The sequence below is a fragment of the Vicia villosa genome, linkage group LG5 (assembly GCF_029867415.1).
Source record: "Vicia villosa cultivar HV-30 ecotype Madison, WI linkage group LG5, Vvil1.0, whole genome shotgun sequence".
Classification (NCBI taxonomy): domain Eukaryota; kingdom Viridiplantae; phylum Streptophyta; class Magnoliopsida; order Fabales; family Fabaceae; genus Vicia; species Vicia villosa.
This window is the reverse complement of record NC_081184.1, coordinates 62,589,062-62,733,240: the sequence shown is the minus strand read 5'-3', so window position 1 is coordinate 62,733,240 and position 144,179 is coordinate 62,589,062. Positions and strand designations below refer to the sequence as shown.

Sequence of the window (144,179 nt, the reverse complement as noted above, 5' to 3'; positions counted from 1 at the left end):
GCTACGTGAAACACTTATTGGAAAGATGGCTTCTGGACCTAAAGGGGCTCATAATAGAGCTCCAGTTTTCAACGGCGAAAACTACGGCTATTGGAAGGATTGTATGTGTGTCCATATCAATGCAATTGATAGGAACATCTGGACAGCTATTGTCAATGGTCCTTTCCAGATCACCATGACAAATGCAGCTGGTGCAGTTGTTCCAAAACCAGAAGATACTTGGAATGCTGAAGATGAAAAGAAATATGCATACGATTGGAAAGCGAGAAACATTCTAATCTCAGCTCTAGGAGTTGATGAATACTATCGCGTTTCCCATTGTAGATCAGCTAAAGCTATGTGGGACACATTGCAAGTTGCCCACGAGGGAACGGATGATGTCAAACTAGCTAGGATCAATACGCTAACTCAAGAGTTCGAACTTTTTCACATGGAAGATGGTGAAACCATCGAAAGTATGCAGAAAAGATTCGTTCACCTGAAAAATCGATTAAATTCTCTTGATAGACCTGTTTCCAATGCAGTTGCTACTAACAAAATCTTAAGGTGTTTGAACAGGGAATGGCAACCCAAAGTTACAGCAATTAAGGAAGCAAATGATCTCAACACTTTAGACATTACCACTCTTTTTGGTAAACTAGAGGAACATGACCAGCATCTTAAATGCCTTGACATGCATGAGAAGAGGACAAAGAAAGAAAAGAACATGGAGAAAGAGGTAGAGAAGAAGTCAATAGCTCTAAAAGCTTCGAGCTCCAAGACCTCAAAACGAGAGCCAAAGGATAGTGACACAAGTGATGACGAAGACTCCGATGATGAGGAAATGGGACTGTTTGTGCGAAGATACAACAAATATCTAAAGAAAAATGGAGCAAAACATTCCGACAAAGGCTTGATCAACTATAGAAAGCAATCAAACATGTTCAAACAAGATGACGACAACAAAGGAAAGATCAAAGGTCTTTGCTTCAATTGTGGGAAAGCCGGTCACTACAAACCGGATTGTCCATACCTTAAGAAAGAAAAGGAGAAGAACCAAAGCAAAGGTCATAACAAATCTAAAAGAGCTTACATAGCATGGGAAAGTGATTCATCTAGTGAAAGCTCATCAAGCGATGAAGAAGAATCAGCAAACCTATGTTTCATGGCTCATCAAAACAAGAAAAAGAAAGCTGTAAGTCATCTTAAACCTGAACTCGTAGATAAGGTATCTCATTCTCAACTAAAACTTGCTTTTGAAGAATTACATAGAGATGCAATTAAAGCTTTCAAACTTTTGGCCTCAAATAAGAAAATATTTTCATATCTTGAATCAAAAATTGAGAAAACCGAAAAGGATATGGAAGCTTTAAAACAATCTATGCTAGACATTCAAAAGGATAAAGTTGAAATAGATCCCACATCATGGTTTGGTTGTGAGACATGTCACATTTGGCAAAAAGAAGTGAGAGATCTAAAAGCCAAGTTAGACAAGGCTCTACAACCAAAAGTGACTTTTGCGGTTGATCCAAACAAGTTCAAAAGATCGTATACTCCTTTATATAGTAAATACACTTTTGTACCAAAAGTATCAACTAGCAAAACTCCATATTCTCATCATATTACCTGTCATTATTGTTGCAAAAAGGGACATACCATTGAAAAATGCAAATTTAGGAGAATTTTAGTTCCTAAAGGAGTATTTCAATGGTTGCCTAAGTGCAACAAATTGTGTACTCACTACCAAGGACCCAATGAAAATTGGGGACCTCCCTCCTTAAATTAATCCTGCAGGAAAAGTGTCTTGACATTGCCGAAAGGTTGTGGTTCCTTGATAGTGGATGTTCAAGACACATGACTGGAGACCTATCTCTTTTTGTTGAGTTTCAAGCAAAGAAAAAGGGGTATGTCACCTATGGAGATAACAATCGGGGAGCCATACTTGGTAAAGGAAGTGTAGGTAACCCTTCTACCACTACTATAACTGATGTGCTGCTAGTAGAAGGTCTTAAACATAATCTTTTAAGTATAAGTCAATTGTGCGACAAAGATTTCAAAGTAATGTTTACAAATTCTGGATGCACAATAGAACATACTAAGAAAAGAGACATTATGTTTAAGGGCTTAAGAGTAAACAACATCTACATGTTAAACTTGGATGAAGTATCTAAGTCTAGTACCAAGTGTCTAGTTGCTCTAGGCGATGACTCATGGCTTTGGCATAGACGTCTCGCCCACATAAATTTTGACTTACTTAATAAAGTTGTCTCAAAAGATTTAGTAATCGGCTTACCTAAGATGAAGTTTTCAAAAGATCATCTATGTGATGCGTGTCAAAAGGGAAAGCAAACAAAAATCTCTTTTAAATCAAAGAATGTGGTCTCAACATCACGCCCTCTTGAACTACTACACATGGATCTCTTTGGCCCTTCAAGGACTAAAAGCATAGGTGGAAACACCTATGGTTTTGTCATTGTCGATGATTACTCGAGATTTTGTTGGACAATCTTTCTACCTAGTAAGGATCAAACTTTTCCAGCTTTCACACAATTTGCAAGATTATGTCAAAACAAAATGAACAACAAAATAGTTGCAATTCGAAGTGATCACGGTGGAGAGTTTGAAAACACTCTTTTTGAAAAATACTGTGATAAACATGGAATTGAGCATAACTTTTCAGCTCCTAGAACACCTCAACAAAATGGAGTAGTTGAACGTAAAAATCGGGTTCTAGAGGAGCTGGCAAGAACAATGCTGAATGAGGGTAATCTACCAAAGTATTTCTGGGCTGACGCGATTAGTACAGCATGTTATGTTTTGAATAGGATAACAATACGCCCTATACTGAACAAAACTCCCTATGAATTACTAAAGGGTAGAAAACCAAATGTATCTCATCTCCATGTATTCGGTTGCAAGTGTTTTGTTTTGAACAATGGTAAGGATAATCTTGGCAAATTCGATGCTAAAGCTGATGAGGGCATATTCCTTGGTTACTCACAATCTAGCAAAGCATATCGAATATATAATAAGAGATTACTTATAGTAGAAGAGTCAGTACACGTTTCTTTTGATGAATCTTATGCAAAATATGTCGAGAAAGGTCTTTCATTTAATGATGCAGGTCCATCCACTGAAGACATTGTCAAGGATAAGGAAGATGAGGATGAAAGTATTGTAAAGAAAGATGCTGAGAGAGAGAAAGATGAGTCTCACAATGAAAATGAAAAAGAAAGCATCTCAAACAATGAAGAACTTCCCAAAGTCTGGACAAACGTGAAAGACCATCCAATTGACAATATAATAGGAGACATCTCAAGGGGCGTTACAACACGCTCAAAGATAAGTAACTTCTGTCATCATTTTGCTTTTGTTTCACAAGTTGAGCCGAAAAACGCTAAGGATGCATTACTTGATGAGCATTGGCTAATGGCCATGCAAGAAGAATTAAACCAATTTAAACGGAATGATGTTTGGGACTTAGTCCCTCATCCGGGAGATCATCAAGTAATAGGCACTAGATGGGTTTTTCGTAACAAACTTGATGAAAACGGTGTTATTACTAGAAACAAAGCTAGATTAGTTGCCCAAGGTTATAATCAAGAGGAAGGTATTGATTATGAAGAGACATACGCTCCTGTAGCACGTCTCGAAGCTATTCGCCTCTTACTTGCTTATGCTTGTTCTAAAGACTTCAAACTATTCCAAATGGATGTTAAGAGTGCCTTTCTAAATGGCTATATAAATGAAGAAGTCTATGTTGCTCAGCCACCCGGCTTTGAGAATTACATGTATCCAACTCATGTTTATAAGCTGAAACGTGCTCTGTACGGCCTTAAACAAGCCCCTCGGGCTTGGTACGAACGTTTGAGCAAATTTCTCCTTAGTCAAGGGTACTCTAGAGGTAAAGTTGATACTACTCTCTTTATTAAAAGAAAAGATAAGGATATTCTCTTAGTCCAAATTTATGTAGATGATATTATATTTGGGTCCACTAATGCAAAACTTGTCAAAGACTTTTCCAAGCTTATGCAGAGTGAATTTGAGATGAGTCTCATGGGTGAGCTAAATTTCTTCCTTGGCCTACAAATCAAGCAACTCAGTCATGGAACGTTTGTGAATCAAACTAAATATTGTACGGAGCTGCTCAAAAGATTTGGAATGAGTGAAGCAAAGGAAATTGACACACCTATGGCAACAAATACAAATCTAGACAAAGATGAGAAAGGTAAAGAGGTTGACGTGAAATTATACCGAGGTATGATAGGTTCACTATTGTATCTTACTGCCTCAAGACCAGACATTATGTTTAGTGTGTGTACGTGTGCAAGATATCAATCTTGTCCAAAAGAATCTCACTTGAAAGCTGTCAAAAGAATTCTGCGATACTTACGTGGAACTACTACATATGGTCTATGGTATCCAAAAGGAAATGAGTGTCATTTGGTAGGATTCTCCGATTCAGATTTTGCTAGCTGCAAATCCGATAGAAAAAGCACTAGTGGAACGTGTCATCTATTCTCAAACTCATTAATAAGTTGGCATAGTAAGAAACAAGTATCGGTTGCATTATCCACTGCTGAGGCAGAATATGTAGCTGCTGGAAGCTGCTGTGCACAAATATTATGGCTCAAGCAACAACTTCTTGACTTTGGTATTAAGCTTGATCACATACCGATCATGTGCGACAACACAAGCGCCATAAACTTGAGTAAAAATCCTGTCTTACACTCACGTACCAAACATATTGAAATAAGGCATCACTTTCTACGAGATCATGTAGAGAAAGGAGACGTTACTTTTGAACATGTAGAAAGCAAGAAGCAATTGGCTGACATCTTCACCAAACCGCTAGCAACGGAGCAATATTTCAACATTCGTAGGGAATTAGGGATACTCGATATCTCTAATTTGGGCTAATTACGTTTGTTTTCTCTTAATATTATTTCTTTACTTTATGTATATATCTATCTGTCTTGCTAACAATTTTTAGCATAAAGGTAGCTCATCATCAAGCCAGGCGTCATATTGAAAAAGCGGTAACGTAATTGGTGTTCACTTCCAAAAATATTATTGATACTATAATATGCTATCAATTAACATGCTTATAGTGACCTCATGCATAAAAACTGCTCCTGCTCACATATGTGTCTCATTCTACCATTAACTACCTTTCACCTACTATACTATACATGCTAGCATTATTATCTATGGTTCTCTTGTTACTCTTCTATTCTCCTGTTTTCTCTTTTTGATGTTGACAAAGGGGGAGATAGATGCTGAGTGTACGGGGGAGCTTTGTGAAGAGATTGCCCTGTTGAGAGATAGATGCTGGATGTACGGGGGAGCCTTGTTGAGTCTGTGTCACTTACTACCAAAGCTTTTGACTATTGGTTTGCCATCATCAAAAAGGGGGAGTATGTGAATACAAGATTACACTCAAAGATGTTTTTGATTTATGGCAAACTCAAATGAGCATTCAAACAACAAGGAGGAATCAGAAAAGCAAAGCATTTGATCACTCATGAAAGCACAAGGTGATCCACTATGCATATAAGTCGACTCAACACAAGCTGGACATGAAAAATGCAGAAAATCAGCAGTTAGGTCGACCTACTGTCAACCTAGGTCGACCTAAAATGAAGGAAAATCCATATACCTCTGCTAGGTCGACTCACAGACCATTTAGGTCGACTCAAAATGAAGAAATCTTCATATCAGTCTGCTAGGTCGACCTACATGGCAACTAGGTCGACCTAATCTGTGAAAATGTCCCCAGAATGCATCAGAAGAGGATTCTGGTCGACCTACTCCTTCAACAGGTCGACCTAACTGGGAGCAAAATTCTGCAAGCTCTGTTAGGTCGACCTAAGCACTACAAGTGGTCGACCTAACTGATCAAGAAAGTTCAAAAATCAGTTTTTCTTGGTTCTAACTGTTATGCAATCATATATATTGTGCAAGGGTAATTATTCAAGCAACACCAACGACTGAAAGATACACAAACGCTTCTCATCTTCGTTCTTCATCATCTCCAACACAATTACACATAATCATTCTTGCGTTGCGGGTTAGTGATGAGTTCGATAACGTCCATGGAACGGAATTGAAGATTCCTAGTGGGTGAAGGTTTGTGGGGTTTGTTGGTGAATAAAATCTGCGGGTTTTGTCCTCCACGACGGGTGGTTCTTGGGGGTTTTTATCAAGAGGCGTTCATTGAGGATTCGGCTGAGTGTAACGATTGAGGAACGGGGAGTTCAAGGAATCAAGACACTGCAGAAGGGAATCGAAGTGAAGCTCTTGGATAACCTTGATCTTGCTCAAGATTAAGGGGGAAGAAGATTCAAAGGATCGACATAATTGGTTTATCGTTTATCGCTTTGTTATCTTCTTTGTATATACTACTTTCAACATTAATGAAAGATTACCCAATTTCAATTTGGAATTGGGGGCAGACGTAGTCGTAGCGAGGACGATCGACGAACTGCCTAAACAAATATCGTGTTCTTGTCGCTTTTACTTTCTCTTTTACTTTCTGTTCATAATTGGTTATAAGTGCAAAATTGATCAACGATTCAAGTGTTAAAATTGTGAATTAAGGTACTGCACAAACATCACAATTCACCACAACTTGAATCACTATCAATTTGAATGTATCACCAAGTGTTTATGTTTTTGCTTAATCCAATCTTACTGCATTGCAAATCAAAGTTGTCAATCTAGAAGTTAATAGGATTTCAGTGGTTAAACGTATTGGTTAAGCTATTGTAATACGGTGAACTGACTTTTCATCGATCGAAATGTCGCGGTAAGCAAGAGTCGCCACCGACTTTTATTTTATCCAAACAAATTCGGAAAGGAAAAAAGAAACAGAAAAAAACCTTTTTAAAGAAATCTAAGTTTGGGGGGTAATTTATGCAAAGGGAAGGTGTAAGGCACCCTTTGCATCCATGGTTTTCCATGGGCTCTTAATTGCTTTGCTTGCTCGTTTGTTTTTTAGAAAAAGGTAGATGAAAGAAAAAGTGGACTTTAGCTCGTAAATGAGCGTAGCCAGTTTTCGAAGAATTGTGAGAAAGAATATGAAAATTGAGCATTGCAAGGCAATTAGGGGCAATTACCTTAAACTCAGATGATAGGTCTCTTTTTAGCCTTTCAGAATGAAAGGGTCTATCCTTGCCATAAGAGGGCAGGAAGCCTTTCGTTTGGAGGTTGAAGGGTCGTCGAAGCATCCTTTGCCATGAGACTGTCCCATGCCATAGAAGGGCAGGTAGTCTAAGGCAAGAATCAGAATAAGCCATTTTTCGTTAGGCAACCAGAAGATACCTCAGCCTTTTCCGTAGGCAACTTCCGAGGGTCGAGGTCATTTGTGTATCGAAGGCAGCATCATTAGGGTCGTGACCTTTTTATCGAGGCAACATGGCTGAGGTATCCTCGAGTCCGAGGGACGTGGCTTATTCTGCAAAAACACAAAGGCAACAGGCAACAAGGCAACAGGCAACAGACAACAGGCAACAGAGAGGGTTACCCAAAAAGCGTGCGTGTGTGCATCAATCAGTGATTCAATTCGGATATTTATCTTTTGATTAATTATTCTAGTCAGTTTAAGGTTGCCACTCCCTATTTTACTAACCACGCAGTATATAAAGCAATAAAGGGAAGGGGGAAAATGAAACCAGCGGAGGAGAGGGGAATTGTAACCAGCGGATCCCTTAATAGGGTTTGGCATAAGTAATAATAAAATAAAAAAGAAGAAAAGATTTAGGGTTACCAATGACGTAGCTTTGGCATTTGACAAACCCTGAAAGAAAGAAAAAATGGCAAACAAAAGAGGGTGAGTGCATTATCGGTTCGGGGACAATTAGGGTTAACTTTAATAAAATAAAAGATAAATAAATTAATAATGAATAATAAGTAATACTTAGCTTTGATTTGGATTTGATCTGATATGGTTAATAGGGCGCCTTTAAGGTTAACCCTGAAAAGAGACAAGGCAGAAGAAGATGAAGGCGAAACAAACCCTTATATAAAATAAACCAAATAGAAAGTTAAATTAAATTAAGTAAAATACTTAACTTTGGGTTTTTGAATCAGGCGCGTAGTCGGGAGATACTTGAAAAGACAATCCTGAAAAGGCACAGAAGAAGAAGATTTTCAGTGTATGGCATGATCTTTGTAAACACTAATTAGGGTACGAATAAAATAAAATAAAAAAACGAATGATTTAATTAATTATTGGTCTCGCGACCTAATTAATTAAATCGGGACAAAATAATTTAATCGGGAACAAAATATATTTTTTTTGGAAATTTTCAGAATTTTAATGAATTAAATATGAATTTTAGTATAAATATAAGTATTTTAATATGCTTAAATAATAATATAAATATTAATAATAAAAAATAAAAAATAAATATAAAAAGTATTTTTTATAAAATCTTTTATAGTTTTTATACAAGTTTAAAAGAAAGAAAAAGAAGAGAAAAAAACAAAATATATATATCAAAATAAACAAAATAAAAGGCTGTATAATTAAAATTAAAAAAAATTCAAAAATTCTTAGCTTTTGATCGTGTGTGGCGCACGCGTGAGGACTATGGTACGTCTGCAGGACTTGACGCGTTGGATTGAGTATGATGATGAATGGATGGCCAGGATTAGAGAGGAGCACCATGCACGCGTAAGCCACGAAGCAGCGGATCGTCCCGTTTGAAAAAACAAAAACGCGCGCAGCTACGCCAATGGGAACGCGCCACGTTATCATCTTCTTCATGGAATTTCTGGAATGCCTCTTTTACAGCGCAGATTACCAGAGCACTGTAAAAAGCTCGAACCTTTTACACCTGCGAAAAACATGGAAACCACAACACGATGCAAAAATATTTCGCGACCCTATGATTGCGATCGTCCAGACATGGCGAATTCGTTAGTGCTAGTATTGAGCCCTAATTTTTCCTTGAATAAAAAGCCCTAATTTGAAAGCTTAAACCCTGACATGGCTGTTCTTGGCGTGTTTACGTAAACGGCAAATTAATGAACCAGAAATCAAGTATACATCACAAGGATCAATAATATGCGAGCAAAAAATCGTTTATGTATCATGAATCAAGCTAATCGAAGAGAAATTAAGAGATGCAAACCGTGAGCTCTTGGGGACAATTCTGGACGTGCTTCTCGCGTGTGAGGATCGGAATTGCTTCAGGATTGTCCAAGGAACGTTTTGCAATCAATAAGAACCTTTGAATTGGTTTGTAGTGCAGAATTGTGGTTTGAGATTTCCTTGAATTCTTGAATTCGGGTAGCACTCTCCTTGGCTGCAAAAACGTGAAACTTTGTATCTGCATTTGTTCTTCTACTTATAGAGAAGGATTAGGGTTGATAAATTTGCATGAAAATCCAAGTGAATCTTTGATTGAAAATTTTAGGACATATGATTGAAATATGTTTCCAAATTTGACCGAAATTCCATATTTTCCAATCAATTTGCTCTTGCACGAATTTTGTGTCAATTAATGGCTATTTGGATGATTAATGGTGATTGAAATTTGAGAAAAAATCAAATCTTCCATTATTTTTATATTTTATGATTAAATCATGATTTAAATGAATAAAAAATCATAAATAATTAATAAAAATTATAAAAATAAAAACTCTTTGTCTTTATCTCGTGGATGGGCTTATGATGAAGATTGGGTGAAGAAATCATAGGCCCATTTGGAGATTTTTGGATTTTGAACCTTTTCTTTTCATATCTTTTCTCAAAAATAGTCCAATCTTTGACAAGGTGTACCTCCCCCAATTCTCGAGGTATGGAAGTGTTCTTGGATTTTTTGGAAACCTTAGAGAGTCCTCTAACCAATGTCTTTGGTCTCACATCAAAATCTTTTTCCATTCTTATTTTACGTCCTTTTGAAAAAAGTATTTTTTGTTGACTTTTGAAAAGGACCTATAATGTATGAAGTCATATCTCTCAAACCATTGACCTATGAGCTCTGATTCTTGGACCATTGGATGGAGGAGTGAATTCCCTTTAAAATGAGCTTTGGTGGGAATTTTTCTGATGAAGTATGAATATTTGGTGAATTTTCAAAGTTTGGTTGACTTTTTCAATTCATGCCCAAAATAGTAACTTTTGATTTTTGACTTTTCTGATCTTTCCTTGCATCATCATGATCAACCCTTGATCAAATGATGATTTTAGGGTTATGAGGATGTTGTTGACCAAATACCTTGAACTTTGACTGTATATTGACTTGAAATGACTATTTTGCCCTTGAGAGTCGACTGTTGACCTAATCAGGATTTGAGGGACTCAATTTGCTCTGTTTGACTTGAAACTTTATATGGAGATACTTTGGGATGTTAATGACCCTATGGAACCACCTTGAGCCATTGATTCAATGATTTTCCATCGAATTAATCAAACCCTAGTTCAGAGCTTTGTATAGGAGAGTGTGTTTTGGAGCTTTGTCTTTTGTTCTATTTTTATGTGTGAAAAAATAACATGGGCAAATTTTGGGGTATGACAGCTATCATATTACTTCACCATCAATTCCACTCACTCTTTGGTTTTTGAAACACATACGACCTTTGCAATAGCGGTCCAGAATAGACGCAAGTCGATTCAGAACCGCTTTCGCTCGAGTCTGTAGAAAAATCTGTAAAAACTTAGAGAGATCTATTCACCCCCCCTCTAGATCTATAGGCCAGCGTCTAACATAGCTTTTCCTCAATCCTCAAGCATTCCACATCAGCAACTCTCCTCTTAAAATTCCACATCAACATCCTCAAAATTAACTTCTTCTTCCACTATAATTCAGCAGTTACATCCTTCTGTTCTTCAATTTTCACTATCCTCATAACTGCCCTTAAACCCATCTTCTTCCAAATTTCAAAACCATTCCAAAAAAATGTTAGTGCAGCCCCATTCTTCTTCTTTTTTCACGATCCATTTTCCCCAAATTCCTTTTCATTTTGCCTCATAATTATGTTGCCCCATTCAAGGTAAAGCGCGACAACAACGATTTATTTCTCTCAACTCTCAACTCTCACCGTACAACACCCTCTCTTCTCTGTCGATTGGTTCTCTCAATCTAACACTCAAACCATCACTTTCAACATCATGGTACTCATTAGTGAAGACTGATCGATTGTAATGTTGACGTGTGTTTTTTGGTTTCTTAATTTGCAGAGAAATTGTTGAAAGAGCAAGCATCGGTGAAGACTCATCTTGATATTGCGATATGAATATGATATGATTCTAATTTGTGATTGGGCGTGTGTTTTAAGATGTTGAATACGTGAATGGTGAAATGTATGATGCTTAGGGTTTCGTTTGGCTGTTATATTGAACGATAATTACTTTTTTTTCTTCTGTTTATGTGAAGAATACTAGGCTAAAGAAATCTCTGGAGAATATCCATGCATGAGAAGAAAACTTGCAGAATGCATTCAACGAGAACACGCTCCTTTGGCTGAGCCTTTTAAATCCAAAGTACTAAAAGTCGTTTCTATTCTGATTAGTATTGGTGCAATTGCTGGAATCACATAAGCATATAAGAATAGTTTGAATTTAAGTATATTTCATCTGGTGTTTTTGTTAAAATTTCATATGCAAGTTTCTTATTTTTCTGCTATGGACTAAAGGTACAGTTACCCAAGTCTTTTGATTATTTTTCCCTCACTTGCAAAGGTTTGTTAAGTTTTGTTTTGTTCATTTTGTTACAATAACGAATTCATGGTTGGTTTACAGAATCATGGTTTTTAATTTTATGGTTTACTTTATGCCTTTTGATGTTTAGGGTTCAGATTATTCTTTTTAATTCTATAGGTTCGGATGAAGAATAGTTGAATGTGTTAACTTTCCATAGGAATGGGTGTGCGTATCAGCCGATGGTTTGGTGATATTTACTGGTAAGAGCATTTTATGGAATTTTGAATGGTCTATCTATTGGTTGAAACTGATAGTGATAATGTTGTCAGCTTTGTTTGTGTGATTCACTATTAAGGAAAAGGTTGTGATTATTCCAATCCAATTGTTCTAGGCATGATTGTTCTCATTATTTTACTTTGTATGTTACTGTATTATAGTGTTCATAAAAAAATAGATCATGTTGGGCTCAAACCTCCAGTCGTAGTGGATTGGATGACAAAATGTACGTTTTGATGTCAAGAGAACTACAGTAGCACCATCGAAGGATAAGTGACCCTTACTGTTCTATTATATCGACTATTGTAGTAGCGGTGTTCAAACTCCTGCATTTTAGTATTACCTGATACAAATTATTTTGGTTATTGTTTTGTTAAGCCTACAACAGCAAACCATGAACAGAATATTCAAGAAAAGGGAATTTCTTCTCTAAAATGGCCATAATGTATTTCCTACAGCAGGAAAGTGGTCTTCAGACAGGGGGCTCTGTAACAAGGTTAATGATTTACTATTGAGATATTGATTGCAAATATTTAGTATTATCAAAACTAACACCGTTGTCGGCATTATATTAGCGGTATCGCATATGGTGGTGGAGTGCTGCTTCTAATATGTAATTTCCGCGTGCGACATGCTTGGAGTATATTTTGCCTTTCTATTATATATTTAAGGAGCATCATGGAGTAATATATATATATATATATATATATATATATATATATATACTAGGCAAGCTTTGTTACATATTATTTTGCCCAACGTTTCAACATGGTTTGTTTTGTAAAATAGCTAAAAAAAATTAACTAACATTATTGGTCCTTTCTTCATTGTGATATGATAACCAAAGCTTCAGACCTGATCATTTCTCAAGGGGGAGCAAAAATAATCTCGAGCATCATACGGAGGAGCATCAAGTTTTAAATAGAACAACGCTTGGTGGATCGATAAATCCATGGTGTTCAAACTTTAGACTCGCAGGAGTCTTGGGAATAAATATTTACGCCATAGATTCTCTGACTTTGAAAAACCTACCTGTTAGAATAATGCTTTGGTTATTCTCTAACTCGCGGTGTTGTTCTATATCTTATATAGTGTTCATGCTAGCTTTGATGCAAAAGGGGATGGCTCTCTTGATCAAAAGAGTGGTGAAATCTATGAAGCATTGGACAAGTATGGTAGCGACCTGACTGAACTTGCTAGGCACGGAAAGCTTGATCCTGTCATAGGTCGAGATGATGAACAGACGTTGATCATCGGTGTGAGTGGACATCTTCCTTACATACATCACCAAATGTGCTTGAGGACAGGAATTTCCCTTATACTTCTCGAATTCAGGCAACTTAAACTTAGCATGTACTTTCACATTGGGAACAAGGCAGAGATCATGCACATTCTTTCCAAACAGTTCTTTCCCACGCAAGGCTTTCATCTCTTTTTGCAGTTCTTCAAACTGATCTTGGAAACCATCCATTCTTTCGTGGATACCCAAACCTTCACTTGGAGCAGCATCATAAATGGGCTCTGGGACAAAAGGACCAGTATGAACAATAGGAGACGTGTTGACATAACGGGAGTCAAAGGACGAGTCATCTCAAGAACAGATAGATAACCTTCAGGCATACCCCAGGGATATCCATTGGGCATATGTTGCTGAGTAGCACCAACAGGAACAGCAGGAATTATTGTAGCAGCAATTTTAGAAATCACAGTAGCCTGACCCTGAGCTTGGGTATTAGGAGGAGGAACCTGATTCTGATTCTGATTCTGAGCAGCCATCAATGTCTCAATTAGAGCAGTGAGACGTTCCACACCAGATCTCAAAGTAACAACCTCTTCGCGTAGCTCACGATTCTCTTGTTCAAGACCTTCCATCTTCTTCTTGCAGTTAGCTCGAGTGTTATACCGGTGAGACAGCTTGATTCTGTATGAAGATCATTGAATAAGACCTCGGGAATACTCTCGAAAGCAAGACCAAAATGCGGAATGATGCATGAAATGCAATGCAAATGATTTTTATTAGTTTTCGAGGAACTTTAAGACATTAATTGTAAACATTAGCAAAAACAACATAAAACATAGCAACATTCTTTCATTAGTAATGGAAAAGCTTACAAAAGGATTCAAAGATCCAAAATTACAAAACAACGGAAAAACTAAAAACTAAAAGGGAACACTTCTGATGAAGATCCGAATAGCATTAACATCGACAAAGTTGTCAATGTTGGGAAAGAGTATCAAACCATAGATGAGCAAGGCCAAACATGTCTCAAAAGCAATCATACTTCCTTTACTAGCCAACATAGAAGCCTTTCCGATTAAGAACTTAGAAGTCAACCCCCAAATTCCTCCCTTTTTTGGTCATGTTTGCTTTCACATCTGATATCTTCAATTGAAGAAGCTCTGTTATCTCATCAACCTTAGGCTCTTTCTCTAGACCACTAAACGGTATATCATTCGTAACTGGCAAACCAATCCAATAAGAATACTCTTCCAAAGTGGGCATAAGCTGATAATCCGGAAAGGTGAAACAATGATAAACCGGATCATAAAACTGCATAAGAGTCTCAAGAATCCCCTTCTCCACTTTGGTCTTCAAGATAGAGATTAATTTCCCATAACGATTTTTGAAGTTGTCAAGATTAGGAACCAAAGTTGCTAGCTCTTTCAACTCTTTTGCACTTGAATTCCTGAAAGTATACTTCTTGATGCTTCTCTTTTGATCCATGGTACCTGTGATGTTTACAAAAAAAGTCTCTAAGTTCCTTGAAAACCATTTGTGAAAGACATTTTTTTTATGGATGCATGGTTTATGCATCAATCACAATCAAGAGCACACAAGATCACATCAAATCACACAAAATCACACAATCCAGGTTCAAAGGTTCGACATCACGAGCATGGAGCCATGGGTCTACCCATCCCACAAGGTGTGTTCTAGGGAATTTTGTACCTGCCAATCGGGTTCTACAAAGGTTCCCAGAGTTTTCAATCTTCTATTGGATATTACTGGCACGCACAATTGCTCATGGGCGCCAATAACATGCCTAAAAGGACCTCGTCTGAGTGTAGTATCGCATGACAACAAGCTCAAATTGGTACTTGATCTTGTTTCTGCACTACATCCTAAAAAAGGCTTAGATGGGTTTAAAGGGTTCTAGGTCATTCAGCTTCTACGGACACTCACTATTGAAAGTAATAGCGTTCTTACGATGGTTCGTAACAACATCTACCACCTTCCATGAGGCCTCCACTGATTGGGGTTCCACCATATGACGCTCATGGTAAGGATTGCTCCTGACATGCGACTATTAGTCTTACCACCTCCTATCTCAAGTTACTCACCAAAGTTCGGGTTAGAACTTTATCTCATCATAGAGGAACCATCGAGCACCAAAAAGAAAAAAAGATAAACAAACAAAGCACACAACAATATATACAGATAAAAACACACAGATAAACAAAAATAGGCTTAACACACTTAAAACTGGCTCCCCAGTGAAGTCGCCATTTTTCTGAAGCGGGGAAAATCTGAGATCGAAGCCATGGAATTAACTCGACTCAATATTTCGTTTGAAATCGCCACCGCGCTTTATTGTTTCCAAAAGAAAAGGGAAAAGAACGTAAAACCCAAAGTTTGTTTTTAAAACAAAAAGAGAACTCAGGTTCGGGTGTTGATTATATAAGGGGAAGGTTTTAAGCACCCATCATATATGTGGTACTCCACAGGAACCTTTTTGAAAATCTATGTCGTGTGTGCTAAAAAACGGTTTGTTTTATTTTTAAAATAAGCTCGGCAAAGCATTAAGCTTTGTGCCTACATACCTCCTCGGTGCAATGGATAAGTCAGAGCTAATGTAGTTCCGCTTGAAAGGGAAAACATTTTTAAAAAAAACGAATAAACACTTTATTGTCGTCGGAGAGAAATACTCAGCCATTGATCTTGAGCATGAGAACAAACGAGTTCTTTGCATCGCAAATGAAAGAAGGGCTCCAACTCGGATAAAATGACGAGTATGCCACTAGCTCTCTCGCGCGGAAAAGATCTCATTATATCAATCAATTTCAAAATCGTGGGGTATAACCACTCGTTTCAACAATTAATCGTGTCTAAACTTTTTGGAAAAAAAGGGCCACAAAGGGCAAAAGATATTTTAAAGAAAGGTTTTAAAAGAGATTTTACAAACATAAGAAGGTTTTTGAAATAGGGAGAAGATTTTGAAAATCTAAGAAGTGGGAGGAGATGAAGAGGCTAACCTAGTGCATAAAATAAAAGCTAGGGAAAAGAACGGTCTAACCGAAATAAGAAGCCAACACTTGAAATTAAGAGTCAAGGTAGATTTCCCATCCTTTGGAATATCGAACACTAAACCAACACATTACTTGGGGATCCATATGAACTTATTATCTTAGCACCACTTTGCATTAAGCACATTAAAATTCTGACGAAAATCGGGCAGAGTAACGACTGTTTTCGGGTAAAATCCTTATCTCAATGCCTTGGAATTAACCATCAAGGACTTTCAAGGAAATACCTGCATACACAAACAGACAACAATCCAATGCCATACAGACAGAATAACAGCAGAGTAATAACAGAATAAGGGTCCAGAGGCACTAAGTCCACAAGTCCGAATCTCCAAAATGCTCGGGATAGTAACCAATAGTCCGAAAGAGAGCCTTAAGCGTTTTTTATATTTTTTGTTGTTTATTAGTGTTTTAGCATAAAAGTAAAGTATGGTCCAAGTGGACAAAAAGAAAATAGCGGAAACATAAACAATACGTCCAAATGGACAAAGAGAAAATAGCGGGATGTAAATATGATGAAATGATAAAGCATAAAGCAAAATATAAAGAGCAATATAATAAATTGCGGAAATTAAAGTCAATTGTTAGATGTTAAAGATAACCATCTTGAAACTTATCAAGTATGTTATCAAAGTTAGTGATCGGTAATTTAGCAAGTGTACTAATCTGCCAACATAGTAATAATGGGAAATCCCAAAGTATCGATCTCAAGGACTGCACGTTAATATCTAGTTTCAATAGTGGTTCAATTAAACAAAAACTATATTTGGATTTTTGATTTGCAATTATAAATTAACAATAAATAAAAATGACAGAGAATTGACTAAGTGGTTTTAACAAATATGAGAGCATGTTAGGGTAAAGTGTATGATTTGCCCTGTAGTAACCTTGAATTTTGATTTCTTCAACAAGTTCATAACCTTTAATTACCGCCCTTTAGAATATTTTCCCCTAAGTCCTTAGTGGGAAAACCTTTGAACATTCATCCTAAATCCCAAGTCCTTAGAGAATTATGATGAAATCAAGCCTTTATGTTATCAAGAGTTAACCGGTAACTATAGGGTATCCCTAGTCCTAGGTGATATCTACTATAGTCTAATCGTACAAAAACCTTAACAACCGCTTTCCAGTTGGTTGTTAACCGTAAATCAATCTTGTTGGTCCGACAAAGAAAGCATAAAAACCTAGTACAATTAAATTAAATAAGAAAACAAATCTATTGATGAACTCAGGAATTCAAAATCATTACAGAATCAAATCAGGGACACCCCCTAGCATTAGGGTTTAGTTACTCATATTGTTCAAAGAAAACAAAATATAAAATAGAGACATTACAAGAATTGAGATGAAAGTTGATCTTCAATCGCTTTCGTTCATGAAAACCTTCTTCTCTCCCAAACCCTTGTTTTCTCCAATCTTCAATCGTGTCTTCTCCTTGCCAAAAAGTCCCTTTTTCCTTACATAAACTTCGTTTAAGTAGCTTCAGTATCAGTCTCAGTGTCAGCAAAAAGTCCAAAGTACCCTTAATACAAGACAGAGTAAAATAGATCAAACAGTGAAGTTTCTGTCCGCACCTAAAAGCACGGGCCGTGTTTTTTCACATGGGTGCCCGTGTTTATTTTCTTATTCACGTGGTTTGGAATTTTGCATCAGGCCCAAAAGCACGGGCAGTGTTTTTTCACACGGGTGCCCGTGCTTTTCCACTGTCTTGATGTCTTTTTATGCTTTCCCTTGGCTTTTCCACACGGGCAGTGTTTTTTCACACGGGTGCCCGTGTTTTTCTTCCTGATTCCTCATAAACTTCCATCTCTCCGCCTTCCAAAGTCCCCTAATTGCGTCCATTGTTTCCTCTGATCAAACACATCAACCTGAAACACTAACACTACCAAACAAAGGCATAAAGATGTTCTTTTGACATAAACTTTAAACAAAATGCTATGCAATACTATAAATTAATAAACATGATAAACTTAACATAAGAGCAATAAAACAACCGAATGTGTTACCGAAATGATGAATTTTTGCCGGATAAACGACGGAAACTTATAGAAATGGTGACCGATCACAACCCCAAACTTATCTCATTGCTTGTCCTCAAGTGATGTATTGAGACCAAACAGAGGTCACTCACGAATTTCTCTTTTCCACAATACAGCCTGTGTCTTTTGCAATTCGCTTCCTTCCTTCCCGATCAAGCGTCTAGCTTCCCAAATCGAACTATCTACCACACTTTCACATCAGAGTACTTCTTTACCTGCAAACTTTTTCACACTCTCACCAGATCTCTCGGGGTTAAAGTGTTTGCACTCACAGTACCAAAGTATGCAATATCAATTCTTAATTTTGAATGTATTCTATCTTCACTACACACACAGATTCCACACACTTTATGAGGTCTTTTGGGTTGTAACGAGGCTTAGGTACGGTAGGATAGACAAATAAATGGATAACAAAGGGGTTTGGATTCGGCATTCATGATGTTTTTCTCACTTTTGTGCCTAACTAATAGCTCGGGGTTTTATTCAACTTTGACTTTTCTTCACTCAATTTTTCAATGAGCATGTTGGGGTCTTTAGTCACGACAAGTGCTTTTCTCTTTTCTTTTTATTTATTTTTTGTTTTTTTAAGCACTTACCCTTTCTCTACGTGTTACCACCCCAAACTTATCTTTTCGCACACTTTATAATTCACAACAATCATGCCGAATAGGGTAGGAAGTGTATAGTTACGGATGAACAGTAGTTTAATTCAAACAAAAAGGCTAAGGCTCAACAGGGTTCACAAAGGATAAACATAAAGTAAAGGATGGATAGAAAGGCTAAGGGTTAACCAAATAACATGCCTCAGTGTGTGTCCTCATGTTGTGTTGTGTCAAAAGAAAATACGCAAAATCAAAGTGATAAGGTCATACCTGACTGAAATCTCATGATGATATTTTAGTGTTTGGCCTTTGTACTCTCACCATGTTGGTTATGCTTACAAGCTCTGAAGCCTCCTCGTGTCATGTGGTTTCTTTTCCGACTCAGGTATACCATACAACCATTTCGGTCCCGTGTTACCAAATCGCGTCCAACCTTTAATTTTATCATTTCATGGCTGCATCAACTTCCGGGGTGCCTCGGGAGATCAAGTATGGGGAGTATCTTTCATCCACTAGCTATCAATCTCGATTTCATCCAACAACTATTTGTCACTCTGTAACACAATGGTACACCGGAAAACGAATAGTAATGCTAAAAACAAAATAAAAACAGAAACAAGAGCAATGCAATAAACCCCCCCCCCCCCCCCCCCACACCTGAACTAAACATTGACCTCAATGTTTTAGCCCAAATGCGGAAAGGACTCACATAGGGTACATCAACTCCGGCTGTCGTTTTAAAGCTTTCACCAGAGAAATCCCCTTTTTATTACCTGAAATAAAACAAAACTCAAGGAGAAATACGTTTATTAAAAGCGCGGGTTGCCTCCCACGAAGCGCTTCGTTTATCGTCGCATGGCTCGACGGTCCATTCCCCTTGTTAGGGTGGCATATATGACACAAAGAACATATCATCTTTTTTCTTTCTTTTGTTTGGTAGCAATCCCATGAACTTAAAGTACCAATGATGTTGCTGCCAAATCCTTTTCAGCTTGATTTTATTGAACAAGGCATAAATGTCTTCCAATACTTTGTCAATTTCTTGTCTTTCATCTGCCTTGTTGTAAAAATAGTTTTTGGGGATACTCTCTTGTTGAAGATTTTCTTGTTGGGTGACCACATCTTCACAAATTGTTAAATTTGTGGTTTTATCCAAAACTCGATCATCTTCAAGTTTCCTTATTTCTTCTTCCCCATATTTCTTTTTTACCTCAAATTCTTCTATTCTTACTGCATCCTCTTCATCTGATATTATGCATTTTTCTTCTGGTTCCACATATTCTTCTTCCAACTCTAACTTTCTCCAAATAAACCTATCTGGATAAAAGTTAGCTTCCTTACATTCATTCATAAGGATTCTTACCTCTCTCTTGTATGCTTTAAAAAATTTAGTCGCCTCTTCCAAGGTGACTCCTGAATCAGGCGACCAACATGCAGGAGATACAGGTGGCAATGTATCAAAACAATACATAGCTACAAAACTCAGACAATTTGTTAGTAGCAAAGTATAGAAGAATTCATGAAGCAAAAATAATCTTACTTTTTTTTTCTCTTTTTTTTTTTTATAATAAAATCAAATTCAAATAAACAAAAACTGAAAACAAAATTTTAGTTGACAAGCAACAAAATTTCAATTGAACAAAAATTAAAACTCTATATTTTGGCAGTCCCCGGCAACGGCGCCAAAAACTTGATCGGTAAATTAGCAAGTGTACTAATCTGCCAACATAGTAATAATGGGAAATCCCAAAGTATCGATCTCAAGGACTGCACGTTAATATCGAGTTTCAATAGTGGTTCAATTAAACAAAAACTATATTTGGATTTTTGATTTGCAATTATAAATTAACAATAAATAAAAATGACAGAAAATTGACTAAGTGGTTTTAACAAATATGAGAGCATGCTAGGGTAAAGTGTATGATTTGCCCTGTAATAACCTTGAATTTTGATTTCTTCAACAAGTTCATAATCTTTAATTACCGCCCTTTAGAGTATTTTCCCCTAAGTCCTTAGTGGGAAAACCTTTGAACATTCATCCTAAATCCTAAGTCCTTAGAGAATTATGATGAAATCAAGCCTTTATGTTATCAAGAGTTAACCGGTAACTATAAGGTATCCCTAGTCCTAGGTGATATCTACTATAGTCTAATCGTACAAAAAACTTACCAACCGCTGTCAAGCTGGTTGTTAACCGTAAATCAATCTTGTTGGTCCGACAAAGAAAGCATAAAAACCTTGTACAATTAAATTAAATAAGAAAACAAATCTATTGATGAACTCAGGAATTCAAAATCGTTACAGAATCAAATCAGGGACACCCCCTAGCATTAGGGTTTAGTTACTCATATTGTTCAAAGAAAACAAAATATAAAATAGAGACATTACAAGAATTGAGATGAAAGTTGATCTTCAATCGCTTCCGTTCATGAAAACCTTCTTCTCTCCCAAACCCTTGTTTTCTCCAATCTTCAATCGTGTCTTCTCCTCGCCAAAAAGTCCCTTTTTCCTTACATAAACTTCGTTTAAGTAGCTTCAGTATCAGTCTCAGTGTCAGCAAAAAGTCCAAAGTACCCTTAATACAAGACAAAGTAAAATAGATCAAACAGTGAAGTTTCTGTCCGCACCCAAAAGCACGGGCCGTGTTTTTTCACACGGGTGCCCGTGTTTATTTTCTTATTCACGTGGTTTGGAATTTTGCATCAGGCCCAAAAGCACAGGCAGTATTTTTTCTCACGGGTGCCCGTGCTTTTCCACTGTCTTGATGTCTTTTTGTGCTTTCCCTTGGCTTTTCCACACGGGCAGTGTTTTTTCACACGGGTGCCCGTGTTTTTCTTCCTGATTCCTCATAAACTTCCATCTCTCCGCCTTCCAAAGTCCCCTAATTGCGTCCATTGTTTCCTCTGATCAAACACCTCAACCTGAAACACTAACACTACCAAACAAAGGCATAAAGATGTTCTTTTGACATAAACTTTAAACAAAATGCTATGCAATACTATAAATTAATAAACATGATAAACTTAACATAAGAGCAATAAAACAACCGAATGTGTTACCGAAATGATGAATTTTTGCCGGATAAACGACGGAAACTTAATAGAAATGGTGACCGATCAGTTAGTAATAAAGATCGATGGTGAGTGAAGGATGTTCTCGGATTTAAATTCAATGGAACTTTATCAGAAGCTTGACAAAATCATAGCGACTACACGATAAATTTCCATAAGTCTTAAATCAACCGCATACAATTCTCTTCCATATTTGATCTTTTTTATTCGGGACACGAAATATTGTGCTATGTTAAATAGATCGCCAAGTGATTTATATAGAAATCACCCTACAACGAGGCCGGTCAAAACTTTATGTGCTAATGCATGCGAGAGAAATGATATGTAGATCATTCTCCGAAAGCAATACCGCACGAAAAGAAAATAAGGAGTGATCTAGTCTTTACCAAGAATCCATAAGAATTCTCAAGGTATCAAAGACTTTCATCGATCAAAAGAAAAAGAAGTAAAAGATGGAACCACATTCAAAAGCTCCTTTCATCCATAATTTCAATCACTTAATTTTGCGGATTTGGATTCTCATCCTATCGACACCCTAAGTCCATTGAAATTAGAGAGAAATTAGGCCTCTAACTTGTGATTCAAAGAAAATATCAAAAGAATGGAGTAGAAGATGAGTTAGAACCAAAAACAAGTTAAAAAAAGGCAAAAAACACATTCTGCTCAGATGTAAATCGATTTGCACAGAGTGTAAATCGATTTGCATAACTCTGTTTTCAAATCTGCGCAGTTTTCTAGTTATGTAAATCGATTTGCACCAGATGTAAATCGATTTGCACAACACAGTTTTCAAAAAAAAAAAAGCAAATAAAGAGAAGAAAACTTGTTTAAACATAAAACCAAACACCTTGTGATCTTGGATCAATTTGTGCACGAAAATGTATCAAGTAAGCAAGCAAAACTCAGCAATGTAGCACCAAAGGTGCATCAAACATAAACAACAATGGATCACATCTTGGATTATGGAAAGGATCTAGAATTTTACCAAATCTTTCACAAACTTTGAATCTTCTTCAAGAAGACACAACCATAAGCCTTGATCTCCCACAATTGATGAAGAAAGTAGTGTTTAGGTTGAGGTTTAGCTCTAAATTAGTGAGGTTCAAGATGTGACTCACTAATTTTTGTGGAAGAAACAAGAGCTTTGAGTGAGGGGTTTGGAAGAGATGAGGAGAGAAAGAGAAAGAGTTTTCTTGGCTATCAAAGCTTGAAAAATGAAGAGGGGAATGGCTCAATTTATAGGAGCTAGGCTTGGGAATTTTTGTGGTTTGGAGTTAGGATTGAAAAATAGAATTAGGCTTGGGAGATGGATTTGGAGCCAAAAAAGAGATCCAATGGTCTTGATGCAATCACATGAGGGTTTATGATCAAATGATGTAGGCAATCAAATACAAGAGCTAAGTCATGCTTCCCATGCTTGCAAATGATGTCAACACTTCCAAAAGCTGAAATTTGCCTTCATTTTTCAAAATTCGCACTGGTGCAATCGATTTACACTTTATGCAAATCTATTTACATTGCTGAAAAAGGCAAAAATCTGGGGCAAAAACAGTTATGTAAATCGATTTGCACTAATGGCAGAAGCAAAATCAGGGTAAAATCAGTTGTGTAAATCGATTTACACCTTATGCAAATCGATTTGCACAGTGAAATTGTTGAAAAATGCCCTTTTTGAAGGATACTTTGACTTGGTACCTACAAAACACAAACATACAAAAGCACAAGGCAATATTTTTGGTATTTTGGTTAGTAAAACAACATATACAAGAAAAACATTGGTGCTTGATGATTCCTTTGCAGATGAATTGTACACAACATCACAAGTAGAGTTCTAAGTTGAAAACTTCTTGATTGATGATTGATATGCAAATGATGTATGATCTTAGGGTCAAAAATTGGGGTATGACAGATGCCCCTATTTAAGTTTCTTCGATCCGGAGATACGACAATTGCAAATCTTTGTTTTGACGAGATTGAAGAGACTTAAATATATAAAACACACAATTTTTGAACCTAAGATGCAATGCAATGTTTAATGAATGCGTATGATGACGATGAAACAAGACACCACTGGGGAGGAAAAGGAACTCCACTGGGGAAAACAAATGCCTTGCAGGAAGAACTCCGCTGGGGAAGACAAGACTTTGTTGGAGAGACGAGATTCTGCTGGGAAACAAAACTTCACCGGGGAAAACATTTCGTTCCAGAGAGGTTAAAGCATCACCTTTCACTGGGGATGAGAAAATATGTATCCTCTTTCACTGGGGAATCAGAATACCAATCTTTCCTTAACAGAAAACACACCATCGTTCCACTGATGATATGAATAAAAATGCATCGACGTACCATTGATGATGAGAATATAACAATATACACCAACGTTCCACTGAAGGTGAGCTACCAACGTTCCACTGGAGGTAGAAAAGAGATGTACCGTCGTGCCATTGACGATAAAATATACCATCGTTCCACTGAAGGTATTAAAGAGATATACATCGACGTACCACTGACGATGAAGATACAAAAATACACCAACGTTCCACTGAAGGTATTAAAGAGATATACATCGACGTACCACTGACGATGAAGATACAAAAATACACCAACGTTCCACTAAAGGTGAGCTACCAACATTCCACTGGAGGTAGAAAAGAGATGTACCGCCGTACCATTGACGATAACCTATACCAACGTTCCACTGAAGGTATTAAAGAGAAATACATCGACGTACCACTGACGATGAAGATACAAAAATACACCAACGTTCCGCTAAAGGTGAGCTACCGACGTTCCACTGGAGGTAGAAAAGAGATATACATCGACGTACCACTGACGATGAAGATATAACAAGATACACCAACGTTCCACTGAAGGTGAGCTACCAACGTTCCACTGGAGGTAGAAAAGAGATATACATCGACGTACCACTGACGATGAAGATATAACAAGATACACCAACGTTCCACTGAAGGTGTTAAAGAGATGCACCGACGTACCACTGACGGTGGAGATCAATCAATAATACTTTGCTTTTCTTATCAAAGGTTAAGGGTGCACAATCTCAACATTCATCATCCAGCAACCACATTTCAATCCATGGCCAAATGGAAAGAAACTGCCAAACAAGACCAGATCAAGTGAGGGAATAACTCACTAGATTTCTGTTCGTAATCATTCTGAACAGAGTCACTGAAACATACTCTCCACATAGAAACAAATTAAGTGGTGATTTCAAGGAAATTGAGTATTTTCTGCCTAAAGACACTCTAAATGAAAGAGCAATCTAATTTGACAGTAAACTTCATGATAGCAAATGTGAATGCATGACTGTTTTTGATGCATGTTAATGATGCATATGCTGCCAAAACTTAGCGCAAAGATTAACTCAAGAGATAGAGTACAAAAATAAGCATGTCTCGAGCTGAGTAACTCGAGGTATCATCCACAAACAGGATCGAAAATTGCTACAACATACTCTTGATGGCTTCAGAATAAATGCTACCCAATACTGAGGAAACATTGGAGCTGAGAGAACAAAATTGCTGAGTTCTACATCATATTTGAACCAGGCCAAAGGTACACCAACTAGAATACATTCTTACTCTTTTGTACCTGAATACCTCAACATATCCATTCCTTGTAATGCACTCATGAATCAAAACAAAACTTATTTTATATTTTTCAAAAAAAAAGATTTTGTTGAAATCAATTTTCTCTTTGTTTTAAAAAGTACTATCAACAATAAATGACATTTTGAGAGATATGAAAGAAATAAGATTGCCAATAAAGGGTAAAGGCTCAAACTTTATTAATGGAATGGTAGCCTGCAAAAGGCAAGACCCCATAGATGATTACAAAGTTTAAAAAGTGGTAATTTTGTGGAAAAGGTACATTGAAATGTAATGACCCCATCCTCTCTCTCAACTTGGAATTCCTGATCAAAGGCTTCCGTTGAAATGTGTTGAACTTCTCATGATAAACAGATGACTGCTGATGATCAAGTCTTGTCTGATGTAGTTACTTGCCATGAATCCCTAACTTTTGCCTGGACCGCCCTTTCGGGTTTTCAACCCACCAGGTTTTTATTCTGTTTATGTCTCTAATTTTTGCCTGGACCTCCCTTTCGGGTTTTCAATCCACCGAGACGCTCTTTTTTGCCTAAGCCGCCCTTTCGGGTTTTCAACTTAGCGAGCTGTTCTTTTATTTAATTTTAGGCGAAGTATTTCTTGACTACATCAGCATTCACGGGACGTGGGAGCTCTTCTCCATCCATAGTTGCAAGAATTAATGCACCGCCAGAGAAGGCTTTCTTAACAACATATGGTCCTTCAAAATTAGGAGTCCACTTGCCTCTTGAATCGGAGGTGAAAGACAAGATCCTTTTGAGCACGAGGTCGTCTTCTCTGAATACACGAGGTCGAACCTTCTTATCAAAAGCTTTCTTCATTCTTTTCTGGTATAGCTGACCATGGCATAAAGCCGTCATTCTCTTTTCTTCTATCAAATTCAATTGATCAAACCTGCTCTGACACCATTCAGCCTCAGATAACTTGGTTTCCATTAAAACTCTCAATGATGGAATCTCAACCTCGACGGGGAGCACTGCTTCCATACCATAAACCAAAGAAAAGGGGTTTGCCCCGGTTGAAGTACGAACAGAGGTACGGTACCCATGCAAAGCAAATGGGAGCATCTCATGCCAGTCCTTGTACGTAACAACCATCTTTTGCACAATCTTCTTAATATTCTTATTTGCTGCTTCAACAGCTCCATTCATCTTGGGCCTATAAGGCGAAGAGTTGTGATGTTCAATTTTGAAACTTTCACACAGTTCTCTCATCATACTGTTATTCAGATTTGAGCCGTTATCAGTAATGATCTTGTTTGGTACACCATATCGGCAGATGATATTATTCTTGATAAATCTGACCACAACTTGTCTTGTTACATTAGCATATGAAGCAACTTCCACCCATTTGGTAAAGTAATCAATTGCTACCAGGATGAATCGATGTCCGTTCGAAGCCTTGGGTTTAATCATGCCAATCATTTCAATACCCCACATAGAGAAAGGCCATGGAGAGGAGATCACATTGAGAAGTGTCGGAGGCACATGAATTTTATCAGCATACACTTGAAACTTGTGACACTTCTTTACAAACTTGTAGCAATCAGATTCCATTGTCAGCCAATAGTAACCTGCTTTAAGCATCTTTTTAGCCATCGAATGTCCATTGGCATGAGTACCGAAAGAACCTTCATGAATTTCATGCATCAACATGTCTGCTTCGTGTCTATCCACGCATTTGAGCAAGACCATGTCATAATTTCTTTTATACAAAACATTCGCATTAATGAAGAAACTGCCAGCCAATCTCCTCAAAGTTTTCTTATCCTTATTTGATGCCCCAACTGAGTACTCTTGGGTGTGAAGAAAATGCTTAATATTGAAATACCAAGGCTTCTCATTTGCTGATTCCTCAACTGTGAATACATGAGCAGGTCTATTAAGACTTCTGATTGTAATCCGAGGTTCCTCATTATGGAAATTCACTTTGTACATGGAGGACAACGTGGCTAAAGCATCAGCCATCTGGTTCTCATCTCGAGGGATGTGGTGGAATTCAACTTTGTTAAAGAATGTCAACAACCTTCTGGCGTAATCTTTGTAAGGGATTAAGCCAGGATGACGTGTTTCCCATTCTCCTTTAATCTGATTAATCACAAGCGCAAAATCTCCATAGACATCGAGAATCTTAATTCTCAGATTAATGGCTTCTTCAAGTCCCATGATGCAAGCTTCATATTCAGCAATGTTATTCGTACAATCAAAACATATCCTTGCAGTGAAAGGAACATGTGAACCTTGCGGAGTGATAATAACGGCACTCATACCATGGCCATGAACATTAGAAGCTCCATCAAAAATTAAACCCCATTTGGATCCAGGATCTGGTCCTTCCTCTGGCAACGACTCATCCCAATCTTGAGCTCTCAAATACATTATATCTTCATCCGGGAAGTCCATTCTGATAGATTGACGGTCATCAATTGGTTGGTGAGCGAGATACTCTGCCAACACACTTCCTTTCACAGCTTTTTGAGCTCGGTATTTAATATCATATTCAGATAGCAGCATTTGCCAGCGAGCAATCCTTTCGGTCAATGCAGGTTTTTCAAATATGTACTTAATTGGATCCATTTTGGAAATCAATAGGGTGGTGTGGTTCAACATATACTGTCTCAGTCGGCGAGCAGCCCACACTAAAGCACAACAAGTTTTCTCAAGCAACGAGTATCTTGTTTCGCACTCGGTAAACTTTTTGCTAAGGTAGTATATTGCATACCCTTTTCGACCAGACTCGTCATGCTGACCCAACACACATCCCATTGAATTCTCAAGTACTGTGAGGTACATAATCAGAGGTCTTCCCTCAGCTGGAGGGAGCAAAATGGGGGATTCAAGCAGATATTCTTTGATGTTGTCAAAAGCTTTCTGACAATCTTCATTCCACACACATCCCTGATTTTTCTTTAACAGCTTGAAGATTGGCTCACAAGTAGCAGTCATATTGGAAATGAAGCTGGAGATATAATTCAAACATCCGAGGAAACCTCTCACTTGTTTCTCAGTCTTTGGTACTGGCATTTCCTGAATTGCTTTGACTTTATCAGGATCCACTTCAATTCCCATCTGACTGACAACGAAATCCAATAATTTTCCGGAACGGACACCAAAAGTGCATTTGTTTGGATTTAAGCGGAGACGATACTTTCTCAAACGCTGAAACAACTTTAAAAGATCTTCCATGTGCCCCTCTTCTGACTGAGACTTGGCAATCATGTCATCCACATAAACCTCAATTTCTTTGTGCATCATATCATGGAAAAGAGTGGTCATGGCCCTCTGATACGTCGCGCCAGCATTCTTCAACCCAAAAGGCATTACTTTGTAACAGAATGTTCCCCATGGCGTAATAAAGGTTGTCTTTTCCATGTCTTCAGGTGCCATCTTAATCTGGTTGTATCCTGAAAAACCATCCATGAAGGAGAAAACCTCGAACTTTGCCGTACTATCTACAAACATGTCAATGCGAGGTAGAGGAAAATCATCTTTCGGACTGGCTTTATTCAAATCTCTATAATCAACACACATGCGAACTTTTCTGTCTTTCTTCGGAACAGGAACATTATTGGCAATCCATTGAGGATATACAGAAGTGACAAGGAAACCTGCGTCTATCTGCTTCAAGACCTCATTCTTAATCTTCTCCGCCATATCGGGATGACTTCTTCTTAGCTTTTGCTTGACAGGAGGACATTCTGGTTTCAACGGCAAACGATGCTCCACAATATCTGTGTCCAACCCAGGCATGTCTTGGTAGGACCATGCAAAAATGTCAACATACTCTTTAAGAAGCTCTATAATCCTCTTCTTAACATCTTGGCCAAGCAGTGCCCCAATCTTGACTTCCTTTTTATCCTCTTCAGAACCCAAGTTGATGACTTCTAATGGCTCTTTATACGGCTGAATGGTGTTTTCCTCGTGCTCAAGCAGTCTGGAAATCTCATCAGGAATACATTCATCACTCTCTTCTTCCGCCTCATACACAGGACACTCGAAGTTGGGAGAGGGTGCAGGGTCATTACTTTCAACGGTTTTATTGGTTAATTTGCACAAGTGACTATTATTTCAGGAGAAGGAAAGATATATGCAATCATGTAATTGTGCAGATTATGGCAAATGAAAACATATTTTTAAAGGTTCTTTGTGTTACCACTTTCTAGAAAAAGCAAAAAGGTAAAAAGCATATATATGCAGAAACAAAATGACTTTTATTGATGATTTTAATGTTTAAAACAAACAGAAAAAAGCCCCAACAACTTCACTTTCATCTTGGGCAGAATGAAAGGATTTTGAAAAACATAAAAGCAAATTACTTTGAAGCATGAGTACAATCAGGAACATCAATGGTGATCCAGTTCTTGATCATCTTTCCATGGGTCACATAGTTTGGCACTTCTGGCTCTGGTTCATCTTCAATGATAGCGTCCACCTCTGGAGGAGTCGGATGTAGGAACCCAGCACTATGAAATATCTCCTGATAAGGACGAAAAGCAGATTCGGGCTTCATCACAGACTCGTCTGAGACAGAAAATCCCAGACCAGCTCTATTCTTGTTCTTTTTGCAGACTCACCACTTGTCCCCATACTCCTGAGTGTCCATTCTGAACCACCACTTGAGCATCTTTGAAGGAGGCAATGGAAGCTTCATCTTTTTTGAACTCATCATTAACAGACAGGGCTTGGAACGCCGTTCCAATGACCACTTCACCAACTTCTATAGCACAGAATGAAGAGAGATGACTAATCAGCAAAGCTTGTTCTCCATTCACGACAACCATCTTTCCATCTTTCACAAATTTCAACTTCTGGTAAAAAGTCGAAGTAACTGCCCCAGCTTCATGGATCCATGGGCGTCCCAATAAGCAACTGTATGCAGGAAAGATGTTCATCACTTGAAAAGTAATCTTGAAGACAAACGGTCCAATACAAATGGGCAAATCAACCTCTCCGACCACTAATTTCTTTGATCCATCAAAAGCCTTCACAATAACATTGCTAAATCTCATTAGTGTGCCACCATAAGACAACTTAGCAAGAGTGGATTTTGGCATGACGTTCAGCAATGAGCCAGTATCGATGAACACATTAGACATTGAGTCCTCCTTGCAACTGACAGAGATGTGCAAAGCCAAATTATGATTTCTTCCTTCCTCAGGCAAATCTTCATCACTGAAGCTCAAATTGTTACATGCAGTGATATTACTCACAACCCCATTAAACTGATCCAACGTCACATCATGAAACACAAAGGCTTGATCAAGTATCTTCATCAAAGAATCCCTATGAGCAGGAGAACTCGTCAGCAGTTCCATTATAGAGATCTTATACGGAGTGCGATGCAACTGATCCACGGTCTTATAATCACTCATCTTGATAAGCTTCAAAATCTCATCCATTTCCTTTCCTGAAGACGACCCTTCATTAACTTTTGTCGCATCATTCACAGGCACTCGAGTAGGATTCCTCTAGACATCCACAACTGCTTGAGGCTGAGTAAAAACTCGTCCACTTCTAGTTACTCTACTGACATCCGCTATATTCTCAACATAAGACATAGGCTTAATCTCGACTTATTTTCCAGCTTCCAGCATGGTGGCATTGTATTTGTAGGGTACAGCTTTATCAGAGCTATAAGGTACAGATCCAGGCAAACATATCACAAGAGGTTCTACAGCAGCTTTTCCATAATAACCAATCTCTACACATTCCGGAATTTCAAAGCACGGCTCAATCACATTGACATCATCTTCATCTCTATCCCTCAGAATCTCAATGAGCCCTTGATCTATCATCTCTTGTAAATCTCTTCTCACAATATAACACCCTCGAGGATTGACTGAACAAATCCTACAAGCAGCATGATTATGCTCATAATGACTATATTCACACAGAGTGGCATGCATCTCCACCAATGATCCTCTGATGTGTTACACACGATAAATCTTATACTTTCCAGGGCATCCATGCACCATGTTCACAGCAAATGCTTCATGATTTGGCAATGGATTGTTCTGCACATTGGGACCAATATCACGGAAAGAAAGCATTCCAGAATGAAACAATCTCTGAACTTCGTTCTTTAGAGGCCAGCAATTCTCTAAGTCTCTCCCCGGAGCATTCTGATGAAAAGCACAAGTGGCATCAGCTTTATACCACCAAGGAAGTTTCTCTAGAACAGGAGGTGGTGACCTTGGTTGAACCAACTTCTAATGAATTAGAGCAGGATACAGTTCAGTGTACGTCATGGGGATTTGATCAAAATTAATTCGAGGATACGGATTCCGCCTCGCTGGTTGTTGGTTAACAGGAGCTACAGGCACTGAATTCACAACAGGAGTCACTGATGCCACTTGTTGAGGTTGATTTCTGGATCGACTATTCCTTCCATGAGAAACAACATTAGCATCTGATTCCTTCTTCTTATGGAAAGAAGAACCATACTTCTTCGCACCACCAGACGGATTGTCATTCTGAACTAGACGACCTTCTCGCACAGCTTCTTCCAGTCTAACACCCATACCCACCATTTCAGTGAAGTCTACAGGAGCACTCGCGATCATCTTATCATAATAAAATGGGCCGAGAGTCTTCAGGAAAATTTTAGTCATCTCTTTTTTTTTCCATCAGAGGAATCACTTGGGCGGCAACCTCACGCCATCTCTGAGGATATTCCTTGAAGGATTCCTTTTCTTTCTGCATCATAGCTCGTAGTTGATCTCGATCAGGAGCCATGTCCATATTATACTTGTATTGCTTAACAAACGCTTCAGCTAGGTCATTAAAAGTGCGAATATGGATGCTATCAAGGCCCATATACCACTTAGAAGCAGCTCCAGTCAAACTGTCTTGGAAATAATGGATCAACAGACGTTGATCATCGGTGTGAGTGGACATCTTCCTTACATACATCACCAAATGTGCTTGAGGACAGGAATTTCCCTTATACTTCTCGAATTCAGGCAACTTGAACTTAGCATGTACTTTCACATTGGGAACAAGGCAGAGATCATGCACATTCTTTCCAAACAGTTCTTTCCCACGCAAGGCTTTCATCTCTTTCTGCAGTTCTTCAAACTGATCTTGGAAACCATCCATTCTGTCGTGGATACCCAAACCTTCACTTGGCGCAGCATCATAAATGGGCTCTGGGACAAAAGGACCAGTATGAACAATAGGAGACGTGTTGACCATAACGGGAGTCAAAGGACGAGTCATCTCAGGAACAGATAGATAACCTTCAGGATACCCCAGGGATATCCATTAGGCATACGTTGCTGAGTAGCACCAACAGGAATAGCATGAATTGTTGTAGCAGCAATTTCAAAAATCACAGTAGCCTGACCCTGAGCTTGGGTATTAGGAGGAGGAACCTGATTCTGATTCTGATTTTGAGCAGCCATCAATGTCTCAACTAGAGCAGTGAGACGTTCCACACCAGATCTCAAAGTAACAACCTCATCGCGTAGCTCACGATTCTCTTGTTCAAGACCTTCCATCTTCTTCTTGCAGTTAGCTCGAGTGTTATACCGGTTGTAACTCGGTTTTTTGAGGCGAACTAACTCCTTGCTCTCTTTTTTTTTTGATTTTTTATTTTTGCAAGAGTCGCCACCGACTTTTATTTTGTCCAATATTTAGGAAAGACATAAAAGAACAGAAAAAAGACCTTTTGACAGATTTTGGGTTCGGGGGGTTGGTTATACAAAGGGAAGGTTTTAAGCACCCTTTGTATCCATGGTTATCCATGGGCTCTTAATTGCTTAGCTCACTTTTGATTTAAAAATAGAAGAAGTGAAGATGACGGAAACATAAACAATGCGTCCAAATGGACAAAGAAAAAATAGCGGAAGCATAAATAATATGTCCAAATGGACAAAGAGAAAATAGCGGAAACATAAATAATATGTCCAAATGGACAAAGAAAAATAGCGGAAACATAAATAATATGTCCAAGTGGACAAAGAAAAATAGCGGAAACATAAATAATATGTCCAAATGGACAAAGAAAAATAGCGGAAACATAAATAATATGTCCAAATGGACAAAGAAAAAATAGCAGAAATATAAATAATATGTCCAAATGGACAAAGAAAAAATAGCAGAAATATAAATAATATGTCCAAATGGACAAAGAAAAAATAGCAGAAATATAAATAATATGTCCAAATGGACAAAGAAAAAATGACAGAAACATAAATAATATGTCCAAATGGACAAAGAAAAAATGACAGAAACATAAATAATATGTCCAAATGGACAAAGAAAAAATAACAGAAATATAAATAATATGTCCAAGTGGACAAAGAAAAAAATAACAGAAATATAAATAATATGTCCAAATGGACAAAGAAAAAATAACAGAAACATAAATAATATGTCCCAATGGACAAAGAAAAAATAACAGAAATATAAATAATATGTCCAAGTGGACAAAGAAAAAATAACAGAAACATAAATAATATGTCCAAATGGACAAAGAAAAAATAACAGAAATATAAATAATATGTCCAAATGGACAAAGAAAAAATAACAGAAACATAAATAATAAATAATAAAATAAAGCATAAAGCAAGAAATATAAAGAACAATATAATAAAATGCGGAAATTAAAGTCAATTGTTAGTATGTTAGCACGTGAATCATCTTGAAGCTAGTCAAGTATATTCACGATGTTAGTGAGGATCGATGGTGAGTGAATGATGATCTCGGATTTAAAGTTAATGAAAATTTATCAGAAGCTTGATAGAATCATAGCGACTACACGATAAATTTCCAAAAAAAGTCTTAAATCAACTGCATACAATCTCTGCCATATTTGATCTTTTATTCTGATTCGGGACAAAGGAAAAAGATAAGAAATAATATTAAATAATATACAAAAATAAATATAAAACAAATTAAACTTAATTAATTCTTTTTGTGATTTTTTTTGGAATTGATTTTAAGTTAATTAACAAGCAAATTAAACAAATAATTAAACTTAACAAGAAAAATATTATTTTATATGTCAAAAATTAGATTATAAAAAATATAAACCTAAGTCTAAAAGGAAAATATTTTTGGAGTTTTTTTGATTGGTTGAAAATAATTAAAAAAAAAAGCAATATTTACATAATTACTAATTAATTAAACAAAATAAATTAATTATGAAAAGAAATAAAATATTTTTATGTTAAAAATTAAGTAAACATTTTATCAACTTAAAACTAAAATTAAAACATTTTTTTTGAGAAATTGAAAATATGCATAAATATGGAGTTTTTAATTCATGAACTCTTAACACTACTACATATTAAAAATTACATTGTACTTACTCTATGATGTCCCAAGAGTGGAATAGAGTGATTGAAATTGATTGAAAGTGGCTATTTGAATGAGCCTTGATTTTTACAAGTTTATTGAAACTTTTGGAAAATATAAAACTTATGCTATGGCTTTGGTGTTTGTTGTTGTGCTCTCCTCTTGTTCCTCCCTTTTTTTCCTCCTAATGAATGAAGAAATGAAGCTCTATTTATAGGCAAATGATTTGATCTTGAACCCTTGCAAGTTGGAATTTTCATGATTGATTTTGTGGAAAAAATATGATAATGGAATATTTTCAATGAGTGCATTTGTTAACCATGGTTAAAACAATCAAGTGTTATTCTTTCGAATCTCAAATATTATCTTGAAGCATCTTTGAATTGGTCTTGATTGGCAACCATAAGCATCTTTGATAATATCTTTGAATTATCTCACTTTAATTGAATTTTAAATGAATAAAATTTAATTAAAATGAAATAAAAGTGTCATGAATCATGGATAGGTCGTGGATGCCCTTTAGACATATGGGAATCAAGATTGAATCACAAAAGAATTGGCCTTTTTGAAAAAAAATCAAATTTTGGTCATTACTTGTTTCATGCATTTTTCCAAAAAAGGTCAACTTCATCAAGGCATATCTCCCTCAATTTTGATCCTATGAAAGTGTTCTTTAACTTTTTGGAAAGCCCAAGATGTCCTCTACAAGCCACTTTGGAAGCGTTTTTGCATTTGGAGAAGTTATTTTGATGATATGGGCTTTGACAAATAACTGCTTTTTGTTGACTTTGAAAATGACCTGTAATGTTTTGGCTTATATCTCTTAGGCGGAAGCATTTCTTGACCTTGGTCCCAATATCAAAGTTGTAGAGAATTGAATTTCCTTGAGAATGAGCTTTGGTTGGAATTTTTCTGATAAATTATGAGAGAGTTATGGTCGGTCAAAGTTCGGTTGACTTTTAGGTAAAAAACTCTAATTTTGCAATTTTGAGTTTTGTCGATTTCTGAACTTTTCTTGATGAATTATGATCAACCACTGATCACATGATGAATCTTTTGACAAAATATGGATGTTGACAAAAAATTGCATTTTTGATTGTCAGTTGACTTTTTGGTCAAACTGGTCGTCTGTTGACTGTGCGTCCGAGCGAATCGAAGTTTGAAAATTTGCCTGGTGGTACTTTGAGATGTATGGAGATCCATGAAATCCATTTGAGGTCTCAAAAACTCGTTCTCCTGAAAAAACAAAAACCCTAGTTAGGGACTGTTTGTGTAGGAGACAGTTAGGCGTACCTGATTTTTATGCAGTGTTGAGTCTCTGTTGATCACATGATTATCAGAAAACTTCTAGAACAAAATCTTGGAAATTTGAAGTGCGAAAAATTGATTTGAATGATAGTGCAAACACGGAGAATTTTGCTGTCAGCGGGTTTGACTGTTAACTGGATGTCCGGGTATTAACGTAACAGTTAAAGTGAAAATTCAACAGTTAATTTTTTTCTTTTTGTTTTTTTGTTGTGTTAATGGTGAAAAATTTATTTACCTGAGCTATTAGAAAAACACAAACATAATAAATAAATAAAATATACTGTACGCAAACGAAATTACCGATAATAACCTTGAAAAAATATTTAATGCACAGAAAAATAATTATTTAACACACATAATATTATCTTGATAATTAAACTACCGTACAACAGATAGTACAACATTTAATACTAACAGTACAAATATTACATAATATAATGAACAGTACGACAAACAAACGGTACATTATTTGAGAACAAAAGATACGACAAACTTTAAAAATGACGATTAAAAATCCATGCTATGAACAACAGAAAATAGATGATCGGAAGTGTAACCATCGCAGGTCCGCATTTTTCAGGACTATGCAGACAGAAGAAGGACATGATCACCGTAAAAATAGTGACGACTATAAGAAAAAGTGTATCCATCCACTTTGCCATTTTTGCCGGGGAAGAAGAGAAAATAATTATGAGATAGTGTGATAGAAATTTGGGAGATGAGTGAAATTTGATGTGAGAATTTATGGAAAAAATGAGGAGTATTTATAGAGTGAAAAGAGAGAGATAGAGACGTTGGGAATGGAGTGTTACCGTTTTGAATAGTAGTAGGATTTGAAAAAAAGTATGGTAGGTTTTGAAAAGAAAAGGGGTGTAGAATAAAGCTAGGATTTGATTTGAAAGAAAGAGATTTGAAAAGAAAGGAAGATATTTGAAAAGAAAGAAAGAGATTTTGAAAGAATAATATAGTATAAAAATAAAAATTAGTGGGAAATAAAACCAATAATAATTTAATTGTTACCAGTACAATCTGAAACCCGGACTCCGCGCCTGCAAATTTTAATTCTGTACCAACTGCGTCAGCATTATTTATCTGAAAATAAATCTCAAATAAAAAGTGTATGAAGTGATAAACAGTATTTGGCGTTTATGTAAGAATAAATTTAACAGCGAACCAAAATACTGTATAAAAAATTCTAAAAATTGGGTATTTATAAAATCAGGATATTTATGAAATAAAAATCCAAGATTGTATAAAACTCCAAATTTTTAGACAGAAGTCTGTTGACTTCTCTTTTTTTTTTAAAAAAAAAACGCAGGCAAATTTTGGGGTATTACAATAATGATCATAACACTTAGAAAATGATAGGATCTCAGAGGTCAAAAATTGGGGTGCAACACCGGTGAGACAGCTTGATTCTGTATGAAGATCACTGAATAAGACCTCGGGAATACTCTCGAAAGGAAGACCAAAATGCGGAATGATGCATGAAATGCAATGCAAATGATTTTTATTGGTTTTCGAGGAACTTTAAGACATTAATTGTAAACATTAGCAAAAACAACATAAAACATAGCAACATTCTTTCATTAGTAATGGAAAAGCTTACAAAAGGATTCAAAGATCCAAAATTACAAAACAACGGAAAAACTAAAAACTAAAAGGGAACACTTCTGATGAAGATCCGAATAGCATTAACATCGACAAAGTTGTCAATGTTGGGAAAGAGTATCAAACCATAGATGAGCAAGGCCAAACATGTCTCAAAAGCAATTATACTTCCTTTACTAGCCAACATAGAAGCCTTTCCGATTAAGAACTTAGAAGTCAACCCCCAAATTCCTCCCTTTTTTGGTCATGTTTGCTTTCACATCTGATATCTTCAACTGAAGAAGCTCTGCTATCTCATCAACCTTAGGCTCTTTCTCTAGACCACTAAACGGTATATCATTCGTAACTGGCAAACCAGTCCAATAAGAATACTCCTCCAAAGTGGGCATAAGCTGATAATCCGGAAAGGTGAAACAATGATAAATCGGATCATAAAACTGCACAATAGTCTCAAGAATCCCCTTCTCCGCTTTGGTCTTCAAGATAGAGATCAATTTCCCATAACGATTTTTGAAGTTGTCAAGATTAGGAACCAAAGTTGCGAGCTCTTTCAACTCTTTTGCACTTGAATTCCTGAAAGTATACTTCTTGATGCTTCTCTTTTGATCCATGGTACCTGTGATGTTTACAAAAAAAGTCTCTAAGTTCCTTGAAAACCATTTGTGAAAGACATTTTTTTTATGGATGCATGAATGCATGGTTTATGCATCAATCACAATCAAGAGCACACAAGATCACATCAAATCACACAAAATCACACAATCCAGGTTCAGAGGTTCGACATCACGAGCATGGAGCCATGGGTCTACCCATCCCACAAGGTGTGTTCTAGGGAATTTTGTACCTGCCAATCGGGTTCTACAAAGGTTCCCAGAGTTTTCAATCTTCTATCGGATATTACTGGCACACACAATTGCTCATGGGCGCCAATAACATGCCTAAAAAGACCTCGTCTGAGCATAGTATCGCATGACAACAAGCTCAAATTGGTACTTGATCTTGTTTCGGCACTACATCCTAAAAAAGGCTTATATGGGTTTAAAGGGTTCTAGGTCATTCAGCTTCTACGGACACTCACTATTGAAAGTAATAACGTTCTTACGATGGTTTGTAACAACATCTACCACCTTCCATGAGGCCTCCACTGATTGGGGTTCCACCATATGACGCTCATGGTAAGGATTGCTCCTGACATGCGACTATTGGTCTTACCACCTCCTATCTCAAGTTACTCACCAAAGTCCGGGTTAGAACTTTATCTCATCACAGAGGAACCATCGAGCACCAAAAAGAAAAAAGAAGAAGATAAACAAACAAAGCACACAACAATATATACAGATAAAAACACACAGATAAACAAAAATAGACTTAACACACTTAAAACTGGCTCCCTAGTGAAGTCTCCATTTTTCTGTAGCGGGGAAAATCTGAGATCGAAGCCATGGAATTGACTCGACTCAATATTTCGTTTGAAATCGCCACCGCGCTTTATTGTTTCCAAAAGAAAAGGGAAAAGAATGTAAAACCCAAAGTTTGTTTTTAAAACAAAAAGAGAACTCAGGTTCGGGTGTTGATTATACAAGGGGAAGGTTTTAAGCACCCCTCATATCTGTGGTACTCCACAGGAACCTTTTTGAAAATCTGTGTCGTGTGTGCTAAAAAATGGTTTGTTTTATTTTTAAAATAAGCTCGGCAAAGCGTTAAGCTTTGTGCCTACATACCTCCTCGGTGCAATGGAGAAGTCAGAGCTAATGTAGTTCCGCTTGAAAGGGAAAACATTTTTAAAAAAAACGAATAAACACTTTATTGTCGTCGGAGAGAAATACTCAGCCATTGATCTTGAGCATGAGAACAAACGAGTTCTTTGCATCGCAAATGAAAGAAGGGCTCCAACTCAGATTAAATCGACGAGTATGCCACTAGCTCTCTCGCGCGGAAAAGATCTCATTATATCAATCAATTTCAAAATCGTGGGGTATAACCACTCGTTTCAACAATTAATCGTGTCTAAACTTTTTGAAAAAAAAGGGTCACTAAGGGCAAAAGATATTTTAAAGAAAGGTTTTAAAAGAGATTTTACAAACATAAGAAGGTTTTTGAAAAAGGGAGAAGATTTTGAAAATCTAAGAAGTGGGAGGAGATGAAGAGGCTAACCTAGTGCATAAAATAAAAGCTAGGGAAAAGAACGGTCTAACCGAAATAAGAAGCCAACACTTGACATTAAGAGTCAAGGTAGATTTCCCATCCTTTGGAATATCGAACACTAAACCAACACATTACTTGGGGATCCATATGAACTTATTATCTTATCACCACTTTGCATTAAGCACATTAAAATTCTGACGAAAATCGGGCAGAGTAACGGCTGTTTTCGGGTAAAATCCTTATCTCAATGCCTTGGAATTAACCATCAAGGACTTTCAAGGAAATACCTGCATACACAAACAGACAACAATCCAATGCCAGACAGACAGAATAACAGCAGAGTAATAACAGAATAAGGGTCCAGAGGCACTAAGTCCACAAGTCCGAATCTCCAAAATGCTCGGGATAGTAACCAATAGTTCGAAAGAGAGCCTTAAGCGTTTTTTATATTTTTTGTTGTTTATTAGTGTTTAAGCATAAAAGTAAAGTATGGTCCAAGTGGACAAAAAGAAAATAGCGGAAACATAAACAATACGTCCAAATGGACAAAGAGAAAATAGTGGGATGTAAATATAATGAAATGATAAAGCATAAAGCAAAATATAAAGAGCAATATAATAAATTGCGGAAATTAAAGTCAATTGTTAGATGTTAAAGATAACCATCTTGAAACTTGTCAAGTATGTTATCAAAGTTAGTAATAAAGATCGATGGTGAGTGAAGGATGTTCTCGGATTTAAATTCAATGGAACTTTATCAGAAGCTTGACAAAATCATAGCGACTACACGATAAATTTCCATAAGTCTTAAATCAACCGCATACAATTCTCTTCCATATTTGATCTTTTTTATTCGGGACACGAAATATTGCGCTATGTTAAGCAGATCGCCAAGTGATTTATATAGAAATCACCCTACAACGAGGCCGGTCAAAACTTTATGTGCTAATGCATGTGAGAGAAATGATATGTAGATCATTCTCCGAAAGCAATACCGCACGAAAAGAAAATAAGGAGTGATCTAGTCTTTACCAAGAATCCATAAGAATTCTCAAGGTATCAAAGACTTTCATCGATCAAAAGAAAAAGAAGTAAAAGATGGAACCACATTCAAAAGCTCCTTTCATCCATAATTTCAATCACTTAATTTTGAGGATTTGGATTCTCATCCTATCGACGCCCTAAGTCCATTGAAATTAGAGAGAAATTAGGCCTCTAACTTGTGATTCAAAGAAAATATCAAAAGAATGGAGTAGAAGATGAGTTAGAACCAAAAACAAGTTAAAAAAAGGCAAAAAACACATTCTGCTCAGATGTAAATCGATTTGCACAGAGTGTAAATCGATTTGCATAACTCTGTTTTCAAATCTGCGCAGTTTTCTAGTTATGTAAATCGATTTGCACCAGATGTAAATCGATTTGCACAACACAGTTAAAAAAAAACAGCAAATAAAGAGAAGAAAACTTGTTTAAACATAAAACCAAACACCTTGTGATCTTGGATCAATTTGTGCACGAAAATGTATCAAGTAAGCAAGCAAAACTCAGCAATGTAGCACAAAAGGTGCATCAAACATAAACAACAATGGATCACATCTTGGATTATGGAAAGGATCTAGAATTTTACCAAATCTTTCACAAACTTTGAATCTTCTTTAAGAACACACAACCACAAGCCTTGATCTCTCACAATTGATGAAGAAAATAGTGTTTAGGTTGAGGTTTAGCTCTAAATTAGTGAGGTTCAAGATGTGACTCACTAATTTTGGTGGAAGAAACAAGATCTTTGAGTGAGGGGTTTGGAAGAGATGAGGAGAGAAAGAGCAAGAGTTTTCTTGGCTATCAAAGCTTGAAAAATGAAGAGGGGAATGGCTCAATTTATAGGAGCTAGGCTTGGGAATTTTTGTGGTTTGGAGTTAGGATTGGAAAATAGAATTAGGCTTGGGAGATGGATTTGGAGCCAAAAAAGAGATCCAATGGTCTTGATGCAATCACACGAGGGTTTATGATCAAATGATGTAGGCAATCAAATACAAGAGCTAAGTCATGCTTTCCATGCTTGCAAATGATGTCAACACTTCCAAAAGCTGAAATTTGCCTTCATTTTTCAAAATTCGCACTGGTGCAATCGATTTACACTTTATGCAAATCTATTTACATTGCTGAAAAAGGCAAAAATCTGGAGCAAAAACAGTTATGTAAATCGATTTGCACATTATGTAAATCGATTTGCACTGATGGCAGAAGCAAAATTAGGGCAAAATCAGTTGTGTAAATCGATTTACACCTTATGCAAATCGATTTGCACAGTGAAATTGTTGAAAAATGCCCTTTTTGAAGGATACTTTGACTTGGTACCTACAAAACACAAACATACAAAAGCACAAGGCAATATTTTTGGTATTTTGGTTAGTAAAACAACATATACAAGAAAAACATTGGTGCTTGATGATTCCTTTGCAGATGAATTGTACACAACATCACAAGTAGAGTTCTAAGTTGAAAACTTCTTGATTGATGATTGATATGCATGATGTATGATCTTAGGGTCAAAAATTGGGGTATGACAGATGCCCCTATTTAAGTTTCTTCGATCCGGAGATACGACAATTGCAAATCTTCGTTTTGACGAGATTGAAGAGACTTAAATATATAAAACACACAATTTTTGAACCTAAGATGCAATGCAATGTTTAATGAATGCGTATGATGACGATGAAGCAAGACACCACTGGGGAGGAAAAGGAACTCCACTGGGGAAAACAAATGCCTTGCAGGAAGAACTCCGCTGGGAAAGACAAGACTTTGTTGGAGAGACGAGATTCTGCTGGGAAACGAAACTTCACCGGGGAAAACATTTCGTACCAGAGAGGTTAAAGCATCACCTTTCACTGGGGATGAGAAAATATGTATCCTCTTTCACTGGGAAATCAGAATACCAATCTTTCATTAACAGAAAACACACCACCGTTGCACTGATGATATGAATAAAAATGCATCAACGTACCACTGACGATGAGAATATAACTAAATACACCAACGTTCCACTGAAGGTGAGCTACCAACGTTCCACTAGAGGTAGAAAAGAGATGTACCGTCGTGCCATTGACGATAAAATATACCATCGTTCCACTGAAGGTATTAAAGAGATATACATCGACGTACCACTAACGATGAAGATACAAAAATACACCAATGTTCCACTGAAGGTGAGCTACCAACGTTCCACTGGAGGTAGAAAAGAGATGTACCGCCGTACCATTGACGATAACCTATACCAACATTCCACTGAAGGTATTAAAGAGAAATACATCGACGTACCACTGACGATGAAGATACAAAAATACACCAACGTTCCACTGAAGGTGAGATACCAACGTTCCACTGGAGGTAGAAAAGAGATATACATCGACGTACCACTGACGATGAAGATATAACAAGATACACCAACGTTCCACTGAAGGTGAGCCACCAACGTTCCACTGGAGGTAGAAAAGAGATATACATCGACGTACCACTGACGATGAAGATATAACAAGATACACCAACGTTCCACTGAAGGTGTTAAAGAGATGCACCGACGTACCACTGACAGTGGAGATCAATCAATAATACTTTGCTTTTCTTATCAAAGGTTAAGGGTGCACAATCTCAACATTAATCATCCAACGACCACAATTCAATCCATGGCCAAATGGAAAGAAACTGCCAAACAAGACCAGATCAAGTGAGGGAATAACTCACTAGATTTCTGTTTGTAAGCATTCTGAACAGAGTCACTGAAACATACTGTCCACATAGAAACAAATTCAGTGGTGATTTCAAGGAAATTGAGTATTTTCTGCCTAAAGACTCTCTAAATGAAAGAGCAATCTAATTTGACAGTAAACTTCATGATAGCAAATGTGAATGCATGACTGTTTTTGATGCATGTTAATGATGCATATGCTGCCAAAACTTAGCGCAAGGATTAACTCAAGAGATAGAGTACAAAAATAAGCATGTCTCGAGCTGAGTAACTCGAGGTATCATCCACAAACAGGATCGAAAATTGCTACAACATACTCTTGATGGCTTCAGAATAAATGCTACCCAATATTGAGGAAACATTGGAGCTGAGAGAACAAAATTGTTGAGTTCTACATCATATTTGAACCAGGCCAAAGGTACACCAACTGGAATATGTTCTTACTCTTTTGTACCTGAATACCTCAACATATCCATTCCTTGTAATGCACTCATGAATCAAAACAAAACTTCTTTTATATTTTTCAAAAAAAAGATTTTGTTAAAATCAATTTTCTATTTGTTTTAAAAAGTACTATCAACAATAAATGACATTTTGAGAGATATGAAAGAAATAAGATTGCCAATAAAGGGTAAAGGCTCAAAATTTATTAATGGAATGGCAGCCTGCAAAAGGCAAGACCCTATAGATGATTACAAAGTTTAAAATTGGTAATTTTGTGGAAAAGGTACATTGAAATGTAATGACCCCATCCTCTCTCTCAACTTGAAATTCCTGAGCAAAGGCTTCCGTTGAAATGTGTTGAACTTCTCATGATAAACAGATGACTGCTGATGATCAAGTCTTGTCTGATGTAGTTACTTGCCATGAATCCCTAACTTTTGTCTGGACCGCCCATTCGGGTTTTCAATCCACCGGGTTTTTATTCTGTTTATGTCTCTAATTTTTGCCTGGACCGCCCTTTCGGGTTTTCAATCCACCGAGACGCTCTTTTTTGCCTAAGCCGCCCTTTCGGGTTTTCAACTTAGCGAGCTGTTCTTTTATTTAATTTTAGGCGAAGTATTTCTTGACTACATCAGCATTCACGGGACGTGGGAGCTCTTCTCCATCCATAGTTGCAAGAATTAATGCACCGCCAGAGAAGGCTTTCTTAACAACATATGGTCCTTCAAAATTAGGAGTCCACTTGCCTCTTGAATCGAAGGTGAAAGACAAGATCCTTTTGAGCACGAGGTCGCCTTCTCTGAATACACGAGGTCGAACCTTCTTATCAAAAGCTTTCTTCATTCTTTTCTGGTATAGCTGACCATGGCATAAAGCCGTCATTCTCTTTTCTTCTATCAAATTCAATTGATCAAACCTGACCTGACACCATTCAGCCTCAAATAACTTGGTTTCCATTAAAACTCTCAATGATGGAATCTCAACCTCGACGGGGAGCACTGCTTCCATACCATAAACCAAAGAAAAGGGGTTTGCCCCGGTTGAAGTACGAACATAGGTACGGTACCCATACAAAGCAAATGGGAGCATCTCATGCCAGTCCTTGTACGTAACAACCATCTTTTGCACAATCTTCTTAATATTCTTATTTGCTGCTTCAACAGCTCCATTCATCTTGGGCCTATAAGACGAAGAGTTGTGATGTTCAATTTTGAAACTTTCACACAGATCTTTCATCATACTGTTATTCAGATTTGAGCCGTTATCAGTAATGATCTTGTTTGGTACACCATATCGGCAGATGATATTGTTCTTGATAAATCTGACCACAACTTGTCTTGTTACATTAGCATATGAAGCAACTTCCACCCATTTGGTAAAGTAATCAATTGCTACCAGGATGAATCGATGTCCGTTCGAAGCCTTGGGTTTAATCATGCCAATCATATCAATACCCCACATAGAGAAAGGCCATGGAGAAGAGATAACATTGAGAAGTTTCGGAGGCACATGAATTTTATCAGCATACACTTGAAACTTGTGACACTTCTTTACAAACTTGTAGCAATCAGATTCCATTGTCAGCCAATAGTAACCTACTCTAAGCATCTTTTTAGCCATCGAATGTCCATTGGCATGAGTACCGAAAGAACCTTCATGAATTTCATGCATCAACATGTCTGCTTCGTGTCTATCCACGCATTTGAGCAAGACCATGTCATAATTTCTTTTATACAAAACATCCGCATTAATGAAGAAAATGCCAGCCAATCTCCTCAAAGTTTTCTTATCCTTATTTGATGCCCCAACTGGGTACTCTTGGGTGTGAAGAAAATGCTTAATATTGAAATACCAAGGCTTCTCATTTGCTGATTCCTCAACTGTGAATACATGAGCAGGTCTATTAAGACTTCTGATTGTAATCCGAGGTTCCTCATTATGGAAATTCACTTTGTACATGGAGGACAACGTGGCTAAAGCATCAGCCATCTAGTTCTCATCTCGAGGGATGTGGTGGAATTCAACTTTGTTAAAGAATGTCAACAGCCTTCTGGCGTAATCTTTGTAAGGGATTAAGCCAGGATGACGTGTTTCCCATTCTCCTTTAATCTGATTATTCACAAGCGCAAAATCTCCATAGACATCGAGAATCTTAATTCTCAGATTAATGGCTTCTTCAAGTCCCATGATGCAAGCTTCATATTTAGCAATGTTATTCGTACAATCAAAACATATCCTTGCACTGAAAGGAACATGTGAACCTTGCGGAGTGATAATAACGACACTCATACCATGGCCATGAACATTAGAAGCTCCACCAAAAATTAAACCCCATTTGGATCCAGGATCTGGTCCTTCCTCTGGCATCGACTCATCCCAATCTTGAGCTCTCAAATACATTATATCTTCATCCGGGAAGTCCATTCTGATAGATTGACGGTCATCAATTGGTTGGTGAGCGAGATACTCTGCCAACACACTTCCTTTCACAGCTTTTTGAGCTCGGTATTTAATATCATATTCAGATAGCAGCATTTGCCAGCGAGCAATCCTTCCGGTCAATGCAGGTTTTTCAAATATGTACTTAATTGGATCCATTTTGGAAATCAATAGGGTGGTGTGGTTCAACATATACTGTCTCAGTCGGCGAGCAGCCCACACTAAAGCACAACAAGTTTTCTCAAGCAGCGAGTATCTTGTTTCGCACTCGGTAAACTTTTTGCTAAGGTAGTATATTGCATACTCTCTTCGACCAGACTCGTCATGCTGACCCAACACACATCCCATTGAATTCTCAAGTACTGTGAGGTACATAATCAGAGGTCTTCCCTCAGCTGGAGGGAGCAAAATGGGGGGTTCAAGCAGATATTCTTTGATGTTGTCAAAAGCTTTCTGACAATCTTCATTCCACACACATCCCTGATTTTTCTTTAACAGCTTGAAGATTGGCTCACAAGTAGCAGTCATATTGGAAATAAACCTGGAGATATAATTCAAACGTCCGAGGAAACCTCTCACTTGTTTCTCAGTCTTTGGTACTGGCATTTCCTGAATTGCTTTGACTTTATCAGGATCCATTTCAATTCCCTTCTGACTGACAACGAAACCCAATAATTTTCCGGAACGGACACCAAAAGTGCATTTGTTTGGATTTAAGCGAAGACGATACTTTCTCAAACGCTGAAACAACTTTAAAAGATCTTCCATGTGCCCCTCTTCTGACTGAGACTTGGCAATCATGTCATCCACATAAACCTCAATTTCTTTGTGCATCATATCATGGAAAAGAGTGGTCATGGCCCTCTGATACGTCGCGCCAGCATTCTTCAACCCAAAAGGCATTACTTTGTAACAGAATGTTCCCCATGGCGTAATAAAGGTTGTCTTTTCCATGTCTTCAGGTGCCATCTTAATCTGGTTGTATCCTGAAAAACCATCCATGAAGGAGAAAACCTCGAACTTTGCCGTACTATCTACCAACATGTCAATGCGAGGTAGAGGAAAATCATCTTTCGGACTGGCTTTATTCAAATCTCTATAATCAACACACATGCGAACTTTTCCGTCTTTCTTCGGAACAGGAACAATATTGGCAATCCATTGAGGATATACAGAAGTGACAAGGAAACCTGCGTCTATCTGCTTCAAGACCTCATTCTTAATCTTCTCCGCCATATCGGGATGACTTCTTCTTAGCTTTTGCTTGACAGGAGGACATTCTGGTTTCAACGGCAAACGATGCTCCATAATATATGTGTCCAACCCAGGCATGTCTTGGTAGGACCATGCAAAAATGTCAACATACTCTTTAAGAAGCTCTACAATCCTCTTCTTAACATCTTGGCCAAGCAGTGCCCCAATCTTGACTTCCTTTTTATCCTCTTCAGAACCCAAGTTGATGACTTCTAATGGCTCTTTATACGGCTGAATGGTGTTTTCCTCGTGCTCAAGCAGTCTGGAAATCTCATCAGGAATACATTCATCACTCTCTTCTTCCGCCTCATACACAGGACACTCGAAGTTGGGAGAGGGTGCAGGGTCATTACTTTCAACGGTTTTATTGGTTAATCTGCACAAGTGACTATTATTTCAGGAGAAGGAAAGATATATGCAATCATGTAATTGTGCAGATTATGGCAAATGAAAACATATTTTTAAAGGTTCTTTGTGTTACCACTTTCTAGAAAAAGCAAAAAGGTAAAAAGCATATATATGCAGAAACAAAATGACTTTTATTGATGATTTTAATGTTTAAAACAAACAGAAAAAAGCCCCAACAACTTCACTTTCATCTTGGGCAGAATGAAAGGATTTTGAAAAACATAAAAGCAAATTACTTTGCAGCATGAGTACAATCAGGAACATCAATGGTGATCCAGTTCTTGATCATCTTTCCATGGGTCACATAGTTTGGCACTTCTGGCTCTGGTTCATCTTCAATGATAGCGTCCACCTCTGGAGGAGTCGGATGTAGGAACCCAGCACTATGAAATATCTCCTAATAAGGACGAAAAGCAGATTCGGGCTTCATCACAGACTCGTCTGAGACAGAAAATCCCAGACCAGCTCTATTCTTGTTCTCTTTGCAGACTCTCCACTTGTCCCCATACTCCTGAGTGTCCATTCTGAACCACCAGCTGAGCATCTTTGAAGGAGGCAATGGAAGCTTCATCTTTTTTGAACTCATCATTAACAGACAGGGCTTGGAACGCCGTTCCAATGACCACTTCACCAGCTTCTATAGCACGGAATGAAGAGAGATGACTAATCAGCAAAGCTTGTTCTCCATTCACGACAACCATCTTTCCATCTTTCACAAATTTCAACTTCTGGTAAAAAGTCGAAGTAACTGCCCCAGCTTCATGGATCCATGGGCGTCCTAATAAGCAACTGTATGCAGGAAAGATGTTCATCACTTGAAAAGTAATCTTGAAGACAAACGGTCCAATACAAATGGGCAAATCAACCTCTCCGACCACTGATTTCTTTGATCCATCAAAAGCCTTCACAATAACATTGCTAAATCTCATTGGTGTGCCACAATAAGACAACTTAGCAAGAGTGGATTTGGGCATGAAATTCAGCGATGAGCCAGTATCGATCAACACATTAGACATTGAGTCCTCCTTGCAACTGACAGAGATGTGCAAAGCCAAATTATGATTTCTTCCTTCCTCAGGCAAATCTTCATCACTGAAGCTCAAATTGTTACATGCAGTGATATTACTCACAACCCCATTAAACTGATCCAACGTCACATCATGATCCACAAAGGCTTGATCAAGTATCTTCATCAAAGAATCCCTACGAGCAGGAGAACTCGTCAGCAGTTCCATTATAGAGATCTTATACGGAGTGCGATGCAACTGATCCACGATCTTATAATCACTCATCTTGATAAGCTTCAAAATCTCATCCATTTCCTTTCCTGAAGACGACCCTTCATTAACTTTTGTTGCATCATTCACAGGCACTCGAGTAGGATTCCTCTGGACATCCACAACTGCTTGAGGCTGAGTAAAAACTCGTCCACTTCTAGTTACTCTACTGACATCCGCTATATTCTCAACAGAAGACAGAGGCTTAATCTCGACTTATTTTCCAGCTTCCAGCATGGTGGCATTGTATTTGTAGGGTACAACTTTATCAGAGCTATAAGGTACAGATCCAGGCAAACATATCACAAGAGGTTCTACAGCAGCTTTTCCATAATAACCAATCTCTACACATTCCGGAATTTCAAAGCACGGCTCAATCACATTGACATCATCTTCATCTCTATCCCTCAGAATCTCAATGAGCCCTTGATCTATCATCTCTTGTAAATCTCTTCTCACAATATAACACCCTCGAGGATTGACTGAACAAATCCTACAAGCAGCATGATTATGCTCATAATGACTATATTCACACAGAGTGGCATGCATCTCCACCAATGATCCTCTGATGTGTTCCACACGATAAATCTTATACTTTCCAGGGCATCCATGCACCATGTTCACAGCAGATGCTTCATGAGTTGGCAATGGATTGTTCTGCACATTGGGACCAATATCACGGAAAGAAAGCATTCCAGAATGAACCAATCTCTGAACTTCGTTCTTTAGAGGCCAGCAATTCTCTAAGTCATGCCCCGGAGCATTCTGATGAAAAGCACAAGTGGCATCAGCTTTATACCACCAAGGAAGTTTCTCTGGAACAGGAGGTGGTGACCTTGGTTGAACCAACTTCTAATGAATTAGAGCAGGATACAGTTCAGTGTACGTCATGGGGATTGGATCAAAATTAATTCGAGGATACAGATTCCGCCTCGCTGGTTGTTGGTTAACAGGAGCTACAGGCACTGAATTCACAACGGGAGTTACTGATGCCACTTATTGAGGTTGATTTCTGGATCGACTATTCCTTCCATGAGAAACAGCATTAGCATCTGATTCCTTCTTCTTATGGAAAGAAGAACCATACTTCTTCGCACCACCAGACGGATTGTCATTCTGAACCAGACGACCTTCTCGCACAGCTTCTTCCAGTCTAACACCCATACCCACCATTTAAGTGAAGTCTACAGGAGCACTCGCGATCATCTTATCATAATAAAATGGGCCGAGAGTCTTCAGGAAAATTTTAGTCATCTCTTTTTTTTCCAACAGAGGAATCACTTGGGCGGCAACCTCACGCCATCTCTGAGCATATTCCTTGAAGGATTCCTTTTCTTTCTGCATCATAGCTCGTAGTTGATCTCGATCAGGAGCCATGTCCACATTATACTTGTATTGCTTAACAAACGCTTCAGCTAGGTCATTAAAAGTGAGAATATGAATGCTATCAAGGCCCATATACCACTTAGAAGCAGCTCCAGTCCAACTGTCTTGGAAATAATGGATCAACAGACGTTGATCATCGGTGTGAGTGGACATCTTCCTTACATACATCACCAAATGTGCTTGAGGACAGGAATTTCCCTTATACTTCTCGAATTCAGGCAACTTGAACTTAGCATGTACTTTCACATTGGGAACAAGGCAGAGATCATGCACATTCTTTCCAAACAGTTCCTTCCCACGCAAGGCTTTCATCTCTTTCTGCAGTTCTTCAAAATGATCTTGGAAACCATCCATTATGTCGTGGATACCCAAACCTTCACTTGGCGCAGCATCATAAATGGGCTCTGGGACAAAAGGACCAGTATGAACAATAGGAGATGTGTTGACCATAACGGGAGTCAAAGGACGAGTCATCTCCTGAACAGATAGATAACCTTCAGGATACCCCAGGGATATCCATTAGGCATACGTTGCTGAGTAGCACCAACAGGAATAGCATGAATTGTTGTAGCAGCAATTTCAGAAATCATAGTAGCCTGACCCTGAGCTTGGGTATTAGGAGGAGGAACCTGATTCTGATTCTGATTTTGAGCAGCCATCAATGTCTCAACTAGAGCAGTGAGACGTTCCACACCAGATCTCAAAGTAACAACCTCTTCGCGTAGCTCACGATTCTCTTGTTCAAGACCTTCCATCTTCTTCTTGCAGTTAGCTCGAGTGTTATACCGGTGAGACAACTTGATTCTGTATGAAGATCACTGAATAAGACCTCGGGAATACTCTCGAAAGGAAGACCAAAATGCGGAATGATGCATGAAATGCAATGCAAATGATTTTTATTGGTTTTCGAGGAACTTTAAGACATTAATTGTAAACATTAGCAAAAACAACATAAAACATAGCAACATTATTTCATTAGTAATGGAAAAGCTTACAAAAGGATTCAAAGATCCAAAATTACAAAACAACAGAAAAACTAAAAACAAATAGGGAACACTTCTGATGAAGATCCGAATAGCATTAACATCGACAAAGTTTTCAATGTTGGGAAAGAGTATCAAACCATAGATGAGCAAGGCCAAACATGTCTCAAAAGCAATCATACTTCCTTTACTAGCCAACATAGAAGCCTTTCTGATTAAGAACTTAGAAGTCAACCCCTAAATTCCTCCCTTTTTTGGTCATGTTTGTTTTCACATCTGATATCTTCAACTGAAGAAGCTCTGCTATCTCATCAACCTTAGGCTCTTTCTCTAGACCACTAAACGGTATATCATTCGTAACTGGCAAACCAATCCAATAAGAATACTCCTCCAAAGTGGGCATAAGCTGATAATCCGGAAAGGTGAAACAATGATAAACCGGATCATAAAACTGCACAAGAGTCTCAAGAATCCCCTTCTCCACTTTGGTCTTCAAGATAGAGATCAATTTCCCATAACGGTTTTTGAAGTTGTCAAGATTAGGAACCAAAGTTGCTAGCTCTTTCAACTCTTTTGCACTTGAATTCCTGAAAGTATACCTCTTGATGCTTCTCTTTTGATCCATGGTACCTGTGATGTTTACAAAAAAAGTCTCTAAGTTCCTTGAAAACCATTTGTGAAAGACATTTTTTTTATGGATGCATGAATGCATGGTTTATGCATCAATCACAATCAAGAGCACACAAGATCATATCAAATCACACAAAATCACACAATCCAGGTTCAAAGGTTCGACATCACGAGCATGGAGCCATGGGTCTACCCATCCCACAAGGTGTGTTCTAGGGAATTTTGTACCTGCCAATCGGGTTCTACAAAGGTTCCCCGAGTTTTCAATCTTCTATCGGATATTACTGGCACACACAATTGCTCATGGGCGCCAATAACATGCCTAAAAAGACCTCGTCTGAGCATAGTATCGCATAATGATCGGTAAAATAGCAAGTGTACTATTTTGCCTCTGTAGTAATAATAGGGAAATTCCCCGAATGTCGATCTCAAGGACTGCGTAGGAAATACAAATTCGTAAAATATGATTCAATTGAACAAAAGATTAATGTTTTGGTTTTGGTGGATGAAATCCTTGCAAAGAAAAAAATGATGAGAAAATAAATTGATTTTTGTTATCAAATATATGAGATGCTAGGGTGAGTGGTTGATTTGGCATGTAACACTTCAGAATTAAGATCTCTTCAACAAGTTCATAACATTCAGTTACCACATCCTTAGGGTGTTTCCTCCTAAGTCCTTAGTGAGGAAACCTTTGGTCTTCCAACCTAAATCCTAAGTCCTTAGGAACCTAAATTGAAACCAAGCTTTTATATAATCAAGATTATGTGGTAATGATAGGGTATCCCTAGTCCTAGGTGATATCTACTATAATCAAATTATGCACAAACCCTAACAACTACAGTCCTGTATTTGTTAGCCATAGATTAATCCTTATTTGACCGATAAAGAAAACAAGAAGAACATTGCATAATTTAACTGAATAATATAAACCAATGTATTGACGAGATCACAAATTCATCGTTATTACAAAAACCAAATCAGGACCACCCCCTAGCATTGGGGGGTTTAGCCTCTCATAATATTCAAGAAAGACATAGTAAAGAATTTAGACATTACAAAGATAATTGGGAACTTTGATCTTCAATGGTGTCCACCGTTGAATCTCTCCGTCTCCGAAATCCTTGATGAAGCTATCTTCTCTCTTCTGTGATCTTCTATCGTATGATGCAAAAGTCCTCTAATTCATCTTGAAAACCCTCCTAAATAGTGCAGACTCACTTAAGTTGGTTGGAAATCCCAAAAACACCCCTGCAGGCCAACCACTGAACTAAATAATAAAAATCACTGAAATCAGCGTCATCCACCAACACGGGCCGTGTTGAGCAACACGGGCACCCGTGTTGGTCCCCTGTTATGTTTATTTTTATTGTTTGGTCCCAGGATGTGCAACACGGGCCGTGTTGTGCAACACGGGCACCCGTGTTGCTTCACTGTTTTTCCTTTCTCTCAAACTTTGCTCCCAGTTCTCTTCCTGACACGGCCCGTGTTGGGCAACACGGCCACCCGTGTCAGGCCTCCTGTAGCATGATTTTTGAACTTCCTCAAAACTTCCGAGTTTTGCACTGATTTACTCCGATTTCTCCATATGAATCTGAAAACATAAAAACATACAACCAAAGCATAAAATGACGAATAAAGAAATAAAACACTCAATAACAAAACTTAAACATACTTAAAAACAACGATAAAAATATGTGTGAAAACCACTGATCACATAACAACAAGCTCAAATTGGTACTTGATCTTGTTTCTGCACTACATCCTAAAAAAGGCTTAGATGGGTTTAAAGGGTTCTAGGTTATTTAGCTTCTACGGACACTCACTATTGAAAGTAATAACGTTCTTACGATGGTTCGTAACAACATCTACCACTTTCCATGAGGCCTCCACTGATTGGGGTTCCACCATATGACGCTCATGGTAAGGATTGCTCCTGACATGCGACTATTGGTCTTACCACCTCCTATCTCAAGTTACTCACCAAAGTCCGGGTTAGAACTTTATCTCATCACAGAGGAACCATCGAGCACCAAAAAGAAAAAAGAAGAAGATAAACAAACAAAGCACACAACAATATATACAGATAAAAACACACAGATAAACAAAAATAGGCTTAACACACTTAAAACTGGCTCCCGAGTGAAGTCTCCATTTTTCTGTAGCGGGGAAAATCTGAGATCGAAGCCATGGAATTGACTCGACTCAATATTTCGTTTGAAATCGCCACCGCGCTTTATTATTTCCAAAAGAAAAGGGAAAAGAATGTAAAACCCAAAGTTTGTTTTTAAAACAAAAAGAGAACTCAGGTTCGGGTGTTGATTATACAAGGGGAAGGTTTTAAGCACCCCTCATATCTGTGGTACTCCACAGGAACCTTTTTGAAAATCTGTGTCGTGTGTGCTAAAAAACAGTTTGTTTTATTTTTAAAATAAGCTCGGCAAAGCGTTAAGCTTTGTGCCTACATACCTCCTCGATGCAATGGAGAAGTCAGAGCTAATGTAGTTCCGCTTGAAAGGGAAAACATTTTTAAAAAAAACGAATAAACACTTTATTGTCGTCGGAGAGAAATACTCAGCCATTGATCTTGAGCATGAGAACAAACGAGTTCTTTGCATCGCAAATGAAAGAAGGGCTTCAACTCAGATTAAATCGACGAGTATGCCACTAGCTCTCTCGCGCGGAAAAGATCTCATTATATCAATCAATTTCAAAATCGTGGGGTATAACCACTCGTTTCAACAATTAATCGTGTCTAAACTTTTTGAAAAAAAAGGGCCACTAAGGGCAAAAGATATTTTAAAGAAAGGTTTTAAAAGAGATTTTACAAACATAAGAAGGTTTTTGAAAAAGGGAGAAGATTTTGAAAATCTAAGAAGTGGGAGAAGATGAAGAGGCTAACCTAGTGCATAAAATAAAAGCTAGGGAAAAGAACGGTCTAACCGAAATAAGAAGCCAACACTTGACATTAAGAGTCAAGGTAGATTTCCCATCCTTTGGAATATCGAACACTAAACCAACACATTACTTGGGGATCCATATGAACTTATTATCTTAGCACCACTTTGCATTAAGCACATTAAAATTCTGACGAAAATCGGGCAGAGTAACGGCTGTTTTCGGGTAAAATCCTTATCTCAATGCCTTGGAATTAACCATCAAGGACTTTCAAGGAAATACCTGCATACACAAACAGACAACAATCCAATGCCAGGCAGACAGAATAACAGCAGAGTAATAACAGAATAAGGGTCCAGAGGCACTAAGTCCACAAGTCCGAATCTCCAAAATGCTCGGGATAGTAACCAATAGTTCGAAAGAGAGCCTTAAGCGTTTTTTATATTTTTTGTTGTTTATTAGTGTTTAAGCATAAAGGTAAAGTATGGTCCAAGTGGACAAAAAGAAAATAGCGGAAACATAAACAATACGTCCAAATGGACAAAGAGAAAATAGTGGGATGTAAATATAATGAAATGATAAAGCATAAAGCAAAATATAAAGAGTAATATAATAAATTGCGGAAATTAAAGTCAATTGTTAGATGTTAAAGATAACCATCTTGAAACTTGTCAAGTATGTTATCAAAGTTAGTAATAAAGATCGATGGTGAGTGAAGGATGTTCTCGGATTTAAATTCAATGGAACTTTATCAGAAGCTTGACAAAATCATAGCGACTACACGATAAATTTCCATAAGTCTTAAATCAACCGCATACAATTCTCTTCCATATTTGATCTTTTTTATTCGGGACACGAAATATTGCGCTATGTTAAGCAGATCGCCAAGTGATTTATATAGAAATCACCCTACAACGAGGCCGGTCAAAACTTTATGTGCTAATGCATGCGAGAGAAATGATATGTAGATCATTCTCCGAAAGCAATACCGCACGAAAAGAAAATAAGGAGTGATCTAGTCTTTACCAAGAATCCATAAGAATTCCAAGGTATCAAAGACTTTCATCGATCAAAAGAAAAAGAAGTAAAAGATGGAACCACATTCAAAAGCTCCTTTCATCCATAATTTCAATCACTTAATTTTGAGGATTTGGATTCTCATCCTATCGACGCCCTAAGTCCATTGAAATTAGAGAGAAATTAGGCCTCTAACTTGTGATTCAAAGAAAATATCAAAAGAATGGAGTAGAAGATGAGTTAGAACCAAAAACAAGTTAAAAAAAGGCAAAAAACACATTCTGCTCAGATGTAAATCGATTTGCACAGAGTGTAAATCGATTTGCATAACTCTGTTTTCAAATCTGCGCAGTTTTCTAGTTATGTAAATCGATTTGCACTAGATGTAAATCGATTTGCACAACACAGTTTTAAAAAAAACAGCAAATAAAGAGAAGAAAACTTGTTTAAACATAAAACCAAACACCTTGTGATCTTGGATCAATTTGTGCATGAAAATGTATCAAGTAAGCAAGCAAAACTCAGTAATGTAGCACAAAAGGTGCATCAAACATAAACAACAATGGATCACATCTTGGATTATGGAAAGGATCTAGAATTTTACCAAATCTTTCACAAACTTTGAATCTTCTTTAAGAACACACAACCACAAGCCTTGATCTCTCACAATTGATGAAGAAAATAGTGTTTAGGTTGAGGTTTAGCTCTAAATTAGTGAGGTTCAAGATGTGACTCACTAATTTTGGTGGAAGAAACAAGATCTTTGAGTGAGGGGTTTGGAAGAGATGAGGAGAGAAAGAGCAAGAGTTTTCTTGGCTATCAAAGCTTGAAAAATGAAGAGGGGAATGGCTCAATTTATAGGAGCTAGGCTTGGGAATTTTTGTGGTTTGGAGTTAGGATTGGAAAATAGAATTAGGCTTGGGAGATGGATTTGGAGCCAAAAAAGAGATTCAATGGTCTTGATGCAATCACATGAGGGTTTATGATCAAATGATGTAGGCAATCAAATACAAGAGCTAAGTCATGCTTTCCATGCTTGCAAATGATGTCAACACTTCCAAAAGCTGAAATTTGCCTTCATTTTTCAAAATTCGCATTGGTGCAATCGATTTACACTTTATGCAAATCTATTTACATTGCTGAAAAAGGCAAAAATCTGGGGCAAAAACAGTTATGTAAATCGATTTGCACATTATGTAAATCGATTTACACTGATGGCAGAAGCAAAATCAGGGCAAAATCAGTTGTGTAAATCGATTTACACCTTATGCAAATCGATTTGCACAGTGAAATTGTTGAAAAATGCCCTTTTTGAAGGATACTTTGACTTGGTACCTAAAAAACACAAACATACAAAAGCACAAGGCAATATTTTTGGTATTTTGGTTAGTAAAACAACATATACAAGAAAAACATTGGTGCTTGATGATTCTTTTGCAGATGAATTGTACACAACATCACAAGTAGATTTCTAAGTTGAAAACTTCTTGATTGATGATTGATATGCAAATGATGTATAATCTTAGGGTCAAAAATTGGGGTATGACAATCGTCCCCCAGTGTTACAAGATCAGAGCATGACTGACACGACCCAATATAAACGGATAAACTCTACGAGTCATCCTCACCAAGCACTAATGCCGCTACTCCTCAATCTGAAAATAACAACATGTAAGGGTGAGTCTCATTCTCAATTAGTAAATATTATGCAATTCATAAGCATCAAGCATCATAATGTATCGTTCACCCAATCATACATATTCAGATTCACATATATTATTCATCAATTCATACAATAATAGATTACAACACATAACACAGAAATCCTTACAATCATGTTATGACAAAATGCATATGACTCAACTGACACTATGCATGTGGTACCAATAAACCGTGGAATCAATTCACCTGACCGATCTACGCCTCATCGAGATACGGCCCACCGACACAATTTCCACACAATGGGAAATATGTCCACCATCGATCCAAACATCACCGGGATCCATCACCGAATCCATATGAATGAATGAAACACACATAACATACTTAAAAACTTCACCGAATCACGATGAACAACTCATCTCAACACCACATCACCGAATAAGTATGTACATGTTTTCAACATCATTCAAATAGTCATGCATTCATCACAATCATAAAAATAATCACAACCAATTCATCACCACATCAAATACATTGTCGCACCTATCTCGCATGCACACAATGTTCAATTCTCATCAAGTAATTAAATCGAGTTTTAAAGAAATAAAGTCGGTCACTGCCCATATTCATCATTCATCATATAAAACATTTAATTACTTGCACAACGCCCAAAACGGCACTAATGAAGGATTCACGGATCAAAAGATACGCTATTTCAATTTTTTAGAAAAATTCCCGCACAACAAGGTTCACTTAGCGACGCGAGGCAGAAGCGAATTCCTTCAGACCTCCGCTCAGCGGACCTCTAGCGACGTTAGACAGAAGATAACCAGGTCGGGTCCTCCGCTCAGCGGACCTGCGATTTTACCAATTCTCTGGTCTGCGACAGACCTGCGATTTCACACACTTTTCACCCAAAAACGATTCCAGACATCATATACAGATACACAAACATCAAATTTATCATCATACATCATCATACCTAAAAAATAACGCATTATAACCATCAATCATACAATTTCATCAATTCAATCCAAATCATAACACCCTAACCTAACAATCCTAATATATAATTGAATCAAACCATACATCAATCTACCTATTACCCAGGACCACATAAGAGATACTAAAAGGAAGAGTCCCCCCTTACCTCGCTGAATTTCGTGAATTCTCTTCTTCCGTTTCACGTTCTTGCTTCTTTCTCTTCTCTTGCCTTTTTCACTTGTTCTTCCTTTTTCTTCCTAAATGGCTCTTTTCTTATTTTATGAAAAATAAAATAAAATGACCACAACTTAGTAAAAGGCCTAACCAAATAGCACCCCTCTTTTACTAACGTTACACCATAAGCCCAATAGCTCTTATTCCATCATTTTCCAGTTAAATCCAAATAAAAATGCTAAAATTCCAATTATTTAATTTAAATCCAAATTAAATTAATAAATGGAAAATATGGGGTGTTACAACTCTCCCCCACTAAAAGAGTTTTCGTCCTCGAAAACATACCTTAGACGAAAAGTTCTGGGTAAGAGTCTTTCATCTGGCTCTCTAACTCCCAAGTAACATTTCCACTGGCTGGTCCTCCCCAAACCACTTTCATCGTTGCTATCTCTTTACCTCGCAAGTGCTTCACTTTACGATCCTCAATCCTCATAGGTAATGTCTCTACATTCATATTATCTCGCACCTGTATATCATCTACCTGAATCTCATGAGACGGATCCGCAATGTATTTCCTCAACTGGGATACATGGAACACATCATGCAAATTAGCGAGTGTCGGCGGTAAAGCAATCTGATAAGCAACCTTCCCAATCCTCTTAGTAATCTGAAATGGACCAATGAAACGCGGAGTTAACTTCATCGACTTCAAGGCTCTCCCAATGACAGTCATCGGAGTAACTCGCATGAACACATGATCTCCTTCCTTAAATTGAATATCCTTCCTTCTTTTGTCATGGTAACTTTCTTGACGACTCTGAGAAGCTCCCATCTTCTCCTGAATCATCTTGATCTTTTCTGTAGTTTGTTGCACAATCCCCGATCCAACCACCGCATTTTCTCCAGATTCGTACCAACACAATGATGTTCTACATCTCCTACCATACAATGCCTCAAACGGAGCCATACCAATACTCGAATGATAACTATTGTTGTAGGTAAACTCAATCAAGGGTAAATAACTATCCCAAGCACCACCTTTTTCCAATACACAAGCTCGTAACAAATCCTCTAACGATTGAATCGTTCTCTCCATCTGACCATCTGTCTGCGGATGATAAGCAGAACTCAACCTCAACTTAGTACCTAAGGCTTCTTGCAATCTTGTCCAGAACTTAGAAGTAAACCTCGGGTCTCTATCTGATACAATACTAGCCGGAACACCATGCAAACTCACTATCTTCTCAACATACAACTGAGCCAACTTCTCCATCGGATAATCCATTCTTATTGGAATAAAGTGATCAGATTTCGTCAACCGGTCTACGATAACCCAGATAGAGTCACAATTCTTGATAGTTCTAGGTAAACCAGATACAAAGTCCATAGAAATTCCATCTCACTTCCAATCCGGAACAACCAACGGTTCCATCAATCCAGACGGTTTCTGATGCTCAATTTTCGACTTCTGACAAATTAAGCAAGCATAAACAAACTCAGCAATTTCGTTCTTCATTCCAGGCCACCAAAACAACTTCTTCAAGTCATGATACATCTTGGTAGCACCAGGGTGAATGCTCAATCCACTTCGGTGTCCTTCTTCCATAATACTCTTTCTGACACACACTCGGTCTCCAAACCTCATAACGCCATTCTCGTCAATTCGGAATTCACCTCCTTGACCTTGGTTAATCAATGTCAACTTATCTACCAAGCCAACGTCAGATTTCTGTCCGTTTCTAATTTCCTCAAGGATACTATTAGTCAACTTCAGCATCCCCAACTTAACACTATTAGAAGTACTTTCGCATACTAAACTCAAGTCTCGGAATTGCTCAATTAAATCCAATTCTCGCACCATTAGCATAGACATATGCAATGACTTCCTACTTAATGCATCAGCAACAACATTTGCTTTTCCAGGATGGCAATTCAAACTGAAATCATAGTCCTTTAGAAATTATAACCATCTTCTCTGCCTCATATTAAGCTCTTTCTGATCGAAGAGATACTTCAGACTCTTATGATTGCTGAATAACTCAAATTGAGAACCATAAAGATAATGTCTCCACAGCTTCAACACAAATACCACAACCGCCAATTCCAAATCATGAGTCGGATAATTCCTTTCATGAATTTTCAACTGTCTTGAAGCATAGGCCACCACCTGCTTATCTTGCATCAAAACACCACCTAAACCCATCAGTGAAGCATCACAGTACACATTGAAAGACTTTGTTGGATTAGGCAAAATTAAGATCGGAGCACTTGGCAATCTCTTCTTCAATTCTTGAAAACCTTTTTCACATTCTGAATCCCATACAAATACTTGTCCTTTCCTCGTTAGCTTAGTCATTGGCAACGCCAACTTCGAAAATCCCTCAATGAACTTTCTATAGTAACCTGCCAGACCAAGAAAACTACGAATCTCTGAAGCATTCTTCGGTGTCTCCCACTGAGATACCGCTTCTACCTTCGTAGGATCCACCGCGATACCATTATTCAAAATTACATGGCCAAGAAAACTTACTTCCTTCAACCAGAATTCACATTTAGACAATTTCGCATACAGCTTCTTCTCCTTCAATAGCTCCAACACCACTCTTAAATGATCTGCATGTTCTTCATCACTCTTCGAGTAAATCAGAATGTCATCAATGAACACTACCACAAACTTGTCAAGATACGGGTGAAATATCCTGTTCATATACTCCATGAAAACACCAGGTGCATTAGTAACACCAAATGGCATAACAGAATATTCATAATGTCCATACCTCGTGCGGAATGCCGTTTTCTGAATATCTTCCGCCTTCACACGAATTTGGTGATATCCAGACCTCAGATCAATCTTGCTAAACACACAAGCTCCAACCAGCTGATCCATCAAATCATCAATCCTCGGCAAAGGGTATCGATTCTTGATTGTCACCTTGTTTAGCTGTCAATAATCAACACATAGCCTCATGGAACCTTCTTTCTTCTTAACCAATAGTACTGGTGCACCCCACGGTGACACACTAGGACGAATAAACTTCTTTTCCAACAATTCCTCTAACTGTTTCTTCAATTCAGCCAATTCCAATACCGACATGCGATACGGTGCCATCGACACAGGACTAGTTCCAGGAATCAATTTTATAGCGAACTCCACTTCTCTTTCAGGTGGCAACTCACTAACATCTTCTGGAAATACTTCCGGATACTCATTCACTACTCGCAGTTCATCAGTGTTATCGCCCCCTTTCACTTCCATTGAAGAGCACAACATAAATACCACCGCTCCATCATTGACAGCCAAATTCATCTGTTAGACCGACATAGTCAAATCCTCAACACTAACCTCTTCAGGAAAGATAACCGTCTTCGTAAAAAAATTGATATGAACTCGATTAAATTGCAACCAGTTCATCCCCAAAATGATGTCAAGTTGTTCAAGAGGAAGGCACACTAAGTCCATTCCAAACTTTCTACCAAATATGTCAATAGGACAGTTCAAACAAGCAGAAGTAGTTACTGAACCCGACGCAGGAGTGTCAATAACCATACTCCCATGAATAATAGATATTTCTAATCCCAATCGTTTAGCACAATCCAATGAAATGAACTAATGAGTCGCTCCAGTATCAATAATTGCAACTAAAGGTGTGTCATGGATGAAACACGTACCTTTAATCAAACGATCTTCCAGAGTAGTCTCTAACCCAAACAAAGCAAAGACCTTTCCACCAGCCTGATTCTTCTTTGGTTTAGTGCAGTGTGGACTGATGTGACCCTCTTCACCGTAATTGTAGCAAGTCACGATCTTCATCCTACAATCAGAAGCAATATGACCCGCCTTACCACACTTGAAGCATTTCTTCTCTCCACTCTTGCACTCATTCCTTCTATGCCCAGTCTCACCACAGTTGTAGCACCTAACGGGAGCACCAAAATCTCCCCCACCAGGCCTCTTCCATTCCCCAGCTTTAGTATTTCCTCTACCATATGGCTTACCTCTATCCATAGGCTTCTTACCTTTCTTGTCAGCCAACTCGCGAGAGTGAGATGACTTCAGCTTAAGGTTATCCTCTTCGAAGATCCTACTACAGTCCACTAAATCGACAAATCGCCGAATTCTCTGATACCTGATTCCTTGTTTGATCTCATCACGGAGACCATTCTCAAACTTGATAAACTTTGAGAATTCACTAGCCTCATCATTGTTGTAGTGAACGTAGTACTTCGCCAATTCAACAAATTTTGAAGCATACTCTGGTACCGTCATATTACCTTGAGTCAGCTCCAAAAATTCAATTTATTTCCTACCTCGAACGTCTTCAGGAAAATACCTCCTCAAAAACTCTCTCTTAAACACAGCCCAGGAAATAGCTACACCATCAGCATCCAGTTCAGCTCTAGTAGCCATTCACCAGTCATCAGCCTCTTCGGACAACATATGAGTACCGTACCTCACTTTCAGGTTCTCAGCACAATCGATGACTCTGAAAATCCTCTCGATCTCCTTAAGCCACTTCTGAGCACCTTCAGGATCATGCGTGCCCTTGAACAACGGAGGATTGTTCCTCTGGAAATTCCCCAATTGTCTGTCAGCACCAATCACAACTCCATTTGCATTCCCTCCCAGCACACCAGCAATCATGCCCAAAGCCTCAGCGATAGCATCGTCGTTTCTTCCACCTCTTCCAGCCATTGTTCTGCTAATCCACAAAATAATTCCATTAGAACCAAAAGTATCGACAGCGATAACTCGCACTCGTCACATACAAAGGAATAACTGACACTAAGACTCTGGTCACAACGACCGACGATGCTCTGATACCACTATTGTAACACCCTTCTAAACCTCGCGGCAATTTAAATAAATAATCAGAGTAAAAACATAAACACAAGGGTGCCACAATTATCTAAAACAAATAAACCAACCATGGTCAAAGTCATGCTTCATTAGGAAACGATTTACCAAAACACAATCATGTTTATCACAGCGGAATAAGAAACATCGTCAAATACAACCAAATGGAAATACAATCCAACACCAAATAAAATAGAGTAATCTCATAGAACTCTATAACTATCGTACCCCAGTGTTACAAGATCAGAGCATGACCGACACGACCCAACATAAACGGATAAACTCTACGAGTCATCCTCACCAAGCACTAATGCCGCTACTCCTCAATCTGAAAATAATAACATGTAAGGGTGAGTCTCATTCTTAATTAGTAAATAGTATGCAATTCATAAGCAACAAGCATCATAATATATCGTTCACCCAATCATACATATTCAGATTCACATCTATTATTCATCAATTCATACAATAATAGATTACAACACATAACACAGAAATCCTTACAATCATGTTATGAAAAAATACATATGACTCAACTGACACTATGCACGTGGTACCAATAAACCGTGGAATCAATCCACCTGACCGATCTACGCCTCATCGAGATACGGCCCACCGACACAATTTCCACACAATGGGAAATATGTCCACCATCGATCCAAACATCACCGGGATCCATCACTGAATGCATATGAATGAATGAAACACACATAACATACTTAAAAACATCACCGAATCACGATGAACAACTCATCTCAACACCACATCACCGAATAAGTATGTACATGTTTTCAACATCATTAAAATAGTCATGCATTCATCACAATCATAATAATAATCACAACCAATTCATCACCACTTTAAATACATTGTCACACCTATCTCGCATGCACACAATGTTCAATTCTCATCAAGTAATTAAATCGAGTTTTAAAGAAATAAAGTCGGCCACTGCCCATATTCATCATTCATCATATAAAACATTTAATTACTTGCACAACGCCCAAAACGGCACTAAGAAAGGATTCACGGATCAAAAGATATGCTATTTCAATTTTTTAGAAAAATTCCCGCACAACAAGGTTCGCTTAGCGATGCGAGGCAGAAGCGAATTCCTTCAGACCTCCGCTCAGCGGACCTCTAGCGACGTTAGACAGAAGATAACCAGGTCGGGTCCTCCGCTCAGCGGACCTGCGATTTTACCAATTCTCAGGTCTGCGACAGACCTGCGATTTCACACACTTTTCACCCAAAAACGATTCCAGACATCATATATAGATACACAAACATCGAATTTATCATCATACATCGTCATACCTAAAAAATAACGCATTATAACCATCAATCATACAATTTCATCAATTCAATCCAAATCATAACACCCTAACCTATCAATCCCAATATCTAATTGAATCAAACCATACATCAATCTACCTATTACCTAAGACCACATAAGAGATACTAAAAGGAAGAGTCCCCCCTTACCTCGATGAATTTCTTGAATGCTCTTCTTCCGTTTCACGTTCTTGCTTCTTTCTCTTCTCTTGCCTTTTTCACGTGTTCTTCCTTTTCCTCCCTAAATGGCTCTTTTCTTATTTTATGAAAAATAAAATAAAATGACCACAACTTAGTAAAAGGCCTAACCAAATAGCACCCCTCTTTTACTAACGTTACACCATAAGCCCAATATCTCTTATTCCATCATTTTCCAGTTAAATCCAAATAAAAATACTAAAATTCCAATTATTTAATTTAAATCCAAATTAAATTAATAAACGGAAAATATGGGGTGTTACATATAACATCTCCCTTCATTGGAATTAAGTCAAGTAACAATGTCTTGAATCATGTTTTCATCCAAAAGCATGCAATATGTCATGAATTTTTCGATACATACTCTGTGTAATTGCAATGAGCTCTGTCTATGGAATGTATGGATTGCAAGCATATAACATGCTTTTGAAGTAGTTTTTTTAATCAAACTGCTTCAAGTTCTAACAAGGTTGAAGAAGTGCAACAAATATACGTGTGATTGATGTCGAGTGGCAGTAGCGTAATTTTTTAATGCCGAACTATATCTTATCTTTGCTACGTGTGTTGTATCTTAATGGTGATGCAGTCACCCCTTTCAGCTATGCCGGGGACATGGTATTCTGTTGAGTTCATCAATTTGTCCTCCATAAGTTTACCAAATTAATTTGTCATTGCTTAGCTTACACTAAAATTTTATTTTTCAGCCTTCCTTGATGTTAAGCTGTGAGATACCTTTCAAGAAACATGTCCGGAGCATATTTATGGATAAGGCTTTAGTATCAACTAGCCCTACATTGAAAGGAAATATAGCAATAGATTCCTTTCATGAATTTGCTGGATTTAAGTGGCTGAAGGACAAACCTCTCTTGAAGTATGAGGATTCTCAATGGCTTCTCATTCAGTTACATAGAACTCGCCTAGCCCTTTCTGAATAATATTCTCTTTTAATACTTTCCTTAATATTTGTGTACAATAAGCTAAATTCTTTCATTATAATGTATCATTAAATTAATGAGTTTATTTTATTGCCATCTCAGTATGCGGCCACTCATCTGAATAAATTGGAAGATAACATTTGGGAGCAATGAACAAATAAAAGGTTGCAGGAAAAACTCATAAGTACGCGTTGAACTGTTTTGTTTGGTTACGTGTTTTAAGCCATTGCAATATTTTGTTCAAGCATTCACTTATCAAATCAGTGAAATAAGAAAAAAGCTATACTGGTAATTTTATTTATTTATATAACATGCTAATCCAAATATGCGCTGAGCTGAAGTTACGGTTTGTACCGATGGTTGTGGATTTTATATGATATGTTTTGAATGCAGGGCTGATTGTAATGGCTTTTTTCTTGCAATGCAGGTGCAGGGGGGCATTACTTCTAAAGCTATAATGATTGGAATAGAACTTCAAGCTTGGCGCGGATTGGAAATTTGTGAGAGGTTTATGTGGCTTGTCTCCTGCCGGCTCTTGGACGAATTGTGTGATGTAAGTTGCAGAATTGGTTCTTTTCTTTTGCTGTGTGATTATTTGGTGAGTTGAATCTGATTTGTCAATGTACGTACGAGGCTGCAACTTTCTTGGTGACGATGGTTTCGACTTATTGTGAAGGAATGTGAGTTGGATACCAAGGCAAACCACACTGATGTACAACCAGCAAGTTACCAAACTTAATACAAATCAATATGTGCAGCTATCACAAATCAATTTATCAGCCAGCGAAGAAAGTTGCTACAATGGACAACTCAAGGATTCTTTTATGAAGTTTTGTAGATTTCTTCCTAATATTAGGATGCATCACTATATTATTACACATATTGGATTTCAAACACTGTGGCTACATGAAAACACATAGGGGATTAAGATATTAGGACAATGTTTTTAGAATATCAGCAATTGTTGTTATCTATCAAGATATATTGTTTTTAGAATATCAGCAATTGTTTCTTTCTATCAAGATAAGTTTGTTTCTGTCAAAAGAAGTTTTAAATATTCATTTCTTTCTCTTGCATTTGCATTGTATGAATGATTATAATCTTAAGGTTGAAACCATGTGTTGGACGAATGTGATGATGTAAAATTATAAGTGGCTGTTATTTATTATAGTTTTCACTTTTAGTGATAATTTATTTAGGTATTTTTATAAATTTATGGTTGACATGGGACATGTTTTCATCTATAAAGGGCGACATGTTAATATTGAAAAGCTTAAAAGGTTTTTCAAATATCAACTCACTTATTAAGTATTTTTCAACATTATAAGGTGTTACATTTTAATCTGAGAAAAATGTAGTCTCCAAGTGACACATATATTTTTTTTAATATATTAATACCTTACTAACTGATTTCCCGTCTGTTGTGCCTATATTTTATATCAGATTAGTTTATATATCTACCTATTGTCATAACATATAACAACCTTATGATCTTATCTTAAACATTTCATGGAAGTTAAGAATGATATCATGTTTAGATTTGTTATTTTTTGGTTGTAAATGTGTATGTTGACTGATGATTTTTTCAAGGTGGTAGGTGAGGAACATAACATTAAGTATGTTTTTGATGAACATCAGTCCTCATATATATTTTGGAAAACTATAGCTTATTCAGGGACATAACACTACTACATTTTTGGCCTACGGCCATGCTAAATTTTTCCACAGCTCTTGAACTGTGGCCAAATACACGCTTTTGCCAGGGTTTTGAAATCGTAGAAATATGTTTTAAAATATTGAATCCGGAGTGTGAAACAGTGGCCTTTACTTCAATTGCCACGGTTATATAACGGTAGATATTTTAAGCCGCAATCAAAAACCGCGGCCTTATAGTTTTCAGTTCAAACTGTGGCCAAAGCCCCAAAAAAATACCCCTCCAAAAGTTCCCTCTTTTATTTTTTAGTTTCCCTCAATCTTTTTATTTTCTTTTCTATTTTTTTTAATTAAAAAAAGGAAATACATTGAAAGAACAAAAACGTTCATCTCTCTCACAAGTCACAAAACGTTCATCTCTCGCACAAAACAGTTCATCTCTTCATCTCCGCTTCACCATCGTTGCACCGCTGCTACACGATCTTCCTCTCTCTCACAAAACCTTCATCTCTTCATCACCTTCATCGCTTCACCATCACAGTTTACATATTAGTTTCCTTTCACCTCCATCTCCGTTTCACCTTCATCTCTACTTCACCTTCATCTCAGCCTTCATCTCTACTTCACCTTCATCTCACTAACCTCAATCATCTGTTCATACGAACCCTAACTCTCTTCATCCCTTCACCTATTCCCAAATCCTCTTCAAGATTTCACCGAAACCCTAACTCTCTTCATCCCTTCATCCTTCTCCCAAATCTTTTGTTGGTTTAGGGTTTATGTGTTTACAAATTGATGTTAAGTTCAGATAGTTTAGATAATGTTTCTCAATAATTCGTATCTTGTGATTTGCAACAAGTTTCACACTGAAATTACTAAGTTTACATGTCAATCAATATGAATGATCTCTTGGTATCTGTGATTTAAGGAAGTGAGGATTACTCTTTCAAACATATGTGCAGGAATCAATATGAAGAAAGCTTGTTCAGATGTGACTTCATGAGGTGAGGATTACTCTTTCAAACATATGCGCAGGAATCAATATGAAGAAAGCTTGTTCAGATATGAAGATGACAGGTAAAACCCGCACTCCTGAATATAATGTTCATTTTGGGGTCACTATTTGACAACAGACATGCATTTGAAGGTGATGGGATTTTTTAATTTTGATGTAGGTTTGAGTTGGACGTGTTATTAGAGTCTGTGAGTTCCGATGCTAAACGAGCTGATGAGTTGTACACTAACATTATTGAAAATAAGATCAGCATGGATAGTCTGAGTTGTATTGAAAATTACTTTACTGGTTTGTATCGAAATAATCTCAATCTGAAATGTTAATCTCTCTTACCTTATTTTTCTACATTCTTCGAGCATTATTGCTATTGTTTATGTTCTAAGAGTTTGATCTTATTGTTGTTGTTTATGTTCTAAGAGTTTGATCTTATTGTTGTTGTTTATGTTCTAAGAGTTTGATCTTAATACTACAGATCTTCCTATTGAGAAAATTAAGAAATGTGTTGGTGACCCTGAAGCTGATGTGGAGAATGAAGTTCTAAAGATCGAACAAACAACACAGGTTAATATTTATTACTTATATGATTTCTGAAAATTAATCAATTGCTTATGTCGAATAACTTATATGTTGTTGATCAATTTGTGATATAAAGATTGGGGGAGGATCTCGTGGCGATGTAACCATCTTGCGAAGACAGAAGTGCTAATGTAACTGCTTGCAAGGTATAGATAAAGAATTTATGTTGCCGGTTTTTCTTACAAAACATAAGCACTATGGACATAAATAAAGGATTAAGCTGTTGTGAGTTCCATCAGTTTTCACATGAAATAACCTGCTGTAATAGGTTTCATTTGTATTGTTACTAATTTGAAATAGTTCTGGCTTATTACTGACAGTTTAATGTGTTCTATTATCACTCCAGTTCTCCACTGCGATCTCGTTCTCGATCTCACTCCAGTTCTTCTACGCGATCTCTATCTTTCTCCATTCCAATCTCTATCATCATATTTTAATTGGAAGAAATTATTGGATACTCTTCTGCATTTCTGGCTTTCTTATTTATTATTGTTACTCCCTCCACTGCAATATGTCTTAGCATGGAACAAGCTTCATGTTCCTCTTCCAATGCCATTCAACTTGGAGGAAGAGTCATTGATCGCCACAACCCTATTATCAATGATTCAAGAAGAAGCACTTCCAGAAATATCACTGTTCCATGTTCTTCTTCTCAGCCACCCATTGACCCGAAGAAGAAAAGTTCAAACTTTTCTTCCTCAAAGTCAAATGGAAGTAAAGTTTATGAGCAGAAGAAGAAAAAAAGTATAGAAGAAAATGTCAATACCAGATGTTAGTAAGTTGATGAGTTTGTTACAAGATGTTAGTAAGTTGATGAGTTTGTTAGTAGATGTTAGTAAGTTGATGAGTTCTTTCTTGCTCTGTTAACTGTTTTCAATCTAACAAATATCTGCTAACACTTGTGATTTATAGTTTTCTTAAACACCAGTTAGTGATCTCACCGGTTATGATGGATGTAGCACCTGGGATTCTTGGCTTCGAAGCCGAAACAGCACAAAATAAGGTATGTGTGCTTGAGGCCAACTATTTTTTATATGCACTTTGAATTAATCTATGCTAAAAAGCAATGTGAGTAGTTATTATTATTTTGAATAAAACAGGTTAAGCATTTGAAGGTGTGGATATTTGAGTGTAGAGAGCCAAGTCATGAAGCTTTCATGCTGGGGTTGGGTGCTACAGTGCTTTTGGGACTATCTCATATTATAGCCAACTTGATAGGTGGCTGTAGTTTTGGTGGGGTTGGTTATGTTTGGCCAAAATGTGAAGGAGGGCATGAGGAAGAGTGGAGGGCATGAGGGTATTGTTGCCTTGTTCTCAAACTGATTAAATCATTAAATTCATTAAATTCATTTGTTCCATGTTTTTGCTCCAGATTGAAGTGATTCTAAAGTTTGAAGAAATGTGTTTGGAATCTGCCAATGAGTTTGCTCCATTGTTCACAAAGGTATGCTTATCTTTTACTGGTTAGGTTATTGATTGTATTCATTCAGTTGGTATGCTTGTCAGAAAGGTCATTGAAGTATGAAATGAAGTAGATGTATATTGTACGTACGTTTTTAGAAAAATGATTGGAGTAGCAATATTTTCATATTCTCACACTACATTGGACTTTCTTTTCCTTTTGTTTTGACTTCTTAAATGCTTTCAGATTTTGCACTACCTGTATAATGAAGATATTGTAGAAGAAGATGCTATTTTGAGCTGGGAAGATGAGAAAAAAGATGCGGATGAGTCGGATAAAGTATTCGTTAACCAAGCCCAAAAACTAATTCAAGTAAGTATTTGTTATCTTTCATCTATTTTTACACACTTACAATACTAATTTTGTGTTACTTGCTTCTTCATAACTATCCCATGAGATGCATTACTTTCTTGTTTAAGCCATTTGTTTGATCTTGTATGTAGTGGCTAAAAGAGGCTCTTGAAGAAGACGATGACGAGGAAGAGTAGAAAGAGTTTTGAGATCAAAAAATCAATATTTTTGTTCAGGTGCTGTTTACCATCTTGGGAGCTTATGAGGGATTTTTGTGCATTAATCTAGCCTTTGAATTCAAGTGTGATTCTCTTTTCACATGGAATCTTTGTTCTTTTTAGTTAGGATTCAAATTAGAAAAACACCCGCTTTCGGTCATGTATTTGTTTTAATAATTTCCTTAAAAGAGACAAAAAGAAAAAGGCTTGTACAAATATACTTTATTATTAGAAGAAAAAAGAAGATTAGGTACGATTGTTTTCTACATATCTCCAGAATTTAATCCCTTAAATGGACTTTTTTTCTTTGATGCAAATCATATTTATGACTTATAGTATTATTTGAGGAAGCAATCGTGTATGTATGTATGTATGTATGTATGTATGTATGTATGTATGTATGTATGTATGTATGTATGTATGTATGTATGTATGTATGTATGTATGTATAAAATATATATATATATATATATATATATATATATATATATATATTATATTTTATATACATATATATATATATATATATATATATATATATATATATATATATATATATATATATATATATATATATAAAGACATATTTATGTAATGATACAGAAATAAACCGTGGCAAGATAAATGGTTTAAAATGCATAACATATAACAACGGTTTTAAATCTGTGGTCATAACCAAACCGTGGCTAGATCTTGAACCAAAACTGTATGTTAAACGTTAAATTGAAACCGTGGCTTTACCATATAGCCACAGTTTTGCAGTCACGGCAAATACAAACCACGACCTTAATCAAGCTACCTAAACCGTGGCCTAATAAAGCCATGGTTGTCAAAAAGGCGTGGTCTATACCAAAAAACCATGGACTTTACTTTAGGCCACGACCGCATACTCCACAGTTGGATTTCCGTGGCAAAACCGTGGCCTCAGCGTTACGCCACGGTTATTTTGCATATAGCCTCGGTTTCTTGGGCGTGGCAGGAGACCTTTTTTTTGGTAGTGTAGACTACTTCACATAAAGACTGTTGAGTTGATAATTGTTGGGGAAAATGAATATAGTTACATTAATTAATTTGACTTGGCTGTTATAGTAGCTATATTTTTTAATCCATAAGACACAAGATTAGGCTCAAACGTTGGTGTCCATGCGAATATGGGCTTCATTAAAATATTAAATATTAACGAGAGCATGAAGTTATTGATCAAAATTTTGAATATTATTGGAAACATTAATTTACTGGTCCAAATTCACAATATTAACGGAACAAATTTTGAATATTAACGGGAACACGAAGTTATTGATCAAAAAATAAATATTAACGGGAACACAGAGTTATTGACAAAAATATAGAATATTAACGAGAACACGAAGTTACTGATATATTTTTTTGAATATTAACAGAAACATTAAGTTATTGATAAATTTTTTGAATATTAACGGGAACAAATTTGAAATATTAACGGGAACACAAAGTTATTGATCGAAATAATGAATATTAATGGGAACACGGAGTTACTGATCATAATAATGAATATAAACGGAAACATGAAGTTACTGATCAAAATATTGAATATTAACGGGAACAAATTTAGAATATTAAGGGGAATACGAAATCAATGATCAAAATAATGAATATTAGCGGGAACATAAACTTGTTGATCAAAATATTGAATATTAACGGGAACGTGAAGTTACTGAATAAAATATTGAATATTAACGAAAATATGAATTACTGATCAAAATATTGAATATTATCGGTAACCTAAAGTTATTGATCAAAATATGAAATATTAACGGGAACATGAAGTTATTGATCAATTGATCATAATATCTTTTTTTTTCTATAAATATATAAAATATTGAACAAATTAGGACTTCGGTTATATGGGTCTTTCAATAAATAACTCATTCATTTTATGGGTTATAATCTATACATTCACTTTACACATATTATTTCTCAATAGATCCTCTACATTCCTTAAATACATCCTTATATGTATTATTCAATCTAAAACAATATAAACTTAATTTTCTCAATTACTTTTTATTTTCAATATTCAATTTTTTTAATATTAGTATTTTTATTACTTTACCCAATTTAATCAAAATTAAATCTTTTACTAATAACTTTTATTTTCCTCAATCCAAATGCATGAAAACGACGGGTACCCGTGCGAACGCACGGGTATCACACTGGTTCACTTATATAATATTTACTTTGTAATAATAACTATGGTAAAATATATAAATTTCTAAATAAATATATATTATATTAGTTTGCTAAAATATAGTTATTAATCCAAATATATACTATAGGTTATTTCTAAATTAATTTCAGTTTATTTCTATTTTTTTAAAATTGTACATCAAAATACATTTTAATAGTAAATATTAAAATAGAAAATTAATTAAAACAAAAAATTAATTAAAATAATTTTAATAGTTGTTAATACTAAAACAATTAAAACTGAAAAATTAATAACAAATTAAAATTATTGTTGTTTTATTTTTGAGCCTTACAACTAAAAATATTGAAATATTCTGCAGATATCCATGACTGTTATTTTATCAAGGATTTGAAAAAAGAAATCAAATTCGAAAGCTGGAAAAATCAATTTTTAATTTTTTTTTTTATGTTTGATTTAGTTTTGTTTATGGCTATAGTTTTTTTTATCAAAAGGAGAATTAATCGGTAAAATTTTAAAATTATTTTATTATTTACTTTTTTCATTGGTTTTTATTACATTATTTCTTATGGAAAATACTTATTTAGTTTTTGTGTTTTTGTTGGAAGGAAGAAAAAGAAGATTTTGTTGGGAACAAATATTTGGAAGCGGAAATTGATTTTCAAATATGTATTTAAGGAGAAATATTATTTTAGTTTGACACATTATTAATATTCAATCAAATATTTTGTAATTATATTAGTAAATAGTAATTATTTATTATATATTTTGTTAGTAATATATTTCTTCTGGTGATATGATGTGTATTAAAATATTTATGTATAGAAAAAAATTAGAGGTCACAACATAAAAAAATATTCAATAATTTTAAATTATTATTGTTATTATAATAATTATTATTATTACCATTATTATTATTACCATTATTAATTCATTATCGTATTTATTAATTCATTATCGTATTTATTTTTAATAAAATTGCAATAAATAACAAAATTATTTATTTTTAAGTGTATTTATTCATCTATCAACTTTATGAAAAAAAAGAACCGGATTTTAAAAAAATCAATATACTCAAATATACATAATAAACCATAAACTTAAAAAAAATGGCAAGTCCCCAAAGCAATAAACCCTTTAGCAATGAGAAAATATATCTCTCGGTTATGTACAGACTATTGAGCTTTGTCACGTAATCTGTGATCAAACATTCTTCAAACTGCTTACATGTTGGAAATTTTTTCGGCTACACGTAGAGTTTGGCTGGATTTGGTGATGCTTTGTGCTAGAAGATGCATTGGTTTTTATTGGCATCCTTTAACATGTGTATGATTGAGTGTTTCTACATAATGAAATTTTGCAAAGAATGGTAACACACCAAAACATTATTTATATTATGTATAAACAACAAATGGAGAACACGTGAAATCAATGATAGGATGAGAGAAATTATAACTGGCCAAAATACTGCATTTAACATATAACTATGGGGCCACAAATATTAAACGAAAGCCAAGTTTTAGAGGCACTATTTGAAAACAAAGGACTAAGAAGATTAAAGAAAATAACACATCTTAACAATAACAACCATGGATCCAAACTGATGTAACTTGAATATAAAAACGAAAAAACAATAAACTTAACAACGCTTTGATTTTATTAAAACTTATTTTTCGATCTTGATCAACTTGTTAAGCTTGTTAGAGGACAGTTCTCCATCAGCCAAGTTGAAAGTGGTGGTTGATTCACTTGACCAATCAGGATTCGATCTCTTTGTTGTTGGCGTAATTGGATCTGAGTTGAGTTTCGAAGTAATTTCAATTTCCTGTTACATAATACATGTTCAAATTAGATAAATGGAACAAAAGGTCGGCAAACAATAGATTATCAAGTAAGGTTAACAACATACGGTTATAACTTCGGAATCATCAGTGACATGAGCCTTGTCAACACTTTCTTTTATCTATTATAAATTCAATAAAGCATTACCGGTTAACATGTATCCAAAAGATAACAACAAAGTAAACTTCAATTCAGATTGAGAACTATATACAAATATTCACCTGAAGTATTGGCGTGGGTGGGGGGTTACAAACTTGTATGCCATCCTCTCCACATGTTTCCTTGAGTTGTTTGATGACATCTATGTCCTCAAAAATGGAAATGGCTGAACAACTATCCCACATAGGCTGCCATTTTAGTTTATAAGCTACTTCTTTTCCCAGCAATTTGTCCACTGCCAATGGATATTCAAGAGGACCAGTTATGTCTCCCTAAACTCATAACAAAAATAAGTAAAATCATATGACATAAACGAATTTCATAATAAATGTATTTTAAAAAGCATTGTAGGTGGCGAATTAAACCTCAATCATTGAGTCACGCATCTGAGCAGCAGAAACTTCTAACGATTGTTCGCTCTCTCGATCCCACAAGACAAATTTACACTTTGCCCCACCATGAACAACTTCAGCATAGATTTTATACTTGATAAAACATTAGTATGTAAATAATCCACCATACAAGTATAACTTAAAAGATTAACCTTTGTTTTGAAAGAGACGGTATAAAGGATAACCTAAAAATTTCTGCCTCAGTTAAATGTTCATCATCGCATTTGAAAGGAGGTTTGTCTCCCCAGGAAACTTTAGGACACTGATGGCATGCTTGATAGTACCATCCGTACTTGGATGCTATCAGCTTGTTAATTTTGGCAACAGTAATACAAAAAGTATCCTAAACAAAATAATATGATTTATCGATATTAACAAATAATTGCCCAAAAATAACGTAAAAACAGACCAGACAATTGTCCTTACAATATTTAGTTCCTTAATTCCCTTCAAAGGAAGGACAATAGATTTAGCCATGAATTTTTGGTAAGGGGTTAGGTAGGAGCTTCCAGAGTTTTGTGACCACACTTGAGATTGGGAACCAAGTTGTGTGGTCCTAATAGCCAAATAGTCCTTTGGGGTGCTGTTAGAACGAAGAACAATTTATTATATGAAAAAAATAGTTACAAATACCACAAAGAAAGCTTTTACAGGTAAGAATGGATTAAAATATCACCTATTCATGAAGTCTTTGATTAGTTTCAAATCATCATTGATATACAATTTAGTAACATTGCAAGTGTTTGAAACAGACAATGGATATTTTTGTCCTACATAAAACGAATGAATTTTATGTAATACGGGGCCAACAATTTAAGACGAATTTCAGTTACAAAATTTTATATTTTCCTTTTAACCTTTATATAATCAAATGCAATCAGCAAGAACATAAAAACAATATATCATTGCCAAATGAGAGTTTGTTTTAGATTAATAGGAACAGTGTTTTAAAAACCGGACCGGTCATCGAACCGGTGAGGGTGCTGGGTCACTGGTTTATCGGTCGAACCACTGGGTCACTGGTCGAACCGCACGACCAAACCGGATTAAACCGGATAACTCGGTTGAGTAGACCTGTCATTATATAGGTATAAAATCGGTCGAATCAGATGATTCAGTCTCTAAAAAAATATAACTAACTTTTAAATTTTTTAAAAATATCATATCATAAATTCACAATTTCATAACTTAAATTCAAATTTTAAACAAAGATATCACACATAACAAAATAGTAAAAAATTACAAAGTCTAATTGCAAACAAAGTCTAATTACAACATAATCTAAACAAAGTCTAATTACAACATAATCTAATTGAATAGTTTATAACAAAATAACTTCAATGTGTACCAAATTTAATTAAAAATAGGATCCTCCTAAAAAGAAAATCAAATAAAATTCAATATGTTTATGTTATTTAAGAAAATTTATTAGCAAAGATAACAAATATACAATAAAGTTTTTAATTTGTCACTAAAAAACTATGTGAGAATGCTATTTAAGTAATACACTACTAAATATATTAAAAAAAAGTTAAAAAAAAAAAAGTTTAAAAGAAATGTTAAAAAAAAAGTTTAAAAAAAAGTTTAAAAAAAAAGTTTAAAAAAAAAACAAAAAAAAAACAATTAAACCGCCGGTTTTCCGGTTTTCCCGGTTTTCCTGGTTTTCACCGGTTCCCACCGGTTTGATTGCATATCCGATCTGACTATTGAACCAGACCGGTTACCTGGCCGGTTCCCGGTTCGACCGGTCCGACCGGCCGGTCCGGTCCGGTTTTTAAAACACTGAATAGGAAAGTATATGAAACTTTCTTCTTTAACTTTTGCATACTGCATAAACAACACGGTTGGAGAGGATACATCACTTTTATTTTGATTGTATTTTATAAACTGTGCATCATAAGATTCCCATAGAGTACAATTGATTAAATTGTTACTGCAAAATTATAAATAGATGTCAGTAAATATAAAGGTGTGGATGGAGGGGAAATATGTAACTACATAGCAAACATACCAAAAATCTTTCAAGACAATGTTGACTTGAGATTTTTTTCCCTCCAGATTGCATTTGTGTGTAGCCAACTTCGTCCACAAGTCCAATTATGTTTGCATAATATGTTCTATGAAATTAGATTTACTCAACAAACAAAATAAAAATTGTGCAAGAAACATACCGTAATAGTTACCTATCAATACATCCTTCTTCCATTTTCCTGAAATTATATCACAGAACAGAGTCACTTGAACAACTTTGTCAGGGATTGAATGTTTGTTTCTATCGCCAACCGTAGTTCCTCCAGAAAATTTCAACAGATACTTGTGTTGAGTAGGCTTAAAGACAACATCGTTGGGTAGCACTTGGAAGTTTGATATAGTAACAGTGTCGTTTAGAGCCAACTGAGAGTCAAAAGTCTTGCTATACAATGAAGGAACAACCACATGGATATGATTCCCCTGTAACATACGAATACACGAATATCCGTCCTTGTAACAATAAATAATCATACGAAGAATGAAACACATGTATCACTAACTCACATATTTATCAAACACAATCATCTCAAAATGTTGTTTGGTGTTTGAGATCACATCCCACTTATGATGAACTTTAACAGCAATCTTCCAAAGTTCTTTGTCATTACAGATGTCTTTGACACACTCAAAAGGTCTGGCCAATGGAATAAGGAATTAACCTAAGAAAATTGAAATCAAATCAGAAAAACCCAAATTAATCTATGTTATATATGAAACAAATAATATCATTTGATATAGGAATTAAGGAAGAGTATAAAGAAATCAGATTTTTACAATGCAAGAGTATACAGAAATTAAGGAACAAAGGAAATCGACTTCCAGAATAATAAAACGTTGGACGTTTGAAATTGGGGGATTTGTTTCCATGTTCACGATATTTATAGAGCACAATAAGAAAGGAAAGAGGAGATTCATCTGGACAGAAGAAGAAAGAATGCATCGAAAAGAAACCCACCGAATATAGAAGAGCACCATTTATGACATTTAGGTTGAAGAAAAATACATTAACGTGAAGCAGACAAGAAGATTTGATTGGACTAAATCCAAAAAGGTTAATTTTGATTTATTCATAATATCTTGTCTTTTTATATGCAAAAGAGAAGATTTGATTTTGTTGGCCACATATTAATAACCGTGTAAGACAAAATGATTTGATTGGACTAAATCCAGATATTTGTATAACCAAAATACAAAAGGGTAATAAAATTATTGTACCAAAATACAAAAAGGTAATTTAGATATTTGAATAACCGTGTAAGACAAAAAGATTTAATTGGACCAAAATACAAAAAAGGTAATAAAATTATTGTAACTTATATGACAGAATATGAAAGGCTGTACATATTTAGTCCAATAAGAAAACGTAGGAGTGAATAGCATTAAATAAAATGGGACAACAATTACCCTTATAAATTCAAATTTTCCGTGTAAATCAAAAAGGGTATTGTAGAGATTTCCAGAGCATCTCGTTTTCTTATATGGTAGATTACTCTTATGAATTTAATAAAAATTTAGATTCTCATAAATAATTATAATTTTTTTAATTTAAAATTATAAAAATAATTAAAAGGACAAAACTTAGGTACAATTCTTTAGGTGTGGTTCTTACTATTTTCCAATGAAAATATAACAAATATACTTAAATATTATTTAGTGAGTGAAAATAGGAAAAATTTGCATACGTGTAAGAGAAAATTATACACTTGTCATATTTTCATTAGAAAATAGTAAGAACCACGCCTAAAGAATTGTACCTAAGTTTTGTCCTAATTAAAATAATTAAAAATCATAGTAAATGTGATTGATAGAGAGAGAAGCTAAAAGTTGGTTAAATTTATTCTTATGAAAATATTATATTATGGTGAACATTCTGGTACTCTTTAGTTTAGTTGGGTACGGATACCCTCAACCAATCAAATAGTAGAATTTAATACCACATCACTTTTGTATTTTATTTTATTTTAAAATAAATTAAAATTAAAATTCAATTTGTACTAAAGATATTGATACCCAACTTAAACTCATGGGTACCAAAGAATTTACCAAATATTATTTCTCACTCTTTAAATTTTAGAATAAAACTAAAAAAGTTATATGTGATAAAATTCTTCCAAATAAAAAAATACCTTAGAATTATTTTTTAAAACTTGAATAAAACAAAAAAATATTGCATTCTCATATCGCCATCTTCCAAAGAAATATTTCTTTAAATCTTGAAACGCACATACCTATCTTTGGGTGGATGTTCGATAATGTGAAAATAATACCATGCAATGCAACCATTGGCTTTCATGAAACTTAATTTCCAGAAAATCTATGTGTGTAATGTCTCCAGCAAATCAGGAACAAATATTAAGCAAAAAAAAGTTCGAAAATGGAGATCATACGCTTTAATGGATTCTTACAACAATAATACCAATGCATATTGGTTTGAGTAGCAAGTAAATTGATATCTCTTACACAAAGTCTCAAATGTGAACCTTCTGAATGTTTTTAAAAAGGGGAGAACTTTGTCACAATGCATGACTCAAATTAGTCATAACCGAAATTCAGATAACGGGGCTTTGTATCAAAACAGTTACATAAAACAATGATTAAAAGTTATGCAGTGTTAAACTATGGAAGATCAATTCAGGCTTTATGATCCTGTTTAAAGCAAATTATGTTTACTAACTAGTATCAAAGTCACAATATCCCGTGTCATTAATAATTTCAAATGCTGGAAAGATATAACAATTCAACATGGTAAGACAATCAAATCATTATTCCAGAAAAGTAGTTCCGGTTTGCAGTTAAACAATATTTCCAACCCAGAGAGATATTTTAGGCAAAGACAATAACATATTCATGGGAAACCAGAGAGAAATATTACACAGTTGACTAAGTGGCTCTCTATGCTATCCATCTAGGCTACACACACGGAACGTCCATAGGCAAAATGCTCGTAGGAAAAAAAACATTGATGTGCATCATTTATGTAGTCTCAGACTTGTAGCATCATTAACAAGTACTTTCACTATAATGACTCAGTATATATTACCCATATGCATGCCTACCTACAAAAGCTGCAATTTATAGAATCACAACAATTTGGCTGTGATGCATGAAAATGACTCAGCAAATCGGGTAACATAACATCTGTTAAAGCCACATCTGCTTGAAAAGCAGAAGCACAAAAAAACAAAAGGCAAACCAAGAAAAAACCGTGCTCTTCCTCAAACGTTAGAGCTTGACATCTTTTTGATTGATTGTTATGCAAGCTTCCGTGGCCTTGGTTTGGATTGGACCACAACATGAAGATATTGTACTCACTAGAAAGAGATATTATACGAGGTTTGGTTTAAAGTTCAAACAAGATTACTTTGGCATTTTTCTCTCACAAACTGTGTTTCCATAAGAGACCAACAGCAGTACAGTTCTTCTATGAAATCTGTCATAGACGTGCGTCTAAAAAACATGGCCGCATGAGTAATGAAAATGGTGCTACTAATTTCAAGAATATGGATTCATATGTAAAGACGAGCAAATATCACAAGGAACAAGGATGAAACAAAGACCACAACTGGAACAAGCAAATTGAATACAGGAACAAGCAAAAATCGCATGTACAGAATTGAAAAGAGCAAGCAAGTTGGCCCGAAATACAAGGAGCAAGCAAAAATCACAATAAAAAGAAGCAAGCAAATGCACCGAAAATACAATGAACAAGGATGAATACTTCATCTTTTGAGTTGAAGAGCGAAGGTCAAAGAGCACTACGGTTCGAAGAGGGTTCATGAGATTTTGGAAAACTATTGTTGTGACAGAAACAGGCCCAACATTTTTTAATAGTGGAAACAACATATATATGAATATCATAACAGTTCTCAACGAAACAATTTAAGTATGAACTAGACAAAGGGAAAGAGATAGATTTTTAGTGTAATAAGCATTACATTTGTTTTATAGTGTTGGCAACAGTCAATTTTATCATCTCTAATTGTGCTGTAATTTTGAGTATAGGAGTATTAAAAAATATCATAGCAAAGTGAGGGCCCTTGCCCACACATCCAATAACATTGGGTCATCCCTGGTTGTGAAGCAAAGAGTTCAAAGAAGATTACGACGCAAGGGTTATTTTTCACTAGAGAGGGTAGATAAGTCCAAATTCATAAGTTTGTTAGGGGGCTCATGAATAACATCCTATGAAAGCTATAAGCTCTTATGATATTCTCTCCCAAACAGTTCCACAACACAAAGCACTTATGTCAGTAGATAAGCTTGAGCAAGTCCTAAATAAGCCAATCCAAACAGCCCATATATACTATTTATTTACCTATGAATGTCTTTCCTTGTTAATAATCCAAACATGAGAGTGACAGCATAACAATTAAAATTTTACAATCTTGTTATAATCAAATAATAAAAACTACACTCAGTCACAATCATAATTCACTTGTGCCATGCGAATTTTCAGTTTGTCTGTCTATATCTTGCCTTGAATGGAAGTTTGGGTAACTGTTAAGTTATAGTAGTCATGTGATTTTTAATTCCATCCCACCCTCATTTATTTCATTCCATTAGTTCTTTAAACGTTGTAAGCATAAAATTCAACATCGGAAGGCCAAATAGTATGTGATCAAAATTGCAAATGCAACTACTGAAACAGTCAAGTGACAATGTTGGATGGACAGGTACAGCTTTATGATTAAAAAAAATTACAACAATTGCAACAGGGAAATCACAATAAAAGCTATCTAATCATATCTTACCTCAAAACTTTACAGATCACCAAACTTCATTCACTGATTAATTACCTATCATCGGTCAGACTATCATCCATGTCAAGTGCCGATACCCAGCCCACTTAGCTGCAACGCGTAAGCCAATTGCTAAAGCTGCAAGAAAAAGTGGAATTGGAAGCTTGCTCCCATGTCGTTCAATCTCTTCAACTTCTTTCCCTTCTAAACGCATTTTTGAATACTGATAAATAGCCAAGGCCGTATATGAAACTATCACCACAAATCTAACCCAAGGCTCTCCAACTGCAGCAAGTACAGCTGCAACAGGCATTGCAGAAGAAACATCATCTCTCCTTTTGATAAATTTTGAAAAACCATAGACTCCAACTAAAAGGGTCCAGAACAGTGGTTCAGAAATAATTCCTTTAACAGCAGCATAGCCAATAAGGCCAGTTACTGTCAGAACATAAGGTTGGTCGCTGATACAATTAGGAACAGTGGTTTCAGCAATAGCTAAAACAACGGATGCCAAGAAGATGACAACGGTCAGGTCTGGTACAGGGGCACTAGTAATTATCCAAGAGTAAAAAGCCTGTATGCCGTAAATCAAATCCTCAATGGATCTGATTGTAAAAGTGATTGGATTTCCTATGAATCGATAGACTAAAGCAAAAATATATTTGAAGACATATCCTATAAATCTCAGTATTCCAAATGCAGCGTTCTTCCAGTTTGACAGTTCAAAAAGAACGGCTCTCCATGCATAGACAAGAAAAGCCATTGCTGCACATCGACATAGAATGAAGTTGTTACGAGAGCCATGTCATTAAGGAAACAGAGTTAGGCCAAACAAAAGAGACATGCAAGATTAAGTTCATCTTTGTAAACAACACCAATTAATTTAGACTACAAAAATTACTGTGGTTTCTTTTCTAGTAGAACAACTTTGGCGTGAAAATATTTTCAATTTTCATTTTGTAAAATTTGTGTTAGCTTTACTGTTAACAAGTCGAAAAGAGAGTTTTAAAGTGAGTCATTGTAATAGAGAGAAGATAAAATGCAAGCAAAGGATGATGCAAGACAAATGTTCACTTCAAGAATCTATTTTCTCTTTGTTAATAAATAAAAATATCACTTAAATAGAAAATACTTTCACAAAATAAACCGCACGTTCATTGACCAATCCCTTAACATTCTAACAAAATAGCACAAAGATGGTACTGTGTAATGAAAAATTTCATGTAGCTAAATTGTATCATGTCAAAATTTTCAGCACCAAATGCTTATATGATGTTTATTACATTATGAAAATTGTTAAGATTCATGATAAAATCTAAAGAAACTATAGAAGAGAGAAAACATAAATGTAATAAATTTTGTATTGATCAAAATGAGAGCTTGATTCATTAAAGTGGTCCAATGATATTTATATAGACCAAGAGTATAACTAACTCTCATCTATGTAACCAATTTGTAACTAACTTGCAACTAATAACTAACTCTCATCTAGTCAACCAATTTGTAACTAAATTGCAACTAATAACTAACACTCATCTGGTGTAACCAATTTGTAACTAACTTGCAACTAATTTGTAACTACTGCTAAAGTAAACACTTTAATGAAGTGAATGGCATAGAGAAAATGTTATTTTCCTAACTAAATAGTCACTTTGTTCCCTAAAAGCATCGAAAATTCAAAAACGTGCATATTCTATCAGGGAAAGGATAAGGAACTAACCCACAAACCACGGCCATCTGAGGGGAGGATCCGGAGCTTCTTTAAGATGATCCCTAAACCGTGCCGGCATAGTGCTGGACTCTCGAAGTTTCTTCTCCGCTTCATCCAACCCAGGGACAACACTCGCATCTTCATTTACGGCAAAACGCTTTAGCGGGGTGAATCTGAGGAGTTTAGGGGAAAACCCAATGAGGTTGCGCGTGAATTGAGGGTTAGAAGGTTTGAATTTAGTGGTGGTTGGGAATTGTTGGCGTGGGAAGGAGGAGGGTTTGAATTTGAAGGAAAAGTTGGGAGATATGAGGGATGGGTGTGTGGTGGACATGGCTATGACTAGAGCTTCGTCTTCGGTTTAGAAGGAGAGAGTAATTGCCATATTGTTGAAGACTCTAGCAAACAAATGCGTCAATCTACACTTATCGTAAAACCCCCCAAACCCAAAGTCCAAACTCGGCTACACTTTGGATTTAAATTTAAGGCATTACTCCCTTGTCCAAAAAAAAAAAAAATTTAAATTACTCTTAACGTCTTTTAAGTTATTTAAGTGTAACAGTTTGATCCTTCATGTTATTTTCGTTATAATTAGGTCCTTTATGTTATCAAATGTGTGCACCATTATCCTTTTTTAACCGAGAAAATGTGCTAACGGTGGATGCAATTATTTTGAGGGATCTAAAAATGATAAAGTGCTTCCAAAAACACTATAATCAACATTTCTAAATAATTAAAATGAGAGAAAATGGAGGCAGATATCACTCAAAAGGATCAAGTTGTAAAAAAAAATTTGAAAGACCAAACTATTACAATTAAATAACTTAAAGGACCTTGGGAGTAATTTAACCAAAAAAATATTACAGGGTTAATTTTAATATTTTAAATAACATTTGTTTTGAGCCAACCACATATACAAGGATAGAAAAGTCTAATCATGATGAGACTCACTCAAACAATGTTTTTACTTTCAAGGTAGGAAAGAGATTTGTACTTGATCTTCACCTTCAGATAATCGTCAACATCAAATATAATTAGATGGTCTCTAGTATAAGATGTCGGGTCGGACATAAATATTTTTAACTATCCACACTATATAAAGCTCAACATATGTCATTCAAACTACTCTCTCATTCACACACTAAAATTACTTTATTGCTCATTCACTGACTTAGACATTGAAGTGCTAACCATGCAGGTACATCCTTACTCTGCAGTATTAGAAGCTCACTCCACCACATCAGAACCTGATTTCATCTGATCTCCACTTATTTCTGCTTCCAATACATAACAAGTGGTGTCGTATGTGAGAATAGACATCTGATGAAGTCACCACAAATCTATCAACTCCAATTTCGCTCGAAAGAAGATGATGATGTTCGATCTACTTGATGAAGTCACCACAAATCTATCAACTCCAATATCATCCACTTACCTTGTCGTCTCTTGGGATGATGGTGGATCGCTAAGCAAGGAATAAAGAAATAAGAAGCATCCAACGTGAAAACTCTTTAAGATAGATAATGGTAATTGGAAGGCAGAAAAGAGACATTGTTATCATAGGATTTTTAGACTGCAAGTGGAACTCTTGGTGTGACATTTTTATAAATGCTACCATACTAATCACTAAGTGTCAGTCATCCTTATCAATGACGAGAGTTCTTGTTACATTATGTACATCAACGTCTTCAAAGGGTTAGGATTACATAAGCGGGATCTCACGTAGTACAAAGGCATAAATCTCTTAGTGTTTAATGATTCTTCTACTCACCCGTGTGGGGCAGTAGAATTACCAATTTCTGCCGAAGAAGGAAAGAATGAGAGGATTGTGAACACATATTTCTTGGTAATTCCATGCAAAAGCGTATACAACATCATCTTAGGGAGACCATCCTCGCGACGCTAAATGTAGTGGAATCTATAATCTATATGAAGATGAAATATCTAAACCATTTTTGCAAATCATTTGTAATTTCGACTAATCTACGTGTATCTCTTCTGATACATGAAACCATACTAAAAAAATCCTTATTGACATAATTGCCCCCGAGAAAAGGAAGAAGACTCGTGAAACTATAGTCACTCTAGAATGTGCCAGACTCTTTGTCGGGATTCAAAGCGAAAGTCTTGAGGCCGATTCTAAAGGACAGTGTTGAGGTTGTACAACTCGATCATAATCTGATGAGATTGGTACGTATATGAGCTAATTTTCCATCACTGGTGAAGGAAGTCTCATTAAGTGCCTTAAAGCTAATGTTAAACTTTTCACAGTTCTCCCGGTAAAATGCCTGACATAAACCTTAGTGTGGCTTGCCATCAATTGAATATTGACCTCTCTGTTTGTTATGTGGCCCAACGAAGAAGACGTCTATATCTTGAAAAGGTTGAAACAACCATGAGTACAATATAGGTTCTACTTGATGCCAACTTTATTTCTAAAGTAAGATACATTGAATGGAAACCCAATGTTTTATTAGTTAAGAAATCGTTAAGGAAATGGATAATGTGTGTTGCCTACACCGACCTCAATCGAGCCTGATCGAAATATTCATATCCATTCTCAAACATCGACAAGCTAGTGGACAACTTAGATGATTACAAATTATTGTCATTCATGGACACGTATTTTAACTATAACCAAATACTTGCGCTCTAGGTGGACAAGACAGACTTCATGATTGAGCGAGCTAATTATCGATACAACTCAACGCCCTTTGGTCTAAAGAATGCATGGGAAACATACTACATAGTGATTCACAAGATCTTTAAAGGAAAGATAAGTGAAAATCTAGAAGTTTACATGAATGATATGATCGTAAAATCTAGTGAAGAAGGAATACACGATGAACATCTATCGTGTGTACTCTGACAGATTCGACAATATAATATGAGGCTTAATTTGGAAAAATGTAATTTTAGAGTTAGAGTCGACAAATTCTTAGGCTTCTACTTAATGTATAGAGGCATAGAGAACCTGGATAAATGTGAAGCAGAAAAGGAAGAGGTAATGAAATTAAATGTGATGCTCATAACCTTAAACAGATTCACGTCGAGGTCATATCACCGCGTATTACCATTTTACAAGTTATTGAATAAATAAGTACACTTTGAATGGACTCTGGAATGCGAACAAGAACTCATAACCCTTAAAACGATCTTATTAACCTCATTGGTGTTATCCAAACCGGTTGTCGAGGAAGTTTTGTTCCTTTACTTTGTCATCTCTACCAAAGAAGTTAGGGTTGTCCTCATTTGAAAAATAAATTCTAGTCAAACTCGATGGGCTTTATATATAAGGCGCTAGCCAGACCTAAAACATGATATCAAAAGATATAGAATACAACATTAGCATTAGCGGCATCGTCCAGGAAGTTATGATGTTATTTCGTGAAACATGTTATCATTTTTTGCATTAATCTACCTTTGAAATAGGTTCTCTATAAGCCATATCTTGCAGGATGGCTGGCCAAATGATCCGTTGAGATGCCCGAGTATAACACCTATTTTGAGCCTAGGAAAGCGTCAAAGGCATAATTTTCATAGACTTCATAGCATAAATGACTTCGGGTGAACTCGAATCAGCTCATACTTGAACCGTGTTCGCAGACGAGTCATCCAATAACAGAGGGAGTAAGGTTGGTCTCATATTTGTAATTTAATCCATTTTGTTGATTTAAGTATTCTTACAATTTGAGTTCCTCAATACCAATAGCCAAGCTACACAAGAAGTTTTCTTCATAGTTATCACATGAGCAGATGAGATGGGGTGAAAAACAATAAGTTACAAACAAAATCACATATAGTAGTATCACTAGTCAAAAGATAGTTTGGCACTAAAGACTCATTATTGTAGTGATATGTAAATTTGACTAGAGAAAGCTTGTCGAAGCTCAATTCTCACGAAATCTTGCACGTCCGTAGAGAGTAAAGTATTAGAGTCTTCAGTGTCAACCACTATTTCATCCTGGAAACCCAGTAAAATCCAAGAATTGAAACACCCAAAGTGTCAATGGAAATGACATAAGACACCTCGTGGTCCTCTTAGAACTCGCCCATCATGAAATAAATCAAACATAATTCACCCCATCTTCCACATACAAGAGGGAGTGAATTATGGGGGTTTGAAAAAATATAGTTTTAAACAAAATTATTTTCTGAATCGGAGCTTAAAAGCATTTTCTAAAAATAAAATTGGATATTCAACAAAAAATCAACATAGAGAAAATAAAAAAAATAAAGAGTAAAATGAAGAGAGATGACACCGGAGATTTATAGATGTTCAATCTAAAAGAAGTGACCTAGTCCTTTCCTCGGGAATCAATCTTGAGAGTTTCCAATAATGTTTTGGAGATTTTAGAAGGTTAAGCTCACAAACCCCTTTAAACAAGGAAAAATGAAGTTTCAAATTTACTTCTAACCAAACAACGAACAGTGGAATGAAGTAGTTAATTTTCACATCAAAGACAAATAAAGCTTCAAGCAGTTAGTCTCTAAAATAAATCAAGATATTGTACAGACTTATCTAGAACCAAGGTGGAGTTTTGAACTGGCTATCCTCCAAACCGAATTAAGGTTTTATACTAAGTTGACCACGAACCAAACTGAGATTTTACATCAAGCTAATCTCAAACCAACTAAGCTTTTACACAGAGTTGAGCTCAAGAACCAATAAAAATATTTTTCACTAGTTATCTTCAAGAATTCAAAAAAAGAGCTTTCCTTAAGAGAATAAACTCACGAGCCAAACAAAGATTTAGCATTAATACTTCAAACAAAGCATTTAACAAGTTTAGCTCCAAACCTAAACAAACACTTCCTAAGGAATAAAGATTCACCCAAAAGGGAAAACAAATTTTAGTGAATTTATAATATTACCCTTTCAAAAATAAATTTCCCACTTAAATACAAGAACCTTTCTCAAAGCGCTTTGACTACATATATGTGAGAGAAAGAAAAAGTATTTTAAAAAGAGAATGAAAGATAGAAAGGTGAGATATCTCACGTGAAGGAGTGAAAAATACTTAGAAAGGAGGGATTGAATAAGGGTTCTTTCTCAAAAATGGTAGATAAAAATAAATAACACAATTATTTTTATCTTGGTTCGTTGTTAACTAAACTACTCAAGTCCACCCCTGACAAGGTGATTTACCTCAACTGAGGATTTAATCCACTAATCAAACTGATTACAATGGTTTTCCACTTAGATAACCTCTAAGTCTTCTAGAGTCTAAAGATCACAACTTGATCACTCTAGGAAATCCTTTTACAATCAATGTAAAATAAATGTTACAAGAGATTCAAATGCTTATAAATAAGCTATAATCACAAAGTGATTTTTCTCTTAAGATTAAGATCTAACTCTCACTAAGATATTACAAAGGTGTGAGGTTGAAGATGAAGTTCTTCTTTTCTTTTCTTTGATTTCAGTTTGACAGTTTTTGGTTCTTTTGCGTAAGAGTTCGTAAGCTGCTTCTGAATCAGAACTTCTATTTATAGGCGCTGAGGAAAAGTGACCGTTGGGAGCATTTAATGCTTTGCGTGAATAGTACACTGCTGCATTTAATGTTTCACACTTTTGTCAACTACCTCGAGCCATGCTTCCACTGCTTTTATTGACTTTTCCTTTTGTAGATTCTAACGTTCCTTTTGTCAGTCAGATATTTGACGTTATAGCCTTTTCATCTTGTACTTGCTTCTGGACTCAAAATATGTAGAATAGACATTTGAATATCAGAGTCTCCAGCTTTGGTGCATATGCAACTTCTGTCTTTAGACTTTAGAAGTGCTTTGAGCGTGATACCATCAGATCTTCAGAGCTTTACTTCTGACCGCCATCTTCTGATGCTTTCCAGTTCATGTTCTAATGCTGCAGGACCATCTTCTGATGTCTTCCAGACCATCTTCTGATGAAGCACTCCAGAACTTCTGGGTCAGAGCTTATGAGCGCTGATTTTGTGCATACTCTTTTATACTTTTCCTGAAATGGAAAACGTGAATAATTAGACTACCACATTCTCTTATACAAAATTCATACATAATGTTATCATCAAAACTAAGAATATTGATCAGAATATTTCTTGTTCTAACAATCTCCCCCTTTTTGATGATGACAAAAACATACAAAATTGATATGAGTTTGTATCCAGAATATCAGATGAAAAAGACAATACACAGATATAACATAAATCATATTAATCAGAATGTGTGAATATGTCTCCCCCTAAGATTAACAATCTCTCCCTGAAATTAGTACTAGAAGATTTTATAAATAAAAGACTTCCCTGAGTATTTTCCATTTCAGTTGAGACTTTCACATTGATCTTTAAACTTCAAATAATTCTGAGCTTCACTTCAGAGCTTCCATTGGACAGCTTCAGAGCTTTGAATTTCTCTTTGAGATCACTTTGCTTTATCAGAGCATCAAGAAGACTTGCTTATATCAGAGCTTCATATCTTCTTGTATCAGAGCATAAAATTTCTTGTATAAGAGCATAGCTTCTTTCTGATCTTGAGACTTCTTGTATCAGAGAAATCAGAGCAAGGTTTGTATCAAAGCACTTTAAAGCATAGCTTTTATCAGAGCTTGAAACTTTATGTATCAGAACATTAAGCTTGATTGCTTCAACTCTTTCAGAGATTTTCTTCAAATATGCTTCTCCCCATATTTGCTTCTCCCCATATTGATCTTGTTCAGAGTATCACATTCTTGCAAAACTATCAGAGACATAAAACTTGCAATATAATTGTTAGGAATGTTGAGACTTAAGCCCAACAACTGATATTATAAATCAATTCAATTAGCACGCTTCTCCCCTTTTTTGTCATAACATCAAAAAGTATAAAAGATTTAGATGAAAGACACAAAACATAAAGAGAGAAATAGATTTCATTGATTAATCAGAATGGAGTACAAAGCAAATGCAACAAAACAAATGCAAAAACAAAGAAAACTAACTAAGACACAAGACACAGACTACGACTGGTTAAGCTTAGAGGCTAAAGCTGCCATAAGGTTCTTAATCTCAGCAGTGTCTTCAGCTTGCTTCTTGGAGGATTCTTCTTGTCTCTGCATCCAAGTTCTGAATTCTTCATTTGTCTCATCATGCTTGTCCAAACGACTAACCACCGAAGCTTGGTTCTCTTGGAGTACCTTCAAAGTCTCCATCAGAACAGAAGTAGAAGGACCAGCAGAAGAAGTAGGAATAACAGAAGCTTGAATCATCTGATTTTCAATAATTGGTTCCTCTTCAACAGGAATTTCTTGAGCTTGAATCTCTTCAGCATGATGTTGTTCAGCTTGTTGCTCTTCTTCAGCTTCTTCATCAGATTCTTCTTTTGGAGGATACTCAATCTGAGGATACACCAAGTCAGGATACTCTTTCAGAGGGTTCTCCCTGAACCAGTCAAACAGAGTTTTGAAGTCTCTAGTCAGAACTGAATACGGATAAGCCTTCCAGACAACCAGAGGCAAAGGATTATTCACTTCCATTTCATCCACAAAGGGCTTTTCTTCTAGATTCTTCCAGTTAGAAATGGGATGAGAATAGATGCCAACAATGTACTCCAAAGCGAGTCCAGCAGGACCAGGAGCAGCAGCAAGGCAATCCTTCTGGAGGTCCAGAAACTCTGCTTGCACATCTTCAAGAAAAGCCATCCAGAGCTTTTCAGCAGCCACATGATCCAGCTTGGAGTCATGGGCAACCTTCAGATAATCTAACCCTGTTCTGACCTTATATTTTAATAGTTCAAAATGAATATCAACAGAAGGTTTTGGAGTGTTAATTTTGAAATGGGTGATTGGAGATTCTGGTTGAGAGATGGAGTAAGGTTCAGAAACTCTATCAAACAAAAAAGCGTTTGAAGAGGATGGTTGAAGAAAGGATTCGGCTTCATTGTCGGAGTCTAAGACTACAACAATGGGGTCAGATGAAGGTTTCTGGGGTTTAAGGGAGTGCATGAGGCGAATGAAAGAGTCAGAGAATGATGATTCTGGAGAGGGGAGGTTGAAGAACACTGGAGTGTCAACATGTTGGGGGTCAGAAGGTTGAAGTTGAGATTCAGAAGGTGGGGGTTGAGGTTGAGCAGAAACAAAAATATCTTCATCTGGGAAGATGGTGTTTAAAGGTTTTGGATCAAGAATTTGTTCAAAATCAAGCATAGGTTGTTTGCCTTTAGACTTGAGGGAAGCAGAAGATGGAGGGTTAGAAATTTTGGTGGTTGGAGGAGAATTTTCTAGGGCTTTTTCTGGTGATTTTATTGGTGGAGCTTCTGTTGATATAGGTTTGGAAATTAAAATAGGAACAGAAACAGGCTCAGAAATAGTAATACCTGAAGATTTCTTCTTCTTCTTCTAAGGCTTGGAAGGTCCATCACCAACAGTCTTTCTCTTTTTCTCCTTCTTTTCTTCTTCCTTTTCTTGATTTTCTTCTTTTTTCTCTTCTTTTCTTTCTTTCTTGTCTTTCCTTCCTTCTTGCTGGTCTTGCTTTCTTTTCTTCTTCTTTTTCTCTTCCTCTTTTTCTGGTACTTGATCAACTGTAGTGAGAAGCTCTTTGTTGCTTATCCACACAGGATCATACGCAGAGTCTTCCTCTTTACATAGTTTCATATAGCTGACAACAATGTTAGGATGCTCATTTTTGAAAAATAGTTCAAAATCAGCCAGAGCAGGAGCATTTCTGGTCAAGATTTCATGATCCACGCTGGGAGTAGCAGCAATTGTCTCAATAAGATTCATCTTTTTCAGAGTGTGGGCATTCATGGTACTTCCACACATTGCAAAAGGATCTTTAATAATTCCAGCTTTTTCGAGATCACCAACCAATCCAGTCTGAACCAGAAGATCAATGATTATTCTTCCAAAAGGAATGATGTTCCTTTTGTACTTGGTGGACTTCAATCTGGCTTGCTCTCTAGAGTCCCTCGCATGATTCCACATGTGGTTGAAAATGATGAAAGGAAGATCCACCTTCTCTTGTTTACCAATACAATACAGAATGTACTGTTGGTCCTTATTCACATAGTTAGGAGAAACAATTGCCTTTCTATGGTAGATGCAACCCAGAAGGATCTTAGCCCAATCTGTTCTTCCTATTATTGCTCCCGAAGCACCTTCACAGTTTTCCAAACCAAACAATCTTATGAGAAGATTTTCTGTAATGGAGATCTCTTCGCCATGAACAAACGACAGAATTGCTTTTGGTATAATCGTAGCATGAACCCAAAACTCTTTAACCAATTCTGGAAAAACTGGTCCACACAAACAATAGAAAAACGCTTCCCAACCCAGAAATATCATGTCATCCTTCAAATGAATGTCATGTTCTTCCAGATTATCAAAATCGACCATCATTTCACCAAGAACTTCTAATTCGTCCATAGGAATTAGACAAGTCTTCTGAGGAACATTTTGTTGTTGTTGTTCTTGTTCTTGTTGTTGCTGAGAAAACGAAACCTTTTGTTGAGATGATGAAGAAGCCATTGAAGAATGCTTGTCAGCAAAAGAATTAATAATTAAAACAATCGTTTTATCCCCTCGGGTGCTACTGAAGGATAGAAAAACACTTAGAAAGGGGGGGGTTTGAATAAGTGTAGCTTTAAAAACTTGACAGATAAAAATAAATTGCACAGTTATTTTTATCCTGGTTCGTTGTTAACTAAACTACTCCAGTCCACCCCCGCAGAGATGATTTACCTCAACTGAGGATTTAATCCACTAATCGCACGGATTACAATGGTTTTCCACTTAGTCAGCAACTAAGTCTTCCAGAGTCTTCTGATCACACACTGATCACTCCAGGAACAACTGCTTAGATACCCTCTAAGACTTTTCTAGAGTCTACTGATCCACACGATCACTCTAGTTACAACCTGCTTAGATAACCTCTAAGACTTCCTAGAGTATTCTGATCCACACGATCACTCTAGTTACTTACAACTTAATGTAATCAATTCTAAGAGTATTACAAATGCTTCTTAAAAGCGATAATCACAAACTGTGATATTTCTCTTAACATTTAAGCTTAATCTCACTAATATATTACAACAGCAATGTAGTGAGCTTTGATGAAGATGAAGATTCTGAGTTTTGATTTGAGCAGAGTTTAAGCAAGTTGATTTGAGTTGTTTTGGTGCAGAATCGTTAACCTTGCTTCTCATCAGAACTTCATATTTATAGGCGTTGGAGAAGATGACCGTTGAGTGCATTTAATGCTTTGCGTGTTCCGTACATCATCGCATTTAATGTTATACGCTTTTGTCAACTACCTCAAGCCTTGTTCACGCTGTGTCTACTGACGTAGCCTTTAGTAGCTTTTAACGTTCCTTTTGTCAGTCAGCGTAGCTTGCCACTTGTACTTTCTTCTGATCTGATGTTTGTGAATACAACGTTTGAATATCATCAGAGTCAAACAGCTTGGTGCATAGCATCTTCTGATCTTCTGACCTTGAAGTGCTTCTGAGCGTGATACCATCAGAACTTCAGTGCTTCTGTTCTCTTGTTCTTCTGATGCTTCCATAGACCCATGTTCTGATTCTGCTTCGACCATCTTCTGATGTCTTGCCAGACCATGTTCTGATGTTGCATGCTGAACCCTTTGAGACAAAGCTTCTGAGCGCTGAATTATGCGTACTCTTTATATATTTCCTGAAAAGGAAATTGCAATGGATTAGAGTACCATATAATCTTAAGCAAAATTCATATTATTGTTATCATCAAAACTAAGATAATTGATCAGAACAAATCTTGTTCTAACAATCTCCCCCTTTTTGATGATGACAAAAACATATATAAATGATATGAATTTGCGATCAGAAAGAACAGACGGCAAAAGACAAATTACACAGCTATAGCATAAGCATATGAATATGTCCCCCCCTGAGATTAACAATCTCCCCCTGAGATAAATAATCTCCCCCTGAAATAAATACTCGAAGAACTTTAATGAAAGACTTCCCTGATTATTTCGGTAGAGACGATCATATAAGCTTCTTGTCTTCAGAGAATTCCTAGCTTCTGACTTCTGCTTCCATTGGACAGCTTCAGAACTAGAATTTCTTTAGATCCCTAGAACACTCATAGCTTCTGATTCCTGCTTCCATCTAGGACAGCTTCAGAACTTGAATTTCTTTGATCTTCTGAACATTCACAGCTTCTGACTTCTGCTTCCATTTAGGACAGCTTCAGAACTTGAATTTCTTTGATCTTCTGAACATTCACAGCTTCTGATTTCTGCTTCCATTTAGGACAGCTTCAGAACTTGAGTTTTCTGGATCTTTAGAACATTCGCAGCTTCTGATTTCTGCTTCCCTCGGATAGCTTCAGAGCTTTGAATTTCTACCAACATCACTTCATGCTAGATTTGTATCAGAACATTGTTGAATGTACCAGAGCATCATCTGAGCATCTCTACATCCTGAAATGTTACAGAACAAAAACTAAACGACAAAAGTCAGCATGAACGAGTCAGAACATAAAATGTATATTTGAACACATGATATGTATCAGAGCCATATAGGCTAAAATAATGTATCAGAGCAAATAGAATTTTGTCAGATCAAAATAGACAAATATGGATCAAATTCTATCTTCTTTCTTGCTTCTGATTTCTGAAGCTTTGACAGCACTCAGCTTGCTTCAGTTTCCATGGTTTTGCTTCTTGTGTTTGCTTTGAAGATTCTCTTCATTTCTTTATACCTGCAAAACACTTAAACCATATAGAACTTGCAGTTCTTGTTAGTAAGAGCAACTGATTAAATCAAATCATTTATCATTTATCTTTCTCCCCCTTTTTGTCATATCATCAAAAAGCAAAAAAGATTCAGAGACAAACAAAACGAAACACACGGAGGAAGAAGTTGATTTCATTGAAGTTCAAACAGCAGGTACAGAAGTACATGAAGATAAGAAAGATCAGATGCACAAAGACAGATGCAACAAAAAGAAAGAAACAACAAAGACTCAATCTAAGATGGCCCTAGTCTTGACAAGATCTTGGTCAGCATCTCTTGAACCATATTGTTGTGTCCTTCTTGCCTCACCATGAAAGCACTATACTCAGCATTGAGTGAGCTTTGCTCATCCTGTCTCTTCTGAATTTCTTCCAGAGTCCTTGCAAGACGAGAAGAATCATCAGAAGAAGCTTCACCGCTTTCAACCACAGGAATAGCATGTTGATCTGCAGCTTCCATAGATAGATCATTTGCAGGGATTTCCTCAACAGGGACAGTTTTAGCAACATGATCTTCAGCATCTGCTTCTTGCATAGAAGCATCTCCATATTCTGCAGCAGGAATTTCCGAGTCTCCATTTTCAAGTGCCTGAAGAATGGCAGCTAGATTCCTGGGAGCAGAAGGACCTTCAACTACTGGTGGGTCAACAACTTCTGGAATGACCAAGCTTGGGTCTTTCACAGACGGGTTTTCCCTCAGATAGTCAAAGAGAGTCTTGAAGTCTCCTAGCAGAACAGGATATTGAGGAATAAAGATAACAATATCCCTGCATGGATTTGCTTCCATTTCAGCAGCCAATCTTAATTGTTCCATCTCATCCAAGAAGGGCTTTTCTTCCAACAGATGTCTTCCTTTGAGACTAGCAAACCAGAAGTCTTCATAATTCCTCAGAATTCCACGAGGCCGTGGGGCAGCAGCTACACAGGCTTCCTGAAGTTCTAAAAACAGAGCATCTGATTCTCTGCGAAAGATCCTCCAGAAGTTCCGCATAGCAACATCATTCAATCCAGAACTTTCAGCAATTCTGAGAGTATCAAAGGTACTTCTGAGATACCTCTTTATGTTTTCAAAAACTACACCAATAGGATATACAGGGCGGGATTTTATTTGGGTTTTTGAAAAGGCAGGGTTGGAAGTGAAATACGGATGAGGTTCTCTATCCAACCTATAAGAAGATTCTGCTTCAGTATCAGAATCTAACACTACCACTTCAGCTTCAGGACGAGGCTTGGGAGTGTAGTTGCAATCACGGAGCAGCTGCTCATGTGATGCAGAGGTTGGAAAAGGAGAATCACAAGGATTGTTTTGAGAGGTGGAGGGAGTATGTTCAAGAGTGGCATTGAGAGAAGGTTGAGATGGAAAGAGAGTTTGAAGGGGTGGTATATCCAGAACAGGATTTATGGTAGGTGGAGAGGAAGGAATGGTTATAGGAGAAGATGGAGATGTAAGAACATGGACAAAGACTGGTGATTCTGATGTGGCTTTTTCTGGTTCAGGTGTAGGGACAAACTCTATTGGTGCAGCTTCTGAACAAACAGCAGGAATAGAATTAGGTTCAGAAATGCATATACCTTTGGAACCTCTCAGAAAAGCTTTGGCCACATCCTCAGTCTTCTTCTGCTTCTTACTCTTCGGCTCTTCAAAAATCTTTGTTTTGCCGCTAGCGATTTCTTTCCTTCTGACATATGCCAGAACTTCTGGTTGATTCTCAGCCTCTTGAGAGATATTTTCTTCATCAGATTCTTGAAGAATCATCTTTCTTTTTCCGATTTTCTTCTTCTCAACAACTCCAACAATCTCAGCATTGTTATTAGACTTCTTCTTCTTTTTCTCAGCTTCCTTCTTTTTCTTCTCAAAATCAGCAGAGACAGCCTTAGCAACCTTTGCAATGACTTCTTCTGGGACCACTTCTTTATTGGTGGTAGCAGCAGGATGATCAAACTTTCTTTTGGTCCTTTCTTCCTACTTACAATTCACTTTAATAGGAGCACCTTTGTCTTGATCTTTAAGACTCTTATCCTCTTTTTGTGACTTCAGATACTTAGTTCTGACTTCAGGTACCTCTCTATTGAAGAAGGTTTCAAAGTCAGCTAGTACTGGTTTTCTTCTGATTCTTGTTCCAGCTAGAGGTTTAGGAACTTTGAGGATAGTGTCAATAATTTTCATCTTCTTCAAAGAAAAAGCATTCAGACAGGCTCCAGAGGTGACAGCAAGGTTTTTGATAATACCTTCAGACTCCAGACTCTCAACAATCTTGGAATGCACCAGAAGGTTTGTAATAATTCTACCAAAAGGAATGATTGTTCCACCATTTTCTTTTCTGAAAGCATTTCTGGAATCCTTTACTGCTTTCCACATATGGTTGAAGATAATGTAAATCGCATCAACCTTTTTCTGAGTGGCAATGCAATAAAGAATATACCTTTGATCATTACTGATGAAATCCGAAGCATGTGTTGACTTCCTATGGTAGAAACACCCAAGAAGGATCTTTGTCCAGATTCTGTAGACATCTCTCAATTCCTTGACGTATTTTGTTTTCTTGACATTTGGATAAAGAGTGGATAGGACATCTCCCATATCTGCCCTTTGATCAAGCTCAAAAACCCCTTCAGGGTTTTTCAGATCAAACATCATTCTTAGGATGTTTTCAGTAATAACGACAAACTTTCCATGAACGAAAGAAATTATAGATTTTGGAGCAACCACAGCATGTACCCAGAACTCCTTGACAAGATCCGGATAAACTGGACCAACGAACTCAGCGAACAACGAGGTCCATCCTTGAAAGATGATGTCTTCTTTAAGGTGAAATTGGTTTTCTTCAATGTTGTCAAAGTCAACCATGAGTTCACACAGAACTTCCAATTCATCTTTAAGAATGGAGCATGCAACAACAGGAGTGAGTTGCAAAGTTTCTTCTTGGAGATGATGAGGAACAGATGACTCAGCATTTTGGGATGAGAAGGCAGCCATGGATGCAGAATGAACAAAAACGAACAAGAAGAGCGAACTGGGTTTTCGATTAGGGTTTTTAGAAAACGGCTAAGAACTTTTCAAACGAGAGAATGCAAGGAGAGAGAGACAAGGGAGCGAAAAAAAAATGTAAGAAATGATTTGAAAAGAATATATAGAGACGGATTTGAAAAGAAAAAAATAAGAAATATAAACTGAACAGTTCCAGAATCAAAAGAAATCAATTTTATTAAATGATGAGTGACGTGAGGAGAGAGAACATGGTAAATGAAATGATTTAAAACAGTTACCTAGGTCGGCGTCTTTTCAACTGCACGCTTTGTACAAACCGTACAGACACGTGTTCACCATCAGATAATAGATGACAGCTGTAAATTTCAGAATAGACTTTACGCCTTCAGATTCAGATCACTGCTTCTGATCTGATCAAGTTTCTCTTCAGTAAACACTCCTTCTGAAGTCTGCTGATATAAATCTGAATGATCTTCTGATCCATTACTTCTGATATACACAGCTTCTGGAGGTTCACTTCTTTGTTCTGCAGCTTCTGATAAGACAAAACTGTATCTGCAGAAATTCTTAAGCTGCTTTGTTTCATCAGAGACAAGTTTATCATCAAACCAGATAATTATTGATTCGTCCACAATCAATGTTTCAATATTGTATATTCTGTAGCATTTAGAGCATTCAGAATAATCCAGAACGAAACATCAATGCTTTAGAGACAAACAAAACAGATGGTTTCAAGACTGATAAACTATCTTTTCTGATCTCCTTCAGACAAAGTTTCTTCAACAGATTTAAGTACCAGAACTTGGAAGACAGTCTTTCTTCCCTTCAAGTGTTGAGATCAACTTGAGTCCAGGAGACATGTCATGTTGACTTTTATCTTCTTTGTCACCAAGAGAATCTGCAAAAGAAATAGTCTTTTTCTTTGGTACCCACACTTTCTTGGGTCCTTTCTTGTTAGATTTTCTCAAGTTCTGATTGAACTTGGGTTTAACATTGTAAGCAATAGGAGGAACAGCATGATAATTTTTAATGTGAGTTTCATGATATTTCCTAGGTTGTGTCACATGCTTTTTGGTGTGTGTTATATGAAAACTTTGAGCATGTGAAGTGTGCCTAATATCATGGGAGTGGCCATACTTGAACTGATCATACAATGGCTTGTATGTGAATTTCATTTCATCAACAGGTTCAAGTTTGTATGGGGTTTCACCCTCAAAACCAATGCCAACTCTTTTGTTTCCAGACACAGCATATATCATAGAAGCTAGCTGACTTCTGCCAATACTTCTAGATAAGAACTTCCTGAAACTTAAATCATATTCTTTCAAAATATGGTTTAGACTAGGAGTGGATTTTTCTGAATCAGAAGGAGATCCAACATTATTGGATAATTTTAAAAGTTTTTCTTTTAATTCAGAATTCTCCAACTCAAGCTTCTTTGTTTCAAATTCAAATAGCTTTTTCAGCTTTTTGTATTTGAGACTAATCTGAGACTTGAGTTCCAGAAGTTCAGTTAGACCGAAAACTAACTCATCTCTAGTAAGTTCAAAAAATACCTCTTCAGAATCTGATTCTGATGTAGATTCTGATCCGTCATCTTCTGTCGCCATCAGCGCACAGTTGGCCTGCTCATCTTCAGAGTCTGAATCATCTTCTGACTCATCCCAGGTTGCCATAAGACTTTTCTTCTTATGAAACTTCTTCTTGGGATTTTCCTTCTGAAGATTTGGACATTCATTCTTGAAGTGTCCAGGCTCATTGCATTCATAGCACATGACCTTCTTCTTGTCAAATCTTCTGTCATCAGAAGATTCTCCACGTTCAAATTTCTTTGAACTTCTGAAGCCTCTGAACTTCCTTTGCTTGGTCTTCCAGAGTTGATTTAGCCTTTTGGAGATCAGAGACAGTTCATCTTCTTCTTCAGATTCTGATTCTTCAGGATCTTCTTCTCTAGCCTGAAAAGCGTTAGTGCATTTCTTGATATTGGATTTTAATGCAATAGACTTACCTTTCTTTTGAGGCTCATTTGCGTCCAGCTCTATTTCATGACTTCTCAAGGCACTGATAAGCTCTTCCAGAGAAACTTCATTCAGATTCTTTGCAATCTTGAATGCAGTCACCATAGGACCCCATCTTCTGGGTAAGCTTCTGATGATCTTCTTTACGTGATCAGCCTTGGTGTATCCCTTGTCAAGAACTCTCAATCCAGCAGTAAGAGTTTGAAATCTTGAAAACATCTTTTCAATGTCTTCATCATCCTCCATCTTGAAGGCTTCATACTTCTGGATTAAAGCTAGAGCTTTAGTCTCCTTGACTTGAGCATTTCCTTCATGAGTCATTTTCAAGGACTCATATATGTCATAGGCCGTTTCCCTGTTAGATATCTTCTCATACTCAGCATGAGAGATAGCATTCAGCAAAACAGTTCTGCATTTATGATGATTCCTGAATAGCTTTTTCTGATCATCATTCATCTCTTGCCTTGTCAGCTTTACGCCACTGGCATTTACTGGATGTTTGTAACCATCCATCAGAAGATCCCATAGATCACCATCTAGACCAAGAAAGTAACTTTCCAGTTTATCTTTCCAGTATTCAAAGTTTTCACCATCAAATACCGGCGGTCTAGTATAACCATTGTTACCGTTGTATTGCTCAGCAGAGCCAGATGTAGATGCAGGTGTAGGTGTAGACTTTTCACTTTCATCAACCATCTTTTACTGAAGCGTTTTTCTCTTCCTGAATCTTTTCTAAACACGGTTAAGTGCTTGCACCTTAGAACCGGCGCTCCGATGCCAATTGAAGGATAGAAAAACACTTAGAAAGGGGGGGTTTGAATAAGTGTAGCTTTAAAAACTTGATAGATAAAAATAAATTGCACAGTTATTTTTATCCTGGTTCGTTGTTAACTAAACTACTCCAGTCCACCCCCGCAGAGATGATTTACCTCAACTGAGGATTTAATCCACTAATCGCACGGATTACAATGGTTTTCCACTTAGTCAGCAACTAAGTCTTCCAGAGTCTTCTGATCACACACTGATCACTCCAGGAACAACTGCTTAGATACCCTCTAAGACTTTTCTAGAGTCTACTGATCCACACGATCACTCTAGTTACAACCTGCTTAGATAACCTCTAAGACTTCCTAGAGTATTCTGATCCACACGATCACTCTAGTTACTTACAACTTAATGTAATCAATTCTAAGAGTATTACAAATGCTTCTTAAAAGCGATAATCACAAACTGTGATATTTCTCTTAACGTTTAAGCTTAATCTCACTAATATATTACAACAGCAATGTAGTGAGCTTTGATGAAGATGAAGATTCTGAGTTTTGATTTGAGCAGAGTTTAAGCAAGTTGATTTGAGTTGTTTTGGTGCAGAATCGTTAACCTTGCTTCTCATCAGAACTTCATATTTATAGGCGTTGGAGAAGATGACCGTTGAGTGCATTTAATGCTTTGCGTGTTCCGTACATCATCGCATTTAATGTTATACGCTTTTGTCAACTACCTCGAGCCTTGTTCACGCTGTGTCTACTGACGTAGCCTTTAGTAGCTTTTAACGTTCCTTTTGTCAGTCAGCGTAGCTTGCCACTTGTACTTTCTTCTGATCTGATGTTTGTGAATACAACGTTTGAATATCATCAGAGTCAAACAGCTTGGTGCATAGCATCTTCTGATCTTCTGACCTTGAAGTGCTTCTGAGCGTGATACCATCAGAACTTCAGTGCTTCTGTTCTCTTGTTCTTCTGATGCTTCCATAGACCCATGTTCTGATTCTGCTTCGACCATCTTCTGATGTCTTGCCAGACCATGTTCTGATGTTGCATGCTGAACCCTTTGAGACAAAGCTTCTGAGCGCTGAATTATGCGTACTCTTTATATATTTCCTGAAAAGGAAATTGCAATGGATTAGAGTACCATATAATCTTAAGCAAAATTCATATTATTGTTATCATCAAAACTAAGATAATTGATCAGAACAAATCTTGTTCTAACAGCTACGTATCAGAGCAAGACACCAACTCGACTAACAACAACTAAAGACCTCATAAAATCACTTCAAAGCTTCCACCGCTATCTTGAGTACCTGTCCGTTTCCCACGGTAAGGGAAACATCATTCAGAAGGGGTGAGATATTGAAAAATATAAACAAAAGTATGATAATTAATATGTTAGAATTAAACCATACAAAATTATCACTTTACAACTTTCAGACGACAGCTATAACAACAATTTAAAACTATACAGTTATAATAACAAAATCAACAACATAATAATAGTTATAACAACTATTTTTCATCTTCCAGACGGTACCTGTCACAACAAGTCATTAGCATAACAACTTATAATTACAACTTCACATTATCACAATTCACTTCACATCGTCATATTCAACAACAACTCAAGTCACATCACGTCACAATTAAATCACACTCATGCCACATATAATGAGACTCTACAATTGCACATGCATGTGGTACCCATGGCTTCAGCCCCCATCGCCAATTGCCAGTTAACAGAGGCATCAAGGCATAAGCCTTCGTCACTAATTTGCCAATCCAGGCCGTCACCAAAAATGCATATGTATATGAATGCAACAAACACACACAACAAACAACATCATCAATGAAACATCCTACAACTTCGCATAAAACAACAACGATTATCACCACAACAACAACAACTAATTTCATCGAATCAACACGACATAATCACAACAAATAATCCATGGAAAAATTCATACACCTTAATCCCATATACAATCATCATATTCCTGGTTATATAATTCGAACCTCACCCTTACCTTGGTAAATATGGACTCTTTCATCATAGCTCTAAGTTTTTCTCCAAAAGAAATCATTTCTAACATCAATTGGAGACACACCTAAACACTAGTTCGGGAATCAGCTTATCATACAAACTTAAAACCCTCAAAATCAAAATCGCTCCGGTCAGAACTTACCTATATGAGTCAGGAACGTTGTGTCCAAGTACCATAACGATCCAACGGTTGGATTGAGAGATATGCTTGATTTGCCAAGGTGACCCTATGCTGAAACTTGCTGCGAAAATTAAGGCTTCCTCCATAATTTTCTTCTTCTCTCAAGTGCTCCTCCCTTCTTTCTCTTCTCTTTTTTATTTTTCCTTTCTCCCCAAAAATAAGTTATGAGACTCCAACTCTAAAACCCTAATTTTCTCCTCTTACTATCTCTTTTCTCTTAATGGACTTAACCCATAATTCATCTATTACGTTTCTACTACTAAGGCCCAATTAACTATATCTCTCATACAACTTAATTAACCCAAATAACACAAACACACATACAATTAAATATTTCAAATAATTATTATATCACATAATAACTAAATAAATAAGTAATTATTAAAAATACCAAATAGTATAATTATTAATATAATTAATAAAAATATTAATAAAATCGGGATGTTACACATATGGTTCCTGAGCCAATGATTTTGCCCTTCTGATTCCCCCCAAACTTTACTTCTCCAGCAGATTTAAGTTCCAGACTTTGGAACATAGACCTTATCCCCGTCATGTGACGTGAGAACCCAGAGTCCAAGTACCATGACATGTTTTTCTTTCGAGCTGTGAAGGAGATCTGCAATAGGAATTATCTTATCCTTAACATTCTTTTGGGTCCTTTGGGGTTAGTCCTTCTCAAGTTCTGATTGAACTGAGATTTCACATAAGATTTACCAGAATGTATAATAGCATGTTTCTTTGTGTGTGTTATATGGAAACTCTTATAGTGTGATGTGTATTTGATATCATGAGAATGACCATACTTGAACTATTCATATAAAGGTTTGTAATTGACAATCATCTCATCAACAGGTTCAAGTTTATATGGGGTTTCACCCTCAAAGCCTATGCATATTCTCTTGTTTCCACTTACACCATAAATCATAGAGGCTAGCGGACTTCTGCCTATACCTCTAGATAAGAACTTTCTGAAGCTCAAGTCATATTCTTTCAGAATATTGTTAGTGCTTGGAATAGAATTTTCTGAACTTGAAGATGTTTCAACATCTTTAGTTAATTTTAAAACCTTTTCTTTCAGTTCAGAGTTTTCTATTTCAAGTCTCTTAGTTTCAGATTCAAAGAGCTTTTTAAGCTTTTTGTATTTGATACTAAGTTAACTTTTGACTTCCAGAAGTTCTGATAAGCTGGAAGCTAGGTCTTCTCTAGTAAGTTCAGAAAATACCTCATCAAAGTCTGAATCAGAAGTAGATTCTTTACCAGTGTCAATTGTTGCCAGAGTCATCCAATGTAGCCATCATGCCTTTCTTCTTTTCAAACTTCTTTATGGGCTTTTCCCTCTGAAGCTTTGGACATTCATTCTTGTAGTGTCCAGGTTCTTTGCATTCATAGCACGTTACTTTCTTCTTTCCAAATCTTTTGTGTTTAGAAGATTCTCCCTTTTCAGGTCTCTTGAAGTTTTTGAAGTTCTTGAATCTTCTCTGCTTGCTCTTCAGAGTTGATTTACTCTTCTGGATAAGAGAGATAATTCATCTTCTTCTTCTTCTGACTCTGATTCGTCAGATTCTTCTTCTTCTGCCTGGAAAGCGTTAGCACAATTTTATTTTTAGATTTTAATGTAATAGTCTTACCTTTCTTTTGAGGCTCATTTGCATCTAGCTCAATCTCATGACTTCTCAAGGCACTTATCAGCTCTTCAAGAGACACCTCATTCAAATTCTTGGCAATCTTGAATGCTGTAACCATTGGTCCCCATCTTCTGGGAAGACTTTTGATTATCTTTTTAACATGATCAGCCTTTGTGTATCCCTTGTCAAGAACTCTTAATCCAGCAGTTAAAGATTGGAATCTAGAGAACATTGCTTCAATGTTTTCATCATCTTCCATTCTGAATGCTTCATATTTCTGGATTAGAGCCAGAGCCATTGTCTCCTTGACTTGAGCATTCCCTTCATGAGTCATCTTCAGAGATTCAAAGATGTCATGAGCTGTATCTCTGTTAGTGATCTTCTCATACTCAGCATGTGAGATATCATTTAATAATATAGTTCTTGATTTGTGATGATTTTTGAATTCTTTCTTTTGGTCATCACTCATAGATTGTCTTGTAATCTTGACTCCACGAGCATTTACAGGATGTCTGTAACCATCCAACACTAAATCCCATAAGTCACCATCTTGACAAAGAAAGTAACTTTCAAGTCTATCCTTCCAGTATTCAAAGTTTTCACCATCAAAGACTGGTGGTCTATTGTAACCATTGAAGCTACTGCTTCCATTGTTACCATTGTTGTTTTGCTCAGGAGGATTTGGTGTAGTTGTTTCAACCATTTTGTGTTTTTCTCCCTGAATCTTTTCTCTAACACGGTTAAGTGTTTGCACCTAGAACCGACGCTCTGATGCCAATTGAAGGAGGGAAAAACACTTAGAAAGGGGAGATTGAATAAGGGTTCTTTCTCAAAAATGGTAGATAAAAATAAATAACACAATTATTTTTATCCTGGTTCGTTGTTAACTAAACTACTCCAGTCCACCCCTGACAAGGTGATTTACCTCAACTGAGGATTTAATCCACTAATCAAACTGATTGCAATGGTTTTCCACTTAGATAACCTCTAAGTCTTTTAGAGTCTACAGATCACAACTTGATCACTCTGCAATCAATGTAAAATAAATGTTACAAGAGATTCAAATGCTTCTAAATAAGCTATGATCACAAAGTGATTTTTCTCTTAAGATTAAGATCTAACTCTCACTAAGATATTACAAAGTTGTGAGGTTAAAGATGAAGTTCTTCTTTTCTTTTCTTTGATTTCAGTTTGACAGCGTTTTGGTTCTTTTGCGCAAGAGTTTGTTAGCTGCTTCTGAATTAGAAATTCTATTTATAGGCGCTGAGGAAAAGTGACCGTTGGGAGCATTTAATGCTTTGCGTTAATAGTACACTGCTGCATTTAATGTTTCACACTTTTGTCAACTACCTCGAGCCATGCTTCCACTGCTTTTACTGACTTTGCCTTTTGTAGCTTCTAACGTTCCTTTTGTCAGTCAGAGATTTGATGTTATAGTTTTTTCATCTTGTACTTGCTTCTGGACTCAGAATATGTAGAATTGACATTTGAATACCATAGTCTTCAGCTTTGGTGCAGATGCAACTTCTGTCTTCAGACTTTAGAAGTGCTTTGAGCGTGATACCATCAGATCTTCAGAGCTTTACTTCTGACTGCCATCTTCTGATGCTTTCCAGTTCATGTTCTAATGTTGCAGGACCATCTTCTGATGTCTGCCAGACCATGTTCTGATGAACCACTCCAGAACTTCTGGGTCAGAGCTTCTGAGCGCTGATTTTGTGCGTACTCTTTTATACTTTTCATAAAATGGAAAACGTGAATAATTAGAGTACCACATTCTCTTATACAAAATTCATATATAATATTATCATCAAAACTAAGAATATTGATCAGAACATTTCTTGTTCTAACATCACATTTATGGATTTGAAAAAAATGAAAAAGAATGCCTATATTTACAGTCCAAATGATGGTTCAAGGAAAGAAGCAATCCATGGACAAAATTAATTACCTAATTGATTAGATGACACAAATAATCAATTATTTGAGCCTATTTTGGAAAGTTTAGATAAATAGTCATTACCTTTCATTAAGACGTTATCACAATAAATCATAGATTTGTTTTTCCCTTATCTAATTGATCAAGTACTTGGTATAATCGATTAGATAGGTGAAAAATTCTCCTTAATGAATCTGACAGTTCCCAATTCTTCATCATCCTCATCATCAATGAACAATCTTGTAGGTAGATGTCATAGGTCTTGGGCAAAATGGAAGGTCGGGAAGTTGGTTTTATCATTTGTCCTTTTTATTCTCTTGGTTATATTCTCGAGTAAATCTTCAGCAGGTGGAGCTTCGGGGATGTCATAATCAAAATATTCTAAATTCAAGGGTGCTTCTTTTATCCTTCTTTTATTTCCTTTGGAGTCTTTTTCAATTACTTTTCCATCAATTATCTTATACCTCATTGTTTTTACAGTTGTTTCTCTTATTTTTGTCACATCTTTTTTGAAATCTTCTTCCTCAAGGTTGAAGTCGGTGTGTTCCAAGATTTTTATGACCAAATTACCATATGGTAAGCATATTCCTTTTCTCTTGTTTTCCAACTTGTATTGCATTGCTTCACTTGCCCAATTTGTTTCATTTTTGTTTGCAATCATCCATACAATTTCAACATGAAACCTAGTTAGGTGACTGTAATTACTTTTTATCGAAAAGAGTATGCGATTGGATATATAGTGGATCAGGCGAATGTTGGGGGGCATAAAACCTATAGTGAAAGGAGAGAACACAGGGAACTTTTAGTTTTTCAAAAACAAGGAGGCAACAATATTGTAATTGAAGTTGTCGACTCGTTCTTCTAACTTGAAGATATGCCCTTAATGGGGAATATCCAAGATATTTGCAAATTCTTCCAGAGATAGAGATATCTTATATTTTCATAATTCAACGTAAATTATTCTATTAATGAAATAAAGATTTGATAAGAACATCTCGACTAAATTTGAATACACTTTTCTTAGAGGGTTTTAGATGAAAGTGGTTAATTTTAACTCTTCAATGATCTTGAAGATTCACATTCCCTAAAGATTCAAGAATCCAAAGTTATCTCAAGACAATCTTGCTTGCAAAGCCTTGAAATAATATTCCTTCTTGTTATTGAGATGAGAAATCCTCAGTGACAGGACTGGAGGAAAATCTTAGCTCTCTAGGTGCCATGATGATGATAGAGTATTAAAGTAATAGTCTCACACACACAAGGACGGAGAAAGAAAACATGAGACACAAAGGAATGAAAAATAGTTACCTATTTATAGTGTAGCCTATGGGGATTTTGGGCGTGTAAAAGTTGCACAAAATAAATGAGGATTATGTCCAATAAATATCAGAACCAAATCTTTCCAATTTAGCTTGTCCAATCAATTAGATTAAGGCTCTAATCGATTAGATCTTGATATTTTCAAGGGTCTCACATGTTTGCCATTAATGTATAGATTTGATTGACTTGGAGGCAAAATTTCTATCTAATTTGATTTGAAACTTGAAGTGTGAAGGTAATCTAATCAATAGCTTGCGACCTTAATCAATTAGGCTTTTGCATATCTGCCACATTGGTGCTTTTTGGGCCTTAGGTTGGATTCCGCTCTGCCTCTCATACTTTTTACACCCATGTTTATTTTATTCGCACCCCTTTTCTTATCAAGAACTAGGAAGCTCATTTATTTAGTTAGTAAAAATAATTTGAACAAATGAGAAAAGATTAAATGCACTTATTTAAAGGCTCAATCGAAGATTTTTTATTATTCAACCTTTAAATGGTGTACTACCTTGATTACCAAGTAACTTTGATAAAAGTTCTCCCTTTCAAGGGAATACCAACCTAATGTCGCATGCCCTTATATACAAATCTTTGGATACGCCAGTTGGTTAAAATACGAGATATATATGTCCACCACAAACTTATTTTCTCAACTTACTTAGAGGTTAGCAAATCATCATACATTTGAGATGTTGAAACCATCCCCAACGAGAAATTACTTTGATCACGATCGTTGATATATATCATTAGCGAGCATCATTGGATCATAGACTACTATATACTCGAAGGTATACTTTTTTGCTTTGTACAACTTCTTTTAATATGCATTAAGGCTTTGTGAGAGTTACAAAGAATCATTGTAAAACATACCAGAGTTTCACCTTTGACCATCTTGAGATGGTGGTTGAGATGGTGGTTGAGGAATTATTTGAGGTAGCGCCTTATGTTTGTACCATCTTGAGATGGTGGTTGAGGAATTATTTGAGGTGAATATGTGCGTGGCCTAAGTTAGTTTTACTTGGACCATACGATGAACGTCAATTGTACTTGTTAAAAGTACAATAGTGAGAGAATGAGAATCTGCTCACGTAATGAGTATGAGGGATCATGTATTTTTATCTCCTGTAATTTATGTTTGTTCTCTTACCTTGAAGGTTTGGGTATTTATAAGACCCACGAGCTTAGCTCATATCAGATTGCTATAACCACATCATTAAGAACGAGGATAAAGAGGACTATTCCCCTCATATAACGGAGAGACAGTTTCCCCCTCTTTTATGTTCTTTTACCGTTATATCCACAAGATAAATCGTGGGTGGGTGAGTCAAATCCTCTGATGACTAGCCACTTCCATTCGAGTGACCGCGCCACTTCGAACACTCAAGTCCGCTTTGGGACTGCTAGCCCACTTTTTATCCATATCATGAACTACTTTATATTTAAACCCAAATGAATTATCCTAGTTGAATTTTATAGTGATTAAAACTATTAGATAAAAGTCCTATGAAGAATAAAATGCGAAAACAAAATTTATAGATTGAATATTGAAATTTTAGCCTTAAAAAATTGAAATATTACGGGTCTAAACTACATTTAACCCTTATACTTAGGATCCAATACGAGAAGAGGATAGGCGCAAATACGCTGTCGTTTAATACTAACCCTTTAGGTCATTTCTGTCTTCAACCGCATCCTGTCCCGACTACAACACTGCCCTTTCTCTCCGTGTCAAGCTCGATCGATAGCCATGGCCTTTCTCGCACGCGGAGCCGCATCTCTAACCCGTATCACTGCATCCGCTTCCAAATCTCCGATTCAACTCGTCCACCGCCGCGGCCTCGCCGGAGCTGCAGGTTAAATTTTCATCATCTCTTTGTTTAATTATCCGATCTCATGTTTCATTTCATCAAAATCTCAAATTAAACTATTTTCATTTTCGAGATGTTAACTCCTAATGTTCCGATTATTCAACTCGATTCCGATTTACGCATTCCATGTAATTGAAATCAGAAGCGTGTATTGCATATGTGGAATGACTTCTTTGTTTGGTTATTGCAGATCCCCATGCTACCCCTAGAGTTGACATCTGGAAAGACCCATTGAGTCCTTCAAAATGGAAGGAAGAGCACGTGAGTTTCTAGTTTTGTGTTTGAAGATGAACTCTACATAACTTGAATTGTTATTTTTTTACTGTGAGATGTTTGTATTATTTTTTTGGGATTGATTTTTGTATGTCAATATTCTTGGGTTTTAACTTGTGTGTTTCCAGTTTGTGATTGCCTCTTTAACTGGCTGGGGAGTACTCATCTATGGGGGATATAAGTTATTTTCCGGAGGCAAGAAAGAAGAGGTACTTCGAATTTTTTGTTATCTCTCTTGCAACTAAGAATACTGTGTTTATATAAGCTTGTAGCTGTGTTCAGTATGAGTGTGTCTCACCTAGTTGATTTATAACTGAGTTCTGCTTCTGCAATTCTGTTCTGATGTCAGATAGAAGAGTATTTCATCATTTACCATTCCAAATTAATGCATGGATTTTTGTTTATTGGCCATGTATCGTACAATATTGTCTGAGAAAATTCTGAACATGCAGATGGAGTGGAGTAATTATAGTTTTGATGATAAATCTCTAGTTTTATGTTTTGGGTATAGGAACCCAAATGAAAGAAACAGTTAAAGAAACAAAAATTGTATTCTTGATTGGAAAATTATATATTTATTACAGAAGAAAATTCCCCTGTAAACCCATAGCCACTGCTCCTCAGAGAAGGGATAGTTCTGTCTCTCCTCAACCTAAAAGGTTTTAATTGAAAGTTGATGCGAAATGATTCCCTTTCCATTTTCCTGCCTTATATTCAGTTGCCAACCTTTGCTAATCGACACATAAGCAATTTCCCCCTTACTCTCCCACTCAACCCCTTTATTGGGCTTAGTCCCAAACAAAGTATCCTAGCAGGTTCTGTTTAATGCTCTGAGGCACTGCAGGTTTTCTTTTGACAGTTCAGAATCTAGATATAATTATTTGAGGAAGAATTTTGGTTTGTTTATTCTACTTGTCACTGAAGACATTAGTTTTTATTTTAGAATCCATATTAGATGGCAAGATCTAACAGGTTCTGTTTAATGCTCTGTGGCAACTGCACGTTTTCTTTTGACAGTTCAGAATCTAGATACGATTATTTGAGGAAGAATGTTGGTTTGTTTATTCTATTTGTCATTGAAGAAAGTAGTTTTTATTTTAGAATCCATATTAGAAGGCAAGATAATAATTAGATGAGCTCAGAGCTTGCTGTAATACTTCTATGAATCAGTAGGAGTGAAAAAATAAACTATTATTTGTATTTCTCTAGTGCTTTTTGTATCATGTACTCCTTCCATTCCTTATATATAAGCTAATTTTGCAAATGTTGTGCATCTCCTGTTAATTACATCTGATGATCTGAATCTTATTTGGCAGTTGTTAAAATTTTAGTTTTTACTCACCAGATGTGTTGATTTTTTGTTGTTGCAGAAATTACCTGAAGCGGCACATTGATTTTTGCAACATAGTACAACACAAAGTCATCCCGGTAATAATGTGTGTGCCTGGAACATTTTTTTTTGGGTTTGTTAGACTGGTCATGTTTGCTGGCAAGTAAACCTTTTGCCTTGTTATCAAATAATTCTTACAGACAGTGAATATTGGAAGATGATTATTTCCATAACGTAACAATATGTTACTTTTAGCGTTATATTTGCCCATTTATGTCGAATCCCAATTTTAATTACATTTGCAAGCAATTACTTTTATTGATGTTATTATTGATGTTATTATTACTTCCTGAAGAAAGCTATCCATAAGTTTCCATAGTACCAGGGAAAAAAGAGTAGTTCATTTCCCACCATAATGGTTCAAACTATAGTCATTTTCCAATAATGTACCATATTTGATAAATTAATCGCCGCACAGGTCATCTCAATATTCATACATACTCTTCTCAAGCATGACCCCTAGCTTGCTGATGAAGTTTTGAAGATGATTGGTAAAGGATAATCATCTAAACAATCTACTATGTGTTTGACTGACATCATGGATGTTGCAAAAGTTTGAGTCGATAAATTATTCAGTCTATAATGTGAGCACAATGTCTAATATTTACCAAAATAAACAAGAAAGTTAAATATCACAAATTAACCTTCCTCAAGTTTTTTCTAAACAGCACAAACAGTCTGTATCTCAGTAAAACACTAACCCCTCAATTTTTTCTAAACAGCACAAACACTCTCTCTAGCTTCTTAGTAAAACACTAGCCCCTTCAGTTTTTTTTAATTGACACACCTCCCTTTCAATTTAACACTGTCTATCCTCAACCCCTCCACTTTTACACATTTTCTGTCATTTGTGAATCATGAACACGAAATACTTGTTACACGTTTAACAAGCCCAACATGCTTTGTTTTTTCATCAAAATATATCAAGTTAAAATGTATTAGGCAAATAAAAAATACTAAAAAAAAAGCCAAAATTTATGATTTTGCCCAACCATTGATATTAAAATGAAAAGAATAGAGTGCAGGTGAAAATTTTTGGACAGCATTAAAATGAATAAAAATGTAACTCTTAAAATGAATTGGTTTAAAATACCCAGCAAGGTTTTCATCCTTGAGACCGAGCTAAACGGGATATGTAAATTCACTATGAAATAATATGGTAGTATTTGAAATGATAACACTTATATGTCAAAGAAAGTCACTAACAAAAGCAATTTCAAAATAAATCAAATTAAAAGGCCTTACCAATGGTAATCTTTCAGTGTTATTTTAAACTAGCTTGAGTGTCTGTGACATTTATACCTATGACATTCAGACCTATGTCAGGAGTTACTGTAATTTGCGCAATGTTGCAAAGTTTGGGTCGATCAATATATCAGTCTTTAATGTGAACAAAATGTCTGATAATACTAAAACACAAATATAAAAAAATGAGATGAAAATTCACTCACATTCTATTCCTAAGATGATATTGGTAGACTCTAATAGTCTGTAATTTAAAATATTTTCAAACTCAGTAAACGCACACACCATGAGTACTATTTTAGATGGACATTCTAAATCCGGTTTAATTACAAACCATTCTGGAACTCTGATTCGTCTATTTCCTCCCTGTACTCTTCTTTCTCACTTTCATCTTCAAAATCCTGTTGGGATTCGTTGAGGAAATTGTCGGTATCATCCTCCTCACCATCATTCTCTGCATCTTTGTCTTGCTTATTCAAATCCGAAACTTCAAATTCTTTAGACTTTTCATCGAACAGATTGGATTTCTGTTGTTCAGCATTATTAATACGCCTCCTGCTCAAGTTTTGTTGGACAGTACCATCTTCATGCTCTTCTTTGTGATTATTGATTCCATTGTCTGTCACCTGCTGATTAGTCTTATCCACTGTTGTGTTGCTGTCATCTTCACTGTTTTCATGGTTCTCAGGCTTCAACAATTTCGCCTGTGATTCGGCTTCTCGTTGGTTATTGCTGTCATCTTCACTGTTTTCATTCTTCAACAATTTTGCCTGTGATTCAGTTTCTCTTTGGCTATTGCCGTCCCTTTCCTCGTCAGAGTCTGTTCCATTGTTATCCTCTCTGTAAACCTTTCTGTTGCTCATGTTTACCTCTCCATGGCTTTCAGAAGTCCCATTATTCTCCATTAACTTATTCTCGACGATGGTTCTCTTGTGCTTCCTTTTTGTTTTACTACTTAAATGGCCGCGTTTCCTCTTCTCTCCAGACAATTGCTTTGCATTGAAATCTCGTCTTTCACCATCCGTGTTCATCTCAAGTTTTCTTTGATGCTCTTCTATGACTGCTTTCTTATCCTCCAGCACTTCAGCATCATTGTCCTTTGCAGTGGTACCATCATCTTCAGCGTTGTGATTTTTCTTTTCTCGCTCTCCATTAGTCTTAATTTCTTCTTCAGGGTTGTCATCTTTGAACTCAGTTAATTTGCTTCTATCTTCATCACCTCCATTTTTGGATTTTTCATCTTTTTCCTGTTTATCATTCTGAGTTTTACCCTGTGCTTCCGTTGTTGCATTCTCCGTTGTTGCATTCGCTGCCAAAATTTGATCAAAGATGGTTGTTGGATGTTCAATGCTTTCCCTGCTGGTCTTAACTAGGGTATCTAAACGGTGCTTCGGTTCTTGTTTCTCTGCTTCCTTTTTCTTAAGATTCTCTGTTGATGCTATCCTTTCAAATCCTCTCTGTTCCAAATTGCTCCCTCTTTCCTGCATCATTCTGAGCTCATGCTGCTGCTCCATGAACGCCGATTCTATTAGTTTCTGCTCATCTTTAAGTGAATTCATGGTAGATTTCATCTCAGCAATTGTTCTAGCAAGCTCCATCTTTTGACTGCTGAGGGTGTATATTTTTGCCTTTGTCTCTTGGTTCTTCCTGCTCAACTCTTTGGCGCGATCTTTTTCCTTCTGTGGAATTCAAAATAGCATAAATATTAAGGATCCTATATAGTCACAACAGATCTTATCAACCAATACCATAGAACAGATATCAGCATAATTGAATTGAAAATGCAGCATCTTTATACTACAGAAGAAGTAATAAAATTGCTTACAGAAGACCTTAGAAATGTTTCGCCGATTTCTATACATATGGAATTAGAGCCATCTTTGAGAGCGTGTAAGACGGATTACAACACATAGTCTAAAATTTGACACTGTTATACCTAACTAAAAGTGTTTCAAAGTATTTGTCACAATTAAAAATGGGGTCTCTATGAATTTTGCTACGATTAAGATAAGACTATATCGATTTGAGAGAGAGTAACTGACCTCCAAGAGAAGTTGAAGGGTAATAAGCTGATGATCTTTCTGTTTGACAAGAAGATTGAAAATGCGTTTCTCTCTAAACCTATGAAGCACCATAACACCAAAAAGTGCAACCCCAAATGTCATGAGCAATATCAACAAATAAGGCCTTCCTTTCTGACTCACTCCATTGTGATGCAACCCTTTGCTGTAACCCATCTCTCTTTCTTTCTTTTTCTAGATAAAAGATGCTTTATCAATCAAGGTTGATGCAACCCCAATGAAGAATAGAGTGTATTCTCTTCTCTTTTGTAACTCTTGTGATGAGGTTGCTTGTCATGCAAAAAGAAAGTGCCACCTAATCATACATGGCGTTATATTTGTGGTTATGTATGCATGGAAATTGTGTCAGGGCACTGATTTCCAAGACTTCTCATCTTTCGGTTTCCAATGTATCTATAAAACCCTCTTCAATTAAATTTGCAACGTTATTTATATACTGTATTAAGTATTTCTTCCGTTTCTAGTTATATTATATTCTTCTTTAAAAAAAGTTTTCTCCGAAGTTTTTATGCAAATTTATCTGTACTATAATATTTATTATGTGAAATTTATTTTAATCAATTACTTAATGTGAAATCTAATGTACGTAAAAGTTTGAAACAATTGAGTGAGTTCCAGCTAACGTAAAAACGAGTAAAGAGAATTCAATAGTCATGGTGCTCATGTGGGAAGTGGAAACAATGTGAGCACAACTAGTTTCTTCTCTTCAACGTAAAAGGGTAGAAGTAGTAATTCTATTTAATTTGAACTAAGTTACATATATTAGTTGATGTCATTAAAACCCTTTTCATGGTTATATGTTAGGATACAGCTAATGCTATTTTTTAAGGGAAATTCTAAAGTTTTCATTGATCACTTATACATAGTATGTACTTTTACTTTGACGAAAAAAGATGATGAATAGTTTAAGGACTCTTAAAACCTGTTCAAATCAACATATAACTTTGACTTTTTTTATCCTAATAAAAAAAAAAGGGGAAATAGTTTTTTCGCCCCTGCCATATAGGCGATATTTGAAAAATTCCCCGTAAAAAAAAATTGTATGGATTGCCCTAACATTTGAAGATTCTCTCATTTTTTACCATCATCACATCCAATCATCAAAAAAACTGACGTGTCAGATATTTTCTTATTTTTTTATTTTTTTCTAATGATGTGGATGACCCATATGACTTTTTATTTTATTTATTTGTTAATTTTAATACCATGTACGCATAGCATTTTATATTATTATTTTTGGTTGTTCCATGACTAACTCTTGATTGTTGCTCAATATTGGGAAGTCAGAATTAAACTTCTAAAGAAAAGACCAAGTGAAGAGAAGGCCAAGTTAGAACAAGAACTACATCTTTAATTACCTGTCATGAATGCATGTATGCATGAATGGATACAATGCTATATTCAATCATTTCCAAGGAATCTTCAAGCTTTGATTGTTGTTTTAAGCAGGTAAAGGTAGGAACGATGGAACACTGACGAGATTCCTTGGAAATTGATTGAACATGCGTATTATGATACGATTATATTATGATGATATGGTATACACAAATATGGGATCAAGGTTCCACTGAATCTACACAATGGTGCATGGATTCCGAGACCAAACTGAATAGTCTCAATAATCTGTAATCATGACGGAGCACGTTCAAAGGTTCGACACCAATCTAAATAAGAAAACCAGGTATTTAGGAGCCAAGGTTTTCTGTCCCATCCCAACCTCACATGTATGTAGCCTAGACACAAACAGTATGTCCCTAATGGTCGCCACAAATTTTAAACAAACAATGAGAGTGCTTGTCTAATGCATAAACATGCAGGATAGAGGACACCTCATTGGTCCTCTCCTGGTTATGGTGTGTTATGCCAACTCTTACGTGCCAAGCGCCACGAGAACCAACATAACTATCCATGCTAATCTAATTGTATACTTGGTCCGGGTAGTGGACCTTTTACCTCAGAGTAACAATCCCACCCGCCAAAGAAAACAACAGCACAACAGATACCCAGAATATAGAAAATTAACGTAATATCACTGTGGCGCTCGACACACAATACCACCCCTACCGGCATGGCAACCCATTGTGCTGCCCGTCACACGCTCTGTGCCCCTTGGCACAGAGTTAAACCTGTTACGCATTTTGGCTTAAAACCAGAACTGCGCTTCTTCTCCCCTTTTCTCCCTCTTCAAATTCTGCTACCATTCAAACTCCACTACCCCATCCTTCCAAATTCCCATTAACTCTCCATTATTGCCCACCTGTTCCACTCAATTTTCTCCCTCTATTTATTCATTCGTGAAACCTTCCCAAACCCACAAAACCCTCTATATCAGTACCCAAATATTCAACCCATTTTCCATCTGTGCCAATATGTCTCGCAGAACCCAACCAAGTGTAGTATTTGACCTCTTAGGAATCACTTTTAGAAGTTCCTTCTCATACGACACACATGCCGACGAAACTATGCACCTCACCGGAGTCGCAAAATTCAGAAAGTTCAACACTGAATATGCTATAACCCAAGAACAACTCAGCGACATGCTACACCTCCCTCGCGGAGAAGGTGTGCACTATCAAATCCTTCCAGAGGCGGATTGGGCAACAACCGCGTTTGGAATTTGACATTCTCTAACCGGTGAGCAGGTTACTAGCTAGGATGGACTATTTGCTTCCCATATTCATAACCCCACTATAAGGTATTTCTTTCGAGTGCTGTCTAATTCAATTTTTGGAAGAGTGAACAACAACAAGGTAAATTCCAAGGAGTTATTCTTCCTGCACTGTATCTGCACACCTGGTTGGAAAATTAATGCTAGTGCCTTCTTCTTGCAACATATCCAAGCCCTTTGTGCAAGGGGAACTACATCTTTTTGCATTGGAGGGCTAGTTACCTCCATAGCAATTGCTATGGATTTGGGAGGAAAATTGGAAAATTTACCTTCATTGCCACCTCTATTTATGGATATTGACAACTGTCGTGATGCTCGCCTGATCAAGAATAAAGAGGATGACAAATATAATCTCATGGTGCGGAATAGAGAAGTTTCGAGTGTTGTTTTGCCTAATGTCGCACTCACCGATGTAACAAATATGGAGAGGTGGCTTTATGATTTGAATGCCCAAGAATCAAATGCGGATACGCAAGGCAATCAGGCTCCTGATAAGTTTGATGAAATTGAGTGAGGTGACCTCGAAGGTGATCAACAACAACCCACCGCTCCTGCTCCTTCTGGCACTTTGACGAGTTTGTCCACTAGGCACCGAAGACCAAGACCCGCCACCAATGATGATATCCTGGACGCTATTATGCAACAAGATCAGAGGATACAAACTGTTAACACCTAGCAAGCTGCAATGATGCAAATCATACAACAAATGCAACAACACCAACAAGAGTATGGTGAGAGGAATGAAATCGAATGACAAGCTTAATTGAGGAGATGACTTCTTTGACTGTTTGCATGGACGACTTCCACGAAATCATTCACCGTGTAGGTATGCCTGGATACGAGGGACGAGGAAGAGCACGAGGACGTGGGCCAGAGTAGAGGATAGCGAGTCACCATCTTCCATTTTCATGTTATTTTGAAACATTGGTGACAATGTTAGATTTAAGTGTGGGGGAGGAAGCTTTTACTGCTTTTATTTACCGCTTTCTAGTTAGATTTTCATTTCCGTCTATTTCCCATAAATACAACATTCATGTACTCAAATTTTTTTCATGCAAATTTTCATTTATTATTCGACTTCCTTATTTTCTTTAGTTTCTTGAGCCATAACGAAAAATTCATTAGTTAGATGCATAACTTGACGCACTTAAAAAGTATGTATATTGTCCACTTTTAAGATATGTTAGAAATCTGAGTAAAGTTAAACAAAATCATTACCGTCTTGACACTCTAAAACCCCCGAGTACGCAAGACCGAATTGAGTACCTATTATACCAAAACCTTGAATTTTAGTCTTAAAGTAACCCCAAGTAGTTTATTTAGCAGTCGGCACTGTCTTAAACACAAACTACGTAGAGAATTGATGAATATAAGTGAATGATCCAAAATATTTAAAATGTTACATGCTTTACTATTGGAAAATAGGGAACGCACCAACTAAGTTAGGTGACCCTCACCCGATCATTTAATCCAAAAGATGTGTAGCCTACAAAATATAAAATAAAAAAATGAAACCCGCTGTCAGTTGGTTCAGGAGTGTCTGGTACTGAACTTGGTAGGGAGGACTACAGTCCGATCCCCTGCAACTCGCAATTGGAAGAATAAAAGGAGGTTACCACATATATGTGCCAGAAACCCCTAGCTTAAAAGGATCATTCATATTCACTAACCGACTACTCTACTATGTGCGTGTAAAGATAAAGGGCTTAATGTGATTCCGCTCAAATGGATGAAATTAAGCGAAAAGAACTAGGTTGAGCTATAATAGCATGATTCAGATTGGTTTGCATTAGGTGGGAGTTATTTAGTATCATCATTGTAGCTTTAATGTTGAAATTGTGCCTTTATCATTCTAACGGAAATACCTCGCAACCGCGTACAATTTGATGTTGTATCATGAATTTATATCTAAACCCGTGTTCAATTAATTGCCATATTGATTATTTGCTTGAGGACATACATCAGAGTTCTTTTTTTGTAGAGATTTGATGAATTTTCTGGTTTTGGATCTTGAATGTTATTCGCGTTCTTGAGAATTGTTATGAAGTTGTTATGAAAAATTTGGAGAGCTGAGTGTTTGATTCAAGAGAAATGAGAGAGAGAAGTGAGATAGTTTGTGGAAAATTGGAGTGAATGAATGAAAAATGAGGGAAAATGAATATATAGTGCTTTGAAATTCAAATTTCAAAAAGTGCGCCAAGAAAACGACTTTTTGGGCTCCATTTACAAGGAAACATGTTCCGTTACGAAATTCAGAACCGAGACCAACGGAAAAATCGAAGATGGCAAAATTTATGAACCGTTGCCGCCAGAACAGACTCAATAGCATAAATGGTGAAAAATTTATGCGCGTTTGAATGGTGAGAATCATCTTGTCAGCTGAGGCGGAAAACTCAATTGTGCATAATTTTCGTGCGCACCTCTCAAAGAATGCGATGAAACTCGATCTTCCAATGAAAATCCGAACTCGGGGTCTGAAGAGAAAACGTAGCCTATAAAATTTGTGAAAGAATGCCGCTAGAATGGGCCAGATCCGATAAAAATTGAGAGTTATGAATTTTTGAATCTTGTTGTACAGTGCCGGAAACTCCCTTTCGGTCATTAAATCTCAACACTTTTGCAATTTTGTGGAATTTCTGGTGCAGAATTGGCCTTCGGTCCCAACATACAAAATGTCGGGGAATCGAGACAAAATTTATGTTATAATTTCAGCCAGAGACGATACACGGTGCAGGAGTTACGAATTTTTGATCGTCCAGGAGACAATGGTTCAACACACTTTTCATTGTATATCTTCAGGTAAATTGCAAATTCGGAGATCTTCTTTAAAGAAATAATTCCCGACCCGAACACCTGAAATGTATTAGACCTCAAGAAGGTTCTTTTGGCATAAAGATCGCTTCAATATGATCTTCCAGTCAAAAGTTACGAATTTTTGAACATCTGAAAGACAGCTGAACACTAAATCCGAATCTCAAAAACAATTAATTCCCACCACTTTTCTTGATGAATTGGCCTCCGGGACGAACACGATAGATGTAGAGAATTCCGAAACGGTCTCAACCTCATGGGAACCATGCCCATAAGACCTTCCAGTCGGAAGTTACAAAATTTGCACACACACCATAAAAACAAACTTTTCATCTGAACTGTCTCAAAACAGTGGAAACTCTTGATTTCTTCTGTGATTCAAAGCACACCGGAGTGTGAGGATGCTTTCTATGATAGGGATTGATTGGTCCCTGATGAGAGAGCTTGAGAAAAATTCCAGACCATATTCGAACTTCAGGAAACCTGAATTCTCATTTCATTGTATTGATTGACAGAACATTAATTTCTGCTGTAGCTTTTGAAAAATGGGACCTTGATCCCGTGATCATAGAGCCAGTGACATATATGTATGCATATGACCTAATGGAGGGACGCACATAGATGCAAAGCCTAAGACAATTAGAAATAAAATAGGAGGGCAAATTTTGGAGTGCAACAACTACCAAATTAATTCAAGAGAGAAGAACCTCATTCTTTTCCACTAGACTTGTCAAAACTAGCCACAACCACACACACACAATTTATAAGCCTCTAAAATCTCAACAATTCTTTAAAGAAATATTAATCACAATAATAAACCTCGTCAGATATATCAAACCTCAATGATGAGAGTTCGATCTAAACGAAAAATAATTATAAAAAGGGGTAGGAGAGGAAATATTTCCTTTACAACGCACTTTACGGGCTGCATCATAGCCATTTTCCTAGGAAATCGCTTGTCTGCTAGCATAATATAAAACAAGAAAGTGTTGAATTATCCACAAATGATGTTGAATACATCATTGCGGGAAGATGTGGTTCACAAGTTATTTGGATGAGCAACAGTTAAACTATTTTGGAGTTAATCTCAGAAGTATCTCGATAAAATGCAATAACATTAATGCTATAAACGTATCCAAGAATTTGATAATTCACTATCGAATGAAACACATTGAGATCATTCACTATTTCATTAGGGATCATGTCAAAAAAGGAGATTGTGTAATTGAGTCATGTCTTCATCTAAACAACAAGAAAATATTTTTGGAAAACCCTTTCATAATTAATATTTTATAAGAACCGAGTTAGGAAACTTAAATCAATCATGCATGAATTAGTTTTTTTTCTTCTTCTTCTTAGTATGTGTTCGTCAATTCAAACACACACTAAGTATGTGTTTGGTTTGGTGTTTGACCACTCAAAAGCACATCTGCAATGATATTTTGATAATAAAATTTTACTTTTAATGCAAAAGCTACATGTTATAGCTTCTCAAAATCAAATCTGCGTCAAATTTAACGCTCCACCAAACAGACGCTAAATATAAATGGTTGATGCACCTTTAAGTATCATGGATAAATTTTTTAATATTTTACCAACAGTTTAGTCATGGATAAACTACCAATAATCTTATAGAATAGTTTACTACTCACACTTACACTTTTGTAGGGGTGTTTGCGATGCGAGTTTAATGCTAAAAGCCATCTGAACGACAAGAGAAAAAAATGTGCGACTCGATTTGGTTTAGTTGATTTTATAAATAAAATCGAACCAAACTAAAATAAACCAATGTAGTTTGGGTTAGTTTGGTTGGTTCAGTTATTTACAAAATTTTATTCAACTATACATACAGATACACATATAGATGATACCATAATTTTGTGTTTGATAATTCATACATTACCATAAAATAAATTTATAATTGTCAAAATAAATTTATAATTTGATGCGTAAATATAAATTGCGTCTTACCATTTTATTATTGACTAAAGAAAAATATATATAAAATTATAAAGAAGTATATGCATTTTGACTATACTAAATAACACTATAATTTCTTTTTTATTATAAATATTTGGCAAAATATCTTTTTTTGGTCCCGTATGTTAATTTCGGAGTTCATTTTGGTCTCTTAACTTCAAAAAGCTACATATTAGTCCCTTAACTCATCAAAAGGTATCAAATTAGTCCTTTTCGTCTAATTAGCGACGGAAAAACTCAAAAATCAGTCGCTAATATGATAAAAATGACTAAAATGGTATCTTTTGAAGAGTTAAGGGACTAATACGTAACTTTTTGAAGTTAATGGACCAAAATGAACTCCGAAATTAACATAAAGGACCAAAAAGGATATTTTGCCAAATATTTTATATATAAAGAAATATAAATTTTTTCTTTTAAACTTATCTTTATCAATGTAGAACAATTTCATTTGAAAGAAATAATAATAATATTTATAAATAAATAATATTTTATTTTTACTAATATTTAAATTAAAATAAATATCATAAAAAAATATGATAAAATATAGGCAAAATACCCCTTTTCGTCCCTTAACTTTATCTCGGGGTTCAATTTGGTCCCTTAATTTTTAAAAAGACCAATGTCGTCCTTTATGTCTTAAAACAGCGTCAGTTAAGTCCTTTCCATCCAATTCTCACAAACGGCGTTTATTTTTGCATGTGTGGCATCTGACATGGCTTATTTTAATACGCGTGGCATCTGAGGTGGCATTTGTTTGTCATAAAGGTTATCAAAAATCCATAAAAATTTTTAAAATTGCACCTTTAGCCAAGTTTCGAACCAAGGCCACATGCATCACTAAACTAATATGTCTACCACTGAGCCATATGACTTTTGTTGATTAATAATTACTAATTTTTATTTTAACATGAATTTTATGGTTCTTTTGAAGGAGACAAACAACCTCCATTTTCATCTTCATCGTTTTCATTTTCCAGAAACCCACATGCATCACTAAACTAATATGTTCCATGACCTAAATCAATCCAAACAGTAACAAAAAGGAATTCCATCTATGGCTCTTTTTTTCTGTTCTTCAGCGCATAAAAACAAAAACAAAAAGGAATTCCATCTATTTGCTTGGTTTCTCAGAATCTCCATGGATGAACAACAACAATAACGTGTGCTCTCATGGCTTTCCTCTCATCTCTTCTCTCATGTTCTCGCTCTCGCTATCATCGATTCGTTTCCGCCTCGATTCGTCTCGGTACCTCGCTTCTCTCTTTCGTTCTCGCACCTCTATGTGTTTCTCTCATTCAATCATGAACAAAACAAACACAGTTCACACAAGAAACATACGAATCAAGAAATTTATGCATCAAGCCCTTAACCTCCAAATTAAATCAAAATCGACCCTTATTCACAATGGTTTGAATGTTACAAGTTTCAGAAGTTAAAAGAGATGCGCACGAAAAAAGGTATGTTGCTTTATGGTTTTCATTCAAATTTCCTTTTACCTTCCTCTTCTGGTACGTAATGAATTGTTTGTGTTGTTACTGTTAGTTGGATGTTGTTTTTGTGGATGGGTTGCCGAGTATTGATTCTGAGAGGGTGAGGTATGAGTATTGTGTAATTTGTGAGAAGTTTGATTTTGAGTGATGAATCTGTGATGTGTTTCAGGGTCCAACCTTCAGGGTCCACCGCGAATTCCGACTTTGCCGGCGTCAAACCTTTAGGGTTTATGGGAAGATGATGAACATTTAAGCGTTTCTGGGCTTTTGGATTTCTGGGTTTGTTATTGGTTATGTTAAATTAAGATTACAATAATTATATTTAATGTGTAAATTTTATCAGAAAAAACGAAGTGGACAAGTGGTAAGGTAATATGTTTGCAACCCTTGTGACCAAGGATTAAACCTTGGTGAAAGCAATTTTTTGAATTTTTCTGAACTTGATGATGAGCCTATGCCACATCATCCTTCATATCAGCCACGTGGATAAGAAAAACAGAACATTGCTAACGGAAGCAAACGGAAGGATAAACGTGACACCTTTTTAATAGATAAGGGATCTATTTGAACGTTTTAAAAATTAAGGGACCAAAATGGACCCCGAGATAAAGTTAAGGGACGAAAAAGGGTATTTTGCCTAAAATATATATGCGTTATTTATTGATTTCTCTAAACAATTAAAAATATATATAATAATTTTGTAACATTAGCCGTTCTTTAGTTTGGTTTGGTTAGTAAAATACAAATTGCAAATCGAATTGAATCACAAAGTTCAATTAAAAAATAATTAAAACAAATCCTAATTAAATACAATTTTTTTTTATAATTTTCAATTTGCTTAAGTTTGATTATGGATTTTCTATTAGAACGATTTGATTTTCAAGACCCTGAAAAATTCCATACTTCGTTTCATCTATTATCTATTATAATATATAAAAAATAAAGTACCTGGAATTTACATTATAAAAAATAAATAACTTAAACTTTTCTTATTCCATAGATAAAAATGACTTTTGCAAAATGACTAAATCTGATTAATTTGACATTTATTATGGGTGATGTGGCATTATCCCAATATTTGTTGCATTTTACATTTTTTTATTCCATTTATTAATTGAAAGAATCATAGACTGCATTTATATGGCAGCCGAATTTGAACACTCTGCATAAATATTTTCTTCTTGAAATGAAAATAACATGATTTCTTTTGCATAAAAAATCCTTTCCCAAGATTCACTAATTACATATTCAACTAAACCCTATTAATATGGTTCATTACATACTAAAACCCTACATTTGTGCTTCTTCCAAGTTTCAGCCTGCCGATTTTCTGTGTATTCCATGTAAGTTCTTTGTGTTAGAAAAATCAATTCAAGTAAAATGGAATCGAGGCTAGAACCGTGAACGAAATCAATTTCCTTATAAGTATTTTAAGCACTCTCAATATGTCTTAGAGTTGGAACGCAGGAATACCCAGGATAATTCAGCCTTTTGTTGAGTTTGCGTAAGACCGACGAAAAACTCGAATGCAAGGAAGAATGTCTGAAAGAGGATTTATGATTTTTGTGTATTTCATTTTGGATTCATAAATGTGTATTTATAGGCCATACATGTGTTGTTTCATAAGTTTGCAACTCTTGATGAAACAACATCTTTTCACCATATATTGCAATGGTTCATCTATAATGACACAAGGCACTCATTCATGAAATATTGTAAATTTGAATTCAAAAAACAAATTTATGCAACAACCAAAAATCTACTCTTATTTTTTATCACATTAGAACACGCTATGGTAATTATTATTTTATAATTTCCAACAATCCCCCACTTGTTCTAATAATGACAAAAACTCATTCCAGAAATAAAGATATAAAGAGTGTTAATACAGTTAGGTATCTTTCGATTTAAAACTTAACCTTAGTGAGAATAACGCAAAGTTTAATCGGAATATTAGGTAGCAATGCTTTTAAACCATTAATCCATGTGATTAGACCGGCGTTACCTTACACACACTCTTTAAAGGTTCTTCCTCTACATGTCTCGCTTAGCACTTATTTATGGCCATATGCTATCCTGTTTCATGAATTTTTCATGAGAGAGACTCCAACTCTCACTTTGAGACGACACCATCTCAAAATTCACATAGGTGAAGATCATATTGTGTCCTTTTCCACGAGACACGACGTACCCTCGGTATTGAACTTCACTAAGAGTTTTAAAATAAAACTCAACCCTCGTTTTAAGGTCAATATTATCACGAAATGTTCGACAATTATCCAAATCATCGATTTGTTGTTACCCATTGAAAATTTTGAGGTTAATGTTCTATTAACATAAGATTGGGTTGTCGCCGCTGTCGGAACTCTTACTCAAGGAGTTTCAACCCCATACCTCTCGAGGTTGTTTTTACTAAGTCTCTGGCCAATGGCTTAGTAAATGAATTTCCCAAATTAAAGATCGATCGTATATATGCGAGTAAATGATTACATCGTTAAACAAATTTCTCACGAATGTATAAGGCCTCTGTGCCAAGACTTTCCATTTTACACTTATCTGAATTCTCTCGCTGAATTGGCTTGACTAACACAATGTGTTAACACATTTGAAACACTGTATTTAGCCAATGGAACTTTCGACAGAAGGTCCCTTAACCATTTAACTTCTTTGACTAGTGGAAGCGAGATCCACACACCATAGCTCCATGGTCAAGAGAGTGACGCATGTTTGTTTCTTGCTCTTCCAAGAAATCTCACCTCCAACTAGTGTAAATATCCACTCAGTTGTAAATTTATGATCTCCAACACTCGATATCCAACTCATATTGGTATATCCTTCTATTATGGTAGGAAACCTACCATGATGGAGGTCAAGATTTTGATTTTTAAAAGATGATAAAAAAATTCATGTGATGGCCTTCCAATACTGACTGTTTGGATTTCTAGTAAATCTACTCATTTACTAAGTGCAAATGATATGTCAGGTCTAGTACATTACATTAGAAAACCAATTGCACTTGCGTATTTTAATATAGCCACAACTCTTCAATCATTGTTTTGACACTAAGATCAAATTGAATATTCACTTTCTGAAACGTGACAGTTTGAACTTATCAAGAACTTTCTCAATAAAGTGTATTTGACTAAGTTCATAACCCCCACTAATTTTTCATTACTTTGATCCCCAAAAGTGTCAACTAGTCCAAGATCTTTCATCTTGAATGTAGAAGTTTTCTTAATATAGTTAGTTTGACTATGTTTTAAACCCCCACTTTTTTGCTTTACTTTGATCGAAAAGAGTGTCCACTATTTCAAGATTTTCCATCTTGAATGTGGAATCTAGAAACCTCTTTGTTTCTAAGATTCCATTCATCTTGTTGATAATGATCAGCATGTAGTCAACATAGAGACAAAGGAATATCACAATATTCTTACACAACTTTGTGTACAAACACTTGTCACAAGATGTAGATGAAGAAGGTTCTTAGATAATCATGCATGATGATGCAATAAGGTTTTTAGATGAAGTGAGAGATAAAATTATGAGCAATTTAAATTAGTATAGTATAAATTGCAATGAGTACCTTAGTTATGTTCACTTCTCTCAATTTCTTCACTTGAATTTCTTTGCTAAAACTTCTTGATCAACTTCATCACTGATGTGTATGACACTTTTGATCTTTTTCTTCTTTGATAATCTTTGTCCTTATCAAAACTAGATATAAGATATTCTTCACAATCTCCCCCTTTTTAATGATGACAAACTCTTTGAATTCTTGTTTTGATAAGAATTAAAAGTCTCCCCCTAAGTTATGCGTCTCGCTTTTAATTTGTGAATCTTGCAATGATAGAATCAAACCTTTCGTGCCATTGTTTTGGTGCTTGTTTTAATCCATACAAAGATTTGATAAGATTCCACACCTTTTGTTCATTACCAAGAAGCACACAACCTTCTGGTTTTTTCATGTAAATCTCCTCATCGAGATCTCCATTTAGGAATGTCGCTTTGACATCCTTTTTAGTGGCGCATATGTGTTGAAATAATCAACACGTTCCTTTTTTTCTAAAACCCTTGTTTACTAATTTATCCTTATAGGTTTTTAGTATACCATCACTATGATATTTCTTTCTAAACAAACACTTGCATCCAATGGGTCTTGATCCTTTCGGTAGATCGACATGTAAATACAAGCTTCTCAAGCATAGTGTGTTTTGATGAAGACAATATGGACATCAAGCTTTTATAAAGGATGTGCAAAAAGAATTTCAAGTATCAAGCAAAAATACATCATTTCAAAGTCGGGAAGAACTTTTGAAGATTCAAGGATCAAGCTAAAATGTCAAAGGTATAAACAATACTCACTTTGACATATAATTGTTCACAAATATATTTTCATGCATATCATAATCATACTACAAAGTGTCATCCCTCTAAAGTTCATTTAAAACCTTTTTCATAGTTAAAATTCAAAATAAAGGTTTTAGGAACCGGGTTGTCCCTATGGGGGAACCGGTTCCCAGCATTCTCAATTTTCAGCATTCTGTGGTTTACTATGGGGAACCGGGTTGTCCCTATGCAGGAACCGGTTCCCACGTTCAAAATTCAAATTTTTCTGCTGTAACGTTCAGCAGGAACCGGGTTGTCCCAGGCAGGAACCAGTTCCTACTGAACCAGTGTGTTTTTTCATTGCATGATCTTATTCAAACGAATCCATTTTCTTACCACTTGATCATTGCATTGTTTCATGGAAAAATAACCATTCAAAGAGGTGTTTGACACATTATAAATACTACATATTTCAAAATCATTATTCACCTTCTTCATTAACAATTCATAAACCATATATTCTTCATCTTTCAATATTTCCAAGTGTTCATCAAATCTTATTTTCAAGTGAAACTTTCTACACACATTTTCATTGAGAATCCATTTAAAGTTTCATGCATACATTGTGAACACTTATATTCATTTTGAGAATTGTTTATTTGAAGAAGAAGATCAATCCAAGATTGATAGTGCTATACAAACTTCATCTAAATCTCTTGTAAAAGTTCAAAGAAAATTATCTCCTTACTATCCAGGATTGTTGGAAGTAAGTGGTGTGTTTGAAGAGGATTGTTCTTCATTCACATTAGTGTTGATTGATCTTAAAGGTGTTAAGAACCTTTGATCACCCTATAGGTTAGATAGTAGGCATAGGCTTGTACAATAATTCTAACTATAGTGAAATCTCTTTCGTGTTTGAAAGGGGACTGGAGTACTCTCGGATTGTGAGGGGAACCAGTATATATCGTTGCGTTCTTTACTTTTCCGCACTTTATCGCTTTCATCACCATTACCAAAGAAAAGAAAAGAACCTTACAAAAACCTTCAAACACTTAACCAAAAATTATTAGAAGTATTCTCATAAAATCGATTAAATTTTTGAAAACCTAATTCACCCCCCCTCTTAGGCGCACTCTTATACTTACATTTGGCATCAGAGCAAGTTATAGGTAACTTGTTCCTAAAGATCCAGAATGGCTTCCGCAAATCAAAGACCGGTTTTCAAAGATGGTGGTTCTAACAACAAGCCTCCATTGTTTTGTGGTGAATATTTTGACTTTTGGAAAATCCAAATGAAGGCTCATCTAGAAGCACAAGGAGAAGAAGTTTGGGAGGCTGTCCTACAAGGTCCTCATGTTCCTACAACGGTCGTTAATGGTGTTGGATCGGAGAAACCTAAAGCGTCATGGGATGATAATGATAGAAAAAGGGTTCTTGCTGACAAAAAGGCGATCAGTCTTCTTCATGGTGCTCTTAGTATGGATGAATTCTTCCGAATATCAACATGTACAACATCAAAGGAAATTTGGGATACTCTTGTAGAAACTCATGAAGGTACTGCTGAAGTTAAAAGATCAAGGTTGAATACTTTAAGCCAAGAGTACGAACTGTTTAGAATGAAGCCCGGAGAAACTATTCTCGATTTGCAAAAACGATTCGTACATTTGACAAATCACTTGAAGGCACTTGGTAAGACTCTTACTACCGAAGAACTTAATCTTAAAGTGCTCAGATCTTTGACAAGGGAGTGGCAACCAAAAGTGACGGCGATATCCGAAAAGAAGAATTTATCAAAACTTACTTCCGCAACACTATTCGGAAAACTTCAAGAATATGAGACAGAACTTGGAAGATTGGAAAAGCATGAGAACTTAGAGAAGAAATCCAAAGGCATTGCATTAAAAGTAGATTCAATAGAAAGCAAAATGAAAGATGCATCGGATGAAGATGAAAACTTCTTGCTTCTTGTAAAAAGGTTAGGCAAATTTTTTGGTAATAAAAATAATATTGATAATACTAACTATGTCAAAAGAAAGAAATTCTCAAAGCATAAAGATAAAGAAGCATCCACTTCATCACAAGAAGTTACATGCTATGAATGTGGGAAACAAGGACACATAAAGTCGGAATGTCCAAAGCTTTCGAAGAAGAATGTATTCAAAGGCAAAAGGGAGTTCAAAAATAAAAAGGCCTACATAGCATGGGAAGATAATGAAGTAAGTTCCTCATCGGACTCCGATAGTGACGAAAGTGCAAACCTAGCACTAATGGCATCACACCACTCCGACGATGAAGAAGGCGAGGTTAGTTATGATGATTCTCTTTTTGATAATGATGCGCAAGGTGCAATAGAAGAATTATTAAAAGAATGCAAAATTCTCTATAAAACTATCTCATCTCAAAAGAAAATAATATCATCGTTAGAAGAGAAGGTTAAGATAATTGAAGTAGAACATAAAGATGACAAAGAAAAAATGATTAGTGTTCAAGAAGATAATGTTGCATGCAAGAATTGTGAATCACTTTCCTTCCAAATTGTCCAATTAAAACGTGTTTTAGAAAGATATGAAAAAGGGCAAATTGGATTGGAAAATGTTCTTAGCACACAAAGATACTCCAATGATAAGAGCGGACTTGGTTTCTCTAAATTTGATAAACCAACATCCAACAAGACTATCTTTGTCAAGGCTAGTAACCAACCAATTCAAGAGAAAGTGATCAAGCCTAAAGTAATGCAACATTATCCTAAAAGGAAGAACTTTGTTAAGAAGAAATCTTATCCTCCTAGATATAGAAGTAACTTTGAACCTACTTGTTTTTATTGTGGTATTATTGGTCACACACCCAATGCTTGTTATGTAAGGAACTTTAGTGTTCCTAGTGGACATTATGTATGGGTGAAGAAAGGAACTAACTATGATGGACCCAAAGCCATTTGGGTACCTAACAAAACTTAATTTGTTTTGTAGGTATGCTTGAAGACCACTTCAAACCTATGGTATCTAGATAGTGGTTGTTCAAAGCATATGACGGGTGACTTAAACCAATTTTCAGATCTAAGGTTAAAGGCCAAGGGTTTTGTCACTTATGGAGACAACAATAAGGGAAGAATTCTTGGCAAAGGCAAAGTTGGTGCACCACCTTTCACATCCATTGAAGATGTTCTTTATGTTGAAGGACTAAAGCATAATCTTCTAAGCATTAGCCAACTTTGTGACAAAGGCTTCAAGATCAAATTCACTAAGGAAGAATGCTTGATCATCGATGAAGTCACCAATGAGGTAAAACTCAAAGGTACAAGAATTAATAACATTTTTATGATTTCTTTAAATGATTTATCTTTGAAAGTAAAATGTCTTTTGGTAAACAATAATGAATCATGGTTATGGCATAAAAGAGCAGCCCATATTCATATGGATCATTTAAATAAGTTAACCAAACATGATCTTGTTATTGGCTTACCTAAGATAAAGTTTGTCAAAGATAAACTATGTGATGCATGTCAAAAGGGAAAGCAAACCAAATCATCTTTCAAACCAAAGAATGTGGTGACTACAACAAGACCACTTCAATTGTTGCATATGGATCTATTTGGTCCATCAAGGACAAGAAGCTTCGGAGGTAATGTATACGCTTTAGTTATTGTTGATGATTATTCTAGATATTCTTGGACTTTGTTTCTTGTGCAGAAAAGTGATGCTTTTAGAGCCTTTAAGAAGTATGCAAAACAAATCCAAAATGAAAAATCATTAAAGATTGTATCCATAAGAAGTGATCATGGTGGAGAGTTTCAAAATGCATCGTTTGAAGAATTTTGTGAAGAACATGGTATCTCTCATAATTTTTCAGCACCAAGAACTCCACAACAAAATGGAGTAGTTGAAAGGAAAAATAGGTTTCTAGTGGAACTTGCAAGAACAATGCTTAGTGATGCAAATCTTCCTAAATATTTTTGGGCGGATGCGGTTAGTACGGCATGTTATGTCGGAAATCGAGTAATCATTAGACCTATCTTAAAGAAGACTCCATATGAACTCTTCAAAGGAAGAAAGCCAAACATTGCTCACTTTCACATTTTTGGATGCAAGTGCTTTGTTCTCAACAATGACAAAGACAATCTTGGTAAGTTTGATGAGAAATCCGACGAAGGTATATTTCTTGGTTATTCTCTTTCTAGTAAAGCATATAGAATTTATAATAAAAGAACTTTAACTATTGAAGAGTCTATGCATGTATCTTTTGATGAGACTAACACCTCCAAAGAGGAAATAGTTGTTTGTGATGATGATGATCCTTTAGATTTACCCCCGGAAGAACCTTCAAATGATACAATTGTGAAGGCACCGGAAGAACCTTCAAATGATATAATTGTGAAGGCACCGGAAGTACAACAAGAAAGTGTTCAACAAGAAAGTGTACAACGAGAATCAAACACAAATGATCTACCAAAAGAATGGAGAACTCATAGAGATCATCCTATTGATAAAGTTATTGGTGATATTAGTCAAGGAGTTGCAACAAGATTAAATCTCAAAGATGCTTGCTTACACATGGCTTTTGTTTCTCAAATTGAACCTTCCAAAGTTGATGAAGCCTTAGGAGACGATCAATGGATAAATGCAATGCAAGAAGAATTAAATCAATTCGAGAGAAATCAAGTTTGGGAACTTGTTCCTAGACCAAGTAACAAACACATCATAGGTACTCGATGGGTGTTTAAGAACAAACTTGATGAGAATGGTATAATTGTTCGAAACAAAGCAAGATTGGTGGCCCAAGGTTACAATCAAGAAGAAGGAATCGACTTTGAAGAAACATTTGCTCCGGTTGCAAGGTTAGAAGCTATTCGTCTTTTACTTGCTTATGCATGTTCATTAAATTTTCAGCTTTATCAAATGGACGTCAAAAGCGCATTCTTGAATGGCTACATCAATGAAGAAGTCTATGTCAAACAACCCCCGGGATTTGAAGACTTCAAGAATCCTTCACATGTCTTTAAGTTGAGAAAGGCTCTTTATGGATTAAAACAAGCACCTAGAGCATGGTATGATAGACTTAGCAATTTTTTGTGTGAAAAGGGTTTCGAAAAGGGTAAGGTTGATAAAACTTTGTTCATTAAGAAAATCAAGAGTAACACTTTATTGGTTCAAGTCTATGTTGATGATATCATTTTTGGATCGACTAACAAAGAAATGTGTGAGGAATTCTCATTGATGATGCAAGGAGAATTCGAGATGTCTATGATGGGAAAGATGAACTACTTTCTTGGACTACAAATTAAGCAACTCAAAGATGGAATCTTTATCAATCAATCCAAATATTGTAAAGAACTATTAAAGAAGTTTGATATGGACAATTGTAAAGCAATGAATACTCCAATGGGCTCCGGTACATATGTTGATCAAGATGAATCCGGTACTCTAATTGATATTACCAAGTATCGAGGTATGATTGGTTCTTTATTGTATTTGACGGCAAGCCGTCCTGACATAATGTTTAGTGTTTGTCTTTGTGCTCGCTTCCAAGCAAATCCAAAGGAATCACATCTTATGGCAGTTAAAAGGATCATGAAGTATCTCAAAGGAACAACCAACGTTGGCTTATGGTATCCTAAAGGTAGTGTTTGCAATTTAATTGGTTATTCTGACGCGGATTATGCAGGATGTAAAACTGATCGTAAAAGCACAAATGGTACTTGTCACATTGTTGGAAATGCATTAGTATCATGGGCTTGTAAAAAGCAAGCATGTGTTGCTCTTAGTACGGCCGAAGCATAATACATAGCAGCGGGTAGTTGTTGTGCACAAATTCTTTGGCTTAAGCAACAACTTCGTGACTACGGACTTGATCTCGGATGTATTCCTCTTCGATGCGACAATACAAGTGCTATAAATATTACAAAGAATCCGGTCATGCATTCAAGAACCAAACACATAGACATTCGACATCATTTTCTTCGCGATCATGTGCTTAAAGGAGATGTTGAAGTCACTTTTGTAGATACTCATAATCAACTTGCGGATATCTTCACCAAGCCTCTCCCAAAAGAATCGTTTTACAAAATTCGACGAGAGCTTGGAATTTTAGACGAAGGTGATGTTTAAAATTTATTCGTCATTCTCAAACATCAAAGGTACACGTTTCTAAAATTTTTAAGTTAAAAAGTACCTTATAAATGTTCATTCATTATGACTTGGTAAATATGTATGATATGTATGCTTTATATTTCATAAAATAAAAGTTTTTGGAAATTTTCAGTCCAGGAACCGGTTCCCATGTAGGGACGAACCGGTTCCCCATACTAATTTCCAGAGGCGTGTTTTCTTTGTGTCTCAGGAACCGGTTCCCATGTAGGGACGAACCGGTTCCCACGTACATTTTTTTCAGATTTTTGCTTATCTTTTAGCTGTTACGAAAATGTTGTGTGGCTAGTATTGTTTTGTATATTTTTTCTTTTATATCTTATTTTTATTTAATACACATTATATCACTTCACACCACACATTTACACTCATTCACTCACATTTACTCTCATTCAACATTCATCTTCATCTTCTTCAAACCTTCCACCTCCATTGTCAACCCAATTCAAAGCTCCACTATCTCACCATAACTATCAAAATTAAATACCCACTACCTCAAAACACTATATAATCCTCCACTCTTTCACACAATTCACTCAAATCCTTCTCCACTCACCAAATCCTAAAACCTCAACTTAAACCCTAACTTTCAACTCCTTTCAACAATGGCACCCAAAGTTTCAAGAAGTGCAAAGGGAAAGAACAAAATGGGAGAGACAAGTGAAGATCCTCAAGAGATCCAACCAACAGTCAAGAGTCGGAGACTCACATTCAACATCCGGAGTCGAAAACTCCTTGCGGCAAAATACGTTTCAAATAAGGATATATGCTTAGATGTTGAGGAATTTGGAAGAGTGTTAGGAATTCCATCTCAAGGCTTAGTGCTCCTTCAAGGTAACATACCGGAGGATTGGCAACCGTATAGTAAGATTGATGTTTTTGTGGATATGTGCCGACCAACTCAACGCGAGTCAGTTCGTCAACAGCTTGCTATCAAGTTTAACATGTTCGGTTCAAGCTTATCGGTGAGTGATAGGATGCTCCATCTTATCATTGCTTATGTTTTATTTCCAAAGAATTCTAACCATTCCAGGGTCAATGAGTTCGAGTTGATGGTTTTGCTTGCTCTAAGGCGGGGCATTGAAGTCAATTGGGCGCTTTCAATTATGCGCCACATGCAGCTTATGGCTTCACTTAAAGGAGGCTTACCTTATGCAAGGGCCATCTCTCATATTGTTCGGAATGCTGGTGTTCTCCTCCAACGGGAACCAAAGAAAAATATGGATGAACAAGAGTGTGCTATCACCACCGCTACCGCTCTTAAAAATACAGGAATAGTTACGGATCGTGAAGGTAGATTCGTTTACAAAGTTGATTTTGAGCCAGCCGTGCCACAAGATCCTCAATGTCCCGAAGGTGGATACACAATGGATATGATGTTTGCCAAGCTTTGTTCTATTCAAACATCCATTGATAACAACAAGAGGGAGAATAACTATGAGCATAACCTTATGAGAAGACAAATGCGGGAAATTCAACGGACTCAAAGGCGTATCTTAGCTCACTATGAGGGAGAGGAAGGAAGTGATGAAGAAGAAGAAGAACAAGAGGACGATGATGAAGAACATATGGATGAAAGTGACTAAATTATGTGCTTTAATTTCTATGTAATGTTCTCTTTCTATTATTAGTTTTTACTTATGTTTTCTAGACAATGTTCCATTTATGTTCGTGATGTTTAGGACTATTTATGTTTGTGTTGTAATCGTAAAAAAACTACGTTTCGTATCGTTTAAATTATGTTATGTTTGTAGTATTTCATTTTTGTGTTATCTTTGTGGTATTTTACATTGTGTTATATTTCATATACTTTTTATCTTTTTCCCCATCCTTTTTGATAATAACAAAGGGGGAGAAGAATATGCATGTGTTTTTGTTGTTGTTTTGTTTCAAAGATAAATGCAGGCCATTGTTAAAATTATCAAATAAAACTCATCACCATAAATCAAGGAATCATGGATTTAGGGGGAGTCTCTAACATAGGGGGAGCCTTGCATTGTTCAACATAATTTCAAAAGCAAAACAACTTTTTCAAAACATTTTCAAGACTTGGTTGTCATCATCAAAAAGGGGGAGAATGTAAATACAAGCTTCTCAAGCATAGTGTGTTTTGATGAAGACAATATGGACATCAAGCTTTTATAAAGGATGTGCAAAAAGAATTTCAAGTATCAAGCAAAAATACATCATTTCAAAGTCGTGAAGAACTTGTGAAGATTCAAGGATCAAGCTAAAATGTCAAAGGTATAAACAATACTCACTTTGACATATAATTGTTCACAAATATATTTTCATGCATATCATAATCATACTACAAAGTGTCATCCCTCAAAAGTTCATTTAAAACCTTTTTCATAGTTAAAATTCAAAATAAAGGTTTTAGGAACCGGGTTGTCCCTATGGGGGAACCGGTTCCCAGCATTCTCAATTTTCAGCATTCTGTGGTTTACTATGGGGAACCGGGTTGTCCCTATGCAGGAACCGGTTCCCACGTTCAAAATTCAAATTTTTCTGCTGTAACGTTCAGCAGGAACCGGGTTGTCCCAGGCAGGAACCGGTTCCTACTGAACCAGTGTGTTTTTTCATTGCATGATCTTATTCAAACGAATCCATTTTCTTACCACTTGATCATTGCATTGTTTCATGGAAAAATAACCATTCAAAGAGGTGTTTGACACATTATAAATACTACATATTTCAAAATCATTATTCACCTTCTTCATTAACAATTCATAAACCATATATTCTTCATCTTTCAATATTTCCAAGTGTTCATCAAATCTTATTTTCAAGTGAAACTTTCTACACACATTTTCATTGAGAATCCATTTAAAGTTTCATGCATACATTGTGAACACTTATATTCATTTTGAGAATTGTTTATTTGAAGAAGAAGATCAATCCAGGATTGATAGTGCTATACAAACTTCATCTAAATCTCTTGTAAAAGTTCAAAGAAAATTATCTCCTTACTATCCAGGATTGTTGGAAGTAAGTGGTGTGTTTGAAGAGGATTGTTCTTCATTCACATTAGTGTTGATTGATCTTAAAGGTGTTAAGAACCTTTGATCACCCTATAGGTTAGATAGTAGGCATAGGCTTGTACAATAATTCTAACTATAGTGAAATCTCTTTCGTGTTTGAAAGGGGACTGGAGTACTCTCGGATTGTGAGGGGAACCAGTATATATCGTTGCGTTCTTTACTTTTCCGCACTTTATCGCTTTCATCACCATTACCAAAGAAAAGAAAAGAACCTTACAAAAACCTTCAAACACTTAACAAAAAATTATTAGAAGTATTCTCATAAAACCGATTAAATTTTTGAAAACCTAATTCACCCCCCCTCTTAGGCGCACTCTTATACTTACACGACAAATTCCCAAGTATGATTTAACATACTCAAATCTGTAACACCCCTCTAAACCCCGCGGCAATTAATTAAATAAATCAGAGTAACATGTACAAGGGTGTCATAATTCTTAATAAAATAAACATCATCGGTCATATGTCATGCATTCACTGAAGAAACATCTTAACATAACTCATAAACAAATATCTCATGTTTACACAGCGGAATAAATCATCAAACCAGCATCACATCATCAATGCCTTAATCCTCAAAACGAATTAAACAAAACAGAGTTATTATCATAAACTCAAAACAAAATGTTCCCCAAGTGTTACATCTATCAGAGCATGACACCTGACGCTAAACTAAACGAAGACTTATGAGCTAATCCTCACCAAGTCGGGAGCCGCTACCTCAATCTGAAACAACAACATGTAAGGGTGAGTCTCATCGCAATTAACAAATATTATTGCATCATAAATAATAACACGTCATAGTCATATAATTCACCCAATTGTATCATATTCAGACAATTTCATCAAAATACACACATCTAGCACATCATCAAATCATAACACTGAAACGCATTCAATCATGTTATGAAAATCATGCATATGTAATGAGTGACACTATGCATGTGGTACCAAACATCATCAACGGGAGTAACCCACCGACCGATCCAACATCATCAAGATACGACCCTGCTAGCACAGATTCCACATAATGGGAATCATGCCCTTCACTGATCCAACACATCATCATGGATACAGCCTCAACAAATGGTTATGAATGAATGCAAACATATATAACATACTTATACCATCATCATCATCGTCATCATCATCAAGTATGTTTAAATATATTAGCATCATTCAAACATCATCAAATTATCATCATCATCATACCATTCATAAGTCATCACATGAATATTACTTCAAACATGGCATGTACTTAACATATCTCATCACATATATGTATAATACATCATTCGTCAAGAAATAAATCATGTTTCAAAACAATTCAAGTTAGGCCTCGTTTAATCATTTATACACGTAGGTTATCTCATGAGGTTCACCGTAGTCGAAATGGCACTAAAAACAGGCTTACGGTCCAAAAGATACATCATTTTCAAGTTTGGACAATTTTCTACACAACAAGGTTCGCTCAGCGACACAAGACAGAAGCGAATTCCTTCAGACCTCCGCTCAGCGGACCTCTAGCGACGTTAGACAGAACTAACCAGGTCGGGTCCTTCGCTCAGCGGACCCCCCTCCGCTTAGTGGACCTGCGATTTCACCAAATCTCAGGTCTGCGACAGACCCTGCGATTTCACACATTCAATCCCCAAAATCGACTCTAAGCACCAGATACAGTCATACAATCACAAATTACATCATTATACATCATCACACATCAAAACAACACATTTTAATCCAATAATTCATGGAAATTCATCATTCGTATCATCCCTAACCTAACATACAAATCAATTGACTCAAACGACATCCCTAATCAATATTATCATCTAAAAATACGATAATAGATGCTAACCGGAGAGTCCCCCCTTACCTTAGCCAAATTCTTGATCTTTGGTCTCTTCCTCTTTGTTCCTCTTTCACGTTCTTCGTGTTCCAAACCTTCAATCTTTCACGTTCTATTCTTTTCCCAATTTACTTCTTGTTTTATGAAAAATAATTTTAATTAGAAAAGACTTTTGACTAACTCGCACCTCCTTCCTTGCTAACATCATACATTGGCCCAATTCCTTAAACCTTTTATTTTCTAATTTTATTTTCCAAAAATCAATATAATTCTAATATTAATTAAATTTCCAATTTAAATTAAAATTAAAATCATACGGGTGTTACAACTCTCCTCCACTAAAAGAGTTTTCGTCCTCGAAAACGTACCTTAGGTAAAGAGTTCCGGATAAAAATCCTTCATCTGACTCTCTAGCTCCCAGGTAACATTTCCCTCAACTGGTCCTCCCCAAGCTACTCTGATCAAAGCTATTTCCTTGCCACGTAATTGCTTCAGCCTTCGATCTTCAATCCTCACAGGTAAAGTCTCAACCATCAAGTTGTCTTTCACCTGTATATCATCTACTTGGATCACATGGGACGGATCCGGAATGTATTTCCTCAATTGAGACACATGAAATACATCATGCAAATTTGCAAGCATCGGCGGCAAAGCAATACGATATGCCACTTCTCCCACTTTTTCAGAAATTTGGAACGGACCAATGAAACGCGGTGTCAACTTCTTTGACTTCAACGCCCGACCAATACCTGTCATCGGAGTAACCCTCATAAACACATGGTATCCTTCTTGAAATTCCTCCTCTTGTCATGATAACTCTTCTGTCGGCTCTGAGAAGCCTTCATATTCTCCTGTGTCATCTTAATCTTTTCCGTAGTCTGTTGTACAATTTCTGGCCCGATCACAGCATTTTCACCAGATTCATACCAACATAACGGCGTTCGACATCTTCTACCATACAAAGCTTCAAACGGAGCCATACCGATACTCGAATGATAACTATTGTTGTAGGTAAACTCAATCAAAGGCAGATAACTATCCCAAGCACCTCCTTTTTCCAGCACACAAGCACACAACAGATCTTCTAATGATTGAATCGTCCTCTCAGTTTGTCCATCCGTCTGCGGATGATAAGCAGAACTCAATCTCAGCTTAGTACCCAAAGCCTTCTGCAAACCTTCCCAGAACTTAGACGTAAACCTCGAATCTCTGTCTGACACGATACTCGAAGGAATACCATGTAGACTAACTATCTTCTTAATGTATAACTGAGCCAGCTTCTCCATCGGATAATCCATTCTTATCGGTATAAAATATGCAGACTTCGTCAACCTGTCCACAACGACCCAGATAGCTTCACAATTCTTAACAGTTCTCGGAAAACTAGAAACAAAATCCATTGATATGTTATCCCACTTCCACTCAGGAATAAACATCGGTTGCATATACCCAGATGGCTTTTGATGCTCAATTTTTGACTTCTGACACGTCAAACAAGAGTACACAAACTCAACAATTTCTTTCTTCATTCCCGGCCACCAAAACAGCTTTTTCAAATCATGATACATCTTGGTAGCACCAGGATGAATACTTAAACCACTACGAGTCCTTCTTCCAGAATACTCTTTCGAAGCGCAGCAACATCAGGAACACAAACCCGATCGCCAAACCTCAATATACCATATCTCGTCGATTCTGAATTCACCTCTTTTGCCTTGATTAATTAAAGTCAACTTATCGATCAACTCAACATCAACTTTCTGATCCTCTCTGATCTCTTCAAGAATACCACTAGTCAGCTTCAACATACCCAATTTAACACTAGTAGGAGTGTCTTCACATACCAAACTCAAATCTCTTAATTGTTCAATTAAATCCAATTCTCTAACCATTAACATAGACATATGCAAAGTCTTCCTACTCAATGCATCAGCAACTACGTTTGCCTTACTAGGATGGTAATTCAAACCAAAATCATAGTCTTTAAGGAATTCTAACCATCTCCTCTATCTCATATTCAACTCTTTCTGATCAAAGAGATACTTCAGACTCTTATGATCACTAAACACTTCAAACCTCGAACCATATAGATAATGCCTCCACAGTTTCAACACAAATACTACAGCTGCCAACTCAAAGTCGTGAGTCGGGTAATTCCTTTCATGCACTTTGAGTTGTCTCGACGCATAAGCGACCACTTGTTGATTTTGTATCAATACACCACCTAGACCCATCAGTGACACATCGCAATAAACCACAAACGATTCTGTTGGATTCGGCAGAATCAAGATAGGAGCACTTGTCAACCTCTTCTTCAGCTCTTGGAATCCTTCTTCACATTTCGAATCCCAAATATATGCTCGTCCCTTTCGGGTCAATTTGGTTAACGGAAACGCTAACTTCGAAAATCCTTCAATGAACTTCCTGTAGTAACCTGCAAAGCCAAGAAAACTATGAATCTCTGACACTGATTTCAGAGCTTCCCACTGAGATACTGCTTCTATTTTTGTAGGATCAACAGCAATACCATTCTTAGAAATCACATGTCCAAGAAAACTGACTTCCTCTAACCAAAATTCACACTTCGACAGTTTGGCAAAAAGTTTCTTCTCTCGTAGCAACTCTAACACAATTCTGAGATGTTCCGTATGCTCTTCCTCGTTCTTGGAGTATACCAAAATATCGTCTATAAATACTACCACAAACTTATTAAGATAAGGATGGAAAATCCTATTCATATACTCCATAAAAACACCAGGTGCATTAGTAACTTCAAACGACATTACAGAATACTCATAATGTCCATACCTCGTTCTAAAGGCAGTCTTCTGAATATCGTCATCTTTCACACGAATTTGGTGATACCCGGACCTCAGATCAATCTTACTAAATACACACGCTCCAACCAGCTGATCTATCAAATCATCAATCCTCGGTAGTGGATACCGATTCTCGATAGTAACCTTGTTCAATTGTCTGTAGCCTACACACAGTCTCATAGAGCCCTCTTTCTTCTTTACCAACAATACCGGTGCACCCCACGGAGAAACACTTGGACGAATGAATTTCTTCTCAAGCAATTCTTCCAACTGCTTCTTCAGTTCAGTCAACTCAGACGGTGACATACGATACGGTGCCATCGACAATGGACTAGTTCCAGAAATCAAATCAACAGTGAATTCTACTTCTCTTTCTGGTGGTAATTCGTTCACCTCTTCCGGAAAAACTTCTGGAAACTCACATACCATTGGTAGTTCACTACTTGCCACTTTCTCTTTCAAATTCATCAATGCAAACAACATAAATACAGTTGCACCATCTCCGATAGCCTCATTCACCTGTCTAGCAATCATTTCTAGGTCCTTAGAACTAACATCATCAGGAAATATTACTGTCTTCGAAAAACAGTTGATATGAACGCGATTGAACTCTAACCAGTCCATTCCCAGGATTACATCAAGTTGTTACAACGGAAGGCACACTAAGTCCATTCCGAATTCTCTACCAAAAATATCAACTGGACAATTTAAGCAAGCAAACGAAGTAGTTACTGAACCCGATGCAGGAGTATCAATAACCATACTT

At 36.2% G+C, this 144,179-nt stretch overlaps 5 protein-coding genes across 5 annotated transcripts; 2 read left to right on the top strand and 3 right to left on the bottom strand.

Moving 5' to 3' along the window:
* The first annotated feature begins 71,128 nt into the window (after positions 1 to 71,128).
* LOC131606674 (uncharacterized) lies at positions 71,129 to 71,866 on the top strand. Its single transcript, XM_058878844.1, has 3 exons — positions 71,129 to 71,225; positions 71,430 to 71,555; positions 71,687 to 71,866. Exons 1-3 carry the CDS (start codon positions 71,139 to 71,141, stop codon positions 71,729 to 71,731), a joined length of 258 nt encoding a protein of 85 aa, XP_058734827.1. The 5' UTR covers positions 71,129 to 71,138; the 3' UTR covers positions 71,732 to 71,866.
* Positions 71,867 to 75,603: 3,737 nt separating this feature from the next.
* LOC131604741 (uncharacterized) lies at positions 75,604 to 79,336 on the bottom strand. The gene is made up of 10 exons (XM_058877163.1): positions 79,317 to 79,336; positions 78,866 to 78,995; positions 78,502 to 78,781; positions 77,007 to 77,100; positions 76,757 to 76,913; positions 76,530 to 76,673; positions 76,304 to 76,423; positions 76,001 to 76,210; positions 75,847 to 75,900; positions 75,604 to 75,762 (listed from the first exon to the last, which is right to left on the bottom strand). Exons 1-10 carry the CDS (start codon positions 79,334 to 79,336, stop codon positions 75,604 to 75,606), a joined length of 1,368 nt encoding a protein of 455 aa, XP_058733146.1.
* A 3,640-nt stretch (positions 79,337 to 82,976) lies between these two features.
* Positions 82,977 to 85,267, bottom strand: LOC131601711 (uncharacterized). The gene is made up of 2 exons (XM_058873581.1): positions 84,821 to 85,267; positions 82,977 to 83,865 (listed from the first exon to the last, which is right to left on the bottom strand). Exons 1-2 carry the CDS (start codon positions 85,140 to 85,142, stop codon positions 83,168 to 83,170), a joined length of 1,020 nt encoding a protein of 339 aa, XP_058729564.1. The 5' UTR covers positions 85,143 to 85,267; the 3' UTR covers positions 82,977 to 83,167.
* A 25,783-nt stretch (positions 85,268 to 111,050) lies between these two features.
* Positions 111,051 to 113,154, top strand: LOC131601710 (uncharacterized). The gene is made up of 4 exons (XM_058873580.1): positions 111,051 to 111,276; positions 111,482 to 111,552; positions 111,693 to 111,773; positions 112,935 to 113,154. Exons 1-4 carry the CDS (start codon positions 111,171 to 111,173, stop codon positions 112,956 to 112,958), a joined length of 282 nt encoding a protein of 93 aa, XP_058729563.1. The 5' UTR covers positions 111,051 to 111,170; the 3' UTR covers positions 112,959 to 113,154.
* Positions 113,155 to 114,168: 1,014 nt separating this feature from the next.
* LOC131601709 (uncharacterized) lies at positions 114,169 to 116,681 on the bottom strand. The gene is made up of 2 exons (XM_058873579.1): positions 116,242 to 116,681; positions 114,169 to 115,878 (listed from the first exon to the last, which is right to left on the bottom strand). Exons 1-2 carry the CDS (start codon positions 116,434 to 116,436, stop codon positions 114,526 to 114,528), a joined length of 1,548 nt encoding a protein of 515 aa, XP_058729562.1. The 5' UTR covers positions 116,437 to 116,681; the 3' UTR covers positions 114,169 to 114,525.
* Between the last annotated feature and the right edge of the window lie 27,498 nt (positions 116,682 to 144,179).

Coding starts and splice junctions, on each gene's coding strand:
- LOC131606674 (XM_058878844.1), top strand. CDS start 71,139: ATGTTTTTGCTCCAGATTGAAGTGATTCTAAAGTTTGAAGAAATGTGT. Junction 71,226..71,429: donor TTGCTCCATTGTTCACAAAG/GTATGCTTATCT, acceptor AAATGCTTTCAG/ATTTTGCACTACCTGTATAA. Junction 71,556..71,686: donor AAGCCCAAAAACTAATTCAA/GTAAGTATTTGT, acceptor TCTTGTATGTAG/TGGCTAAAAGAGGCTCTTGA.
- LOC131604741 (XM_058877163.1), bottom strand. CDS start 79,336: ATGGTGCTCTTCTATATTCG. Junction 76,674..76,756: donor GAATTAAGGAACTAAATATT/GTAAGGACAATT, acceptor TATTTTGTTTAG/GATACTTTTTGTATTACTGT. Junction 76,211..76,303: donor TGCGTGACTCAATGATTGAG/GTTTAATTCGCC, acceptor TTATGAGTTTAG/GGAGACATAACTGGTCCTCT.
- LOC131601711 (XM_058873581.1), bottom strand. CDS start 85,142: ATGTCCACCACACACCCATCCCTCATATCTCCCAACTTTTCCTTCAAA. Junction 83,866..84,820: donor CAGATGGCCGTGGTTTGTGG/GTTAGTTCCTTA, acceptor GTCGATGTGCAG/CAATGGCTTTTCTTGTCTAT.
- LOC131601710 (XM_058873580.1), top strand. CDS start 111,171: ATGGCCTTTCTCGCACGCGGAGCCGCATCTCTAACCCGTATCACTGCA. Junction 111,277..111,481: donor CGGCCTCGCCGGAGCTGCAG/GTTAAATTTTCA, acceptor TGGTTATTGCAG/ATCCCCATGCTACCCCTAGA. Junction 111,774..112,934: donor CCGGAGGCAAGAAAGAAGAG/GTACTTCGAATT, acceptor TTGTTGTTGCAG/AAATTACCTGAAGCGGCACA.
- LOC131601709 (XM_058873579.1), bottom strand. CDS start 116,436: ATGGGTTACAGCAAAGGGTTGCATCACAATGGAGTGAGTCAGAAAGGA. Junction 115,879..116,241: donor CCCTTCAACTTCTCTTGGAG/GTCAGTTACTCT, acceptor TGAATTCCACAG/AAGGAAAAAGATCGCGCCAA.